The 121896-nt window shown below is 44.9% G+C and overlaps 1 protein-coding gene and 1 pseudogene across 1 annotated transcript; one reads left to right on the top strand and one right to left on the bottom strand.

Annotated features, from left to right (window-relative positions):
* Positions 1–8464: 8464 nt before the first annotated feature.
* LOC122929926 lies at positions 8465–8583 on the top strand (annotated as a pseudogene).
* Positions 8584–31386: 22803 nt separating this feature from the next.
* SFXN1 (sideroflexin 1) lies at positions 31387–76355 on the bottom strand. Its single transcript, XM_044280737.1, has 11 exons — positions 76228–76355; positions 61302–61474; positions 59441–59611; positions 57655–57753; positions 51487–51562; positions 48603–48688; positions 44857–44984; positions 43293–43342; positions 43151–43200; positions 41781–41828; positions 31387–37892 (listed from the first exon to the last, which is right to left on the bottom strand). Exons 2-11 carry the CDS (start codon positions 61463–61465, stop codon positions 37796–37798), a joined length of 969 nt encoding a protein of 322 aa, XP_044136672.1. The 5' UTR covers positions 61466–61474; positions 76228–76355; the 3' UTR covers positions 31387–37795.
* Positions 76356–121896: the final 45541 nt, after the last annotated feature.

The following is a 121896-nucleotide window of genomic DNA, read 5'->3' as shown; positions in this document are numbered from 1 at the left end:
ATAACTTCACACACACGCTTCTGTGCATTTCCAAGTCTAATTCTGTCACTAAATCCATACCGGTGACCCAGCGCCTAAATACTAGGCCTCAAATTTAAATCCCTCTAAATCTCTCGTTACCCACCGCTGTACTGTTGTTGCTGGGCAAGATATTTAGTGTCCGTCAAAGCACATTTTTTGTTCTGGGTTGAAGTACAATTCCCAATTTAGCAATTTCATAATTTAGTGGTTCCTGCTATATCAGAGCTATTTGAAATCTATCCCAAAAAGGGTATATAATATTGAAGGTGCACATTGGGTCATTCAGAATAACTTCACACACACCCGCTACTGTGTATTTCCAAGTCTAATTCTGTCACTAAACCCATACCTGTCACCCAGCGCCTAAATACTAGGCCTCAAATTTAAATCCCTCTAAATCTCTCGTTACCGCTGTACTGTTGTTGCTGGGCAAGATATTTAGTGTCCGTCAAAGCACATTTTTTGTTCTGGGTTGAAGTACAATTCCCAATTTAGCAATTTCATAATTTAGTGGTTTCTGCTATATCAGAGCTATTTGAAATCTATCCCTAAAAGGGTATATAATATTGAAGGTGCACATAGGGTCATTCAGAATAACTTCACACACACGCTTCTGTGCATTTCCAAGTCTAATTCTGTCACTAAATCCATACCGGTGACCCAGCGCCTAAATACTAGGCCTCAAATTTAAATCCCTCTAAATCTCTCGTTACCGCTGTCCTGTTGTAGCTGGGAAAGTTATTTAGTGCCCGTCAAAGCACATTTTTTGTTCTGGGTTGAAGTACAATTCCCAATTTAGCAATTTCATAATTTAGTGGTTCCTGCTATATCAGAGCTATTTGAAATCTATCCCAAAAAGGGTATATAATATTCAAGGTGCACATTGGGTCATTCAGAATAACTTCACACACACGCTTCTGTGCATTTCCAAGTCTAATTCTGTCACTAAATCCATACCGGTGACCCAGCGCCTAAATACTAGGCCTCAAATTTAAATCCCTCTAAATCTCTCGTTACCGCTGTCCTGTTGTAGCTGGGAAAGTTATTTAGTGCCCGTCAAAGCACATTTTTTGTTCTGGGTTGAAGTACAATTCCCAATTTAGCAATTTCATAATTTAGTGGTTCCTGCTATATCAGAGCTATTTGAAATCTATCCCAAAAAGGGTATATAATATTCAAGGTGCACATTGGGTCATTCAGAATAACTTCACACACACGCTTCTGTGCATTTCCAAGTCTAATTCTGTCACTAAATCCATACCGGTCACCCAGCGCCTAAATACTAGGCCTCAAATTTATATCCCGCTGAATTTGAATACAATACATTGGGCCAAATAATATATTTGTTGTTGTGGTGAACCATAACAATGAGAAAAACATCTAGTAAGGGACGCGGACGTGGACATGGTCGTGGTGGTGTTAGTGGACCCTCTGGTGCTGGGAGAGGACGTGGCCGTTCTGCCACATCCACACGTCCTAGTGTACCAACTACCTCAGGTCCCAGTAGCCGCCAGAATTTACAGCGATATATGGTGGGGCCCAATGCCGTTCTAAGGATGGTAAGGCCTGAGCAGGTACAGGCATTAGTCAATTGGGTGGCCGACAGTGGATCCAGCACGTTCACATTATCTCCCACCCAGTCTTCTGCAGAAAGCGCACAGATGGCGCCTGAAAACCAACCCCATCAGTCTGTCACATCACCCCCATGCATACCAGGGAAACTGTCTCAGCCTCAAGTTATGCAGCAGTCTCTTATGCTGTTTGAAGACTCCGCTGGCAGGGTTTCCCAAGGGCATCCACCTAGCCCTTCCCCAGCGGTGAAAGACATAGAATGCACTGACGCACAACCACTTATGTTTCCTGATGATGAGGACATGGGAATACCACCTCAGCATGTCTCTGATGATGACGAAACACAGGTGCCAACTGCTGCGTCTTTCTGCAGTGTGCAGACTGAACAGGAGGTCAGGGATCAAGACTGGGTGGAAGACGATGCAGGGGACGATGAGGTCCTAGACCCCACATGGAATGAAGGTCGTGCCACTGACTTTCACAGTTCGGAGGAAGAGGCAGTGGTGAGACCGAGCCAACAGCGTAGCAAAAGAGGGAGCAGTGGGCAAAAGCAGAACACCCGCCGCCAAGAGACTCCGCCTGCTACTGACCGCCGCCATCTGGGACCGAGCACCCCAAAGGCAGCTTCAAGGAGTTCCCTGGCATGGCACTTCTTCAAACAATGTGCTGACGACAAGACCCGAGTGGTTTGCACGCTGTGCCATCAGAGCCTGAAGCGAGGCATTAACGTTCTGAACCTGAGCACAACCTGCATGACCAGGCACCTGCATGCAAAGCATGAACTGCAGTGGAGTAAACACCTTAAAACCAAGGAAGTCACTCAGGCTCCCCCTGCTACCTCTTCTGCTGCTGCCGCCTCGGCCTATTCTGCTGCTGCCGCCTCGGCCTCTTCCTCCGCCTCTGGAGGAACGTTGGCACCTGCCGCCCAGCAAACAGGGGATGTACCACCAACACCACCACCACCACCTCCGTCACCAAGCGTCTCAACCATGTCACACGCCAGCGTTCAGCTCTCCATCTCACAAACATTTGATAGAAAGCGTAAATTCCCACCTAGCCACCCTCGATCCCTGGCCCTGAATGCCAGCATTTCTAAACTACTGGCCTATGAAATGCTGTCATTTAGGCTGGTGGACACAGACAGCTTCAAACAGCTCATGTCGCTTGCTGTCCCACAGTATGTTGTTCCCAGCCGGCACTACTTCTCCAAGAGAGCCGTGCCTTCCCTGCACAACCAAGTATCCGATAAAATCAAGTGTGCACTGCGCAACGCCATCTGTAGCAAGGTCCACCTAACCACAGATACGTGGACCAGTAAGCACGGCCAGGGACGCTATATCTCCCTAACTGCACACTGGGTAAATGTAGTGGCAGCTGGGCCCCAGGCGGAGAGCTGTTTGGCGCACGTCCTGCCGCCGCCAAGGATCGCAGGGCAACATTCTTTGCCTCCTGTTGCCACCTCCTCCTTCTCGGCTTCCTCCTCCTCTTCTTCCACCTGCTCATCCAGTCAGCCACACACCTTCACCACCAACTTCAGCACAGCCCGGGGTAAACGTCAGCAGGCCATTCTGAAACTCATATGTTTGGGGGACAGGCCCCACACCGCACAAGAGTTGTGGCGGGGTATTGAACAACAGACCGACGAGTGGTTGCTGCCGGTGAGCCTCAAGCCCGGCCTGGTGGTGTGTGATAATGGGCGAAATCTCGTTGCAGCTCTGGGACTAGCCAATTTGACGCACATCCCTTGCTTGGCGCATGTGCTGAATTTGGTGGTGCAGAAGTTCATTCACAACTACCCCGACATGTCAGAGCTGCTGCATAAAGTGCGGGCCGTCTGTTCGCGCTTCCGGCGTTCACATCCTGCCGCTGCTCGCCTGTCTGCGCTACAGCGTAACTTCGGCCTTCCCGCTCACCGCCTCATATGCGACGTGCCCACCAGGTGGAACTCCACCTTGCACATGCTGGACAGACTGTGCGAGCAGCAGCAGGCCATAGTGGAGTTTCAGCTGCAGCACGCACGGGTCAGTCGCACTACAGAACAGCACCACTTCACCACCAATGACTGGGCCTCCATGCGAGACCTGTGTGCCCTGTTGCGCTGTTTCGAGTACTCCACCAACATGGCCAGTGGCGATGACACCGTTATCAGCGTTACAATACCACTTCTATGTCTCCTTGAGAAAACACTTAGGGCGATGATGGAAGAGGAGGTGGCCCAGGAGGAGGAGGAGGAGGAGGAGGAAGAGGGGTCATTTTTAGCACTTTCAGGCCAGTCTCTTCGAAGTGACTCAGAGGGAGGTTTTTGGCAACAGCAGAGGCCAGGTACAAATGTGGCCAGCCAGGGCCCACTACTGGAGGACGAGGAGGACGAGGATGAGGAGGAGGTGGAGGAGGATGAGGATGAAGCATGGTCACAGCGGGGTGGCACCCAACGCAGCTCGGGTCCATCACTGGTGCGTGGCTGGGGGGAAAGGCAGGACGATGACGATACGCCTCCCACAGAGGACAGCTTGTCCTTACCCCTGGGCAGCCTGGCACACATGAGCGACTACATGCTGCAGTGCCTGCGCAACGACAGCAGAGTTGCCCACATTTTAACCTGTGCGGACTACTGGGTTGCCACCCTGCTGGATCCACGCTACAAAGACAATGTGCCCACCTTACTTCCTGCACTGGAGCGTGATAGGAAGATGCGCGAGTACAAGCGCACGTTGGTAGACGCGCTACTGAGAGCATTCCCAAATGTCACAGGGGAACAAGTGGAAGCCCAAGGCCAAGGCAGAGGAGGAGCAAGAGGTCGCCAAGGCAGCTGTGTCACGGCCAGCTCCTCTGAGGGCAGGGTTAGCATGGCAGAGATGTGGAAAACTTTTGTCAACACGCCACAGCTAACTGCACCACCACCTGATACGCAACGTGTTAGCAGGAGGCAACATTTCACTAACATGGTGGAACAGTACGTGTGCACACCCCTCCACGTACTGACTGATGGTTCGGCCCCATTCAACTTCTGGGTCTCTAAATTGTCCACGTGGCCAGAGCTAGCCTTTTATGCCTTGGAGGTGCTGGCCTGCCCGGCAGCCAGCGTTTTGTCTGAACGTGTATTCAGCACGGCAGGGGGCGTCATTACAGACAAACGCAGCCGCCTGTCTACAGCCAATGTGGACAAGCTGACGTTCATAAAAATGAACCAGGCATGGATCCCACAGGACCTGTCCGTCCCTTGTCCAGATTAGACATTAACTACCTCCCCATAACCATATATTATTGGACTCCAGGGCACTTCCTCATTCAATCCTATTTTTATTTTCATTTTACCATTATATTGCAAGGCTACCCAAAGTTGAATGAACCTCTCCTCTGCCTGTGTGCTAGGCCTAAATATATGCCAATGGATTGTTGCAGTGGTGGCTGACGTGAAGCCTCATTCTCTGCTATGACATGCAGACTGATTCTCTGGTGACATGAAGCCAGATCCTCTGTTACGGGACCTCTCTCCTCTGCCTGGGTGCTGGGCCTAAATTTATGAAAATGGACTGTTGCAGTGGTGGGTGACGTGAAGCCTGATTCTCTGCTATGACATGCAGACTGATTCTCTGGTGACATGAAGCCAGATCCTCTGTTACGGGACCTCTCTCCTCTGCCTGGGTGCTGGGCCTAAATTTATGAAAATGGACTGTTGCAGTGGTGGGTGACGTGAAGCCTCATTCTCTGCTATGACATGCAGACTGATTCTCTGCTGACATGAAGCCAGATTGTCTGTTACGGGACCTCTCTCCTCTGCCTGGGTGCTGGGCCTGAATTTATGACAATGGACTGTTGCAGTGGTGGCTGACGTGAAGCCTGATTCTCTGCTATGATATGAAGACTGATTCTCTGCTGACATGAAGCCAGATTGTCTGTTACGGGACCTCTCTCCTCTGCCTGGGTGCCGGGGCCTAAATATCTGAGAATGGACTGTTCCAGTGGTGGGTAACGGGAAGCCAGATTCTCTGCTATGATATGAAGACTGATTCTCTGCTGACATGAAGCCAGATTGTCTGTTACGGGACCTCTCTCCTCTGCCTGGGTGCTGGGCCTAAATTTATGAAAATGGACTATTACAGTGGTGGGTGACGTGAAGCCTGATTCTCTGCTATGACATGAAGACTGATTCTCTGCTGACATGAAGCCAGATTGTCTGTTATGGGACCTCTCTCCTCTGCCTGGGTGCCGGGGCCTAAATATCTGAGAATGGACTGTTCCAGTGGTGGGTGACGGGAAGCCAGATTCTCTGCTATGGAACCTCTCTCCAATTGATTTTGGTTAATTTTTATTTATTTAATTTTTATTTTAATTAATTTCCCTATCCACATTTGTTTGCAGGGGATTTACCTACATGTTGCTGCCTTTTGCAGCCCTCTAGCCCTTTCCTGGGCTGTTTTACAGCCGTTTTAGTGCCGAAAAGTTCAGGTCCCCATTGACTTCAATGGGGTTCGGGTTCGGGACGAAGTTCGGATCGGGTTCGGATCCCGAACCCGAACATTTCCGGGATGTTCGGCCGAACTTCTCGAACCCGAACATCCAGGTGTTCGCTCAACTCTACTTATTAGCCATTCAGCGGTACAGTTATATGTTTTAAAGCCTTTTTTGTGGTGTAATAAGGGCTTATTTTACGTTCTGCGGTGAAGTGACAAAATTACAGCCTTTTTTGGGGTGTATTACTGGAAAAAAAAAGTCTTATTAGCCGTTCAGCGGTGCAGTTATATGTTTTAAAGCCATATTTGGGGTGTATTAGTGGACCAAAAGGAAAAAAGGGTTTATTTGCCATTCAGAGGTGCAGTTATATGTCCTGAAGCCTTTTTTAGGGTGTATTAGTGGGAAAAAAAGGCTTGTTAGTCGTCATGCAGTAAATTGACAAAATTACAGCATTTTTTTGGGTGTATCAGTGGAAAAAAAAGTCTTATTAGCCGTTCAGCGATGCAGTTATATGTTCTAAAGCCTTTTTTTGTAGTGTATTAGTGGGGGAAAAAAGGCTTGTTAGCCATTGTGTGGTGAAGTGGCAAAATTACAGCTTTTTTGGGGGTGTATTAGTGGAAAATGGGCTTATTTGCTGTTGTGCGGTAAAGTGATACAATTACAGCCTTTTTTGGGGAGTATTAGTTGAGAAAGAAAAAAAAGTGTTATTAGCCGTTCAGCAGTGCAGTTACACGTTCTGAAGCCTTTTTTGGGGTTTATTAGTGGGGATAAAATGGCTTATTAGCCTTGGTGCAGTGAAGTGACAACATTACAGCCTTTTTTGGGGTGAATTAGTGGGAATAAAAAGTCTTATTAGCCTTTCAGCTGTGCAGTTATATGTTCTGAAGCCTTTTTTGGGATGTATTAGTAAAAAAAAAAAGGCTTGTTAGTCGTCGTGCAGTAAATTGACAAACTTACTGAATTTTTTTGGGTGTATTAGTGGGAAAAAAAAGTCTTATTAGCCGTTCAGCGGTGCAGTTATATGTTCTAAAGCCTTTTTTTGTGGTCTATTAGTGGGGGAAAAAAGGCTTGTTAGCCGTTGTGTGGTAAAGTAACAAAATTACAGATTTTTTTGGGGTGTATTAGTGAGAACAAAAAGGGCTTATTTGCTGTTGTTCGGTGAAGTGACAAAATTACAGCCTTTTTTGGGGAGTATTAGTGGAAAAAAAAGGCTTATTAGCTGTTCAGCGATGCAGTCATATGTTCTAACGCCTTTTTTTGTGGTGTATTAGTGGGGGGAAAAAGGCTTGTTAACCATTGTGTGGTGAAGTGACAAAATTACAGCTTTTTTTTAGGGTGTATTAGTGGAAAATGGGCTTATTTGCTATTCTGCGGTGAAGTGACAAAATTACAGCCACTTTTGTGGAGTATTAGTGGAAAAAATTTTGTTATTAGCCGTTCAGCGGTGCAGCTATATGTTCTGAAGCCTTTTTTGGGGTGTATTAGTGAAAAAAAAGGCTTGTTACTCGGCGTGCAGTAAATTGACAAAATTGCTGCATTTTTTTGGGTGTATTAGTGGAAAAAAAAGGCTTGTTAATCGTTGTGTGGTAAAGTGACACAAGTACAGATTACAGCCTTTTTTGGGGCGTATTAGTTGGAAAAAAGGCTTATTAGCACTTGGATACCCTGTCACAGCTTCATTGGATTTTAACCGGACATAATGGCAAGTGAGTGGGAGTGCGGGCTGGAGGGGTAGAGGGGGCCATAATAACAGGTTCTAAAGAATACAGGTGGAGTCTGTGTGCCCCCCCAAATCCAAGCCGGCACTTAGGCTCTGGACCAAGGCAGAGGTGGAAAATCGGGCTATAAAGACCAATTAGAGGGCGGGCTATGGGTCCGGAGGCTTGCGGTCGGGAAGAATACACCTGGTGGCCAGAAGCAGGGTGCGCTTATAGTGCCAACAGCACCTCCCTAGATAAGACTCTGACTGCAGGCACCTAAAAAGCTGAAGCGGCCTGAACCCCCAATTTGACTAGCTAATGTGTCACTAAGGGGATACTGCTACTCTGTCTTAAGGCCATACGTTTATGGACAGGGTGGAAAAGAATCTGGAACCACTACAGCAAGCTAGCACTACTAGTGAAACTTAATTAAATGAGAAAAGTACGGGGACTGGTAACTGTGAGATAGCAGGAACTAATCCAAATAATATAACTAGGTTTTCTGGATTATTTGTGAGGGATGGGCGAGGTTTGTCGAATGTCTTTATTATTATTTTTTTCTTCTTCCTCTCTTCTCATTTTCCTCCTCTATCCCCGCCGTGCCCTCCTACTCCTTCTCCTGTCTCAGGGTTCCTGACCCTTTTATAACATTGGGGGTCCTGCCACATTTTGGGAATGGATAGGATTATGAACAAAAAACATGAGAATTATCTCATGTCAACGGTTATTCTAAGCTGAATGTACCTGCACTCGTCAGATCGCAGAAGATAAGCAGCTTAAGGCTTGGCTAGTACCAGCTTGGGAAAATGGTTGGGAATCCCTTGTTCCGTTGACTAATGGTGAGTACAATAAAGGAATTCAAGAGGGGCCTGGACGTATTTCTGGAGCTTAATAATATTACAGGCTATAGCTACTAGAGAGGGGTCGTTGATCCATGGAGTTATTCTGATTGCCTGATTGGAGTCGGGAAGGATTTTTTTATTCCCCTAAGTGGAGAAAATTGGCTTCTGCCTCACAGGGTTTTTTTTTTTTTGCCTTCCTCTGGATCAACTTGCAGGATAACAGGCAGAACTGGATGGACAAATGTCTTTTTTCGCCCTTATGTACTATGTTACTATGTAATATTAGGGGGTTGAGTAGGGGTTCAAAGAGAGTTGCGGTCTTTGATGTAATACATAGATCTCTCCCTGCAATAGTCTGTTTAGAGGAAACACACCTGATGAATGAGACGATGGACGGGATATGTAGACCATGGATGCAATATACTTTCCACTCAGTGTATTCAGCATACGCCAGAGGAGTAAGCATATTAATACACCGGGACATAGATATAAAAATAGTGAAAGTAATTATAGATAAGGAGGGCCGATATGTCCTGCTGGACAGTATACTGGAAGGTAGGGCGTGGTTAATAGCAAGTATGTATATACCTCCACCCTTTAAAACCGACGTCCTATAAAAAATGTATGATATTGCACTTAAGGCAGGGGATAAATCACTGTTGGTGGTTGGAGACTTCAATAACGTTATGGATGCAAGAATAGATAGATGTAAATTGGGGTATAATCAGGGGCCCTGCATGGGATCTAAATAAAAAAATATCACTAAAGAGATGGGTTGGATTGACATTTGGAGGGTTATGCACCTTAATTTACGGAAATACTTGTGTTTTTCAAAGACTCATAGGAGTTTATCACAAATTGATATAGTTTTCACAAATGAGAAAGGCTCACTGGAAATTGTAGGGGTGAAATATGGGCAAAGGGGGGTTTCGGACCACAATCCAATCAATATAAATATTAAAACACAAAAAATAAAAAAAAGAGGGATGAACATAAGTATAGGATGGATAAATATGATGGATACACACAATAAGATCTTGCGAGAGATAAGAGAGTTTTTTTAGATAAACGATGGATCAACGACAGATAATATGATATGGGAGGCTGCCAAGGCCTTTATTAGAGGGATTATTACAAAGTATACAGTAATATATAAGAAAGGAATAAGGGAGAAAATAACAAAATTGGAAGGTGAGGCAGAAAAAAATGAAAAAAAATACATTGCAAACCCTACAGATCAAAATTATACTCTCTGGATAGAGAAGGCCTCTGAATTAAAGGATGAATTGTTTTTATTATTGGCAGAACAACAAAAAGAAAATCATGTAAGGGATAACTATATTTATGCACATACCCTAGGGAAAAAATTCTGCGGCCCTGGTAGCGACCCAAACAAAAAAGAATAAGTATATCCATTGTATAATGGATAAAATGGGACATAAAAATACTGAGCAAACAGACAAAATAGAGTTACTCCAAAAATACTTTGCGGATATATACAGTAGTAAGATAAACAAAAACTCAGAGCAAATACAACAGTTTTTGGATGAAATTACTCGGCTAAAAATAGATCAATGTAAGTCCCTGGAAGCTCCCTTAACCCCGATAGAAGTGAAGGATATGTTAAATGGGATAACAAAGAACAAGGCTCCAGGAATAGATGGCATCCAGTTCCAGGTGTATGCTCAATATAAAGAAATATTAATTCCGAAACTACTTAGAATCTGGGAGTCAGCGAAACTGGTGGGAAAATTGCCAGACTCTATGCGAGAAGCCTTGATTGCACTTATCTTAAAGCCAGGTAAGGACCTGGCCCTGATGGATTCGTATTGTCCTATTTCATTGATCACTACAGACAATAAAATATTGGCAAAGATTTTGGCAAATAGACTCAGGAGTGTGATCTCTGAGCTTGTTCACCCTGCTCCCTCTTCTGCTGTGCTGGTGGCTCTGTGCGACCATCGCCTCTTCATCCGAACTAGACAGGTTACTCGCATGACCTTGATTCCATGTGGGGTAGAGGACCTCATCATCCTCCACATCATCTTCAACCCAGTCTTCACCCCTGCCCTTCTTGTCGGTCTGCACACTGCAGAAAGCCACAGCAGTTGGCACCTGGTTCTCCCATTTACTCATCCAGAAACATAAGTGGTTGGGAATCGGTGCACTCATTCTCTTCCACTTCTGGGGCAGGGCTATGTGGATGGCCCTGGGACACCCTGCTAGCAGAGTCATCAAAAAGCAGAAGAGACTGCTGCATGACTTGGGGCTCAGACTGCTTGGCTGATTGGCGAGAGGGTGAGGTGAAAGACTGATGGACATGGGCTGCAGGTGCCAACTCCGATCTTTCAGCAGGAGACTGGGTGGGAGACAATGTGAAGGAACTGGAGGCACTGTCAGCCACCCAATCTACTATCACCTGTACTTGTTCTGGCCTCACCATTCGTAGAGCCGCATTCGGCCCTACCAAAAAACGCTGAAGGTTCTGTCGCCTAGTCGCACCTGAAGAAGGTGTTTCACTTGTGAATGTAGATCGATCAAGTCCTCTCCCTGCAACAGGAGCTCCACCAGCAGCACCACGACTGGGGCCACGTTAATTTGTCAACCATCAATGTAACTGCAGTATTGACTGGTTGTATTGGTCTGTCAGAAATGCAGCAAAGGCCGCAAATGTAGTGTCTTGCACAAAATGCGTGTTCTTTTTAAACCCAGAATATAACTGCAGTATTTAAAGCTTGTATTTGACTGTGACAAATGCAGCAAAGGCCCCAGATGTAGGGTCTTGCACAAAATGGGTGTTTTTTTAAAACCAGAATATAACTGCAGTATTTAAAGCTTGTATTGGACTGTCAGAAATGCAGCAAAGGCCCCAGATGTAGTGTCTTGAACAAAATGGGTGTATTTTTAAACCCAGAATATAATTGCAGTATTTAAAGCTTGTATTTGACTGTCACAAATGCAGCAAAGGCCCCAGATGTAGGGTCTTGCACAAAATGGATGTTTTTTTAAAACCGGAATATAACAGCGTTATTTAACGCTTGTATTGGACTGTCACAAATGCAGTGCAAGGCACAAATGTACTTTTTAGCAAAAAGTAAATACATTTGTCCTCACACAATCTAACAGATGGATTTACTTAGATTGTACTTTACAGAAAAAAATGTCAATATGTAGCCCTCTGGGTCCCTTAACTTACAGAACGATTCCCTATATTATTTTGCCTTCCCCTGGCACATATGCAGTGCAGGTGCACTTAAAAAATGGGTACATGTTGCACACTGAACTAAAAGAACAGGGTTAAATTATTGTCCCTGGCACATATGCTGTGCTGGTGCACTAAACTTGCACAAAATGTCCGCCGACGCCCACCTAACTAACAGACGGATAAAAGTTATTTTTCTGTGTCACTGAGCTCAGGGCAGGGTAAAAAATCACTGTAGATCGCTGAGTTAACAAGTTCTGATAACAGTGGGCCAGTCCTATAGTCTTAATACCCAAGCTGGACGGGACTTTACGGTTTTGTAATGATTTTCGTAAGCTGAACAAAATATCTAAATTCGATGCATATCCCATGCCTCGGGTGGATGAGCTTATTGAAATGTTAGGCTAAGCCCGGTATTTTTCTGTTTTGGACCTCACCAAAGGGTACTGGAAGGTACCCTTGACGGAGGCTGCCAAAAAGAAAACTGCCTTTATTACACCAGAGGGGCTGTACCAATATAAGGTGTTACCCTTCTGTGTGCATGGTGCCCCTGCCACTTTTCAACGTCTAATGGACATTGTGCTTCGTCCACATCGGCGGTACACCTTGGCTTACCTGGATGATATTGTCATTCACAATACCGACTGGGAAAGTCACCTGCCCAAAATACAGACTGTAGTTGACTCCCTTCGAAAGGCCGGTCTAACAGCTAACCCTAAAAAGGTGCGATAGGGTTAGAGGAGACCAAATACCTGGGGTATGTCATTGGGCGTGAAGTCATCAAACCCCAAGTAAACAAAATAGAGGCGTTAAGGAATTGGCCCCGACCTGTCACCTCTAGGCAAGTAAAGTCATTACTGGGAATAGTGGGCTATTATACGGGTCTCGTTCCCCATTTTGCCAGTTTAGCAGCATTGACAGTGCTCTTGAAGGTACGGAAGTCCGTGATGGTCTGCTGGAATAAACAAGCAGAAGAGGCTTTCTCCACTTTGAAGTCGGCCCTGTGTGGGTCCCCGGTTTTGGTGATGCCCGACTTCAAAAGGGTGGTTTTAGTACAGACTGATGCCTCCAAAGTAGTCTCAGGAAGTCATTGGGGAGGAGCATGCCGTTGTCTTCCTGAGCCGTAAGCTCACTCCAGCCGAGACCCGGTATAGTATAGTGGAGAGAGAGTGCCTGGCCATTAAGTGGGCACTCAAATCTCTCCGATATTATCTGTTGGGGAGAAAGTTCTATCTGGTGACCGACCACTCCCCTCTCAAGTGGTCTAGCCAGGCCAAAGAGAGGAATGTTCAGGTCACCAGATGGTTCTTGTCCTTGCAAAACTTTACGTTTACAGTAGAACACAGGGCAAGTCAGTTACAGGGAAACGTGGATGCCCTGTCCCGGGTACACTGTCTGACGTGTGTTCACCCCCTCAGGGTTGAACAAGGGAGGGGTATGTGACATAGCAAGGGGTTTTGTTTGGGAAGGCAGGTATTTACCTCCCAACATGGGCGGCTGGGCTGATTTCCAGCCAGGTGAGATCAAATACCGGACCGGAGTTAAAGTGCCGGTCCGGGTTTTGGCAGCACCTGGCTGTGCTTTAAGTAGGCAGCTGGGCTCAGTAGCTGAGTCTCTGTTTTGGGATCTGAAGCATGGTGCTGTGCTGGAAGGCTGAGAGCTGTATGAGAGCTGCACCCTGGGAAACATGCCCCCTAAAACTTGCTGTGAACTGCCAGAGATAAAACGGCTAGAAAGGTGACGTGTCTGTTCTATGGACTTTTCATTGTGTGAATTAACACCAAGACTGTAATATGTCGTTTTTCTTTTGCCTTTTGTGTGAATAAACACTGACATTTTGATTTACGAACTTACTTTGCCTCTGTACTGCGTCCGCTTACCCTGCCTACTAGAGCAAAGCCTCACAGTACCCGTGCCGTTCAGAGGTGCAGTTATACACCTCTGTCCCTGCCTACTTGGACTTACCCATCCTAGGCAACGGAGCGCAACTGGGTGGTGATCCCTAACCTGAGTAAGTGCGGGAGAGACAAACAAAACAGACAAACACAGACAGGTCAAACTAGCAATGTCAAAACCAGGAGGTCAAGGCGGTACCAGAGGACAAGCAGAAGCAGCGTCAATGTGCAAACCTGGAGTCAATACCAGGAGAAGCAAGTAAGAAACAGGAAGCAGGCAAGGACGAGTCAAAGTCAAGCAGAAGTCAAATATCAAGAGAGGCAACAGTAAAAAAGGAGCAAGCAAGGGACGAAGTAAAAAATTAGGCAAAATACAAACACTGAGTAGCAATGTCCAAGGGAATATACACAATGTATAGGACCTTAATCACAGGCAACCTGTGGCCAGCAGGCTGCCTGTTAAATATGGGAGAGAAGGACTCATCCCCCTGAGTACTGCTGAGCGCCGAGTGCTGATTTCAGCGCTGAGGCTCCTTGCCGTTACTACGGGAGCGGAGGAGGCCAACCGATAAGGAGGCGTGCGTGGCCGGGTCCTCTCCGCCCCCCCTGTTGCCCTGGAGACGAGGACGCAGCGCACGTTCTCGCTCCAAACTTATCACAGGCGCCAGCGGCACCGAAGGGAAGGAGTGGCACTTATTAGCCATTCAGCGGTCCAATTATATGTTTTAAAGCCTTTTTTGTGGTGTATTAATGGGAAAAAAGGGCTTATTTGACGTTCTGCGGTGAAGTGACAAAATTGCATCCTTTTTTGTGGTGTATTACTGGGAAAAAAAAGTATCATTAGCCATTCAGCGGTGCAGTTATATGTTCTGAAGCCTGCCTGGTGATACGCGCAGGGAGTTTTTACCTGCATCCCATGTCTGCTGTCTTGTATAATTGATAAGTAGTATCTAATGTCTTATTAACTAATTGTGCATTATCTTTGGCGGCATATGTTTGTTCCAATTTGGAACCTGGTTGTTGGAGTTATGTGGTTGGACATATTTGTAGTCCACACACAATGATGTAAATTATATACAATGATTTTAATGTTTTGGGATAACGTACAATATTTATATAAGAGGTGCAGCCTTGCTTGTGGTAGTTCTTTTCTTTTTTGGGTTTCAGCCTTTTTGAGGTGTATTAGTGGGAAAAAAAAAGTCTTATTAGCTGTTGTGCAGTGAAGTGACAAAATGCAGTTTTTTCGGAGTGTATTAATGGAAAAAAAAAGTCTTATAAGCAGTTCAGCGGTGCAGTTATACGTTCTAAAGCCTTTTTTTGTGGTGTATTAGTGGAAAAAAGAAAGAAAAGGGCTTATTTGCCGTTGTGCAGTGAAGTAACAAAATTACAGTCTTTTTTTGGGGTGTATTAGTGAAAAAAAAATGTGTTATTAGCCCTACAGAGGTGCAGTTATATGTTCTGAAGCATTCTTTCGGGTGTATTAGTGGGAAAAATGGGGCTTACTGGCCTTGGTGCGTTGAAGTGACAAAATTATAGCCTTACCTGTTGTGCGGTAAAGTGACAAAATTACTGCATTTTTTGGGGTGTATTCATAGAAAAAAGTCTTATTAGCCGTTCAGCGGTGCAGTTATATGTTCTAAAGCCTTTTTTGTGGTGTATTAGTGGAAAAAAAAGAAATGGGCTTGTTAGCCGTTGTGTGGTAAATTACAAAATTGCAGTCTTTTTTGGGGTGTAGTAATGGGGAAAAAAAGTATAATTAGCTGTTCAGTGGTGCAGTTATATGTTCTAAAGCCTTTTTTGTGGTGTATTAGTGGGGAAAAGGGCTTATTTGCTGTTGTGCGGTGAAGTGACAAAATTACAGTCTTTTTTGGGGTGTATTAGTGGGAAAAAAGTATTAGCGGTTCAGCGGTGCAGTTATATGTTCTAAAGCCTTTTTTGGGGTGTCTTAGTAACACAAAAGGGCTTATTTGCCATTCAGCTGTGCAGTTATATGTTCTAAAGCCTTTTTTGCGGTGTATTAATGGAAATGCTTGGGGTTTATTAAGTTTATTTTTAATTATTTATTTGATCTAACAGTATGTCAGACAGAGAAGTGACAGGCCCTGCACAGGGAAGGGAGTCCTAAATGTTTCTGGCATAGGCACAGGTCGCAGCAGAGTAAAGTGGCGTGGCAGCAGGGGTCACTTCCCGGTGTCAAGTGGTCATGTCTTGACCAGAAAACCAGAGGTGCTTGAATGGATGACTCTGTCATCCACTTCATGGCAAGTGACAACAGACACCCCCAGCCAAGAGTCGGTGGGTTCGTCAGACACAACCCTTAGTTGGCATGGCCTGGAAGCAGGTGTTGTGCCCTCACCGGTCCTCAACCCTGCCTCTGTCTTTTTCTGTTCCCTCAGCCAGACAAGTATTATATGCTGTGGGCTCAACTCCACTATACAGCGAGGACGAGCTACTATAGGACAGTCAGCAGCTACTGCCCAGCCAAGATCTGGAGGAGACATCGGCCGCTTTCTCTGGCAGGCAGGCAAGTAATGATAAGGAGAGTGGTGTGGGAGCTGGTGTTGCGAGCAGTCAGGATCCTGGCTCAGAGACCGTTGAGGAGAACATCAGTGGCGTGCAGACATTACTCGATGATGATGCAGCCAATCGCAATTGGGAGATGGGTGATGAAGGGGCTTCATCATCATCGGGAGAAGAGGATGGCAGCTTGCACGTGAGGCAACGGCGGAGTTATAAAGTCGGTAGCGTGGCCAGGAGTCAGCAGGGTGGCAACAGTGGGAGGTCGGGAGCCAAATGTGCCCGGGGTAAACCTCCCTCTTTGCAGGAACCTACCTGACCAGAAAGTAGTGGTGCAGGGGTTCACGGAGGTAGCGGTGGTAGGAGTCAGTTACTGCAGAGTGTTGGGGGTGAAACAACCTACTCTGCGATGTGGCAGTTTTTTGTTACGCCGCCAGAGGAGGTGGACATGGCCATTTGCCAAATCTGTGGGAAGAAGGTGAAGCATGGCCAGGGTGCCAATGTTGGCACCACGGCCCTGTGTCAACATATGCAGAGTCATCATAAAGTGGCCTGGGAGAGCCGTGGCTCCGATGTGGTGGTCCAGCCTGCTGCAGCAACCGCTGCATCACCCAGTGGCACGCACCCAATTTCAGGCAGTCAAGGCTCCACCACCTCAGCTGAAGGGAGCTGTCTGTCCTCTCCATCATCTACTGGTTCTGATGCTCCTGCGGCATGTCATCCTACTTCTCGTCACTTATTTTGTCAGCAGTCGCTCACCGAAGCGATTTCCAGCAATACGCTTGTTGTCATCCTATGAAGCAGAAGCTGAACGTGCTCCTGGCCAAGTTGCTGGTGCTGCAGTCGCTCCCTATCCAAGTGGTGGACTCTGCACCTTTCAGAGAATTGATGGCTTGTGCCAAGCCGAGGTAGAGAGTCCCAAGCCGTTTTGGAGCTCAGCCATGCCCCCTGTGAAGGAGCCCAGCACCGCCTGTAACCAGCAATCTCCTCCTTGCTCACGAAGTCAGATCGCTGTAATGTCGCGATGCATGAGTTCGCGCATGCGCAGGTCCTTCCCTGAGGCTGATGCCAGCACAGGGAAGGAACACTATGCCGCCACTGCACATGCGCGAGCTCACGCATCGCGAGATTACGGCGATCTGACTTCGTGAGCAAGGAGGAGATTGCTGGTTACAGGCGGTGCTGGGCTTCTTCACAGGGGGCATGGCCTGGACTGCAGAACGGTTAATACAGCCCCTTGGGCTCCTTACCAGGGTCATTTACATATATATAAAATCATTTTTTTCCCCTAAATAAAACCACACAGAGAAATGGGACAAGTCTATTGCGGACATGCTACCGGCGATCTAGCCGTGCATATTCCGCATCTCTATAGGGTAAAAAGAGGTGACAGAATCCGTTTAAGGGCTCATGCACACGAATACATTTTTCTTTCCGTGTCCGTTCTGTTTTTTTTTTTTTGTGGAACATATGCGAAACTATTCACTTCAATGAGTCCGCAAAAATAAAAAATTAAGTTACTCCGTGTGCTTTTCATTTCCGTATGTCCGTTCCGTAAAAAAATAGAACATGTCCTATTATTGTCCGCATTAAGGACAAGGATAGTACAGTTCTATGAAGGGCCAGCTGTTCCGTTCTGCAAAATACGGAATGTAGACGGATGTCATCCGTATTTTTGCGGATCCATTTTTTGCAGACCGCAAAATATATAAGGTAGTTTGCATGAGCCCTAACTCTCTTGGGCATGGAGTTCACTACAGCTTCACAGGCTGCCACTGGAATGCTCTTCCACTCCTCCATGACAACATCACAGAGCTGGCGGATGTTAGAAACCTTGCGCTCCTCCACCTTCTGTTTGCGGATGCCCCACAGATGCTCAATAAGGTATAGTTCTGGAGACATGCTTGGCCAGTCCAGCGGCTTTATCCTCAGTTTCTTTACCAAGTCAGTGGTCATCTTGGAGGTGTGTTTGGGGGTCATTATCATGTTGGAATACTGCCCTGCGGCCCAGTTTCTGAAGGGAGGGGGTCATGCTCTGCTTCAGTATGTCACAGTACATGTTGGCATTCATGGTTCCCTCAATGAACTTTAGCTCCCCACAGCCAGCAGCACTCGCTTGACTGTAGGTAAGACACTTTTGTCTTTGTACTCCTCACCTGGGTGCCGCCAAACACGCTTGACACCATTTGAACCAAATAAGTTTATCTTGGTCTCATCAGACCATAGGACATTCCAGTAATCCATGTCTGCTTGTCTTCAATAAACAGTTTGCAGGCTTTCTTGTGCATCAGCTTTAAAAGAGGCTTCCTTCTGGGATGACAGCCATGTAGACCAATTTGATGCAGGGTGCGGCATATGGTTTGAGCACTGATAGGCTGACCCCCCACACCTTGAACCTCTGCAGCAATGCTGGCAGCACTCATACTTCTATTTTTCAAAAACAACCTGTGGATATAACACTGAGCACATGCACTCAACTTCTTTGGTTGACCATGACGTTGCCTGTTCTGAGTGAAACCTGTTAAACGGATGTATGGTCTTGGCCACCGTGCTGCAGCTCAGTTTCAGGGTGTTGGCAATGTTCTTATAGCTAAGGCCATCTTTAAGCAACAATTCTTTTTTTCACATCCTCAGAGAGTTCTTTGCAATGAGGTGCCATGTTGAACTGCCAGTGACCAGTATGAGAGTGTGAGAATGATAACATTAAAGTTAACACACCTGCTCCCCATTCACACCGGAGACCTTGTAACTAGAGTTGAGCAGACACCTGGATGTTCGGGTTCGGCAGGTTCGGCCAAACTTGAAAAAAAAGTTTGGGTTCGGGACCCGAACTTGACCCAAACTTGACCCCGAACCCCATTGAAGTCAATGGGGACCCGAACTTTTGGTCACTAAAATGGCTCTAAAATAGTCCTGGAAAGGGCCTGAGGGTTGCAAAAGGCATCAAAATGTGCTAAAGAGCATGACACCTGTTCTGCAAACAAATGTGGATAGGGAAATTACACAAAATACAGAAAAATAAAAAATAACGATCTGGATCTAGGAGTAGGAAGTTGAGGAGGCGGTGGATGGGTGGATGTGGCGGTGTAGGTTGACGTGGCGGTGTAGGTGGAAGCAGCGGTGAAGGAGGAATAGGTAGCCAACACTGATTTGTGTTATTTTTTATTTTTAAATTGGGGTATCCCCCAAAATATTGGGACATATAACAAAATAAAACAAAGAATAAGTGCACTTGAGTACAAGAATGGTTGAGGCTGGTATAAATGTATATTCTGCACAAGGTACGGACAAGTCCTGTGCGATCCATGCCTGGTTCATTTACATTTATAAGCGTAAGCTTGTCCACATTGGCTGTGGCCTGTGATAATGCTCTCTGCCGTGCTAAACACACGTTCACACTATACACTGGCTGCAGGGCAGGTCAGCACCTCCAAGGCTGACAAAGCTTTTCCACATGTCAGCCATGCTAACCCTGCCTCTCAGGTGCTGGCGGTGCCCCAGCTGCGTTGGCGACCTCTTCCTCCTCCTCTGCCTTTGCCTTGTGCTTCCACTGTGTCCCCGCTGTCAGGTGGGAATGCCATCAGCAGTGTGCACTTGTAGTCGCGCATCTTCCCTTCAGTAACAGATGTTTTCACTAAATTTAGTTTCCTGTCAGCAATGCAGAGCAGGGGTTCATTCACGGCAAAAGGGGGTTCATGTCACCCAGCAATAGAACAGAGGATTTAGAGAGAACGAGGCCCATGTCACCCAGGCACAGCAGGGGTTCATTCATGGCAAAAGGGGGTTCATGTCACCCAGCAATACAACAGAGGATTTTGAGAGATTTAGGCCCCTGTCACCCATGCACAGCAGGGGTTCATTCACAGCAAAAGGGGGTTCATGTCACCCAGCAATAGAACAGAAGATTTTGAGAGATTTAGGCCCCTGTCACCCAGGCACAGCAGGGGTTCATTCACGGCAAATGGGGGTTCATGTCACCCAGCAATAGATCAGACGATTTAGAGAGATTTAGGCCCCTGTCACCCAGGCACAGCAGGGGTTCAGTCACGGAAAAAGGGGGATCTTGTCACCCAGCAATAGAACAGAGGATTTTGAGAGATTTAGGCCCCTGTCTCCCAGGCACAGTAGGGGTTCATTCATGGCAAAAGGGGGTTCTTGTCATCCAGCAATACAACAGAGGATTTTGAGAGATTTAGGCCCTGTTACCCAGGCACAGCAGGGGTTTGTATACGCCAAAAATGGTAAAATGTCACCCGACAATTGAAAATAAGATTTTTTTTAATTTAGGGCACTAAAATTGGCACTTTTTTTTTTATTAAAATGGCTCTAAAATAGTCCTTGAAAAGACTAGAGGGATGGAAATGGCAGTAATATGTGCTTAAGAGCATGGCAACTGCTCTGCAAACAAATGTGGATAGGGAAATAACTTAAAATGAAATAAAATAACGAAAAATTACAAATTATTAACCTGCAACTCAGAGAAGGAGGTGGATATGAAGTCGGAGGTTGAGGAGGCGGTGAATGTGGTGTTGTAGGTGGAGGCAGCAATGGAGGAGGAACAGGTAGCCAACAATGTTGTTGTTTTTTTGCACTTGACTTGAGTACAAGAATGTATGTTTGATGGTGGTATAAATGTCAATTCTGCACAAGGTACAGACAAGTCTTGTGGGATCCAGGCCTGGTTCATTTTAATGAACGTGAGCTTGTCCACGTTGGCTGTGGACAGGCAGCTGCATCTGTCTGTAATGAGGCCTCCTGCAGTGCTAAATACACGTTCAGAGAGTACACTGGCTGCAGGGCAGGCCAGCACCTCCAAGGCATACAGGGCAAGCTCTGGCCATGTGGACAATCTGGAGACCCAGAAGTTGAATGGGGCAGAACCATCAGTCAGTACGTGTAGTCGTGTGCACAGGTAGTGTTCCACCATGTTGTTCAAATGCTGCCTCCTGCTAACACGTTCCATATCAGCAGTTGGGGCCAGTTGTTGCAGCGAGGTGACAAAGCTTTTCCACATGTCGGCTATGCAAACCCTGCCTTCTGAGGTGCTGGCGCTGACACAGCTGCGTTGGCGACCTCTTCCTCCTCCCCTGTCTTCCCCTTATGCTTCCACTTGGGTCAGTCGGGAATGCTCTCAGGAGTGCGTCTACCAGCGTGCGCCGTTAGTCGCGCATCTTCCGATCACGCTCCAGTGAGGGAATTAAGGATGGCACATTGTCTTTGTAACGGGGATCCAGCAGGGTGGCCACCCAGTAGTCAGCACACGTTAAAATGTGGGCAACTCTGCAGTCGTTGCGCAGGCACTGCAGCATGTAGTCGCTCATGTGTGCCAGGCTGCCCAGAGGTAAGGACAAGCTGTCCTCTGTGGGAGGCATATCGTCTGCGTCCTCCGTATCCCCCCAGCCACGCACCAGTGATGGACCTGATCTGCGTTGGATGCCACCCCGCTGTGAACATGCTTCATCCCAATCCTCCTCCTCCTCGTCCTCCAGTAGTGGGCCCTGGCTGGCCAAATTTGTACCTGGACTCTGCTGTTGCAAAAATCCTCTTTCTGAGACACTTCTAAAAGACTGGCCTAAAAGTGTTAGAGATGACCCCTCTTCCTTCTCCTCTTCCTGGGCCACATCCTCTTCCATCATCGCCCTAAGTTTTTTCTCAAGGAGACATAGAAGTGGTATTGTAACGCTGATAACGGCGTCATCGCCACTGGCCATGTTGGTGGAGTACTCGAAACAGCGCAACAGGGCACACAGGTCTTGCATGGAGGCCCAGTCATTGGTGGTGAAGTGGTGCTGTTCCGCAGTGTGACTCACCCGTGCGTTCTGCAGCTGAAACTCCACTATAGCCTGCTGCTGCTTGCACAGTCTCTCCAGCATGTGCAAGGTGGAGTTCCACCTGGTGGGCACGTCACGTATGAGGTGGTGAGTGGGAAGGCCAAAGTTACGCTGTAGAGCAGACAGCCGAGCGGCGGCAGGATGGGAACACCAGAAGCGCACACAGACGGCCCGCACTTTATGCAGCAGCTCAGACATGTCGGGGTAGTTGTGAATGAATTTCTGCACCACCAAATTCAGCACATGCGCCAGGCAAGGGATGTGCGTCAAACAGGCTAGTCCCAGAGCTGCAACGAGATTTCGCCCATTATCGCACACCACCAGGCCGGGCTTGAGGCTCACTGGCAGCAACCACTCGTCGGTCTGTTGTTCTATACCTCGCCACAACTCCTGCGCGGTGTGGGGCCTGTCCCCCAAACACATTAGTTTCAGAACGGCCTGCTGACGTTTACCCCTGGCTGTGCTGAAATTGGTGGTGAAGGTCTGTCGCTGACCAGATGAGGAGGTGGTAGAAGAGGAGGAGGAAGCCGAGTAGGAAGAGGAGGCAAAAGGAGGCAAAGAATGATGCCCTGCGATCCGTGCGCCAAACAGCTCTCCGCCTGGGGCCCAGCCGCCACTACATTTACCCAGTGTGCAGTTAGGGAGATATAGCGCCCTGGCCGTGCTTACGGGTCCACGTATCTGTGGTTAGGTGGACCTTACCACAGATGGCGTTGCGCAGTGCACACTTGATTTTATCCGATAGTTGGTTGTGCAGGGAGGGCACGGCTCTCCTGGAGAAGTAGTGGCAGCTGGGAACGACGTACTGTGGGACAGCAAGCGACATGAGCTGTTTGAAGCTGTCCGTCTCCACCAGCCTGAGTGACAGCATTTCAAACGCCAGCAGTTTAGAAATGCTGGCATTCAGGGCCAGGGATCGAGGGTGGCTAGGTGGGAATTTATGCTTTCTCTCAAAGGTTTGTGAGATGGAATGCTGAACGCTTCCGTGTGACATGGTGGAGATGCTTGGTGACGGAGGTGGTGTTGTTGGTGGCACATCCTCTATTTTCTGGGCGGCAGGTGCCAACGTTTCTCCAGAGGCGGAGGAAGAGGCAGAGGCAGCAGCGGAAGAGGGAGCAGGAGGGGCCTGAGCCCTTTCTTGGTTTTGAAGGTGCTTACTCCACTGCAGCCTGTGCCTCGCATGTAGATGCCTGGTCATGCAGGTTGTGCTAAGGTTCAGGATGTTAATGCCTCGCTTCAGGCTCTGATGGCACAGCGTGCAAACCACTTGGGTCTTGTCATCAGCGCATTGTGTGAAGAAGTGCCATGCCAGGGAACTCCTTGAAGCTGCCTTTGGTGTGCTAGGTCCCTGTTGACGGTGGACAGTAGCAGGCAAACTGTTTTGGTGACGGCTGCTCTGCTTCTGCACCCTGGCCCGCTTTAGCTACGCTGTTGGCTCTGTCTCACCACTGCCTCTTCCTCCGAACTCTGCAAGTCAGTGGCACGACCTTCATTCCATGTGGGGTCTAGGACCTCATTGCCCCTGCATCATCTTCCACCCAGTCTTCCTCCCTGGCCTCCTTTTCGGTCTGCACACAGCAGAAAGAAGCAGCAGTTGGTACCTATGTTTTGTCATCAGAGACGTGCTGAGGTGGTATTCCCATGTCCTCATCAGGAAACATAAATGGTTGTGCATCAGTGCATACTATGTCTTCCACCCCTGGGGAAGGGCTAGGTGGATGCCCATGGGAAACCCTGCCAGCAGAGTTTTCAAACAGCATAAGAGACTGCTCCATGACTTGAGGCTCAGACAGGTTCCCCGATATGCACAGGGGTGATGTGACAGACTGATGGGCATCGGTTTCAGGCGCCGCCTGTGCGCTTTCTGCAGAAGACTGGGTGGGAGATAATGTGAACGTGCTGGATCCACTGTGGGCCACCCAATTGACTAGCGCCTGTACTTGCTCAGGCCTTACCATCCTTAGAACGGCATTCGGCCCGACCAAATATCGCTGTAGATTCTGGCAGCTACTGGGACTTGAGGTAGTAGGTTCAGTAGGACGTGTAGCTGTGGCAGAACAGCCACGTCCTCTCCATGCACCAGAGGCTCCACCAACACCACCACCACCACGACTATGACCAGGTCCAGTGGCGTAGGGATCGCCATAGCAACCATAGAAGTGGCTATGGGGCCCTACGCCACAGGGGGCCCCTTCCGCACCGCATAATATATATATTTTTTTTTATTAACACACACAGGCAGCCAGGCCCGACCGCCTGCCCAGTGTAGTGGGCACGGCGCGAGCGGTCCGTGGCTCGGGCCTGGCTGGGGGGAAGCCAAGGAGTAGTCAGGTCAGGACTGGAGCAGGCGGGCCCGGGGCGCACTGCCGCACGAGCAGAAGATGAGGTAGGCGGTGGAGGGAGCCGGAACGGGGGAGTACCTGTGGGCATCAGTCAGTGGAGACGTGGTGGAGTACTGTAAATTGAGACTAGCGTAGTGTAGTGGACAAGTGGAGACTGTGGAGTTAGTGTGTGTGTGTGTGTGTGTGTGTGTGTGTGTGTGTGTGTGTGTGTGTGTGTGGTAAAGCCGGATCTCAGTCAGCATCTCCCTAATCCCTATTCAAAGACACATATACCTGCTCAAGCCTAGCAGGCGCAGCTGCATTATTTAACACTGTGGTGTGGTAATGGTTAATGGCATTGGTGAAGACACAGCCACCTAATCCTATCTGAGGGGTCTGTATTACAGACCCTTCAGATAGGATCAGGGTACTTTCACACTAGCATTTTTATTTTCCGTCATAGAGTTCCGTCACAGAGGCTCTATACCAGAAAATAACTGATCAGTTTTATCCTAATGCATTCTGAATGGAGAGTAATCCGTTCAGGATGCATCAGGATGTCTTCAGTCATTTTGACTGATCAGGCAAACTATAAAACCGTAGCATGCTGCGGTTTTATCTCCGGCGAAAAAAACGGAAGACTTGCCTGAAGGACGGATCCGGCATTTTTCCCCATAGGAATGTATTAGTGCCGGATCCGGCCTGCGCAGACCGGTAAAAATGTGAAAAAAAATACAAGACGGATCCGTCTGTCCGCATGACAAGCGGAGAGACGGATCCATTCTTGCAATACATTTGTGAGACGGATCAGCATCCGGATCCGTCTCACAAATGCTTTCAGTCACATCAAAATCGGTGGATCCGGCGGGCAGTTCCGACGACGGAACTGCCTGCCGGATCACACTGCCGCAAATGTGAAAGTAGCCTAGGTGGCTGTTTCTTCGCCAACATGGCATTAACCATTACCACACTATTAAATAATGCAGCTGCGCCTGCCAGGCTTGAGCAGGTATATGTGTGAATAGGGAAGATGCCGAGATCCGGTTGTACCTCACAGTGAGGTACAGCCGGCTCTCAGCATCTTCCCTAATCCATATTCACACATATACCTGCTCAAGCCTGGCAGGCGCAGCTGCATTAATTTAAAGGGGGGGCCCATCAAAAATGTTTTTGCTATGGGGCACAGTCATTTCTAGCTACACCCCTGATTCAGTCCCTTTACTATGAAATTAAAATGTAGCTCTGTTGGCCTTCCATTTCTCTTGATCATCTTTGAAATGTTTTACACCTTGATTGGAGTCCACCTGTGATAAATTCTGTTGACTGGAAATGATTTGGAAAGACACCCCACTGTCTATATAAGGTCTCACAGCTGACAATGCATATCAGAGCAAAAACCAAGCCAGGAGGAGGAATGAACTACCCCTAGGGGTTAGGGACATGATCTTGAGGAGGCACAGACAAAATATTTCTTTTCAGATGGGAGAAACTTCCAGAAGGTCAACCACCACTGCAACACTGCATAGATTTGGGCTGTAAGGCAGAGTGGCCAGAAACAAAGAGCCAGTAAAAGACCCATGACAATCTGCTAAAAAGCACCTAAAGGACTTTCAGAGAGAAACAAGATTCTTTGGTTTGATGAAAACAAGACTGAACTTTTTGGCCTTAATTATGAGTTATGTCTGGGGAAAAAGCAGGAACTGCTCATTACCTGCCCAATATAGCCATAAAGTGAAGCATGGTGCTGGCAGCATCATGCGGTGTTGGCGTTTTTCCAGAGGCTGGGACTGAAAGCCTGGTCGAGGTTAAAAACGAATGGAGCAAAGTACATAGATATTCTTAATGAAAACCTGATCCAGAGTGCTCTGAATCTTGGACTGGGCCGAAGGGTCACCTTACTACAAGAAAACACAAGGAGTGACATTTGTATGTTGCTGATATAGCTATTATATGCTTTTTTTTTTATTATCTGATATTGAGTTATGAATCACATTGTTTTACTTTCTAGGATATCTAATATATAAAGCTGAGTGTATGTATGTATGTCCGCTAAAGGAATCCGCACCGTCGCATTTACCATCACGAAATTTGGCACACAGGCAGAGGTCGCACTAAATTTTTTCCAGAAGAGTAAAAATACTCCTCTGACCATTTTTGAGGAGTATTTTTACGCGAGGAGGAGTATGAAAGTTATGGTAATTAAAATGCATAATACATAGGCCTGCACTCACATCTGTGTTGGAGGCTGCTTTTGGAGCCTCTGTTGAAAGACCAGACAAAAAAAGCCTCATATTCAGCACTTTTTTTTTCTGGATCCTGAATGAAAACTGAACAGATCCCATCATAGTTGGCAGAGTCTGTTCAGCTTCTTCCCTGTGGGGTGACAGGAGGAGGGGGGGCGGGCAGGGTCACTAGTCGGGTGACAGGAGGAGGGGGAGCATAGAACTGGGAGACTGGATGGAACCATGATTGGGGGGGGGAATATCTTACTTGGAGACTTACAGGCCAGGCTTTTCACTGCCACAACACAGCTGGAGTGGAGGGGGGTCACAGGCCCAGGGGCAGCTTTTCTCTCAGACCAGTCACGAGTCAACAGCTCCTTAGCTCTCCAGCGGCCCTGTCATGTTTGCCAGGGCCCTTGGGCAGCGCGCCCTTACTACAGCCGGCCCATCCTCCTTCCAGCATCCCCTTCCTGACCCAACCTGTATTGCTCTGGCGAACTAATACCCAACCAATAACAAAGCTCCTTGCTGTAAAGAGCTTTGTGATTGGTTATTCCATGCATAGGCAGTATATGTGCACTTCCTGTGCCGTTCACAGCGCTCATGAATATGGGGGAAAAGTCAAGGTATATTGGTACACCTTAGACTTTTTCCAGGGAGTAAAATTGCCTGAACAAGCGCCATAAACACTTGTACAGGCGTTATTGCGACCTCTGCATACAGGTACATCAGGTGACCGGGAACGTTTTAGACTGTGTCTCAGCTCTCTAGCACGTACAGTTCCTGAGATATTCCCAAAAATGTATTAGCCAATAGAAGCCTGGTCACGTGACCAATAGAAGCTCGCAGGCCCTTAGTCTGAACAAACACACAGTTTTACACCAGGTTTCCATAAGAACCCAGACATTTTTCTTCACTGCTGTAGCTTTAAAAGGGGCAGGGCACCGTGGATGATACTGTTAAGAGAGCAGAGTGCCATGGAGGTCACAGTTCAGGGGGGCAGGTAGGGTGGCCATTTAGGACACCCTCAAAAGACGGACTTAAAAACCCATCCCCAGGTCCCGCTAAGTCATGCGCCCTCCCACTCCTCAGCCAACGGGGATTGAAAAAAAATAAAGGTAAAAATCAACTTCTGTCAGCTGCAGGGTGGGAGGGTAACTTTCTCCCTGCAGCTCATGCTCAGACAGCACAGTGCTACTCTCTGAGAGTGAGCTGTTCAAGAGGACATCCCTGTGTCCGTCCAGGCACTGCGTCAGACGGCGGACAGGGAGTCTGAAAGCCGGACTGTCTGGCCTAAAACCGGACCTCTGGCCACCCTAGGGGCAGGCTGCTGTGCAGGTCACAGTTAAGGTGATGGTCCGCTATGGAGGTCAGTGTTAAGGGGCAGATTGCTGTAGAGGCCACTGTTAAGGGAATGGGGTGTTTTGGAAATTACTGTTGATATGATCTATACCAGTGTATTACTGTACTGTGGCAACAGCAGGGAGCGCATGGCGTCATAGCAACCAATGACGCCGTGCGCTCCTGCTCTCAGCAGGAATCCAGGCCGCGGTTCCACGGACCGCTCACGGCTGTGGAAAACGGCCGTGTGCATTCGGCCTTAAGGAGATAGGGTACTGTAGAGGTCACTAATAAAAGGGTGGGATGCTGTGGAGGTCACTGTTAAGGGGGCGGATGCTATGGAGTTCACTGTTAAAGGGGCGAACGCTGTGGAGGTCAGTGTTAATGGGTGGGTCTGTTAAGTGGAGGGGAACAGCGGAGGTCACAGTTAAGGGGACAATCCGCTATGGAGGTCAGTGTTAATGGGCGGGGTGCTGTAGAGGTCACTGTTAAGGGAGCAGGGTGTTGTGGAGGTCACATTTTAAAGGAATGGAGCTCTGTGGAGGTTACTGTTAAGGGGGTGGGTTATTGTGGAAATAAATGTTAACAAGATAGTGTACTGTGGAGGTCACTAATAAAGGGGCAGCCGCTGTGGAGGTCACTGTTAAAGGGGCAGGGGAATGTAGATGTCACTATTATAGTGAATACTGTCAATATCTTTTAATAACACACACACAAACATTAAAATTAAACAGATTAAATATACCCGGGTCCTTCTGCTAGTCTAAGGCTGCGTTCACACGGGCGAGATTTCCGCGCAGGTGCAATGCAGTAGGTGAACGCATTGCACCTGCACTGAATCCTGACCCATTCATTTCAATGGGGCTGTGCACATGAGCATTTTTTTTCATGCATCACTTCTGCAATGCTTTAAAATCGCAGCATGTTCTATATTCTGCGTTTTTCACGCAGCCCTGGCCCCATAGAAGTGAATGGGGCTGCGTTAATAACGCATTGCATCTGCAAGCAAGTGTGGATGCAATGCGTTTTTCACTGATGGTTGCTAGGAGATGTTGTTTGTAAACCTTCAGTTTTTTATCACGCGCGTGAAAAACGCATTGCACCCGCGCGGAAAAAACTGAACAACTAAACGCAATTGCAGCCAAAACTGACTGAACTTGCTTGCAAAATGGTGCGAGTTTAACTGAACGCATCCGGACCAAATCTGTCACGCTCGTGTGAACTCAGCCTAAGATAGAATTGTAAGGCCTCTTTCACACGGGCGTCATTTTTTTGGCCCGGCTAAGAGCCGGGTGCGTTGCGGGAAAATGCGCGATTTTTTCTGCGCAAGTGCAAAACATTGTCATGCGTTGCACTCGCGTGAGAAAAATCGCGCATGTTTGGTACCCAAACCCGAACTTCTTCATAGAAGTTCGGGCTTGGGATTGATGTTCTGAAGATTGTATTATTTTCCCTTATAACATGGTTATAAGGGAAAATAATAGCATTCTGAATACAGAATGCATAGTAAACCAGCGCTAGAGGGGTTAAAATAAAATAAAAAATAATTTAACTCACCTTAGTCCACTTGTTCGCGAAGCCGGCATCTCCTTGTGTCTCCGCTGCTGATGAACAGGACCTGGGATGAGCTGCTCCATTAAATACCGGTTAAGGACCTTCGATGACGTCACTCCGGTCATCACATGGTACGTCACATGATCTTTTACCATGGTGATTCACCATGGTAAAAGATCATGTGATGACCGGAGTGACGTCATCGAAGGTCCTTAAGCTCTATTTAATGGAGCAGCTCATCCCAGGTCCTGTTCATCAGCAGCGGAGACACAAGGAGATGCCGGCTTCGCGAACAAGTGGACTAAGGCGAGTTAAATTATTTTTTATTTTATTTTAACCCCTCTAGCGCTGGTTTACTATGCATTCTGTATTCAGAATGCTATTATTTTCCCTTATAACCATGTTATAAGGGAAAATAATAATGATCGGGTCTCCATCCCGATGGTCTCCTAGCAACCATGCGTGCAAATCGCATGGCATCCGTACTTGCTTGCGGATGCCATCCGATTTTCACACACCCCATTCACTTCTATGGGGCCTGCGTCACGTCAAAATCGGACATTATAGAGCATGCTGCGATTTGCACTGAACGTACAAGTGATGCGTTAAAAACAACGCTCATGTGCACAGCCCCATAGAAATGAATGGGTCAGGATTCAGTGCGGGTGCCATACGTTCGCCGCACGGATCGCACCCGCACGGAAAAGTCGCCCGTGTGAAAGGGGCCTAAATCTTTAATGATGTGGAAATAATTTTCTATGAGCATATACTGTCACATGTTAGGAAGACTTTATGGGACCTCAAGCTGATAACATCCCCATCTAGTGGTCAAATCTAATATTACATTTTAAAAGTTAGAAAGTATGGGATTGTGAATTTAGTTAACCCCTTAAAGATGAAGTCATCAGGATACAGGTTATTTTTTAAATCTGACGTCTCACTTTATGTGCTAATAACTTTGGAATGCTGTCTGAGGAGACTGCTGTGCTCCTATGAGTGTCACAGCCTCCTTGCAGCTTCTAAGCACAGGGATGCCATTTCACATTTCCAGAGGTGTCGAGGTACTAAAACTCCAAAAAAGACCCATTTTGGAAAGAATTTCAAAGAATTAGGGTTGCAGTGAAAACTTTTGACAGTTCAGGTTATTCATAGAATTTATTACAATTTGGGCATGTATATAAAAAAATGACATGTTAATATGTAGATTTAGATCAAAGTTTTAAGGGTTAACAGGAGAAAAAGGAACCCCAAAAATTGTTATGCAATTTCTCCACAGTACTGTAATACCCAATATGGTGTCGTAACCTGCTGTGTGTTCACATAGCAGAAGGCAAGGGGCGCTATTTGGCTTTAGAAGCGCAGAATATACTAGAATGGATTTGGGCACCATCTCCACTAATAAAGAGTACATATTGATCTAGGAGACCAAACCTGTCCATTTATTAGGCTCAAATCAAACAAGCCTTTTTTTTTTTAACCAAACACAGAAGTAGAACCAAAAGTATAATTTTCGTTCTTTTTGAATCCCCTCTTGGCTTTGGCCCAAAATGTCATCATGATTCCAGCCTTATTTACACGTCAATGTTTTGGACAGAGATTTCCATTAGTGATTTGAGAGCAAAAACCAGGTTTGGAGCCTCCACAGACATAAGGTATTAGGAAAGATCTGCACCTGTTCTGTGTTCAGACCCGCACCTGGTTATGGCTGAAAAATCACTGACCAAAAAACTGACATGTGAATGAGGCATTACATGGATGACCATTCATTTCCCCTGAAGCCAATTGTATTGCCAGCTACAGCTAGTCCATGTAGTAGTGATCCGGTTTTCATGAGCAGAAGTAATAACTTTGTAAGTAATGCGAGGGGTCAGCAGAAATTCTTGTATGCCAAAAATAAACCAAACAAACAGAAATTCGATTTGTCCAGCCTTGGTTGTATTTTATTTCAACTGGCTAAATTTAGATTTAAGAACATTTAAGAGTTTCCTAAGAGTTTCTTATCACTAATACGCAACATAAAATGCAGTTGTTCACTGTATAACATTGTGTAGATAACATTGCAGACAGTCACATTTTCCCATCTCACTTCTGGAGCTTATTGCACATTACTTGGAGTTTTTTCCCTCTAGAACATTTTACAATGACATGAGTTATGTTTCCAGTTTGTTCTTTTATTATACTACAAAAATGAACACGATTGATAAAAACATTAAAAGACTGAAGCTTTGGGTATGACAGTTGATGTTCTTTGGTTCAAAGAAAATAAGCACATGATGTGCACCAAAAGGTGTTGGTAACCGTAAAGGAGTTTTGTGCTTTATACAATTATTACTTAAAAAAAAAAAAAGAACCAAAGCACATGTAGTGATCTAAATTCATATGAGGTCAAAATGGAATATCCAAAGTACTCAGGCTCTGATGACAGGATTTGGAGGCATATTTCTTTATATATTGTCTAGACAGAATATATATACCAACCCTTATCACAGCTAGAGACAAGCATTACCCCCCTCAAAAATCTTCTCTCGTGAACTAAAATATCTTAAGGGGATGTATGAAATGAAATAAAATAAAAATGTGTTTTTACCCAGAAAAGCCATTACAGCCCCTACAGACAAGAGTGGTGCCATTTCTGGGGAAAAAGTAGCTTTTAAACAGCTCTTTAGAATATATACATCTAAAGAAATACAACATCTTTAGGGAGGATTTACACTTGAAAACTATAATTCTGTGTTTAACGAGCAAAGAGTTGGAACTTCTTTTTCTCTCCAGAGAAGGTCCTAAACCTGGACTACAGTACAAAGCCTCCATTGTAGTAAGGAGACATTCTCAACCAGAAACAATGCTTCTAGAGAAAAATATGTCCATAATATGGCATATGATGAAGCAGTTCAAGTATATGACTCCATGCTTTGGGTATGGTATTATGGTGTTCTAATATGTTCATGTGAATCACATTAATATTCATTTATTGTAGTATACCTTTGTTTTTCTAGGTATACAGTAATTGCTCTTTATTCTTAATTTGCCAGCACATTCATGTCAGAAGAGAACACAAAACTTTCTGTGTGAAAAATAGAACATACTGCAATAAATACGTGACTTAAAGGGGTTTTCCCAGACTTTCCTCTGGATAGGCCATTAGTATCTGATCGCTGGGGTTCAGACACCCAGGACCCTCTCCCGTCAGCTGTTGAAAAAGACACTGGCGTCCATGCGAGCGCCACGGACTTCTCTCTGCTTTTCCTAGGCCGAGTCACGACACATTAATGTGTCACGTGGTCTAGGAGCAGCTCAGAAACATTGAAGTGAATGGGACTGAGCTGCAATACCAAGCACAGCCGCTATACAATGAACGGCACAGTGCTTGGTGCCTTCTCAAACAGCTGATTGTCGGGGGGTGTCGGACCCCCACCGATCAGATACTGATGACCTGTCCAGAGGATAGGTCATCAGCATAAAAATCTTGGAAAACCCTTTTAAATATTATATATGTCAACCACACTGCATCATGTTTATAGTTGATAATGACCATGCCAAATGTCTGAATTCAATTGGTGTTAGTGTACATAGTGGCTACTGCTGATCAAGCCTCATCAAGTCAACATACCAGTATATCCACATTTTTAGACCTCTTTTGGAAAAAAATAAAAATAAATGAATAATGACCTATCCTAAAGCGAGGGTTCCTAAACAATGCATAGCCAATTGTTAAATGTGGAAACTTTGGTTGTGAACCATAGGGCATAGGGTCTTCACTGACCCTTCCATAAATGTCTCGCTGCAGTTGAAGACAAGTGTTGGCATACATGGTGACCTATGCTGTTAACACAAACTCAATGACCACATTGATTGTTTTTTTTTCTGTGTAAAAAACACCTCCCAAAAAAAATAAAAAAATAAAAATAAAACCTTCTTCTAGAGCGAAGGGTTCCTGAACAATGCCTAACTAATTGGTGAATGCGGAAACATTAGTTTCCATACGCGGAGAGCCCAAGTCACTGTTGGATTGGTAGTAACTGTATTGGTGGTGCTCTTTTAATCTTGGCTATAAATATGTATTGCATTATCTGCTTAAACCCTGAGTTATAAATTAGACATGGACATTGCAATTCTCTGGTGAAATGAGTCGATTCTGAGGAAATTTTATTTGTCAGCAGTCATTCACGAATAAAACAACCTATAATAAACAATTTCACGATGAAGCTTTTGAAATGTAGCATCTCTCATAACCTGTGTCAGCATGCAGGAGAAATAAAGCACTGGCAAACCCTTCTGGACCCCTACAAATAATTGCAAAAAAGGGAGGTTTGATGTTCGCAGCTATTGAGAGATGAAAAAAAAGCTTCAGATCTATTAAATGTTTTCTTTACACAAGTGGCACATGAAATAGTTACACGTCCTCAATGAAAATACTCAAGATACATTCATTCATTTTACGCCTGTCACGATCAGACATACTCACTATTATCTAATTATTAATCTATTCTGTTTATAGCACAACTCACAGAATGCAATACCACAAACACAAGGTTTTAGAATTCCTTATCGCAGCTTCTGTTCTCCGATCATTAAAGAATTTCGCAGCCTTCAACTAATAAATGAAACACACATTCTATTACTAAGCCCTCCCTTGGCCCATAAGTCTTGTGCACCCCTACAAAGCACCAAAAATATTCAAGAGACTCACTGAGTGAATGCTGCCATGCTGAGAAATTAACCAGGACATCAAACAAACCATCTTCATCATATCCTGGACATCACAACCCATTTACTAAAATAAACCATATTAACAGGATCAATGAGCAGACAAATTTAAAACTTCAAACGTCAAATTGATGAGAATGTGAGATGGTTGAAAAGACACTGAGGTTTGAAAGAGCGATTCCTCATCTAAATTATTAATTTTTAACAAAAATAATTTTGAGACAATCAACCATATGCTGCTATTGAGCACACTGTCAATTGAAACAGATTACAGCATTCCCCATTAGACTAGCCTAAGGATATATAGATATATATTTAAAAAATAAAAAGTGTAAAGAACTTCCCCCCAAAAATGTATTCTCCGGCCTTTTGGAAAGGAACTCGAGTTCAACACTGACTCTCCAGCTGAAACAGCATCTTATGTGTCGACAGGAAGTCAGTTTCTCTATTCCAATGACAACCTCGAAGTGAGTCTCATAAGAAGCTGACTTCCTGCGCAAAAATAAGATGTTATGTCAGTTGAAGAGTCGGTGCCGATCCCATGACACAGCTGAGGACCACAAATCAGTAGATAAGTCCCAACTTTGTGCCTTTCTAATAGGCCAGAAAATAGAACATTCTTGTGGCAGTCATTGTTTAATGTAATTCAACACATTTCAAATATACCTTGTACAGTACTGGAAGTGCTAAGAGCATGACCTAGTAATCGGTTAGAAATCAGGTCAATCATTTGCTGTGGCAAGTGAATGGCTGACCGGTCATTTCCTGCAAGTCTAGAGGGACCGACCATGAAGAAGGAACCGACGGGTTATTGTGAAGCATTGTAACGGGAGCAGCGGGGGGATCATAATTGATTACTTAAACGGTGGACAACCCCTTCAAACTTTCTGAAAATCTACCTGTTAAAACTGATATTTACCAATTTAAGATATTTCCTTTCATTACAGGAAATGTTGCAGATGTATGGTGTGCAGTATAACCCTCACAGTTTTAATAACAGTGCTTACTAATATGTCACTTTCTACAAAGGTAAACTGATCAATTTCACAATTTACTTCAGGATTTCCAAAACGGTTATTGGGTATTTGGCTGTGTAGCTCTGCAATCTAACTACTTGTGAACCCAACTAATCACAACAGAAGGACACAAAGATCGTAAAAGCCCTGGCGTTCTCTTTGTAGACTGTAATACTTGTGCAATGTATAGTCTAGTATTTTCTAGCTTCTCCGTAGTCTGCTTTTGGTCCCGGCTACATAGGGATTAAAATAGGCAATCCAAAGCCTATGCAAAATTCTATATATCAAAATAGTAGCTGGATAAAAGGAACACCCATGACTACCGAACGACAGTATTAACTGAGAGAGTACTTTTACTAAGCAAAAATAACAACATATATATTGGAGAAATGTTGTAACAATAACCAGAGCTAAACAAAAAAAATCTTTACAAACAAAAAATAAAGAAATTTGTACAAAAACTTATATGTAATAGCATAGGCAGGGGGATAAAGGAAAGGCAGCACATGAGGTGTTTCATTTTAGGCACCAAAGGTACAAATAATAATCATTCAGCAGTGATGCTCTGCTTCTGTGTAGTTACAGGTCAAATATCAAAACGTGTACCACTTTCACAGGTTTAAGCTAGTTTCACACCACTTAAAACCATCCGGCAGGCTGGAGTTCACCATTGCATTGTTTTTAGTCCGGCTGGCCAAATCCCTCTGGGTCCCATTAAAGCCGGATGGTTTTAATGCTAGTGTGATTCTAGTCTTAGTCAAGAATTATCAGGATTTTGTACTGGATGGGACCTGGTAAAGAGATGTGATGCTTTCTTTTAAAGGGGTTTTCCCACAGATAACATTTATCATCTATGAACAAATAAACTGACCACAGAGACCCCCACCAATCATAAAGTTCCCTGTGAGAATAAAGCAGTGCTGTGTAAGCATCCATGGGACTGTGGAGTACAACACTCTGCTATGTCCGTCAGCCCTACAGAGGCTTGAGCGGTGGTCAGGCTTGTGCACTACTGCTTCCATTCACACCCCAACTCTCATACATTTATCTCCTGTCATGTGGATAGGTGATAAAAGTTGCGAAAGGAAAAACACCTTTAAAAGTGGAGTTTTAGGGATTTTCCTTGTTATGGATACTGATAAGCTATGCTTAGGATAGGCCATCAGGATCAGATTGGCTGGGGTCAGCCTTTTGCAGCAGCCACTCACCCCAGAACACAGCTCCATTCACTGTATTACTGCAGCTCAGCTCTTCAGCCGGTGGTGCACCCGTTGATGGATGGCATGCCACACATCAGATCCATAAGGGACTAGAAGCAATAGGAAATGACCCTCTGCACTGGAACAGGGTGCCAGTGAACAGGTGAGTGCCTTTTTTATGTTAAACTCATTCCACTGCTTCGGGTTTGGGGGTCAGACAACCCCCTTTAAAAGGAATGTAATGCCCATCTGACACGGCAGACAATAGGCCTGGAAGAGGATCACCAAAAGCCATTCTTGGTCAATGGGGACAATCATCTTCAATATCAAGGAGTGTTCCTTGCTCCTTCAACATCAAGGAGTGCCCCGTTATCTATTCAATTCTTGCCTTTGTCCATGTCCCAATGAAAAATTGGCTAAACAAAATCATTTGGCACGGTCAAATACTGATGTACCTGAACTGCATTTACTCTTCGCTTGTATGAAAAATATTCACACAATTTAGGCTGCTGGATAGGTAGTAAAGATCTACTTGGCAGCTTCATATAATGAAATCCACATTCAAATGGGTAATTTGCATAGAATGTGCAAACATTTTGTGTCTTCTATGCAAACACATCAATGGCTTTGCCACTGTACTTTTAAGAACAACATATTGGAATGCTGTTATATATTCAAGGCTATGCAATATAGGTATGGCATCTGTGCACTTAGTGGTTTATGTATAAGTAATGGGTCAGAGGTAACCGACCTTTGGCAGTTAGGATGATGACACCCAGTTGGCATACTTCCAAGGCAATATGGAACTACTGAGTCGCACTGTTGGCAGGAGAGCCAAAACGTCAAAGCTTGCAATAAATAAATGGTAAGCTGATGTAAACAAGTGTGGATATGTGGAGAGATTCGAGGGTTACTGCACTGGAATTTGGCTGTTCGTGCTGTCACTAGACATTACAGCTGTATCTAGTATTGCAGCTCAGCCCCAATGAAGTGAATGGCATACAGATACAATACCAGATCTAGCTCTCGGACTTTGTGACGCTGTACTGATGAAGAAAAATAAAAAATCCTACCCGTTTTTCTGCCTCCTGGACAGCCTAAATAGTATTTTTTTTCTTTATTTCAATGCCTATAATGCTTTCATCACCAACTCTTCCTAATAAGATCCAATTGAGAAGTGTACCCCATTAAACTGTACATATAATGAAATGTTTTCTGCTGTATGGTCAAATAATACTCATTGAAAAATAAAACCAGCATTTTTTCTGAAACCTATAAAAAATACTCTGTGTTGCTCTTTAAAAGGTTTAGGACTTGCTTTCTTTCTCTCTCGAGTTGAACGACATACATTGTGTGACACGCATGGCCTTGAGGCTTGTAGGACGGTTGTGTGGTCAGGATTATAATCCTTTATTGAAGTACACTCTCTCTAAGCCCGGACTGTTCTCTTTAATTTGTGCTTGCAGTTCAGGCTCCAGTCCGGACACAGACATTGAGCTATGTAAAAAAAAAAAAAAAAGGGGGAAATAAAAGAAAAAAAGAACAGTTATCGATTAACAAGAATAGTGTAACTTTTGAGATTCAGTGTGACAAACACAATGGCTATAAAGTCAGCTCAACAGTAGACTCTTGCAACAAAATCTTTACTTGCAAAAGAGAATAAGAGAAAAGTAGTAAGGAAAAGAAAATGTGGGGCCAATGCCCATAGGGGAGAAGAAGGTGCCTCATGTACCCAGTGGCACAAGGTATACTGCAGAACAGGATCCATGCACACAGCTTTGTGGTGTGCTTAAAGCCTTAAAGGGGTATTCCTGTTATGTAAAATTTTCCTCTATCCAGAAGATAGATTGTGGGGGTCCTACCGCTGGGAACACAACCCATCAAGAGAACAGGGACCCCAATGCCACTAAAATGAGCAGTGTGGTCAGTGAGGCATGCGCACAGACACCCTATTCATTTCAAAGAGAGTTCCAGAGATAGCGGAGTGCTGTAGTCGGCCATCAACACCACTCCTATACAAAAGAATGGAGTAGGTGTGTGCATACCCAACCTGCCACACTGTTCATTTCAGGGGTGCGGGGGGCTCCAGGGTCCCCGTTCTTGTGATGGGTGGTGTTCCCAGTGGTATCCTCTATGCTGTTGGTAGGGGATAACTTTATAAAACCCTTTTAAATTCTTTTGCTGCCAGGACAATTCTTGCACTTTTGACACATGCAACTAAAACATGAAATATGTCATAAATAGTAGTAGACACCTGATACATTGTTAAAAATGCTACCCAAAACTTTACAATCAAGCATGCCTTTATGCAATTTTACAGCATAGTCCAGACTCTGTGCAGGGGGTGAGTGCATGTGCAACTGCTCATATATCTCAATCCAATTGTAGAAATAACCCTGCGCCTCCCAATGTGATGGACGGCATATATACTCCCAGATGGAGAAGAGGGGTGATAATATGAAGAAAAGTCTCTGTATCCCCCTGGGATCACTGGAAGCTGTACAGGGCAAGATATGACAGTAAACAGGCTGTGCTCTTCCTTCATAGTGTAATTTACAGCATGCCTACCCTTTCCTTAAACACATATAGAACCAGGTATATAAATGTTCATGCTGCGCCGCCTAGCTGCCTGGCCCTGTCAAACAAAGCAGCCAGGGAGGGGTTGGACACAGAAATGGGTGGAGCTTGGGTGCAACAAGAGCAATGGTGACACCCTCATTGCATCAAAGGCATAATTTTCATACTAATAAAAGGTTTCATAACTCGTAAACGAAGCCTCACATCTACAAAAGAAAAACAGTTTTAATCAGCTATGTGTCTATGCAAACAGTTTGATAGGGAGGCCGCTGGTGACAGATTTCCTTCCATGAGCAGTGGTATCGCGGGCACCTGGTGGCTATGGCACCTGCTCAGCTCCTGAAGTGGAGCTGGTTAATGGTTATAAGGGGGAAGGCAGGTGGGAGCAAGTGAGCATGATGGATTTCAACATACCCAGTATCTTCTTCCTGCACACGAACACATTTTCTTTCGTGCCAGTTCCCTTTTTTTTTTTTTTTGTGGACCGTATGCAGAACCATTCATTTCAATGTGCCCGCAAAAAACTGGAAGTTACTCTGTGTGCATTCAGTTTCTGTATGTACGTTCCGCAAAAAAAATAGAACATGTCCTATTATTGTCTGCATCATGGACAAGGATAGGACTGTTTTATTAGAGGCCAGCTGTTCCGTTTCGCAAAACATTTTTTGCGGATACGTTTTTTTTTTTTCCGGACGCAAAAACAAGATTTTTGTGAACTCACCTGTAAAATCTCTTTCTCGCTTTATTCATTGGGGGACACAGGACCGTGGGTATAGCTTGCTGCTGCCACTAGGAGGCGACACTAGGCTGAAAGCTGTTTGCTCCTCCCCTGCAGGCTATACCCCCTCCAGCCTGGAGAGAGCATATCAGTTTGTGCTTCAGCAGTAGGAGAAACAGTACCGAAACAAAACATAACTAGTAAAGACCACTGTCCAACAAAAAAACCGAACCGGACACCAGTCCCAACCGGCAACTCGGACCCACTGGCCTCAGCAGAACCAGAAAAAAATGGGTGGGTGCTGTGTCCCCCAATGAATAAAGCGAGAAAGAGATTTTACAGGTGAGTTCACAAAAATCTTGTTTTCTCGCTCATATCATTGGGGGACACAGGACCGTGGGATGTCCTAAAGCAGTCCCCGGGGTGGGAACAACCACTGGCCCCAACTCCCTCATGTGAGACACTACACTGCGGCCTGCAAAACTCTGCGGCCAAGAGCAGCATCCGCCGAGGCGAAGGAATGCACCCTGTAAAATTTGGTGAAGGTGTGTAAAGAAGACCAAGTCGCTGCCTTACACAATTGAGACGCCGAAGCGTGGTGAAGGTGCGCCCAAGAAGCCCCGACCACCCTGGTAGAGTGAGCCGTGATACCGGGAGGAGGAACCCTGCCCGTGGAGCGGTAGGCCTAGGCAATGGCCAATCTAATCCACCTTGCAATAGCCACCTTGGAGGCTGCCAAACCTTTACGAGGACCTTCCGGAATCACGAACAGGGAGTCCGCTCGCCTAAAGGGGGCCACCACTGACAGGTAAATCCGCAAGGCCCGAACCACATCCAGACGGTGGAGAGCCATCTCCCTAGAGTGGGAGGGCTTAGGGCAAAACGAGGGCAAGACAATGTCCTCATTGACATGGAACGCCGACACCACCTTCGGAAGAAACGACGGCACCGTCCGGAGCACCACCTTGTCTTGATGGAACACCAAGAAGGGTTCTTTGCACGAGAGTGCCGCCAGTTCCGACACCCGACGGATAGAAGTAATGGCAACCAGAAACGCGACCTTCCACGAAAGTATGCGGAGGGAGACTTCTAAATAAAATATAAAAATCCAACGCCACCCTGCGAAGCAGGGAGGTCTTCCTCCTACGACACTAAGCTAAAAACTGCTCTCTCCAGGCTGGAGGGGGTATAGCCTGCAGGGGAGGAGCAAACAGCTTTCAGCCTAGTGTCGCCTCCTAGTGGCAGCAGCAAGCTATACCCACGGTCCTGTGTCCCCCAATGATATGAGCGAGAAATACATACGGTCGTGTGCATGAGCCCTTGAGATAAGCTGCTGCTTAGACCCACGGACAGTGGTTTAGTGTCCTTTCCTTATTAAAAAAATAATATATATATATATATATATATATATATATATATATATATATATATATATATATATATATATATATATATATATATACACTTTCTGATCGAAGTGTGAATGTTTTTAGTGAAGTTGCAAAAAAAGCTGTCAGTTTATAGCAAGCTAAGAGGGGTTGCCTAAGAATATAAAAACATAGCTGCTTTCTTCCAGAAACTGCTCCACACCTGTCTAAAGGTTGTGTCTGGTACTGCAGCTCAACCATACAATCTGTGGACGGGTGTGGCACTGAGTCCTGAAGAAGGAGCCATGTTTTTCTAATCCCGGACAACACCCGTTTTCGGCTCTCTTCAAACTTACAATGGAAACCACCAGAAATGTGATAGCCACAGCATTCAATTTAAGCTATTGATTAATAAATAAAAACAAACAACATACAGAGAAATGGTGATGCTTCTGTGTGTTTCTTAACCATATAATGGAAACTCCGTCAAATTGCCGGATCCACATTGACTTCTAATGGAGCCTGTTGGGTTCCACTGCGGTTTTCATTTTGACAGGAAGAATAACACTGCATGTAGCGGTATGCTCCGTGTCAAATCTGCCACGACTAAAGACAGAGGCTCTGACGGCAGAGTGAGCATAGTCTTAAAGAAACATAAATGACTATTCAAGATAATTCAAGTAATTCTACGAAGAAGCAGAAGGTGTTTCAATTGTCACTTACCTCTTCTGGGGAAATAATGCACAGCAAAGAGGAGTTGCAAATACTAAGCTATTAAAAAAAATGAAAGAACAACTTAACTCTCCAAAGCATAAAAATTTGATTCAGAAATCTCAAAGAACATTATGTTGGACGTTCATGAAGTGAAACTTCACAATTTAAAAGGGTTGTCCAAGTGTTTACTACTGAATACCTATCCTCAGGGTAGGTCATTAGTATTTGTTTGGTGGGGGTCTGACTCCCGAAATCAGCTGTTTGAAGAGGCTGCAGTGCTCTGGTGAGTGCCGCAGGCTCTTCCTAGGCCAGTGACTACATGTTCATCTGTCACGTGGCCTAGACGCAGCTCAGCCACATAGAAGTGAAAGGGGCTGAGCACAAAACCAAGCACAGCCGCCATCTCATGTACGACACTGGGCTTGGTGAGCCGAGTGCGCTCACCAGTGTGCTGCGGCTTCTTCAAACAGCTGATTGGCAGTGGGTCACGGGCGTTGGAACCCTACGAGAGGATAGGTCATCAGTAGGAATGAGTGAACCCGAACTTTACAGGTTCGGGTTCGGCGTTCAGGCAGCGGAGGAATCCTGTTAAAACGGAATATAACAGAATTCTATGACAGAATACAAAACGGAAGCCTTTAAGATGCATTCCGTTTTGATCTGTCATAATAGAAGTCTATGGCCAAGCATAACGGATCTGCCTGGTTTCCGTTATGGAGGACTGTTTTTCGACCTGCATAACGGAAACCAGACGGATCCGTACTGCTTGGCCATAGACTTCCACTAGGACGGATCAAAACTGAATGCATCTTAAAGGCTTCCGTTTTGCATTCTGTCATAGAATTCCGTTATAATGGAATCCATAACGGGATTCCTCCACTGTCCGAACGACTAACCCAAACCTGTAAAGTTTGGGTTAGCTCATCCTTAGTCATCAGTATAAGGCTGGGTTCACATGGGCGAGATTTCCGCGCGGGTGCAATGTGGTAGGTAAACGCATTGCACCTGCACTGAATCTGGACCCATTCATTTCTATGGGGCTGTTCACATGAGCTGTGATTTTCACGCATCACTTATGCATTGTGTGAAAATCGCAGCATGCTCTATATTGTGCGTTTATCACGCAACGCAGGCCCCATAGAAGTGAATGGCTGCCCATAGCAACCAATCAGATTCCACCTTTAATTTTTCACAGGTCATATGGAAAATGAAACGTGGAATCTGATTGGCTGCTATTGGCAACTAGCCAGTTCTACTTTACACCAGTTTCATGAATGACCCCCTATATCTGACAGTTTGATTTCTCTTTTTTTGATGCCGTCACTCCCTTCCCTGTTATGTCTATCCCACAGAACTTTATACCAAACTATTACACTTACCAGAATCCCACTAATCCTACTTGTATAGGGGCACTCATCCATGGAAAGCGCTAAATACAAAAAAAAGTGGAAACTTGTGTGAGACATGAAGGTCTGCAAGCTCAAAACAACTAATCTGCATATACCAAACTGGTATTATTACCTTGAGGAAAGCTTTCTTTTCCAAGCTGTTCATTATAAATGGAGGAATTGCTGTAAATGTTAATGATAAGAGAGTTTATATCACTTTTATAGGTCTTCTCAGGAGAAGAAGTGGGTCAGCACTCACTTTTGATGCTAATAAATCTTCACTTTGTTGGCATAAACAAAATACAGGCAGACGTTACCCGTTTCGGCTAAACAGGTGCTCTGTACACTAAGGATCCGTGTATAGGCAGAAACAACTACTTCTCAGTGTTAGCGAGCAGTAGAGGCGAACTTACCAAAACCATTCCCCATTCACTGACATCAGTGTGCTCTACTGGCTAAGGCTACTTTCACATCTGCGTTTTCAATTCCACTATTGAGATCCGTCATAAGATCTCAATAGCGGATGAAAACGCTTCAATTTTGTCCCTATTCGTTGTCCATTGCCAAAATGCATTTCGTTCGATTGCGCTCCCGTCGCGGACAGAATAATGCTGCAAGCAATAGACACAATAGCAAACAAATCCGTCCCCCATTGACTTTCAATGGCGTTCATGACGGATCCGTCGTGGCTATATAAGACATAATACAACTGGATCCGTTCATGACGGATGCATGCGGTTGTATTATTGGAATGGAAGCGTTTTTGCAGATCCATTTTACACCTCCCGTTTTAATTCCGGCAGATGACAGCCTGTCAGAATTCTCTGGACCCGGCATTGCCAGATGTGGATGGAATGTCCACCAGCCCATTAGGTATAATGGGGTCTGGCGGAGTTTGTAAGCATTCCGGCAGACAAGCCGAGAACCAACCAGGCACAAACCGCTACATGCTGCAGTTTGTGTCCGGTCAATTCTCCAGAACAGCCATGCTGGAGTTTCACACGGGAGGTGTGAAAGTAGCCTAAAATAGCACCATACAGACTGCCTGCTCTGGACGTCCCTTACTTTCTCTCCACACATAATACCGGTAAGGCTTCATGCACATAACCGTATCTAAAGTGTTCTAACTCCCATCAATTGAAATTTCCATATTGTGGACAAAAATGGCTAAGAATTGGGCATGATCTATAATTTGTGGAATAGCCACACGGATCTGCAGAAAACACAGATGTGTGCACGGCACCATAGAAATGAGAGCGGCAGTGTGCCATCTGCAAAAAATGCGGATACCACATGAATGAAAAATACAGTTATGTACATTAGAGCTCTGTGCTACTATTCAGTTACTCTCCCTATGTATGGTCCAGAAAACAGTCGGTGGTTGACTAGCCATGGCCAGGTACATAATGATCTGATGCTCTCAGCTTTAATGTAGGAACATCATGCACTTTTGCATCTCCTGAATTCAACTGCATCGGCGTCCTCAGGACAATGAGGCAGTTGACTACTGTAACAAGGTGAAGCTATTTTGTGCTGTACTATGGTATATGATTCCGCTGGGGCGGTATTTTTTGTTGTACCATCGTAGTTCTGGCCCGCACGCTTCTGTTGTCCCTGCCTACTTGTGTTGTTCCACTTTTATTTTATTTTTCAGGGCCATTTTAAGTCGCCCCTGTTAACAGTCACAAAATACCCACCCATGCCTGGAGCAGCCATAAGGATCCTAGAGACGACCACCTGACTGATGGCTTGTTTAGCAGCATTGGCAGATTCTCCAATCCGGTTGCCATTCTCATCTGTGACAGGAATGCCATGTTTCAATTCCCTGCAATATGTAATACAGAAACATGTTAACCGTTCCATCAAAGGAAACGCATAAGCCTACGTTCACACTCTACTGCCAGACCCCTCATAAAACAGATACTACTGACCCCAGACAAACCCCACTGAGCTATAATGGGACCCTCATACAGTGCAGTAGTTTCCCATGGCAATCATTGAGGTGGCTGCTTAAAAGGCATTGGGGTGGGAAGTAAATATGCTTGGTTACTTCAGGTAACTGCTCCAACTTTGGCACCAGATTTGATAAATCTCCCCTAACAGAAACATTTACACAGACTGCTATAAAAGCAACCGCAGGTACAAGGCTGTTCCTATAGAATGGGGGAATTGCAATGCTAGGCAGAGCACAACATTTTTTTTCTAATCTAACAGCCCCTTTAAATAATCAAACATAAATCATAGATCAATGTGAACACTTCCATTGCTTGACAAAGGGATTCTTGGCAGATTCCTTCAGACTCGGCATCTACGTTGTTAGCTTCTGATTTTGAATATTCTCTGACCACTTCTGAAGCTCCTATGTATCTGTTAGGCCTCTTTCACACGACCGTTTTTTTTTTCCGTTTTGCGGGCCGTTTTTTACGGTCCGTATACGGAACCATTCATTTCAATGGTTCCGCAAAAAAAACGGAATGTACTCCGTGTGCATTCCGTTTCCGTATTTCCGTTTTTCCGTTCCGTTTAAAGATAGAACATGTCCTATATTTGGCCGCAAATCACGTTCCGTGGCTCCATTAAAGTCTATGGGTCCGCAAAAAAACGGAATGCATACGGAAATGCATCCGTATGTCTTCCGTATCCGTTCCGTTTTTTGCGGAACCATCTATTGAAAATGTTATGCCCAGCCCAATTTTTAATATGAAATTACTGTATACTGTATTTGCCATACGGAAAAACGGAACGGAACAACGGAACGGAAACGGAAGCACAACGGAAACAAAAAACGGAACAACGGATCCGCGAAAAACGGACCGCAAAACACTGAAATGGACATACTGTCGTGTGAAAGAGGCCTTAGTAGACTGATCTGCAGAGCCTACAGAGTAGTAAACCTCAGATACACCATTGCAACATGTGGAATTTCACAAGACCAGACAATTAGAGGCTTTTCCTATTTGGTTAAGTAACAAAGTTAATTTGTAGATTTTAATATTTATTTTGGGATTTTCTGATGGTTCTCTACCTTTACAAGCGCATTTTATACACTGGTCTATAACTGCCCAAGAAAATCTGACAGGCACCTATCTACTGGTGCTGGATTAAAATAATATACTGTACATAGATTTACACTGTATAATGTCACTAAAAATGGAGTTGCATCAAACATTGCCACTTGAATTTCTAGCAGATGTAATTTTTTGTTCGCCACATTTTTCTCCCCCCATTCACTGAGTAACTCCAAAATCATTTTCAAGCAAGCATACCACAATGTACGGTAGGTGCCTCAAAACATACGGTAACCATACCTTTCTTGTGAAAGTTTGGTCCTCTAATAATAACAAATAATTTCTATTTTTTTATGCAAATCTAGTTTTACAGAGCACCATAGACAGTGCTGTTCCTTTCATTGCACCTGGTTCCACCTTCATCATTGTTACCACCCCTAATATCTCAGGCGCTGGGAAACAAGAGGGGAGGCACTACCAGTGTCCCACTGCTACAAATTGCCCCACTGCTAAAAGGGTTAGAAATGTGTACTATGCACTCTGTATGCAACTTGCACAAGGATATACTAGGCCTTAGTAACCGTGGGCTGTTTCCACCCTCCCATAGGGAGTGGTTTAGATGCAGTGAGTCAGACAGTGGAGTGAGCAGATGCAGAGAAAAGATGATGTAGAGCAAAACAAAAAATATGTATTTGTGGAGCATACCAGTGTTGAAAGGTGGTACGTGCGGAAGATCTATGGAGATAATCTGTCTTATGGACTTTTGGACTCCACAGCTAACTTGACCAGGAGATGAAAGACTTTGGTAGTCTGGACTACTTTACAAGCAAACTAGAGATCTGCTAAGGCCTACATCCCGCTGAGGAAACTGGAACAGTTTACTGTGAGTACAGCAACCTGGTAAAGGGAACATAACTGGTCATAAAAAGAGGGCTGCCCCATGGTTGCATGAAAAAAAAAAAAAAGTGAGAAATGTTGCACCCCCTTTTCTAGATGCTTAAAGGGGTTGTCCGGGTTCAGAGCTGAACCCGGACATACCCTTATTTTCACCCCGGCAGCCCCCCTGAGGCTAGCATTGGAGCATCTCATGCTCCGATGCGCTCCAGTGCCCTGCGCTAGATCGCGCAGGGCACGGGCTCTTTTGTTTTCAATAACACACTGCCGGGCGGTAACTTCCGCCCAGCAGTGTGTTCGGTGACGTCACCGGCTCTGAGGGGCGGGCTTTAGCTCTGCCCTAGCCGTTTTACTGGCTAGGGCAGAGCCAAATCCCGCCCATCAGTGCCGGTGACGTCACCGGGCTTCCTGTCAGCCCCATGGAGAGCCCGGTACGTCACCGGAACTCTGAAAAATGCCTTTGCCCTGCGCGATTTAGCGCAGGGCAAAGGAGAGCATCGGAGCATGAACTGCTCCGATGCTCATGTCAGGGGGGCTGCCTGGGTGAAAATGGAGGTATGTCCAGGTTCATCTCTGAACCTGGACAACCCCTTTAACTGTGTGGTAAAAAAGTGCAGTGTGGGGGAAAACTGCGTCAAAGAAAGACCTTAGTCTGTTAACAACCTTTGCAGCAGTAAGAACGGTAAGATCTGTGAAATTGCAAAGCTGTGGAAAATCTGCCTGCCCATGCAAGTCTGAGCTGTGCAGTGTTGAAACCTTATCTGCCAGTAAAAGAAAAGAACTGTTCTACTGTTACATCTGCCTCGTTATTGTTCCCACACTTCAGGGGACCCTGCTGTGGACTTCTCAATTTATCACCACCAAGAGCAACCTAACCAACACCCAGCAAGAGAACGCCCATAACCAGGATGTGCCCGAAAAGGGAAGGAAAATTGCACCCTTTCCATTACTCCACAGCCCAGGGGGAGCATCCTACCTCCTAATACCACTCCTATCCTCTCTGCTCTCCCCTGTGGCTTGCTGCATGCGGGGGAGCAATGGGGCACCAAACCATGTGGCTACATCCACAATAAAAGGAAGCATTTCTCAGGATTAGGCCCCATGCACACTGCCGTGTTTCACAGCCGTGTGCGGGCCGTGGAACCGCGGCCTGGATCCCTCCTGAGAGCAGGAGCGCACGGCGTCACTGGTTGCTATGACGCCGTGCGCTCCCTGCTGCCGCCGCAATACAGTAATACACTGGTATGATCTATTCCAGTGTATTACTGTACTGTGCCGGCAGCAGGGAGCGCACGGCGTCATAGCAACCAGTGACGCTGTGCGCTCCTGCTCTCAGGAGGGATCCAGGCCGCGGTTCCACGGCCCGCACACGGCTGTGAAACACGGCAGTGTGCATGGGGCCTTAAAGGACCAGATTTTAACAGGAAAGCTAAGGTTATGTTTCAAGGTACCTACCCTTACATGGCGGAATGCTTACTTTAAAAAACTATTTTGAAGGTGACAGATGCTCTTTAATTTCTGCCAAACATGTTGTTTCTTACCGTTGTCTCATTAGTGGGATGTTGATACAGTTAGCAGCAGCAACAGCAGCAAAAGGAACAAATCTTCCTATTAGTGGCGAAACATGCTAAAAAAAAATGCAGAAAAATGTTAATTACAACACTCTATAGTCTTCTGTGAGATTTCAAATTCTACAAAGATTACCCTAAATCCTTAGTGCTTATTTTACATACATACAACGCCATGTGAAATTACATAGTATACAGTACATCACATGTGGAAAAAATGGTAAAGTCAACATTTATAGTGCACATAAAATATAAAAATATGAGGCCTTATGGCACATACAGCGCTGTGAAAAAGTATTTCCCCCCCCTTACAGATTGCTTTTGTTTTTGCACATTTGTCACACTTAAATTTCTCAGATTATCAATTAAATTGTAATATCAGACAAAGAACCTGAGTTAACATAATAAGCAGTTTTTAAATGATGGTTTCATTTATTAAGGGGAAAAAGCTATCCAAACCAACCTGGCCCTATGTGAAAAAGTAATTGCCCCTAAACCTAATAACTGGTTGTGCCACCCTTGGCGGCAACAACTGCAATCAAGCATTTGTGATACCTGGTAATGACTCTCAAACATCTCTGTGGAGGAATATTGGCCGATTCTTCTTTGCAGAATTGTTTTAATTCAGCCACATTGGAGGGTTTTCAAGCATAGCATCTCAATTAGATTTAAGCCGGGGCTTTGACTAGGCCACTCTAAAACCTTAACATTTTTTTTTATTTTTTTCCAGCTATTCAGAGGTGGACTTGCTGGTGTGCATCAGATCATTGTCCTGCTGCAGAACCAAAGTACACTTGAGCTTAAGGTCACAAACTGATGGCCGGACATTTTCCTTCAGGATTTTTTGGTAGAGAGCAGAATTCATGGTTCCATCAATTCCAGCAAGTCGTCCATGACCATCATACTACCACCATTGTGTTTGACTGTCGGTATGATGTTCTTTTTCTAAAATGCTGTGTTAGTTTTACACCAGATGTAATGGGAGGCGCAACTTCCGAAAAGCTCCACTTTTGTCTCGTCAGGCCACAGAATATTTTCCCAAAAGGCTTGGGGATTATCAAGATGTTTTTTTGGCAAATGTAAGATGGGCTTTCGTGTTATTTTTGCCCAGTCTCTTTCTTATTGTTGAACTTAACTGGGGCAAGTGAGGCCTGCAGTGTATTAGATGTTGTTCTGGGTTGTGACCTCCTGGATGAGTCGTCGATGCACTCTAAGTAATTTTGGTGGGCCGGCCACTCCTGGGAAGTTCACCACTTTTCCATGTTTTCTTCATTTGTGAATAATAGCTCTCACCTGTGGTTCGTTGGAGTCCCAAAGCCTTAGAAATGGCTTTGTAAAATTTTCTAGACTAGATGTCAATGACTTTCTTTCTCATCTGTTCTTAAATTTCTTCAGATCGGGCATGCTGTGTTGCTTTTTGAGATCTTTTAGCATACTTTACGTTGTCAGACAGCTTCTGATTAAGTGATTTCTTGAGTCAACAGGTCTGGCAATAATCAGTCCTGGGAGTGGCTAGTGAAATTGAACTCAACTTTCCAAAAACTGGTTAATCACAGTTAATTCATGGAGGTGGGGGGGGGGGGGGGGGGGGGGTGTTCCCTTAATAAATGAAATCATCATTTAAAAACTGCTTTTTGTATTTACGCAGATTATCTTTGACATTAAAATTTGTTTGATAATCTGAACCATTCAAGTGTGACAAATGTGCAAAATCAAAAGCAATCTGTAAGGGGGGTAAGTACTTTGTTACAGCACTGTAAGTCAAAATGTGTTACAAAGTAAGCAGGCATAACAGGCAAATCCTCGTGACAGCTGACATTCGGAAATAAACATCTGGAAAATGAAACATTTTAGACAGAAGATAAAGGTACAGTAGACTGTACTGCATAGAAATAACCCAATTCCCCTGCATGAGGACTAAAGAGAGGGACACTTGTCTGTCCTGAACATCAGATCTTTCAGTAGGACGTAAAGATGTCTGCTGGCTGAGTAACAGCACTGGTTGACATTTCCTATGTTTTAGGATCAGAACTGTTTCTTCCAAGGAGAACCTGTAATAACCTAACCACATTACACAATTATAATGCCAGGATATGCCATGCCTGACTAGTGAGATCCAATCACTTACTGATCAAATAGACGTAACCGACTGGACCCTCACCATCAGTCAGCAATGACATACTACGCCACTTTATGTTGTAATAGAAAAATCTAATGTTATAGAATAAAATAGTCTTCCAATTCATGGAACACAGATTAGATGACTTACACATCAGATGTATACATTCACAACATTTTGTAAAAGGAACACAAGAAACTGCAGGGAAAACGTTTGTGGGTACACATACTATATAGGGTAAAGAAGGTGCTCTACAACCCAGCCTCATATTAGCTGTACTGGCCAAATTCTAGGTTCACTCTTAGGTAAAACATAGGAAAAATGTGTAAAAAATTCTGCATGAGTTCATTGCAGATATGCCACTGTTTTTAAAGTGGATTTCACCCTATCCATTGTAATTGGTGGGCATAAACATTCTACATTCACACTGCATGTCAATTTCTGAACAGATTTGTATTTACACAGTGTGAGGATGGGATTTCTTCAACTGGATTCACTTTGCTGCTGCTGTAACTTCCACAATGGAAAAGCTGCAGCGTATACGCCCCATGTGGATGGTCCCCAATGGATGAAGCAATATACATTGGACCAGTTCTGTGTATATTATAGTTTTATCACCCATATTTAGGTTACCTGTGGCAAGCATCACCTGCGGGACATGAATTGTTAGAAGTGATGAAATGGCTTTAGTATATCACGTCATTTAAGACACCATATAAGTAGAAACACATGAAGTACCTTGGTTAGTGCGTTAAGTCCTAGAGCTGTAGCAACAGCACCTGTGGTGGCAGAAACATAAGCTGTTCCCAGTTGGCTAAAACAACAAGAAGTAAGAGTGTTTGCATATGTCCGAGAAAAGCATGGAGCCATGTCAACAAAAGTCACTGATGAAAGTGAAGGTGATACTTAGATGTTAAAATCAGTTACTAGCTCAAAAATGTGCGACTGTGGCACCCACAGATATAGTGCCACTGTGAAAGAAGCAAACCCCAACTGGTGAAGTGTAGAACAAATGAAAAGGTGGCTGCAAATATGTGAGCGGCTCCCTCCGTGGTTTGCTCATTTGTTTTTGTAACTCACATAGAAGTGAATGGATAGAGCCGTGCACACGTCTCCACCTTTCCATTCATTTTCTGTGGGACAGTGGGAATTATGGCTTAAATGCTATGTACACCTTTGTGGGCAATTTTTTATTTTAGTGATTGCATTTGACTTATTTTGGACTAAAAATGATATATTTTTTTCAATTGGTCTGTATTAAAAATATTGAGCTGTTTTGTCGCAAAGGGTTAACTGTTCACTTTCACTTTCTGCCTCTAATAATCCTTATCTTAAAATTACTAAGAGGTCATAAAAACTTATTTAAGCCACATTCTTATCAGTAAGATAAGAACTGAGCTATAATGAATGTTTATAAGGACTGAGAGCAGAGATAAGGAGCCTATCGGCTCCCTGTCTCATGGAAGAGAGATAATTCAGATTCTGCTAGTAGAGAATCTAAGCTCTGTACAGAGAAAAGGACTCCATATTTTTAATAAAGACCAATTGAAAAAAATAAAATAAAAATTACCTCATAATGCATACAATGTCATAAAAAATTATAGCCTTTAAGGCTGTATTACACCAGCAGATAATCATGCAGATCATCACTAACTAGCGTTCGCAGGAACACTCGTCAGCAATAATCTATGTGTATAATAGTGCAGCTGATTACTCAATAATCGTTCATCGGGCAATGCCAATTTTTAAGCACGCTTAAAGGGGCATTCCCATCACAGACAATGGGGGCATATCGCTAGAATATTAAATTCCAGCAAATATAAGCACATGTCAATGCATAATTGTAACTTTCATTATTTTCAAAAGGTCAAGGAGACCAATAAGGCCTTTTTATTACATGTGCCCTTTGCTACATATTAAAACATAGCCTTTCTTGTTGCTTGTAAACATAAACATCTGACTAAATAAAAGAATCTAAAATTAGCAGCTGTGTCACCTGGTTACTTTTAATCAAATGTATTTGTAACACTGTTATCTTCACAGTGTAATGTAGCAATTGCAGGGCTATAGTGAGCTGGGTCTGTGCTTTGCTATAGTCTCACTTTTCCTCTGTCCCTGTGCTACATAAAACATCTCCTTCCTAGTATTTTCTAATAACCAGTCCACCTGCTGCCTAAGGCCTCATGCACATGACCGTATGTATTTTGCGGTTTACAAAAAACACATCCACAAAAAATACAGATGACATCCGTGTGTATTCCGTATTTTGCGGAATGGAACATCCAGCCCTTCATAGAACTGTACTATGCTTGCAGAACAGAAATACGGACATATGGAAACGGAATGCACACGGAGTAACTTCAGTGAATGGTTCCGCATAAGGTCAACAAAAAAACGGAACGGACACTGAAAGAAAATATGTTTGTGTGCATGAGCCCTAAGACTGCTTTAAACACTGCCCCCCGACATGTTTCACCAGATGACCTGGCGTCTTCAGGGGATTTGGGCAGAGCATGTCAAACTCCACCGAAGACGCCAGGTCATCTGGTGAAACATGTCGGGGGGGCAGTGTTTAAAGCAGTTTTACGCAGCAGGTGGACTGGTTAGGCTACTTTCACACTAGCGTTCGATCGGATCCGTTCTGAACGGATCCGATCATATTAATGCAGACGGAGGCTCCGTTCAGTACGGATCCGTCTGCATTAATAACTTAGAAAGAATTCTAAGTGTGAAAGCAGCCTGAGCGGATCCGTTCAGACTTTCAATGTAAAGTCAATGGGGGACGGATCCGCTTGAAGATTGAGCCATATGGGCTCATCTTCAAGCGGATCCGTTCCCATTGACTTACATTGTAAGTCTGAACGGATCCGCTCGCCTCCGCACGGCCAGGCGGACAGCTGAACGCTGCAAGCAGCGTTCAGCTGTCCGCCTGTCCGTGCGGAGCGGAGGCTGAACGCCGCCAGACTGATGCAGTCTGAGCGGATCCGCTCCATTCAGACTGCATCAGGGCTGGACGGAGGCGTTCGGGTCCGCTCGTGAGCTCCTTCAAACGGAGCTCACGAGCGGACCGACGAACGCTAGTGTGAAAGGAGCCTTATTAGAAAATACTAGGAAGGAGATGTTTTATGTAGCACAGGGACAGAGGAAGACTGAGACTATAGCAAAGCACAGACCCAGCTCACTATATCCCTGCAATTGCTACATTACACTGTGAAGATAACAGTGTTACAAATACATTTGATTAAAAGTAACCAGGTGACACAGCTGATAATTTTAGATTCTTTTATGTATTCAGTAGATGTTAATGTTTACAAGCAACAAGAAAGGCTATGTTTTAATATGTAGCAAAGAGCACATGTAATAAAAAAACCTTATTGGTCTTCTTGACCTTTTGAAAATAATGAAAGTTATTGCTAGGATATGCTCCCATTGTCTAATAGGTGCGGGTCCCAAATCTGGGACCCGCACGTACAAGTAAAACCGAGCGGGGAGAGCTGTGGCTGGAGGACCCTGGGTTTCCCGGGGTCTGTCCACCACCAAGTTCTGCCTGAATACAAGTGAATGGGAGCGCACGCCCGGCCCCTGCTCCCACTCATTTCTATGGGGCAGACAGAAATAGCAGAGCCAGCGCTTGGCTATTTACGGCGGCCCCACTGAAATGAATGCCCTCTATTCATTTCCCCGCTCTGTTCTCATTGTAGGTGCGAGTCCCAGAGGTGGGACCCGCACCTATCAGAAAATGGGGGCATATCCTAGCAATATGCCCCCATTGTATGCGACGGGAAAAACCCCTTTAAAAATCATTTTTTGCCAAAGGGAAATCGTGTTCTCTAATCATGGTCTGCTGCCGGCAAATAATGATTTTGTATGGGGACGAGAGATGGCATTAGCGATTGATCGGAGTGGAGATCTACAGTAATTTGTAGGGTTTTCAAATAAAGTAGCCCACTTTGGTACATTCGGTCCTCAGCTTTGTAATACCCTGTGAATATGACATGGGGGGGGGGGGGGGGGGGGGTAATTGAGTAGCACTAGAAAATATTTTGAATACCTATGAATTTCTCCCTTTGCGCATTTCCTTAGCAGTTCCCATTTTGTTTCATTCCATGTTAAATTATACTGCTTTTATATTTTTAATACAAATACTACAATGTCCATGTTATACTATTATAAGGGAAGCTAAACAGTAATGAGGGATGTATGGAGGTGGGGATCCTGTTACTGATCACACAATATTAATAGCAGGGAACTGCACATGAATGCAATGACAGTGTTAGAAAATGGTTAGAAGAAGTAGTACTATCTATGTACACCTCTCCACAGGCAGGGGGCACACTGTTCTTATTCCATTCCTTATGGTGAGCAAGGCTATGAGCACGGGAACATGCTGGCAAACAAAGGAAAACAAATTATGTAGTTTAGGAAGAATGCAAAACCCTCAAGGCATTGGTGAAGATATATGCAGAATAATGACTGACAGCATCTAGGACACGATACCCAGACAAAGTCTCGATCAAATCTTTTATCACAGAAGAAATGCCAGGGTACCGCAGACAAATCATGCCAGTGGCAGGTTTTTACTCTTTGGTCCCTAGGCAGCTGATTGATCAAAAGTACAGCAATGGGCACAGATACTTGATCTCTTCCTATCACTAGCAGTAGTCAAAATTGAAGTGTGTTATTACTCATTTTAGCAAACTTCTAAGAAGGCATAATGACATGTCGAGTTTTGATCAGTGAGGTCCTGGTGCCGAGATCCCACCGATCACAAAACTTGGGAGCAGAAGCACACAACTGAGCACTGTGCTTGTGCCCTTTCATCTCTGCTCAGTCAGCTCTCCAAACAAACAGTGTACAGATGAATACAAGAATCCATACAACCCTTACTACACTCTTCTGAGAAGAGCCAACCAGAGAAAAAAAGGGCACAGGCACAAAAGCTCAGCTGAGCATTCTGCTCCATTACTTCAGCAAATCGGTGGGGATCCAAGCACCTGGACTCAACTGCTCAAAACTTCTGATATGTCATTTGTCAGGACAGGTACCCTTTAATTCCAAGCTGAGCTGCCCTTTAAAGGGATTGTCCAGGCTCAGTGCGCACATGCCGTCTCCCTGTCCACCGCTGATGTCTAAGGCAAAGACCAAAAACAGCAGCAAACGAAGAGAGACAGCACATGCGCACTGAGCACGCACCGTCTCCTCATACAGCTGATCAGCAGGGGTGTGGGATGTCGGACCCCTGCCGATCTGATATTAATGACCTATCCCGAGTATAGGTAATCAACAGTAAAAGCACGGACAACCCCTTTAAAGGTTCTCTGGGAATTTGTTATAATGGCCACCAGCAACCCAACCTGGAATGTGAATAGGACCGGTTGTGTCCTGCTGTATACATCTAAGGCCACCAAGATATTGTCATGCATTAAACGAGGCATGGACTCGCGGGTCAGGGATGTAATATTAACATTTTACAAAGTGTTGGTGCGGCCTCATCTGGAATTTGCAGTCCAGTTCTGGGCACCAGTCCATAAAAAGGACACACTACAGCTGGAAAAAGTACAGAGGAGAGCGACTAAACTGATAAGGGGCATGGAGGGTCTTCGTTATGAAGAAAGATTAAAATAATTACATTTATTTAGTCTTGAGAAGAGATGTCTAAGGGGAAACATGATTAACCTGTACAAGTATATAAATGGGCCATACAAAAAATATGGTGAAAAACTGTTCCATGTAAAATGCTCTCAAAAGACCAGGGGGCACTGCCTCCGACTGGAGAAGAAAAAGTTCAGAAGAGTCAAAACTTCTTTACTGTAAGAACGCTGAATCTGTGGAACAGACTTCGCCAGGACGTGGTCACAGGAGGAACAGTGGACAGTTTTAAAAAGGGATTAGATGAATTCTTAAAAGTAAACAACATTAACGGTTTTGAAAATGTGTCGAAATCTGAGTCTCCCTTCCTTCTGGGATCCGCATCCCCACCTATCCCTTGGTTGAACTTGATGGACTTATGTCTTTTTTCAACCGTATCATCTATGTAACTATGTGGAGAGGGCTTGCTTTATTACCATTGCATGTACAGGTCTCTCTCCTCAGTCTGAAGACATATTGCAGGCATGGATCCCATTACTTCTATCTAATTGCAGAGCAGGAACTCTGCTTTACAATTAGATAGAAAAGATGCGCAGTATGATGGGAACAGAGAGACCAATAGATGCAGTGAGGCTCCGGAACACAGTGGAGGTAAAACAAGGCCCTGCCCTCCTCCTTCATTTACTACTAGGGAGGGATACAACCAGTCCTATTAACATTCAAGGACAGGTTGTTTGTGGCCATTATAATTAATTCTAAGAGAACCTCTTTATGTACTCCCACATGATTTTTTTTCATCCAGTTTTTAAATCCAAAGCCAGGAGTAGAACCAAAAAGAGGAACGCTCAAGTGTTTTATATGTGTCCTCCATGTATGACCCATTCTTGGCTTTAGCTTCAAAAACAGCATCAAAAGATCTGGAGAAGGAAACCCAGTGTGAGTGACGTACTGCTATGACCATCATATGGTAACATCTCCAACATTACCAGGTACCTGATATCTAAGCTCTAAAAGAAGCCATTTTCTACCACTCAAGGAATGTCTATTTCATGTAAAATGCCTAACAACCTGCAGGCCTTCTGTCAATTACACCATTTTTCAGAAGGGTCACAATATTTGTACAGAAGAAACTCCTCATTACGTTCTCAAGCACTACACACTGCCTGCTTTGACACTCTTTTTAGCCTGGTGTGCTCCTGACACAAGGTCATTCATTTCATTCTTGCACATGGCTGGACTCCAAGCCTCTACTGGCCTAGTAAAAGCCGTGAGAGCTGAGGCTGCTGGCGCAGAGCCATGTTTTATACGTCCTCCTACCTTCCAGTGATGGGAGCATCTCCACTACGATTTGTGTAGTTAACGATGGCATTAAAAGACTGGTTAATCCACTGCCAAAAGATCACGGCTGGAGTTGTCCTGAAAAACAGAAAGCAGTATTTTAAAGCTTTCATTTGACATGGCTTAAAGGCAGATCTACAGGCTAAACATGAACATCTGGGAGACGGCTGCATTCATATATGGAATTTTCCCTTATTTCTCTGACAGATGCACACACACATTGGCTGCTCCGCTTGCTTCATTTCCTTGAGCTGAAAAAGGGTCGTATCTAAGCTGTAATAAAAGCTACGTATCATTTTGCCAAGACCTATTTATACCATGTGCACAGAGACCATCAATTAAACACACACAATCATTAAAAGCGAAATACTGACTAGATCCCTGGGATTTGTATTTGACTGAATTAAACCGCTTTAGTGCAGAACACAAAAGGGATATGAAAAATAATCTACTCCACTAAAACACAGTAGGGTGAATTCCCAAGTGTCCAGAACCTGTGCTTATGTGCACGGCATGTGAAGTGTGCTTCTATGGAGTAGGCTAAATCAGTGTTTCCCAACCAGTGTGCCTCCAGCTGTTGCAAAACTACAACTCCCAGCATGCCCGCACAGCCAAAGGCTGTCCAGGCATGCTGGGAGTTGTAGTTTTGCAACAGCTGGAGGCACACTGGTTGGGAAACATGGGGCTAAATGACAGGTTTGGTCATATATCCAACTTTCTACAGACATTTAGGCACTGTCCAGATGGAACAGAAGGCTGGCAGAGCTGTCGGGCACTGCTTCAGTAATAATGAAAATGGTACATGACAAAGGATATATTTGCAAGATGCAAAAATGCATCATTTTAACAATTATTTGCTAAAAGGGTTTTCCAAGACCTTACAACTGACGACCTGTCCTCTGAGTGCCGCTGCCTTCTCTCAGCTCACCAAGCTGAGTGCCGTACATTATACAGCGGCTGTGCTTGGTATCGTGCTCAGCCCCTTTCACTTCTATGGGGCTGAGCCACGTCTAGGCCACGTGACAAATTTACGTGTAGTCAGTGGCCTAGGAACAGATAAGAGAAGGCTACAGAGCTACTGTGTGCACCACTGTCTTCTCTCAGCACCGTACATTATACAGCGGCTGTGCTTGGTATCGTGTTCAGCCCCTTTCACTTCTATGGGGATGAGCCACGTCTAGGCCACGTGACAGATGAGCGTGTATCTTAAAAATTAAGATACCCTAGAGGAAGCACAACACGACACACATGTTGGGGTTGTTTTGAGGCGCCATACTGGGTCTGTATTACTTGTGTGTGCGGTTTTGTATATTAGTTTGGATGTATATCCTACTTTACTTGTTTATATCTTGCTGCCATTATTGTGTCATTTATGACCATGTATTTGGTGCCTCATCTGTGAGGTGTCAATACCTTATATTTGTGTATCATGATAAAGTATCTTCATTTTTACAATTCTATATGTAGAGTGTGTTCTTTATTGGTGTGGGTAGTTTGGTATTTGCTTCTGCTATGTTACCAATGGGCCCTATGTCTATGGGGGTGTAGTGGCCGCGCTGGGGCACTGCACATCAGGTCCCATTCGAATGAATGGCACCAGAAACTATACAGTGGAAAAATTCAAAGAAAAGGCTCCTGATAAGCGGAGAATAAGATATTTCCCTCTAATAAGTATTACGATGTTTCTTACTGTACTGTGAACAAACGTCACAGGCAACTATAACCATTTAAACAGATGCAGATATCGTTTTTCATATAATCTCACCTGTAAAATGTCATCATGCATCCTGTGATAGTCATATTCATCGGTACCTGAGCGGACATCCTTCCGATAAGGATCATCTTTTCACCAGTATCCGGGTGAAAGGCAGAGTCATACACGTACTTTGCTCTCCATAATTCATCTTCTGTGAGTCCAGGCTGCACAATTCCATTTCTACAACGACAAGAAACAACATTTTGTATGATCTGATCGTGTAGTACCGACTCATTCCTTGGCTTTCACTGTGTGTTGCCATGGCTCTTTCCTCTTTCATAAGACGTGGTCTTGTAGATAAGCTTATTCACCCAAATATGGAGATTTTGAGAATTATATTAGATAGATAGATATAGATAGATATATATATCTATCTATATCTATCGGTGTGTATAGAGAGACGAGCCGGGAGATCCACATATCTATCTACCTTGCGCAGGAATAAATGATAAACGTAGAACCAAAAGGCAATATAAACCCCTCTATCAGATTCCTGCTGTTCATATAAACTACAGTTGGCACGGTGGTCATTGCAGGTAACAAAGCAAACAAATGAAGATGTGACAAACATATTTTCTTTATATGTTTGCACTGATAGCGAGGTTATCACTTGAATCTAGAGCTGGTGAAAGATTAACCATCACTGACAGCTTTATGGATGAAGACACTGCAGTAGGAAAAAAGAACCTCAGATCCTGTGCTTTCCTGGATCAGGATTCACATTCAGAAATAAAATAACAGTAGTCCAGAAATGAAGCCTTTTAGGGCACCGTCCCTTCTTTAGATATAGGATAAGTATGCTAACATATCAGGATATAGGATATATCTATATTTATTTATAGGAGATCTCTATATTTGTGAACTATGTACAGAAGTAAGGCCCTTGCATGATACTTAAAGGAGATGTCCCATTCATTAATATCAGATCGGTGGGGGTCCGGCTGCCTTCTCTTCACTGGTGTAATTCCGTCCCCATTCACTTCAATTGGAAGGAGCAGACAGAGTGCAACAGTGCCTTCCCACTGAAGACAATGGGGAGAGAGGCGCAGTAATACACCTGCTCACTGTTGTGAAGTGGACGGTGGGCAGGAAAAGAGTGGAGAAGGCAGCGCTCACATCTTGAGAATAGATCATCAATATAGGAAACAGGAGAACCGCTTTAAGCGTATTAAAATAGGCCATCTTAGTCATAAGTTACTCATAAATAGTCAACATGGTTCAGCATTAAACTGAAAAGGATATCAAAGAGGAGCGTTATGAGAGTCCTTCCTGTCTGCTGGCCTTGTATGGCTGAAAACCACCCCCTGACATGCCAAGTAGTTGAGAGCCGGGCTTTCATAATAATGCTCCTTCAAGTACCAGGGGCAGGGAAGTTTTGACTTTTCAAGTGATCTGAGAGGTTCACGAATATTCATGTATGGCCGCCCCATTAGCATGCTATACTTTTTTGTATTAAGGGCTTGATCCAATATGTCTGACCTTCATGTAGTAATCACAATGGTGTAGTACAAACATCCTGGAGGGAAACTGATGACAAAACAGAACACAGTGGCAAATTGACATATGCCAAACTTTTTAAAGAGACCACTGAAGTAAAAGTTTTATGTCCTATGGCATCAGATTTATCATTGGACGGCTTGTTGACCCAGAGACAGAAATGAGCCTCGCAAAAGGTCTAGCACTTTCCTGGACATCACCATGGACATGCAGTGGTGAAGATCCAGTTTCTTACCTGTACAAACAACGCAAATGATTTCTGTGGTCTCATTTATTCAATGTGCGAATCTGGTTTGCGCATCTTCCATAGGATACCACAGCAGGGGTGGGAGTAGGCCACTTCTGCATAACACTTTACATATGCAGTCCATACCTGTAGTCATGAACAATGTGTCGGGCATGTTCCAGCTGGTCATTTGACAGAAGGATATTCCTTGGGTCGGTTACTGTAAAGAAATGCTTTGCTCTTCCAACAAATGTGCTCTGGTCCCAGCGAGGTTCCTTGATGTTAATATTTTGGGATAATTCGCTTGACATTTTTTTAAACTGAAAAAAATAAATAAAGAAGAAGAAGAAGATGAGATCAAATGTCTGCAATATCAAAACTTATGCTAAATGTAGCACCTGGGTAGTAGGTGTGCGCAGCACTACAATGAGGAGCGATGTCCACTAAAACATTGATGGTGCAGTGTAGTTCTGGTGCCGACCTCCGGAGATGAAGCTACATAGAACCACTGACTGGCTGGGGTACCCATCAGCAAAGACCATAACTTGGAAAATGCCTTTAAGCGTATACATCTCTAGGGAGGCTCCCTGCTCACATTTGCTAAATACTTTCATGTTCACATTTTTATACCCCCTGTGATTTAAAATACCATCCTGTGTAATACTCACCTTACTTATCCTCTGCTTCTCCCCAGTCCTCTGGGAGTCTCTGTATCTTGGCCTCTCATGATGCCATTTTGACAAAGACATACGAAATGTGGTGCAGTGGTGACCTAGGTGGTGTCCCCTGCAATTAGGGCTTGGTAACAATGGTCACTGAAGACCAGGAGATAGAGACTGGTACAAGACCTGGGATCTGATGTCCCAGACACAGCAGGGGCATCGATCAGGTATTAGTTTGTTAGTTATTTTATAGCATTCAGAGAGCTTTTGAGAGGCTGGACAACCCCTTTAAAAATCCAGATAAAAGCTCTTACTGGACCATAGAAATGTCCACTCTGATCGAGTGCCAGTGGTGCTCCACAGAATGCCAATTACTAACCTGTACCTGCTTTCATAAGATGATGCAGCGCTGATCACCTAGCTGGTGAGAAGCTTCGGAGCTTAGTGACAATGTAGAGCCTCGGTGGAGGCAGAGCTACTGTAAGCTTCGTTCAAGCACGGGCTCATTGCAGCAAGGTCAGTCCAAGGACAATGTAGGATCCAGCATCTCTAAAGCACTGATCCACTTTACAAGAAACTACCACAGTAAAGCTCATTCAGTGCTTTTCTTTGTCCTCGTCCTTTGCTTTACAGAGATATTAAAGAGCAGGTCGCTGCAAGGATCAACCTTTCCTGTTCAGAGATCACAGCTGTAAACAGGACAGAGATCTTATTATATTACTCACTGCCATGTAATTCTTCAATGCACGGCCTCTATAACCTTCGCTTCATAAGGTCATCTGAAGCAGAAAGAGCCAACGTGTTCACCATGATAAAGTCTACCCATGCATTAAAATCAGAAATCAAGGAGAACGTCCTCAGTACAGGTATACTGCCCACAACTGTCACCCCAGCCCTATCATTAACAATGGTTGACTTGGGTAAAAAGAACTGGCCACTTAAAGTCAGATTCTGGCTTCCCTTGGCAGGAGAGGGTATGGTCCATTCTTCATATATAAATCTACCAATAAACGACAGGACATTTTGCCGATTTTGGCAGAATCAACAATCTGTATGGGCACCTCAAAACTGCCACCTGAAGCATTGGTCAGCATCCCCAAAGCTCTAGAACAAGCATTTTTATGGGGCAATTGGGACAGACAGATGCAGGGGCAGACCGGAATTTTAAAGTGGCCCTTGGAAAAAAAAAAAAAAAATAATGACAGAAGATGGGGCAACACAAATGGGCAGGGTCAGCAATATCATAGTGCAGCACAAAATACTGTTCCAGCAGGACCCCGTACTACAGTGCAGCACATACTATCTCAAGCCTGTGTCGCTGCGCCATTTATACACTGCCTCATATAGTGGCCTATGAAGGTGAACAGCAGGGCAGGGACCCATGGGCTCCCATACCAAACTATGGGCATCTGTGGCCTGCCAGCTAGGTACATAATTACCTTATACTCCCAGTGGTAATGATCTGATGCATGCAGCGTTAGGGCTGTTTCACACGAGCGAGTTTGAGTTTTCTGCAGGTGCAACGTGTACATGAGAGTTGTTTTTCACGCATCACTTCTGCGTCGCGTGAAAATCGCAGAATGTTCTATATTCAGCGTTTTTCACGCAGCCCTGGACCTATATAAAAGTGTATTGGGCTGCGTGAAACATGCATTGCATCCACAAGCAAGTGCGGGTTCGATGCCTTTTTGACTGGTGGTTACAAAGGGTGGGTTCACGTCTGCGTTCTGGGGTTCCGTTATGGCTTTCAGTTATAACATGGTTATAACGTAAAATAAGGGAATCCATAAGATGGAAGTCAAAACGGAAGCCTTTAGAGGCATTCCATTTTGATCTGCCATAATAAAACTCTATGGGAATCATAACGGATCCGTCTGGTTCCCATTATGCAAGACGGAAAAAAAGTCCTGTTGACAGGATTTTTTGTCCGTTCTGCATAATGGAAACCAAACTGATCCGTTATGCTTCCCTATAGACTTCTATTATGACGGAAAGCAAAACGGAATGCCTCTAAAGGCTTCCGTTTTGCATTCTGTCATAGTACAAGTCTATGGGCAGCATAACCGATCCGTCCTTCCGTCTTATGGATTCCGTTATTTTCCATTATAACCATGTTATAACGGAAAGCCATAACGGAATCCAGAATGCAGATGTGAACCTACCCTAAGAGATGTTGTTTGTAAACCTTCAGTTTTTTTTATCACGCGTGTTAAAAACGCATCAAAACGCATTGCGCCCAAACGGAAAAAACTAGACAACTGAACGTGAGCGCAGACAAAACTGACTGAACTTTTGTGCAAAACAGTGCGAGTTTCACTGAACGCACCCTGAACGCACCCTGAACGCATTCGGACCTAATCAGTCAAGATCGTGTGAAAGGGATCTTAATTATGTACCACACCAGTATCGGTGAAGAGGGCATGTGCGACCTACTGGCCAAAGGCCCACCGGGCAATTTCCCTGTAGAGTCTATGGCCAGTCCGCCTCTGAACAGATTTGGGATAGATATTTAGCACCATAGTGTATGGCCAACGTAAACCCACTCAGGCCAGCACCATATTCGGTGCCAAGATATTTGGTCTGTGGTTTGTAGGATTGGAGAGGGGGGGCTTAGTTGGTGGCCCAACTTTTACCAGTAAGACCACCTGCACACAAATGCGGTTGAACGCACATAAGATACGCACAAATTTCAGTCTGGATATATGTGCGTTTCTGCAGCATATCTGCACCAAAATCCACAATTTGGGGATTAGATGCCGTTTTGCCGCAGATCTTACGTATCCACTGAAAAGGGTGAAATCCACAGCTAAGACTGCAAACATAATTGACATGCTGCAGATTTGGAAATCCACAATGCAGGTCAATTTCCGCATGGAAACAATCTGCAAAGTGTAGATGAGATTTGTGTAATGTCATAAAAGGCGTATTCTGTAACATGTGCAGGCCTAAGGCCCCTTTCACACGAGCGTGACGGATTGGCTCGGGATGCGTTCAGTGAAACTCGCACCATTTTGCAAGCAAGGTCCGTCAGTTTTGTCTGCAATTGCGTTCAGTTGTTTCCACGCGGGTGCAATGTGTTTTAATGCGTTTCTCACGTGCGTGATAAACAATTTAAGGTTTACAAACATCTCTTAGCGACCATCAGTGAAAAACGTATTGCATCCAGACTTGCTTGCAGATGCAATCCGTTTTTCACTGAAACCCCATCCACTCCAGGGCTGTGCGAAAAACGAGATTATAGAACATGCTGCGTTTTTCACGCAACGCAGAACTGATGTGCACAGACCCGTTGAAATGAATGGGTCAGGATTCACTGCGGGTGCAATGTGTTCACGCCACACGTTGCACCCGTGCGGAAAACTTGCTTGTGTGAAAGGGGCCCAAGTCCTGGATGCCATAATTTCATCCATCAAGGTAAACTGTTTTCTTAACATAGATGTTACGGAGACATGGTTTAATGAAAGAAATGACTGGGACATAACCATACCAGGGTACTCTTTATACAGAAGAGACAGAGAAGGCAAGAAAGGAGGAGGAGTGGCCCTGTATGTGAAAGATAGCATTAAATCTAACCTAATACAAGTTGGTGAGGCCAACACAGAGTCAGTTTGGGTTACGTTGCAGTTTGCTAATCATGCAGTAACTCGTGTAGGTGTGATATATAGACCACCTGATCAAGTTAAAGAACTAGATGATCTACTAGTTGAAGAAATAGCTAAAATGACAATGAAAGGAGAAGTTATCATCATGGGAGATTTCAATCTTCCAGATATAAACTGGAAAACCAAAATAGCAAGTTCTACCAGGAGTACAGATATTCTAAATTCCCTACTGGGGTTATCCCTACAACAAATGGTTGAGGAGCCAACCCGGAGGGAGGCCATTTTGGACTTGGTATTCACAAATGGGGATTCGGTATATGATGTCATTGTAGGCGAAACCTTGGGATCTAGTGATCACTAGTCAGTGTGGTTTAATATAAGAACTGTGAAAGAGTCCCACCACACAAAAACAAAAGTTTTAAATTTTAGAAAAACAGACTTTTCAAAAATGAAATTAGTCATAAATGAGTCCTTATCAGACTGGAACGGATTACATGGAGTCCAGGAGAAATGGGACTACTTAAAAGGTGCATTATTGAAGGCAACAGAAAATTGCATTAGACTTGTCAGTAAAAGCAAAAAAAGGAAGAGACCACTGTGGTACTCAGCAGAAGTGGCCCAAATCATTAAAAATAAAAAGCTAGCATTTTGTAATTCTAAAAAAACCCAGAGCAATGAAGATAAGGAAATCTACAAGATTAGGCAGAAAGAGGCCAAGCAAGTTATAAGAACTTCTAAAGCGCAGGCAGAAGAAAAACTAGCTCAGTCTATGAAAAAAGGGGATAAGACATTCTTCAGATATATAAATGAAAAAAGGAAATTAAAACAAGGAATAACTAAGGCTACTTTCACACTAGCGTTCAGGGCTCCGCTTGTGAGTTCCGTTTAAAGGCTCTCACAAGCGGCCCCGAACGGATCCGTCCAGCCCTAATGCATTCTGAGTGGATGCGGATCCGCTCAGAATGCATCAGTATGGCTCCGTCTGTCCTCCGCTCCGCTCAGCAGGTAATGCAAACATAATGTTCATGGTAATGCAAACGGATCCGTTCTGAACGGATCTAAGCGTTTGCATTATAGGTGCGGATCCGTCTGTGCAGATACCAGACGGATCTGCTCCGAACGCAAGTGTGAAAGTAGCCTAAATTAAAAACAAAGGACGGAAGGTATGTAGAAGAGAATAAAGGGCTAGCCGACTGCCTTAATGAATACTTCTGTTCAGTTTTTACAAAAGAAAAAGAAGGAGAAGGACCTCCACTAGAAAGGATGACTAATAAATCGTTTGATGCATGTGTCTTTACAGAGGAAGATGTTCTAAGTTTGCTGTCTAAAGTGAAGACAAATAAGTCACAGGGGCCTGATGAGATACACCCAAAATTATTAAAAGAGCTTAGTGGTGAGCTGGCAAAACCGTTAACAGATTTATTTAACCAATCATTAGTAACAGGAGTCGTCCCGGAAGATTGGAAATTGGCAAATGTCGTGCCCATTCACAAGAAAGGTAGTAGGGAGAAATCGAGCAACTATAGACCAGTGAGACTGACATCAATAGTAGGCAAATTAATGGAAACCCTATTAAAGGATAGGATTGTGAAACATTAAAATCCCATGGATTGCAAGATGAAAAACAGCATGGGTTTACTTCAGGGAGATCATGTCAAACAAACCTTATAGATTTTTTTTGACTGGGTGACTAAAATAATAGACGGTGGAGGTGCAGTAGACATCGCTTATCTAGATTTTAGTAAGGCTTTTGACACTGTCCCACACAGAAGACTTATCAATAAACTGCAGTCATTGAGCATGGACTCCCATATTGATGAGTGGATTAGGCAGTGGCTGAGTGACAGACAACAGAGGGTTGTAGTCAATGGAGAACATTCAAAACAAGGTCATGTTACCAGTGGGGTTCCACAGGGATCTGTACTGGGACCAATTTTGTTTAATATCTTCATAAGTGATATTGCAAAAGGCCTCGATGGTAAGGTTTGTCTTTTTGCTGATGACACAAAGATATGTAACAGGGTTGATGTTCCTGGAGGGAAACGCCAAATGGAAAAGGATTTAGGAAAACTAGAAGAATGGTCAGAACTCTGGCAACTGAAATTTAATGTGGATAAGTGCAAGATAATGCACCTGGGGCGTAAAAACCCAAGGGCAGAATATAGAATATTTGACACAGTCCTGACCTCAGTATCTGAGGAAAGGGATTTAGGAGTAATTATTTCAGAAGACTTAAAGGTGGGAAGACAATGTAATTGAGCAGCACGAAATGCCAGCAGAATGCTTGGATGTATAGGGAGAGGTATAAGCAGTAGAAAGAGTGAGGTGCTTATGCCGCTGTACAGAACACTGGTGAGACCTCACTTGGAGTATTGTGCGCAGTACTGGAGACCATATCTCCAGAAGGATATAGATACTCTAGAGAGAGTTCAGAGAAGAGCTACTAAACTGGTACATGGATTGCAGGATAAAACTTACCAGGAAAGGTTAAAGGACCTTAACATGTATAGCTTGGAAGAAAGAAGAGACAGAGGGGATATGATAGAAACTTTTAAATACATAAAGGGAATCAACTCGGTAAAGGAGGAGAGCATATTTAAAAGAAGAAAAACTACCACAAGAGGACACAGTTTTAAATTAGAGGGGCAAAGGTTTAAAAGTAATATCAGGAAGTATTACTTTACTGAGAGAGTAGTGGATGCATGGAATAGCCTTCCTGCAGAAGTGGTAGCTGCAAATACAGTGAAGGAGTTTAAGCATGCATGGGATAGGCATAAGGCTATCCTTCATATAAGATAGGGCCAGGGACTATTCATAGGATTCAGATATATTGGGCAGACTAGATGGGCCAAATGGTTCTTATCTGCCGACACATTCTATGTTTCTATGAAACGTTACCAGCACATACTACTCACTGGTAATATTGCTTACTGATGGCCATCCAGGTGTATAGCTTAGTAAAATATTAAAGAGGTGGTGCAGTGGTAAATACTGATCGCCTGTCATCGGGATAGGTCATCAATATGAGATCGGTGGAGGTCAGACTCCTAGTACCTCCCCCAATCATGTGAGTGATGCCTCCTCTTCAAAATCTAACCGCATGCCATCTCCCTTGTGATAAGCAGTTGTAGTTACACTGCGCTGCCACTAAAAGAGAGACAGCGTGAGGGTAAACTTTGAAGAGGACACAGCACTCACTGTAGAGCTGATGGACAGGGGCGCTGGGTGTCGGACCCCCACAGATCTGATATTGACGATCCATCCTGGGGATAAATCATCAATATTATAGCACTGCACAACCCCTTTAATAACCTATACTAAGGATGGGTCATCAATATCTGATCGGTCGGGGGAAGACTACCTGCATCCCCACTGATCAGCTGCTTGAAGAGGCCGTGGCGCTCCGATGAGCAGTGTGGCCTCTTCCTAGGCCAGTGGCATCGTGTTCATTGGTCACATGGCCTATGTGCAGCTCAGTACCATTCAAATGAATGGTGCAATACCAAGCACCGCCACTATACAATGTTTGACCTTGTGCTTGGTATGCCGTGAGGTGGTCATGACTCTTCCAACAGCTGATCAGTGCAGGTGCTGGGAGTCAGACCTTCGCTGCACCGATCACCAGGATTATACTCCCGGAATACTCCTCCTGGATCGGTAACCAGCCCCTAGCTACCATATGTCATCTATAATGCTGGTGTCTTCTTATGTGGTAAAGAGGCTTCTGGGGACACGGATGGGTTTGCTATGGCCAGCTGCACAATGGCATGCTTCTAGTGGCCCCAGACCAGACAACAGGTTCTCTATACATTGGAAGTGCTCAGGAATCAGCACATATACTGTATTACACCAGAAGTTTATTAGTAACTGGTCTCAATCTGAGGCTCCTCCAAGGTTCAGGTTCAGGTAGCATTCCACATATATGGAGCTCATAACAGAAGAAGGCCTAAAGCAACCAGCGTGCAGAAGAAACACAGCACAGCAGGCGGCTGTATGAGTCACGCTGCAACATTTGGGATGCTGATATATTACCATGAAAGGCTGTATTAATAACAGCAACATGAAGGGCAAGTTATATTTGTTTAATTACAGTTTTGACATTTTGTTAAAAAAAAAAAAAAAAAAAACACGTCAGTGTATGAATACCTGATACACTGTCTTATGCCTAATGCAGACTCTTAAGGGGGTGGTGTAAGGCACTGCAATCCTGTAACAAATTTTCAACAGATCCAGCGCCTTGGTGGGACAAGGCATTTTCGCAGATCATGCTTCATCAAGCTTGGTGAAGCGCGATCTGTGTAAGGCTACTTTCACACTAGCGTTCGTCGGTCCGCTCGTGAGCTCCGTTTGAAGGGGCTCACGAGCGGACCCGAACGCAGCCGTCCAGCCCTGATGCAGTCTGAATGGATGCGGATCCGCTCAGACTGCATCAGTCTGGCGGCGTTCAGCCTCCGCTCCGCTCGCCTCCGCACGGACAGGCGGACAGCCGAACGCTGCTTGCAGCGTTCGGGTGTCCGCCTGGCCGTGCGGATCCGTCCAGACTTACAATGTAAGTCAATGGGGACGGATCCGTTTGAAGATGCCACAATATGGCTCAATCTTCAGGCGGATCCGTCCCCCATTGACTTTACATTGAAAGTCTGGACGGATCCGTACGAGGCTATTTTCACACTTAGCTTTTATATGCTAAAATAATGCAGACGGATCCGTTCTGAACGGAGCCTCCGTCTGCATTATTATGATCGGATCCGTTCAGAACGGATCCGATCGAACGCTAGTGTGAAAGTAGCCTAAAACGTGTCCCCCTGAGGACGCCATGGAGTTTTTACTGAAGTCTCTCATGACCCCAGATCCGATGGGATTCATTGCTGCCTTTTGTTGTTGTTGTTTTCACTGCAATCCTGTGCCCTACACTGTCACCTCAGGCCATGTATTAGGCATTATAAAAGGAGATCACAGAGAAAATGCACCAAACGGATATGCCACTGACAATATATAAAGGAGAACTCTAGGCCACACAGTTAAGAGCTGCCCCGACATTGTATTACATCGGTAGTCACGTGGTTCTGGGAACCATATACTGAATTACTATACACAGAGGGCAGGCAAAGGCATTTGAAGTCACACATGAATTTGGCAGGCATATCATAGGGATCTTGAATATCAGCATGAGTTCTGAGCCACAGCAGCACGTGCCATATACCGCATCCAGGTAACCATGATTTACTGTGGCTGACCCACTTTATCTTTGTAAGGCCTCATGCACACGACCGTTGTGTGCATCCGTGGCCGTTGTGCTGTTTTCCGTTTTTTTTCGCAGACCCATTGACTTTCAATGGGTCCGTGGAAAAATCGGAAAATGCACCGTTTTGCAGCCGAGACCGTGATCCGTGTATCCTGTCTGTCAAAAAAATATGACCTGTCCTATTTTTTTGACGGTTCACGTACCCATTCAAGTCAATGGGTCCGTGAAAGAACACGGATGCACACAAGATTGGCATCCGTGTCCGTAGGTTACTTTCATACAGACGGATCCGAAGATCCGCCACCAATGTATTAAAACAATAGAGGGAGGAAGGGGAGGGGCACACTGCCACCAATGTTAATGCAATAGAGGGAGGGGGGGGGGGCGCACACTGCCACCAATGTTAATGCAATAGAGGGAGGGGGGGGCGCACACTGGCCACCAACGAGTTAACTACAGGGGAGGGAGGGGGGGGCCCACTGGCCACCAATGAGTTAAAAACAGGGGGGGGGGGGGGGGGCAGTCATGTACACCGTTTTTTCATCACCATGGGAACGCCTCTGTGTTAGAATATAATGTCGGATCTGAGTTTCACGATGTAGCTCATATCCGACAGTATATTCTAACATAGAGGCGTTCCCATGGTGATGGGGACGCTTCAAGTAATGTTTGGGTGTCCGCTTGTGAGCTCCGTTTGAAGGGGCTCACAAGCGGCCCCGAACGCATCCGTCCAGCCCTAATGCATTCTGAGTGGACGCGGATCCGCTCAGAATGCATCAGTCTGGCAGCGTTCAGCCTCCGCTCCGCTCAGCAGGCGGACACCTGAACTCTGCTTGCAGCGTTCGGGTGTCCGCCTGGCCGTGCGGAGGCAAACTGATCTGTCCAGACTTACAATGTAATTAGTCAATGGGGACGGATCCGTTTGAAGATGACACACTGTGGCTCAATTTTCAAACGGATCCGTCCCCCATTGACTTTCAATGTAAAGTCTGGACAGATCCGTCTGAGGCTACTTTCACACTTAGAAATGTTTTAACAATATAATGCAGACGGATCCGTTCTGAACGGAGCCACCGTCTGCATTATATGAACGCAAGTGTGAAAGTAAAGGGACTCCTGACTTTACATTGAAAGTCAATGGGGACGGATCCGTTTGCAATTGCACCATATTCTGTCAACGTCAAACGGATCCGTCCCCATTGACTTGCATTGTAATTCAGGACGGATCCGTTTGGCTCCGCACGGCCAGGCGGACACCAAAACGACTTTTTTTTCCATGTCCGTGGATCCTCCAAAAATCAAGGAAGACCCATGGACGAAAAAACGGTCACGGATAACGGACCCACGGACCCCGTTTTTGCGGACCGTGAAAAAATACTGTCGTGTGCATGCTCGCCAAGATGTTCCTAGATTGTGCCATTCTGAATATCTACACTGGACAGAGATGGTTACAATGGATGAATTTTGCAAAGTCAAAGCACTTTCAGTTCTCAGTTAACTGAACCCAATTTAGGAAAACTCCTTTCAAAAAAGGATGTAAAAATGCTGACATTAACAAATTCCTGCCACTTCCAAATCCAAAAGACAGACTTTTATCTTAGGGTACTTTCACACTAGCGGCAATCTGCGACGTGTCATGGTTTTATTCCGGCTGCCTCTCGGCATGTTTGCAGTGCTGCAGCCAGAACTCCGGCCCGGCCCCATTATAGTTAATGGGGCCGGAGAGGACCTCCGGCGGCACGCGTGCACTAGCGGCAGCACGGATCTGGCAGGCTGTTCACAGCCTGCCGGAGAAGTAAAAGTAGCCTTACATGTATTTGACCAGGAGGTGGTCGGCCACATCATAGCTAACAAGCGTGTGTAAAAGTGCTGCCAATTATCCGATGTTCCTCAGGCAATCGCATTTTTAAGAAGGCTAAAAAATAAATCATCATCTGCTATCAGCAAATAATGGTTTTGTATGGGGACGAGCGATGGCATTAGCGATTGCAGCATATAATAGCAGCGGGCTCTTTTGACGAGCAGGCAGTTGTCGAAAAGGAACGCTTCCCTCCCAACAGTCGAAATGCTGATCTGCAGGTCTAATACAGGCCTAACTTGGCCACCCCAATGAGCGTTCCCCACATGAACTCAGCTGATCACCCGAGAAGGGATTGTCTTGCTGATATCAACCCCCTTAAAGGGGACCTGTCATATCCTCCAACAATGGCCGCTCCTTCTGTTGCATTTCTTTTTCCTAGTCTCCCCTGTTCCCATCAGCACCTCTCATCCCTATTCACGACCCATCAAGAACCAGTACCGAAAACTGGCACCTTCACAGTGCATGGCCTCAATGGCACAAGACTGGCAGCTCAGATTACTCAGGACTGAGGGGAGGGTCTTAAAGACAAAATGGCTGCAGACAGGTAAAGACCGCTGCCTTTGTTGGAGAATATGACAGGTCACTTTTCAAACACATTTATAAATAATACATACTGAAAACGGTTCACCAGATCTGGCATTGCCAGATTCTACAGATCATAGCCGGATTCCTATTGACTATAATAGGATAAGGCTTTCACACGGGCGAGTTTTCCGCGGGGATGCGATGCGCAAGTTGGACGCATTGCACCCGCACTGAATCCCGAACCATTCATTTCTATGGGGCTGTTCACATGAGCGGTTATTTTCACGCATCACTTGTGTGTTGCGTGAAAATCGCAGCATGCTCTATTTTGTGCGTTTTTCACATAACGCAGGCCCCAGGCAAGTGCGGATGCGGTGCGATTTTCACGCACGGTTGCTAGGAGACAATTGGGATGGAGACGCGATCATTATTATTTTCCCTTATAACATGGTTATAAGGGAAAATAATAGCATTAAATTTGTATTTATTTATTTTTAACCCCTCCAGCGCTATTGTACTAAGCATTCTGTATTCAGAATGCTATTATTTTCCCTTATAACCATGTTATAAGGGAAAATAATACAATCTACAGAACACCGGTACCAAGCCTGAACTTCTGTGAAGAAGTTCGGGTTTGGGTACCAAACATGCCGCTTTTTCTCACGCAAGTGCAAAACGCATTACAATGTTTTGCACTTGCGCAGAAAAATCGTTCCCACAACGCCCATCTGAAAGAGGCCTTAAGGCCGCTCTCCGGCGTGAATGCTGGGTTCTGGCCATCAGCCGCCATTTGTGCTGGATCAGACCGCAGATGCGATTGCGACCTTCATTTAGGGTACTTTCACACTTGCGTTTTTCTTTTCCGGCATAGCGTTCCATCACAGGGGCTTAATACCGGAAAAGAACTGATCAGTTTTATCCCCATGCATTCTGAATGGAGAGTAATCAGTTCAGGATGCATCAGGATGTCTTAATTTCATTTGTTTTGACTGATCAGGCAAAAGATAAAACCGCAGCATGCTACGGGTTTCTCTCCGGCGAAAAAAACTGAAGACTTGCCTGAACGCCGGATCCGGCATTTTTTCCCATAGGAATGTATTAGCGCCGGATCCGGCATTCAGAATACCGGAATTCCGGATCCGTCCCTCTGGCCTGCGCAGACCGGTAAAAATGTCAAAAAATGTACAAGACAGATCCGTCGGTCTGCATGACAAGCGGAGAGACGGATCCGTCCTTGCAATGCATTTGTGAGATGGATCCGCATCCGGATCCATCTCTCAAAAGCTTTCAGTCAGCGGCAGATCGGCAGATCCGGCGGGTAGTTCAGACGACGGAACTGCCCGCCGGATCACACTGCCGCAAGTGTGAAAGTACGCTTACACATATAACACATGGAGCCATCAATGCTATATTGTGAATACTCTGTTACTATATAGTCCCATTGGTGCAGCGTAATCTTCAATAGCTGTTTAAGACAATTACATTGTGATCATCAGTCCTGCAATAATCAATATCCTGTACTAATGACAGAATAAAGGCAGGGGTACATAGAAATGAGGCTCTACAGGCTGTGTTCCTGTATAATAGGTTACACATTTTACTGTACTATGGGTACAGTGAGGTCAAAGGTTTGTTGTTGGCAGGGAAGCTGCTGACAAGTGCAAGTCTTCACAAATTAACTGGTCTCATGCTTCATGTCATCTGACTGCCAGCTCTGGAATAACAGAAGCATTACTTCCATCTACCAATAGTTACAGTAGCTTACAGGGAATGAAGACGTAACTGTAGCCATAGGTTTTCCTTTTTTTGTAACTTTTTTATGGGACAAAAAAAAAATGGCTGTTAAAAACGGATGAAAAGGCTAAAAAAAAAAATTTACAGTTTATCCATTACTAATGGCTTTTTCTTTTGTCCACCGTCACGTGAATGTAGCAATAAAATGTCAACCCTTGCAGTGTCCTCAGTATACATAATGCCCCCCCTCCCCCAATAGCATCCCCTAGTAGTGCCAATTGAATAATATTCTCACCTCATCCACTTGCTCCACAGTGGTGGCACCAGGACCTGACACTCCCAGGGTCATGATGTCACAACGGAAGTGACAGGTCTTGCTGCCTCCAGTGCGGAGCAAGTAGCTGATTTTTAGTATTTTTTTAAGTAAATAAATAAATAAAAATAAATAAAAAATCCATTCAGGGGTTAACGGTCGTTAGTTGGGTGAACTCCTGTCTAAAGCCTCACGCACACGTCCGTGAAACATGGTCCGTGTGATACCGGCCTGGATTTCTTCTGAGTGCAGGAGCGCACTGCATCACTGGTTGCTATGACGCCGTGCGCTTCCTGCTGCCACCGCAGTACAGTAATACACTGCACTGATCTATACCAGTGCACTACTGTACTGCGGCGGCAGCAGGAAGCGCACGGCGTCATAGCAACCAATGACGCAGTGCGCTCCTGATCTCAGCAGGAATCCAGGCCGGGGAAGCTGTGAGTATAGAGCCTTCTCCACTTCCTGGTCCTCCGGTACTAACGAGCGCTTCCATAATGGAAGCACTCATTAGTATTTATCCCATAAGCATTTTCCCCCACTGCGTCTTATAGGGCGAAAAATACGGTAAGTAGATGATACTTTCAAAATCTCACGTACACGGTGCAGACATTTTCCACGTGGAAACATGGAGCATGTCAATTGTGCAGATTTTACTCATTGCAATGCACTGGCTGAGATCAGGGGTAAATCCATACCAACAGATTATGTGACAGATTTCTGACCAATCATTGAGCAGATGGCCGATTACACACACAGGTCTTTTGTTCTACACATTGATCTGACAGAATTGGTCAGATGATCTGTTGGTGTAAATGCCCCCTTACACATAGCTCCTTCTGCCTTGGTTCACGAAACTGCACCCCCATAGGAAGTCCTACACCACAAGTCCAGATCCAACCTCACAAGGGATGATGCAACACCACCTGAGTCCTGAGACTTCACCCTAACCACCAGGGCTGCCAACACAGGAGCTCCCCTATAATACATGCCGCCTGTTCACACTGTAACCATCATGCAGTAAATGGTCGCTAATAAGGCAAGCTCCTTGCAGAGCAGCCGGCTACCAGCGCTGCAGGAGCAGAAATGAGACAAATGGCCGCCCGCCGTGAAGATGAAGGCTGCACTCACACTAGTAGCTGTGCAATGAGTCCTGCAGCAGATGCTCTCCTCCGCTTCTCTCCCAGCACTGCCAGCCCCTCTGCCGCGGTGGCTCAGCTCCTGGTCACATGGTGCGGTGACGTCATCCGGCTACGGGGACCCCACCGGGACATTTCTGGTGAAGACTGCATAATGCTGATGTGTGAAGAGAGGGAGGCAGTGTGACGCTTGTAGTAGAGGCAATGGATGAGAACGGAAGCGTCTTCTGTGTAAAGTGCGGTTAATGCGTGCTAAGTGGGCGGCCATGACAAGGGCCGATAGTCATATGACGTCTATCTATGTATTGGTCTATATCACGCGTATTTTAGTACAGGGATCAGCAATCCTAACCCCATGCAGTACCCCCAGTATATATTACCCCCCACCCATTGCCCTCAGTACATTTAATGCCCCCATAGTGCCACAGTATCTACACTATCCCCCAGCGTGCCACCAGTATCTATAATATGCCCTATAGTGCCCCCAGTATGTACAATATCCCCCAGCGTGCCACCAGTATCTATAATATGCCCTATAGTGCCCCCAGTATGTACAATATCCCCCAGCGTGCCACCAGTATCTATAATATGCCCTATAGTGCCTCCAGTATGTACAATATCCCCCAGCGTGCCACCAGTATCTATAATATGCCCTATAGTGCCCCCAGTATGTACAATATCCCCCAGCGTGCCACCAGTATCTATAATATGCCCTATAGTGCCTCCAGTATGTACAATATCCCCCAGCGTGCCACCAGTATCTATAATATGCCCTATAGTGCCCCCAGTATGTACAATATCCCCCAGCGTGCCACCAGTATCTATAATATGCCCTATAGTGCCCCCAGTATGTACAATATCCCCCAGCGAGCCACCAGTATCTATAATACCCCCATAGTGCCCCAGTATCTACAATATCCCCCTGCGTGCCCCCAGTTTCTATAATATGCCCTGTAGTGCCCCCAGTATGTACAATATCCCCCAGCATGCCACCAGTATCTATAATATGCCCTATTGTGCCCCCAATATGTACAATATCCCCCTGCGTGCCCCCAGTATCTATAATATCCCCTATAGTGCCCCCAGTATGTACAATATCCCCCAGCGTGCCACCAGTATCTATAATACCCCCAGCGTGCCACCAGTATCTATAATATCCCCTATAGTGCCCCCAGTATGTACCATATTTCCTACACTATAAGGCCTCTTGCACACGACCGGTGGCCTTGCTAATTGATCAGTTTGCTGAGCCTCAAGAGCCACACAAAGTAGTAAACATTTTGGAGAAATCCGGAGACAGAATGCTAAACATTTTAACCCCTCCTTCCCGTCTTAACAGACCAGACACCCAGTGCACACCCTTGGCCCTTTTTCAAGGGAATTATTCAATTTATTATTTTTTTATTTTTTTGTTATAATAAAAATAAATTATATTGTTACTATTGCATATGTATTTTTTAATGTAATATTTTAAATAGTATGTTTTTAATATTGATGACCTATTATCTATTTAGGTCATTATTATTAAATAATATTTTTATAAAAAATATATTTACGATTATAATAAGGCCACATGCACACGGCCGTTGCCAGGCAGAGGCCTTATTGTGGCACAAAAACATTTGAAGGGGTCCATATCCGGAAAATGCAGTGCTGTGTGGAACTGAAGCACGGTTCGGAAGCCCACTGAAGCACTACGGAGTGCTTCTGTGGTGTTTCTGTACGTTCCTCCGCACCACAACAAAATAGAAGATTTTCTATTTATTTGCGATGCGGACGGATCATGGACACATTCAAGTTGAATAAGTCTGGATCCGTCCTGGTCACCTAATTACACCAATGCTTGAGCAGCATTGAGCTTGAGTCATAACTTTTAGGTTCAGAGCTGAACCCAGTCATAACCATATTTTCACCCAGGCAGCCCCCCTGACAAGAGCATCAGATCCATGCTGCGATGCTCTCCCTCACCCTGCGCTTGATCGCGCATGGAAAGGGCTCTTTTAATTATAAAAATGGGACATGTGCGTGTTTAGCTGTGAAGCCATACACTAATGTAAATTAATATTAAAATGATTAAATCATTTTTATAAGACATAATTAGTAATGAGGTATTAGAAGGTATTTACACCAAATTTATATAAAAAAATTGGATTTTACAAAATACCTCAGCCCGCGTCAAGGGTCCTCATTCTCTTGCGAGTCCCTAATCTAAACTAACAACAGGGGTGTACCACACCTCGTACCTGCTTGACGTCGCCTATGTCGAGCTCACCAGTCGCGGTATGGTCATGGGTTACCAAAAACTTTGACGTTACGCCCTCCAGAGGAGCAGGTAAGGTCAGCTTGGTACAGTTTACACAGACACCTCCTGTCCACGCGGGCACAGAGAGGCAACAAGCTGAGAGCCTTTTCACTGCCGCAGTGAAAACAGCACGTTCTCAGCCCGGAAAATCTGCCACCAGTTTCTCGTTTGATATAAGCCCGGTCCGCTAACAGGATTATATAGGGTGAGAGACGAACTTGCGGTAGCTTACTAGGCCAAAACACGGACGTAGGGATTCGTGATCGAGATACGAGATAGCACAAGATAAAATTATATGTTTAATCGCTGTAAGGGCACACGAGATTTAACACAATATACACAGACAATATATACAGTGGTCTGAGGTTACAGATACAGGTTATATGGGTACAACAGGGTTAAGCAGAGCAAAAGTCAGTTACCAGGTAAGATGAAAGTTCCTTTGGGTTGTGAGGTGTTCTTTGCTGTAGTCACATGAAGGACAGTGATCTCAGCTAGTTCCTGGGTCCCCCTAAACACATTACACGATGTGACCCTTCTTCAAAGAAAGACCCGCCCGCTTGCTGGCACAAGTCTTTTAACCTATAGCCCTCCACTCCCCCCCCTGCTGGACTGGCTGCAAATGACCCACAAAACCCTTTAGGGCTCATAGCTCCAGTCGTGAAGGTCACAGAGAGATGGTTCTGGGACCAACGGATCCGCCTGGGTTCCGGCTACAACTAGAGTTCAAACATGGTACCGTTAGTTGGTTTCTGTGAGGAGATATGTATATCTCCCTTCCCTGGCATCCCACTATTAAACCAAGAACATGGGCACGTTACTCGTGGCCACCGGGAGACAAATATGTATCCGGTTTGCGCCTGCGATTCATAATTCCCTATGAAATGTAGGTGCCAACATGTCTGGGAGGTATCATTGATCTTGGGCAAAAGCTGAGACCCCCTGCTGTGGGTTTTCCTGCAGATTTGGTTGCCTCCAAACTGGCTGGTTGAGGTGTGACATTATCCACCTGGGGCCTCCTGGACGCCTGGGGCTTTCTCCCTTGCTAGCTGACAATCAGATGGCTGGGGGTGGGAACATATTTTGCATGTACACTGACTGTGTTCAAGCCAACTGACAATCAGGGCTGCTAGTAAATAATAATCCATATTCCTCACAAGAGGATCTAACCAAATTAAGAATAAAAAAATAAAAATAAATGTAATTATTTATTTTTTTGTACCCTAGCAACATTTATTCCTCCTTCAGTTTTTTTTTTTTGCAGAAACACGGAACAGATGTAGATGCACATTTGTAAAAAACTAAAGGTTTTTGCAGAAACACAGATCCTAAGGGTCCATTCACACGTGTGCAAAATGGGTCCGCATCCGTTCCGCAATATTGTGGAACAAGTGCGGACCAGTTCATTTTTAAAGGCCTCGGAATGTGCTGTCCGCATTTGCGGATCCGCACTTCTGTTCCGCCAAAAAATAGAACATGTCCTATTCTTGTCCTCAATTGCCGACAAGAAAAGGCATTTTCTATGAAAGTGCCGGTAAGGTTTGGTCAGCAAAATGCGGAATGCACATTTGCCGGTGTCCGTGTTTTGCGTATCCGCAGTTTGCAGATCCTCAAAACACATACGGACGTGTGAATGGACCCTAAGGCTCTGGATCCATCATGGTTCAGTAAAAACGTTTCCGTTACTGATAATACAACCATCTGCATCCATTGTGAACGGGTCCGGTTGTATTATCTTTAACATGGCCAAAACAGATCCGTCATGAACTCCATTTTATGTCAATGGGGGACGGATCCATTTTCTATTGTGTCAGAGAAAACGGATCCATTCCCAGTGACTTGCATTGTGAGTCATGACGGATCTGTCTTGCTCCGCATCTCATGATGGAAATAAAACCGCAGCATACTGCGGTTTGTTCTCCGGTATAAGAACGCAACTAAACGCAATGGAATGCATTTTGGATCATTCAGTTCTGTTCAGTTACGTTTTGTCCCCATTGACAATAAATGGGGACAAAACTGAAGCGTTTTTTTCTCTATTGAGATCCTATGACAGATCTCAATACCGGAAAATGTAAACGCCAGTGTGAAAGTGTTATAATGTGAAAGGCTGCCCTGACGTCTCTATCTACACTGTAAAGGTACTGCAGACCGTTGCCTTTGTCACCATCCATGTAACCTAAGAGTACCTGCACACATTTCTGCACCAAAATCACACCAAAATCAAAAATTTCTAACTGCATCATTCGAAAATTGTGAATCTACAGCTAAAACTGCAAACATAATTTACATGTGGGAAATCCGCACGGCAGGTACATTTTCGCATAGGAAACATCCGCAAAGTGTACATGAGATTTGTTTAATCTTATACACTTTGTTGGTACTGTATTAGGGCTCGTTCACTCTAACCTATTTTGCGTTCTGTATACGTTCCGTATAAGGATGCATTCATTTTTTTGCGGACAAGAGTAGGCATTTGTTCCGCAAATTGCAGAAGGCACACGGGTGCTATCTGTGTTTTGCGGATCCGCAATTTACAGACCGCAAAAAACAGCACGGTCGCGTGAAAAAGCCCATAGGCTGTGTTTTTTTCTGTATGGGAATACACACAGAAAAACTGCAGTGTTGTCACACCGGTGACAGGTTTTAGAAGGTCTGAAAGATTATCTGCACATTAGTGATCTGACAGCCTCTTTTGGTTTTGGTTTCACTTTGTCTGTGTGTTGCTTGTATGTCCACACCTCCTTTTCAGGTGTGGATCATGTGACCTTTACCTCCCCCTATTTAGTCTGACTTTACCCATCACTCCTTGCTCTGGATAGCTTAATTTGGTTTTTGGAAGAGCTGGAGTGTGGTTCTAGTTGAAGTCCTGTTCATCCATCAGCCTCAGAAGTTAAGTGTTCCGCTTGTTGTATTTTGTATTCCCCCCCACCTTTGTTACCAGAAGGTTACCTGCCGCCGACGAGATGGACCGGAAACGCACTGTCTAGATGTTTACTTAAACCCCTCCGGGAAAGCAGCCCCCTTTCAGAGGAAACACACTACAACACAATAACCTCCAAACAAGGCCCACACCATAACAACACACACCAGGTGGGAGAGGGAAAACAGAAATATGCCGGAGGGGACACACAGACAGAGCAAGGGAAGCAATATAATAAATAAGGGTGACTCACACAGACATAATCACAAACAGCCCAGGAGCAGAGCTCCACACCAAGCTGACGACCAAAATCAAACTGACATTCAGCCTCCACCACACAAACAATAAGGAGGCCTGAGGTCACACCCACCACTCCTAACACACACAACTTAACCCCGTGCACACCAAACAGAGAAAGTGCACACATACGAACACGTTGCCAGAGGCAACAGCATGCATTGACACCGAGCCGCCTAGCAACAAGCTCAGGCTGCTATACTGCCAACAACACCATGTTGCCAGCGGCAACCGCACGTGAAGCTACCAACTAACAGCCCTCACCTGCGATAAACTATCAAACCTGGTCGCTGGCAACTGCATGCGGCTCTAAGAGTCACGACCATGACCATAGTCGTGACAGTTTGGTACCCAAACCCAAACTTCTTAACAGAAGTTTGGGTTAGGTGTTGTGTAGATTGTATTATTTTCCCTTATAACATGGTTATAAGGGAGAATAATAGCATTCTTAATACAGAATGCATAGTACAATAGGGCTGGAGGGGTTAAAAAAAATAAAATAATTTAACTCACTTTAATCCACTTGCTCGCGCAGCCCGGCTTCTCTTCTGTCTTCATCTTTGCTGTGCACAGGAATAGGACCTTTGATGACGTCACTGCACTCATCACATGGTCCATCACATGATCCATTACCATGGTGATGGATCATGTGACGGACCATGTGATGAGCGCAGTGATGTCACCACAGGTCCTTTTCCTGTGCACAGCAAAGATGAAGACAGAAGAGAAGTGGATTAAGGGGAGTTAAATTATTTTAAAAAAAATTTAACCCCTACAGCCCTATTGTACTATGTCTGTTTTAAGAATCTTGCTTGCAGATGCTTGCGATTTTCATGCAGCCCCATTCACTTCTATGGGGCCTGCGTTGCGTGGCCCCATAGACACAAAATAGAGCTTACTGCGATTTTCACGCAACGCACAAGTGATGCGTGAAAATCACCGCCCATGTGCACAGCCCCATAGAAATTAATGGGTCCGGATTCAGTGCGGGTGCAATGCGTTCACCTCACGCATTGCACCCGCGCGGAAATCTCGCCCGTGTGAAAGGGGCCTAAGGCTTGCATAAAGCTGACCGGCAATGCAGTAATGCTCCCGGGAAACAGTCATTGTGCTGGTGTTAATGCCAGAGGAAGTCTGGAAGTCTACAGTTAGGCAACATGCACACAATATGCAAAAAAACTGCCTTTAAAAATGGATAAACAGTCAGTTTTAATGCCCATTTTTCAGCCGTTTGTGCATATGTTTTCTGGATGTCTGTCCGCTTTTTAACGGCCATTTTGTATCTGTTTTTATCGCGTAGAGCAGTGATGGCGAAGCTGTTAGGCCTCTTTCACATGGGCGTCCCGGATTTGCTCTGGATGCGTTGCGTGTGCATTGCGGTTGTATACAGGTTGTATTGTAATGCATTGCAGAGGGGATCAGACCCCAGAAGTTGAAGTCCGAGAGTGGGCCAAAAATAAAAAGTTAAAATAAAGTTAAAAAAAGTTTTTTTCATAATAAAAAAAAGTTTAAAGTAAAAAAAAAAAATTCCTAAAATAAAACACAAAATTGTAAAAAAAAGAAAAACAGAGATATTGGGTATTGCTGTGTCCAAAACGACCAGCTCTACAAAAATATCACATGATCCACCACCTCACTTAAACACTATAGAAAAAAATTAAATAAAAACAATACATTTTTTGTCACTTTACATCACATCAGGCGTATGCCCCCCTAATAGTACCAATCAAACCGTCAGCTCATCCCGCAAAAGACATAAAACAACAGCCCCTACATAAAACAATCAGGCAAAAAATAAAAATAATTATGGCTCTCAGAATATGGAGACACTAAAACATTATTGTTTTTGTTTCAAAAATGCTTTTATTGTGTAAAACTTAAATAAAATTAAAAAAAGTATACTTATTAGGTATTGCCGCGTCCGTAACTACCAGATCTATTAAAATATCACATGGCCTAACCCCTCAGGTGAACAAAAAAAAAAAAAGGGGTAAAAAAAGCTATTTTTTGTCACCTTACATCACAAAAAGTGTAATACCAAGTGATCAGAGGTCTCATGCACACGAACATAGTTCTGGTCCGCAAAAACTGCGGCTCGGATGCGGACCCAATCACTTCAATGGGGCCGCAAAAGATGCAGACAGCACTCTGTGTGCTGTCCGCATCCATTGCTCCGTTCCGTGGCCCCGCAAAAAAAATAACATGTCCCATTCTTGTCCGTTTTGCATTTCTACAGTGGGCCGCCAGTTCTGTTCCGCAAATTGCTTCTAAACTTCTAAGCCTTCTAACGTCCCCAAAAAAGAAAATGTAATTTACAAAATTATCCAAACATTAAGTAGACATATGGGAAATGTAAAGTAATAACTATTTTAGCAGGTATCACTCTGTTTTAAAAGCAGAGAAATGGAATTTTGGAAAATAGCGAATTTTTCAAAATTTTGGGTAAATTTTGTATTTTTTATAAATAAAAATGAAATATTTTGACTCAAATTTACTACTGTCATGAAGTACAATACGTGATGAGAAAACATTCTCAAAATGGCTTGGATAAGTAAAAGCGTTTAGGCCCCTTTCACACAGGCGAGATTTCTGCGCGGGTGCAATGCGTGAGGTGAACGCATTGCACCCACACTGAATCCGGACCCATTCATTTCTATCGGGCTGTGCACATGAGCGGTAATTTTCACGCATTACTTGTGCATTGCGTGAAAATCTCAACATGTTCCTCTTTGTGCGTTTTTAACGTAACGCAGGCCCCATAGAAATGAATGGGGTTGCGTGAAAATCGCAAGCAACCGCAAGCAGGTGCGGATGCGGTGCGATTTTCACGCACGGTTGCTAGGTGACGATCGGGATGCGGACCCGATCATTATTATTTTCCCTTATAACATGGTTATAAGGGAAAATAATAGCATTCTGAATACAGAATGCATAGTCAAATAGCGCTGGAGGGGTTAAAAAAAATAAAAAAAATTTAACTCACCTTAATCCACTTGTTCGCGCAGCCGGCATCTCTTCTGTCTTCTTTTGTGAGGAATAGGACCTTTGATGATGTCACTACATTCATCACATGGTCTGTCACATGATCCATCACCATGATAAAAGATCATGTGATGAGCGCAGTGATGTCATCAAAGGTCCTATTCCTCACAAAAGAAGACAGAAGAGATGCCGGGCTGCGCGAACAAGTGGATTAAGGTGAGTTAAATTTTTTAGTATTTTTTTTTAACCCCTCCAGCCCTATTGTTCTATGCATTCTGTATTCAGAATGCTATTATTTTCCCTTATAACCATGTACATCTACACTACAACTAACCCAAACCTGAACTTCTGTGAAGAAGTTCGGGTCTGGGTACCACAGTCGGTTTTTTATTACGCGCTTGCAAAACACATTGCACCAGCGCGATAAAAACTGAACATCGGAACGCGATCGCAGTCAAAACTGAGGGGTTTGCCGCAATGCACCAGGATGCATCCGGACCTAATCCGGACAAGCTCGTCTGCAAGGGGCCTTAAAGTTATCACCACATAATGTGACAAAAATGGGTCCTTAAGGTGAAAAATGGCAGGGTCCTGAAGGGGTTAAAGTATTTAAAAGAAAAATGTGTGTTGTCTTTTCTAAAATGGGAACCTGTTACCTTTACTATGTTGCCTTTTCTGAAGACAGACCTGCAGATTTCAGTGTGCTGTCACTTCTCTCATGGCAGTCAGTACAGTGACCTGCCAAACCTTGCAGCTGACGTTATCAGGATGGGTAGGTCCATAGTTATTGGCCCCTTCCAACCCTAAAAATGCCAGCCCACAGGCGCCCCAGATGCAGACTATCACATTAGATAGTTGGCTTCTCTCGTATGACCCAGTGACATGATGCATGGGTGACACGTCACTGCTGCAGCCAGTCATTGGAGACCCAAGACCCAGCAGCAGGGATCAGGTAAGTATGATTCTCACCGTGGGTCTGGCTATACTGGGGGTCTGTAGAAAAGAACCCATGGGGTGAACAAGCCATTTAAATTCTTAATTGCAGGTCAATTTGCGTACACTGCTGATTTTTTGTTTTTTTCTTGGCATGTGGATAAGATTTCTTAAAATCTCATGTACTTTACTGGTACTGTAAGATGGTGGCAACAGATCCACAGAGTATCTGCAACAGGCCGGCCCACAGGCGAGAACACGGGAGGAACAACAGTTCATCAGTTTGATTAAATCTCCGCTCTCACCAGGTGGGTATGGGTGGAGTACAATGTACAAGTCATAAGTCACTTACATAAGTCCCTCACAAGCTTATTCCAGAAAAGCAAGTTCTGTGCTAAGAGAAGCTGCATTTTAAATGAGAAGGGGCGGCTAAAAAGGTATTTACAGTGCAAAGGATGTGAATGTTTCACACTGTTGGACTGCCGAATCCTAACCTAGCACTGTATCACCGATTTACTGCCCCAGGCTGTTTTCATAGCTCGAGGTTTCACACATCAGTGTTTTGGTCAGTGATTTCCATCAGTGATTGTGAGCGAAAACCAGATGCGGCTCTAAACACAGAACAGGAGCAGATCTTTCCCATCTCTTATGTCTGTGGAGGCATCACATTTTAGCAGGAACCCGCAAGCTAGCATACATTTTACTCAGACAGCTTCCCCTAGGGCAGTGTTGGCGAACCTATGGCACAGGTTCCAGAGGCAGCACTCAGAGCCCTCTCTGTGGGCACCCACACCCTAGAAAAAGTCTATGGTGTACCAATATGCCTTAGACTCTTCCTACCATTTATCAGCGCAGGGCGCACTATGAACAGCACAGGCAGCGCACTGAATGTAGGCAGGCTAGTATAGCTAAATGATAAAGTACATGGAAGATTTACTATATTGGACTCTTGTATTCAGGGTAAATTGCTGTGTTGGCACTTTACGATAAATAAGTGGGTTTTGGGTTGCAGTTTGGGCACTCGGTCTTAAAAAGGTTCACCATCACTGCCCTAGGGGAAGGCATAACATGACTTCCAGGGACAGCAGTAATTGGCTGGGGATAGACTGGGCCATACGCATGCCCTAGAGATAGCTGAGGAAGTAAGGCTGAACACTCCCATGCCAGGAGAACCGAGACACCAATGGCATGGACTTCTGTATAACAGTACTACAACATACTGTACATGGCTGTTCCTGTAACCCCAGTCACCTCTGGCTGCCACATCTCAACCATCGGTGACTGTTATGATAATAGCCCTTTAAAAGACACTGGATGGAATTCCACTGGCCAGGGACTGCCTCAGTCTTCAGCTATAACTTCGCTAGTTCGTGGTGAAAGTTATGGTAGCGAGAAGCTAAAAAAAGTCACAAATTCTTGCGCAAATATAGTGTGTGCCATAATTTGCGACTTTCTTATGCTACAATAGTGATGTAAATGCTTTAGTAAATGTCCCTCATGGTGTTTATTTTTTTATTTGTAGGATTTTTCTTTTTACTTTTTTTAAAAGGGTTTTCCAGGAATTAAGAAAATGAAAGTACTTAAATATTACTTTATAATAAATATATTCCCAAATACCTTTCAATAGTTAGAGTTGCTCGTTTGGTCTACGGAGCAATTATCAGGAGAAATAAAATGGCCGCCGTCCTACCAGTACACACCTGTCCTAATCACACTGGAGGACAAGTTAATTCACATCACTGATCTGAAGAGCTGCCTCATCCTCCTCTCTGCTCTGTGGGAATGGAAATCATGAGGATACATGAATTATAGAGAGGAGGTGGGAGTAATGAGCAGCAGCACTTGTATGCAGTCTCCATTACCACAGCCCCACATTACCACAGTCTGTCCTGTCCGTCCTCTCTGTACTTCATGTCTCCTCTGAACTAAATTCCACAGAGATTCAGATAAAGTTATCATCTGTATTCAGGATCATAATCCCTGACAAGTAGAGCAGAGAGGAGGATGAGGCAGCACTTTACCTCAGTGCTGCAAAGTAACTTGTCCTCCTGTGTGATTAGGACAGGTTCTGTGTGTACTGGTAGGACAGCGGACATTTTGTTTCCCCTGATGATTGCTCCCCCACAAAACAAGGCATAATTAATAATGAAAGGTATATGGAAATATATTTATTATAAAGTAATACTTAAGTATTTTCATTTTCTTAATTCCCGGAGAACACCTTTAACATAAAAATTTTTATTTTTTTATTTACTTTAATCTTATTAAACTGACAAAAGGTATAGAGAAAACCGGTTCAACAGACAACTAAAATTAACAAAATGTACACAGAGATATATGATTAGCTTAAAGGAGTTCTCGGGGAATAAAGAAAATAAAAATGCTTAAATATTTCTTTATTATAAATATATTCTCAAATACCTTTCATTAGATATAATGGCTCGTTTTGTCTTGGGAGTAATCATTAGGAGAAAGAAAATGGCCGCTGTCCCATTAGTTCACACAAAACCTGTCCTGATCACACAAGAGGACAAGTTACTTTACAACACTGAGGTAAAGAGCTGTCTCAGCCTCCTCCTCCCCTATACTTGTCAGGGATTATGATCCTGAATACAGATGATAAGAACTTTAGCTGAATCTCTGGGGAATTTAGTTCATGAGGAGACATAATTTTTTTATAAAATAATATTCAAGAATTAAACATTTTTAAATTCCTGGAGAACCCCTTTAAATGGGTTTAGTAAGCTTAAAGGGGTTTTCAAAATTAGATATTGATAACCTATCCTCCATTTATGTCATCAGTGTCAGTTCGGGTGATACCTGGCACTCCAACCGATGCGCTATTTGTGGCAGCCATCAGTGCCAGAAAGGAAACAGTGGATGGAACTAGAAAGCGCCGACCACTATGTAGTGGCCATGTCAGGTAACTGAAGCTCAGCTCTTATTTAAAGGGGTTGTCCACTTAATTTATATTGATGACCTATCGCAGCTGTTTGAAGAGAAGGCCGTCACAACCGCAGTGGTGAGCAGGTGTAATTACATCTCCTTCCTGTAAGTGTATAGGAAGGAGCTGTCCCATTGAGGAGAATGGAATGGCTTACTTGTAATTACACCTCCTTATCAATGCGATGTTGGCGGCGAGCAGGTAAACAATGAGGGGTGTCCAACTCCCGCCCATCTGATATTGATGACCTATTCTGACAATAAAGCGGACAACCCCACTACACGGTGGCTTCATCCACTGTTAAGTCAGGCCGGACGAGGAGCGCAGCGGTGGGGGAGGCCGTTCATGAAGAGGTGATGGCAGTGAAGGGACAGGTGAGGTAAGGGTTAAGTGGGAGACAGGGTCAGTTAGGCGCGAGTTGTCAGGGGAGCGGGAGGGGGTGGGGGCGTGGCTAGCGCTTGCGAGGGGAAGAGGCGGGAGAGAGAGGACAGTGCGGCCAGGGCAAGCGAACGGAGCGGACCTGTGTTAAGATGGCGTCTCAGGGGATGTCGGTGGAGCAGCTGCTGGAGTGGCTGAGGAGAGAGGCGGAGGTGCGGGGGCCTGGCTGGCTGCAGGAGCAGGTGGGTGCGTGCGGAGTTTTGCCTGCTCCTGTGGCTACCCCTCTTGAACGGGCGGCACGGCCGCGGCGGGGTCACCCACCGGCGCGCCTCAGCCCTGAAAGCACCCCCCGGGCCCGGCGCCGAGTCGGGAGCCCCTCTGCGGACCCTCCGCGGCGGAGGGCGGCCGCTCGGCCTGCAGTGAGTCGCCCTCGCCGCGGGAGGAATCCCACTACACGGCGGGGCCCTGAGAGGAGCGGGACGCCCCCTCCCCCGCTCCCGGCGGCAGTCTTGGTGGATGCGGGACCAGGAACGGTGGACCGGCCTGGGCCTTCTTACAGCGGGCGGTCCACTCGGCGGCAGGATGAGTTCCAGGTGCTTCGGGCTGCATGGGATGGAGGGGATTCCCCGTGCAGGCCCAGAGAAGATCGAGGCGGTGAGGTAGAGGGTCCCCTCGTCGACACGGACGCCGCGGTTCCGGCCCGGGGGCCTTCCAGTGTGGTCCAGAGGGTCGTCCAGGTGGTCCAGGAGGAGCAGCCGTCGACGTCCGGGAGCTACGCCAGTGAAGTGTCGGTGCGGCGGGAGTCTGGATCAGCGGCAGCGGGAGTCACAGCGCCCGTGGTGCCTGGTGAGATTGCATGGGGACCCATTTTAGCGCAGGGCTTCCCGGTGGGGGGGGCTGGGGGTGGGGCGGCCATGGGTGAGTTAGGTAAGGGGTTGGGGCAGTTGTTGGGGGGGCTGGCGGGATGGTTGTCTGGGTTGGGGTCCGGAGGGGGGTCGCCATTGCAGGGGTGGGGAGTGTTGCCGGGGTTGGGGGCTGGGGCGTCGGGGGGGGCGGCTGGGTCAGTGTCGGTGGAGACGCAGGTTGGGGGGGATGCGGAGGGGCAGAGGTTGGATGACAGGGCGCGTGGCGAGGTGTATGTGTGCTTTGAGGGCCCTTTGGGGGCTCATTTGAAGCAGGAGGTGCGGGAAAAGATATGGAAGGGGGAGTATGTGGAGATTTTTTCGCTGCTCCCGTTGGAACGGTTTAACTTGGACAGGGGGAAGAAGGATGAGGGTAAGAAGGTGGAGGAGGAGGAGAAGCGGCGGCATCGGCTGATTCCGCGGACATTTGCTAATTGGCTTCAGGCGTTTGCCATTTTAGCTAGTGTCATTGGGGAACGGTCCCCGGAGTGCTGTTCGGCTCTGTTTTGCTATCAGGACGCCATAGGGGAAGCGTATCGGGTTTACGGGGGGGTGGGCTGGCTCCGGTATGATGAGCAGTTCCGGCAGCGTAAGGCGGTTAGGCCTGATATCCGGTGGGATCACAAGGACATCGGGCTGTGGCTGAGGGTGACGGCGGCGCCTAGGGCTGGGCAGTCCTTTCGGGGGGAGCCGGGTGGGTCTTCTCCGGGAGCGTTGGCGGCTGCGTCGGCAAAGGGGCTGTGTTTCCTCTTTAATGAGGGAAACTGCAGATTTGGGGCGAAGTGCAAATTCAAGCATGAATGCACTGGGTGCGGTGGGCCCCATGGAGCTAACCGTTGCTTTAAGGGGGGACGGCAGCGGGGGGGTGAGGGGGCTGGAAAAGGGACTGACTCCGGTGCGGGTGGACGTGATGCAGGAGTTTCTAGATAGATATCCAGATCGGGAAGCGGCTAGGTTGTTGGGGGACGGTTTTCGTTTTGGTTTTCGCATTCCCTCTGTGGTGGCGGCGGGGCCTGTTGTTCACAAGAACCTTAGGTCTGCGCTTGAGCATGGGGGAGTGGTGGGGGACAAGTTGCGGAGAGAGGTTGAGCTGGGGCGGATGGCGGGTCCGTTTAGGGAGCCACCGCTCCCGAATCTGAAGGTGTCTCCTTTGGGGGTGGTGCCGAAGAAGGAGCCGAATAAGTTTCGGCTCATTCATCATTTGTCTTACCCCAAGGGTGCGTCGGTCAATGACGGTATTGATCCTGAGCTTTGTTCGGTGGTCTATACTTCCTTTGACGCGGCTGTGAGGTGGGTGAGGAGGTGGGGGCGGGGGACGTTGTTGGCAAAGGTTGACGTTGAGGCGGCTTTTCGTCTGCTTCCGGTTCACGTGGAGAGCATGGGGTTGTTGGGCTGTTTTTGGGAGGGGGCGTATTTTGTTGATCGGTGTTTGCCTATGGGGTGCTCTCTCTCGTGCGCGTACTTTGAGACTTTTAGCTCGTTTTTGGAGTGGGTGGTGATCGAAGTGTCGGGTTGTACGTCAGTTATACATTACCTGGACGACTTCTTGTGTTTGGGGCCGGCAGAGTCGCGGGTTTGTTCTTTGTTGTTGCACACGTTGCAATCGGTTTTTGAGCGGTTTGGTGTGCCGTTAGCGCGGGAGAAGACGGTGGGTCCGGTGACGGAGTTATGTTTTTTGGGGATTGTCATAGATACGGAGCGGATGGAGTGTAGGCTGCCTGAGGATAAGTTACTGGATTTGCGCTGCGGTATTGAGCGGGCCATAGGGAAGGAGAAGATCAGGTTGCGGGATTTGCAGTCGTTGTTAGGGAAGCTCAACTTTGCATGTCAGATTATGCCGATGGGGAGGATTTTTTGCAGGCGGTTGTCGGCGGCTACGGGGGGGGTGTCGGCGCCTCATCACTTCATACGGTTGGGCAAGGAGTTAAAGGGGGATTTGAGGGTGTGGGCGGAATTTTTGGGGCAGTATAATGGGCGGACGCTGGTTATGGGGGGGTTGTGTGATTCCGTGGATTTCGAATTGTATACAGATGCGTCGGGGGGGGGGGGGGGTTTGGGGCTTATTGCCAGGGACAATGGTGTGCGGGCAGGTGGCCGGAGGCATGGGTGACCCGAGGATGGGTGAGGAATCTGGCGTTGTTGGAGCTGTTTCCGATTGTTATGGCGGTAGTGTTGTGGGGTGAGAAATTTGGGAATCGGAAGGTCCGGTTTCATTGTGACAATCTTGGGGTGGTTCAGGCTATTAACAGTTTGTCAGCGTCTTCCCCGCCAGTGGTTCGGCTTTTGCAGTTTTTGGTGTTGCGTTGTTTGTCGATTAATGTTTGGGTGGTGGCGGAGCATGTTGCTGGTGTGTCTAATTCAGTGGCGGATTCTCTTTCTCGTTCGCAGTGGGAGCGGTTCCGGCTTCTAGCGCCAGAAGCGGAGGAGGAGGGTCTGGAGTGTCCGCCGTGGCTCTGGGGGATCCTGGAGGAGAAGTGATGGGGTTGTTGAGGGATTCGCTGAGTCCTGGTACTTGGAGGGAGTATGGTAAGGCGTGGACGACCTGGGAGTGTTGGAATGAGGCCAGGGGGACGGGTGTTGGGGGCGGGGAGGTTAGGCTGTTGGAGTTGCTGGGTTGTTTGAAGAGGGAGGGGTGGACAGTGTCCAAAGTGAGTCGTTTTATGGCAGGGGTAGCTTTTGGGTTCAGGTTGAGGCGGCTGCCTGATTTGACGAAGGGTTTCCTGGTACGGCAGGTGTTGAAGGGTTGGCGCAGGGGGGAGCCCAAGGTGCCGGATCAGAGGAAGCCGGTGTCTTTTGAGTTGCTGTTGCGGGTGGGCGTGCAGTTAAGTATCATTTGTAAGTCTGGTTGGGAGCTGGGGTTGTTCAGGGCGGCTTTTGCATTAGCGTTCTTTGGAGCGTTTAGATTAGGGGAGTTGGTGAGTGGCAGTGTTCGGAGAGCGGGGGGGTTGCGGGGTGATGATGTTGAGTTAGCGGTGGACAGGGTTGTGGTTCGGATTCGACGGTCAAAAACGGATCAGGAGGGCAGGGGGCGGCAGTTTGTGTTGTTTGCGGTCCCGGGTTGTGGTATGTGCCCGGTGCGGTGTGCGGGCGCTTACGGTGCGGGGATTACCAAGGATGCGCTGCCATTTCTTAGGCATGAGGATGGTTCCTTTTTGTCCAGATTTCAGTTTCTGGCAGTGTTTAAGAAATGTTTGAGAGGATTGGGCGTGCCGGCGGTAGGATATGCTGGGCATTCGTTTCGGATCGGGGCCGCGACTGAGGCGGCTAGGTTGGGGGTCAGTGAGGAGGGGATTAGGAGAATTGGGCGTTGGGAGTCGGCGCGGTTTAAATCGTATGTTCGGTTGGGGTTTTTGTAAGGGGGGGTGTGTTGGTGTGAATTAATTTTTTCTTTTGTTGTTCGCAGGTGTTGCGGCGGCCTTGGTGTGGATCTTGGGTCACTCCTATGTTTTTTGGGGGGCGGTTAGAGCGGATGTGCGGCCGTGCGGGCGCCAGTTGGGTTTGAGTCCGGAGGTCGCTACGGTCCGGTGGTTAGGGGTTCGGGGGATGTTGTGGGGGGGAGTGTTGCGGGAGGTTCATCGCTTTGCGCGGTTGGATCGCCCTCCGGATGTGTTGGTGCTTCATGTAGGTGGCAACGATCTGGGTAGGAGGCCGTTTAGGGAATTGATTAGGGACGTCAAGTTCGATTTGTTGAGGATTTGGGCGCTGTTTCCAGGTATAGTGACGGTTTGGTCGGACATTGTTCCGCGGTCGGTTTGGAGGGGGGCACGGTCGGTGGACAGCATTAACAAGGCCCGGATAAAGGTGAACAGGGCGGTGGGTCGTTTTATGGCAAAGAATGGGGCGGTGGTGGTGCGACATGTGGAGCTGGAGAAGGGTGAAGGGGCTTTTTGGAGAGCAGATGGGGTCCATTTGAATGCGGTGGGAACAGATTTGTGGTCTCTGGGGCTCCAGAGTGGTGTGGAAACGGCGTTGGGGATGTGGAGGGACGCGCAGGCTTGAGGAGGTCAAGCTGCGCGTTCGTGGAGGCGGGGGAGGTCCTTGAAGTGGAAGAAGATGGTGGTACCTGAGGATGGGAGGGCCCCGCGGGAGGGGCTGGACTCTCATTGAGGAGCTGGTAGTAACTAACTACGCGTCCATCAGTTGCTGCCTCCGAGCTGGGTTCAACGGCTGGGGGCAAGATGGAGACGCAGGTTTTAGTGGTGTTATGAGGTTATTGGGGCTTCTAGGACCTCCCCTCGTCCTGGGTTAATTTATATGTTAATGATGTTATGTATTTATTTAATAAACGGCTGCTGTGGCCGATTAAATCCAGGCAGTGGTGTTGCGTATTTATTTCTATGGGATTAGGAGGGTAGTTCTGGTATGGTAGGTGGTGTGGTGGACCGAGCGTATTGCCATTGCCCTCTTCAAGTCAGGCCGGACGAGGAGCGCAGCGGTGGGGGAGGCCGTTCATGAAGAGGTGATGGCAGTGAAGGGACAGGTGAGGTAAGGGTTAAGTGGGAGACAGGGTCAGTTAGGCGCGAGTTGTCAGGGGAGCGGGAGGGGGTGGGGGCGTGGCTAGCGCTTGCGAGGGGAAGAGGCGGGAGAGAGAGGACAGTGCGGCCAGGGCAAGCGAACGCCCACCCTCCCGGCCCTTTGGTGATAGGGTATGGGGGGGTCTGGGTTGGTTTCCTTTGTTATTTTGTCGCGGCAGTCGTGGAGGCGGGGGAGGTCCTTGAAGTGGAAGAAGATGGTGGTACCTGAGGATGGGAGGGCCCCGCGGGAGGGGCTGGACTCTCATTGAGGAGCTGGTAGTAACTAACTACGCGTCCATCAGTTGCTGCCTCCGAGCTGGGTTCAACGGCTGGGGGCAAGATGGAGACGCAGGTTTTAGTGGTGTTATGAGGTTATTGGGGCTTCTAGGACCTCCCCTCGTCCTGGGTTAATTTATATGTTAATGATGTTATGTATTTATTTAATAAACGGCTGCTGTGGCCGATTAAATCCAGGCAGTGGTGTTGCGTATTTATTTCTATGGGATTAGGAGGGTAGTTCTGGTATGGTAGGTGGTGTGGTGGACCGAGCGTATTGCCATTGCCCTCTTCATGTTTCCAGTGGCCGACGCAAAACGCTGGACAGTGGGGGTGTCAGGTGTTGGACCTTCACTGATCTAATAACGATGAGTTATTCGGAGGTCATAAATATCTAAAAGGTGGAAAACCCATTCAAGAACGATTGCACTTTTGTGTGCCTACATCTAAAATCAGAAGAACACAGAATTACAGTATGAGTCCATAAGTAGACATCATGGATGCCATAGAGATGTTACACTCACTTTCACTTGCACCTTAGGGCTTATGCACATGACCGTATGTATTTTGCGGTCTGCAAAAAAATATGGATGACGTCCATGTGCATTCCGTAATTTTCAGAACAGAACAGCTGGCCCCTAATAGAACAGTACTATCCTTGTCCGTAATGCGGACAATAATAGGAATTGTTCTTTTTTTTTGCGGAACGGAAATACGGAAATGGAATGCACACGGAGTAACTTCTGTTTTTTTTTGCTGACCCATTTAAATAAATGTTTCCACATATGGTCTGCAAAAAAACGGACACGGAAAGAAAATACGTTAGTGTACATGAGCACTGCTTATTTTATAGATTTGTTTTTTTATTAATTTGGTAATTTGTTTAACTTATTACCTTATTAGTGGCAGACTGCGTGGAAGGTGCAGGTTCATTCATTATTTTTCCTGTACACCTCCCATGTAACCTTGTTTTTAATGTGTATTAATGTTTTAGATATTAAAAAATTTGGGATTTAATCATGTGATTTTTGGTGTGCACCATTTCTCTTCTTTTGCATCTAAAATCAGAGGAACACAGAATTACAGTAGAAGTCTATAAATTTGATGTCCACAATATTCAGGTTCTGTGTGACATGGGTCCTAACTATAGCCATTTGTATGGAGCATTTCTTGTAAGGGAGTATATATGGTGGCACATGGAGAGGACCATATTGCATCCCATAGTGTAGTCAGTGCACTGCTGAAAGATAGGGAAGTGTATGAATCTGGTTATTCTTGTAAAAAACTAAATAGCCTCTAAGGGGGTCATTTATTATTCGATATACACCTTCTTTTGGTGTATATCTGTTGCAGATTTAGTCTCAAAGGGGATTTGCGTCCAACTCTGCGACCTTTCCCCGCTCGGACCTGGTCTAAAATAGGGGGCATGGTGTGGGTGGGGAAGGGGGTTGGATGGCCGGCACATTTATCATTTTCTACGCCTGTTTTAGGCATAGAAAATGACAGTGGATTTGCCTAAATTGGGTAGAGGCCGGTGCCTCTACATAACTTATGCGCATCATGCGCCAGTGCATCTAAAATGCTGGTCTTAATAAGTGACCCCATAAGTTTCTATTTCGCTTATATAGGTGTAATCATTCTGTAGCCACTAGGTGGCAGTATTACACTTCAGAAAAATAAATGCACTCGATTGAAGGCTTTCTGTTTGGATAGCACTTTCATGCAAATGTAGTAAAGATATGGAGATACCTCTGTGCCCGACTTCAGATTTCTAACTATAAAATGTATCACATATTCAGTCGCTTTGTAAGTTTCAGCCAGCAATCACTGTTCATTCAGTTTCCTGATATACGGTTTGTAACCTGCTTTTAGTTTCAGACATTTCTCATGTGGGTTCTAAATGAAATGAAATAAATGTACAGGTGCTACGGCTGAAAGACAAAGAAAGGATACAGGTAGCAGCACACTGCTTTATGCACATTTTGAATATATGGATTATTTTAAATTGAACGAGAGTGCCAACGCACACATATTTCACCTACCAGAATAAAAATTGCTGCGATCACTTCACGCATTTTTTGGCCACCTGTTTTGGGGATTTTTTTTTTACAAAGAGTCACTACTGTTTTCTCCATGTTATTTTTTCCTCTCTATAAGTGATGTGGAAATGCCTAAGAAAACACCAAGAGCTCCAGCAAACTGAGTTTTTGGAAAGAAGCCAGAAAGACAAAATAAACCCAACTAATTAACAAAAGCACCAGTAGCTAAAAAAGCCTGTGTCTCCAAAACAAAAAAATGAGAGTGCAAAAAAGTCACAAAAAATGCAAACGTGCACAAAAGCGTCAGCAAAACCCCATGTGTGAACCCACCCTTACTGCTGTATTTACTGTACATAGCAACCTGAGATTCATAGCACACAGACTGATCTAACTGCGTAAGCCTATCAGCCCTGTCAGAGCAAGTTCTCCAGGTCAAAACTCTTTTGTGTTAGGTTTCTTATGTGGACATGTCCCTCCAAGTAAGAGTATGTTCACATTTCATGGATTTTCGGATGACAAATCCAATGCATAGTTGCAAGGGGACTCATGCAGAAATCCGAGGCTGGGTCACTTCATTGGGAGCAGCTCTGCAAAACATTTCTTCGTGACACTGCTAGCAACTGGAGCAGATCCCTAGAATAACATCTTATGTTAATCCTAGAAACCCTGCATAATGTGTTTCATAGGGAAGATATCTACAGGGGAAACGCGTTTCAACTGGGTGGGAAATTACAGCAAATCACGGTAAAAATGTGTATATATATATATATATATATATATATATATATTTTTTTTTTTTTTACTGAAATATGTCTACAATGTTTAAACCCAACCTAAGGCACTGAGATATACAGTGGATATAAAAAGTCTACACACCCCTGTTAAAATGTCAGGTTTCTGTGCTTTAAAAAAAAATGAGACAAAGATAAATCATTTCAGAACTTTCCCCCCATTTAATGTGACCTATAAACTGTCTCACTCAATTGAAAAACAAACTGAAATCTTTTAGGTGGAGGGAAGAAAACAAAAAAAACTAAAATAATGTGGTTGCATAAGTGTGCACACCCTTATAACTGGGGATGTAGCTGTGTTCAGCATTAAGCAATTACCTTCAAAATCATGTTAAATAGGAGTCAGCATATACCTGCCATCATTTAAAGGAAACCTGTCACCGGGATTTTGTGTATAGAGTTGAGGACATGGGTTGCTAGATGGCCACTAGCACATCCGCAATACTCAGTCCCCATAGCTCTGTGTGCTTTTATTGTGTAAAAAAACCCGATTTGATACATATGCAAATTAACCTGAGATGAGTCCTGTCCCTGAGATGAGTCAAGGACAGGACTCATGTCAGGTTAATTTGCATATGTATCAAATCGTTTTTTGGGGACTGGGTATTGCGGATGTGCTAGTGGCCATCTAGCAACCCATGTCCTCAGCTCTATACACAAAATCCCGGTGACAGGTTCTCTTTAAAGTGCCTCTGATTAACCCAAAATAAAGTCCAGCTGCTCTAGTTGGTCTTTCCTGAAGTTTTCTTAGTCCCATCCCACAGCAAAAGCCACGGTCCACAGAAAGCTTCCAAAGCTTCAGAGGGATCTCATTGTTAAAAGGTATCAGTAAGGAGAAGGGTGCAAAAGAATTTCCAAGGCATTAGATATACCATGGAACACAGTGAAGACAGTCATCATCAAGTGGAGAAAATATGGCACAACAGTGACATTACCAAGAACTGGACGTCCCTCCAAAATTTATGGAACGACGAGAAGAAAACTGATCTGGGAGGCTACCAAGAGGCCTACAGCAACATTAAAGGAGCTGCAGGAATATCTGGCAAGTACTGGCTGTGTGGTACATGTGACAACAATCTCCCGCATTCTTCATATGTCTGGGCTATGGGGTAGAGTGGCAAGATGAAAGCCTTTTCTTATGAAGAAAAACATCCAAGCCAGGCTACATTTTGCAAAAAAAATCTGAAGTCTCCCAAAAGCATTAGGAAAAAGTGGTGGTGGCAGCATCATGCTTTGGGGATTTTTTCTTCAGCTGGAACTGGGGCCTTAGTTAAGCTAGAGGGAATTATGAACAGTTCCAAATACCAGTCAATATTGGCACCAAACCTTCAGGCTTCTGCTAGAAAGCTGAACATGAAGAGGAACTTCATCTGTTAGCATGACAACGACCCAAAGCATACATCCAAATCAACAAATATTGGCTTCACCAGAAGAAGATTAAAGTTTTGGAATGGCCTAGCCAGAGCCCAGACCTGAATCAGATTGAAAATCTGTGGGGTGATCTGAAGAGGGCTGTGCACAGGAGATGCCCTCGCAATTTGACAGATTTGGAGTGTTTTTGCAAAGAAGAGTGGGCAAATCTTGCCAAGTGAAAATGTGCTATGCTGATAGACTCTTACCCAAAAAGATTGCTGTAATAGAATCAAAAGGTGCTTCAACAAAGTATTAGCTTAAGGGTGTGCACCCATATTATTTTATTTTTATATTTTTTCTTCCATCTACCTAAAAGATTTCAGTTTGTTTTTCAATTGAGTTGTACAGTTTATAGGTCACATTAAAGGTGGGAAAAGTTCTGAAATTATTTATCTTTGTCTCATTTTTTTTACATCACAGAAACCTGACATTTTAACAGGGGTGTGTAGACTTTTATATCTACTGTATATATATATATATATATATATATATATATATATGTTATGTTTGAGCTCTGTTCTAGAGAGTTCTTTACTACAAGTTATTGACTTGTTTGTACTATACCACTTTTCCCAGGTTGCAAAGTTTTACACGGCTCAATATGTAATGGTACTCATTTCTAGGACTCTTTTAGTCACCAAAACTTTAGTTGCACAAGGAAAATGTCTATTTTAGTTTGTACTGTGAGAAGTCACCTCTTTATAAAATATATATATATACTTCTTTGCTTACCCATTAATAGAATATTAATATTTTATTGTATAATAGAACAACATTGCATCCTGGGAAAAACAACCTCTACTTAGTTCTATTAACTTATTTAATCTTAATAATTGATTTGAAGTCTGCTTCAGCTTAAAAGGTTCAGATGCCTTCATTTTGTAGAATAAAGTACTGCAGTTTTTATAGAGGCCAGTGCATTCCACTGACATGGCAAGGTAATAGAATAATGTCTATAAGTATAGCTCTCTGACCTTACTAAACTGGAGGAAGGTGGATTAAACATAATTTATCATCCTCTTCTTGAGTGGATAATTCGACTGAGCCTTCCTGAAGAAGGGGTTATATTCTCATAGCAACGTTGGTGATTCTCACAGGTCTAAAGAGGCTTGTAAAACACATTAAGTAATTTTACTATTGCTGGTGTGAATATTTCTGCAATAATATATATCAAGACATCTAAAGAGAGACTAAAGTAGTATGAGAAATATAACATGTCAGTCTAAATATTTTTGGATATTTTGTGTATTCTGGACCTTTTTGCTCGATGCCAGCGCACAAATAGATAGCTGTTTGACCATAATGCATGACAATGGCACTTTATTGGTTTGTCTGGCACGAGTTCAACAAACTGGCTGTATATATTTTGTACATTCAGAGAGTTGAATAAATTTGTTTTTGGTGATCTACAAAAAGGGTTATAAAGAGGTTATTTCGCTGGTAGAAAAACAAAAGGGTCAGAACGGCTTAAAAAATATATAACAGTCTTGCTTGTCTCACTGTTCCCCCACCGCTCCTATTTTGGCATTTTCGGTTTCCCTGCTATTTTAGACTTCCTTCACATGGAAATGTGACCACTCAGCCTATTACTGGCTTTGGCAGGACACCACTGCAGCTAGTGATTGACATTTCCTGTGTTAAGATGGACCAGGAGGGACCTGAAGGTGACCCAGGAAGCATCAGAACAGGAGCAAAGGGGCATTAGTGAGGTATGACTTTTTATTTTTAAGCCATATCTACCCTTTTTTTTTTTTTTTACTGGGTGGACGACCCCTTCAACACAGGTAACAAATGTCTGATCAGGGCCTTTTTTGAGACACTGAGTCATCACTAAGCAATACCATTTTCCTTATTAAGGGATTCTGAGATAATTCATCAGTATCAGTATATTCATAAATCAGTATTGTTGTGCATCAAGAAATTTTGCCCAACATCATTAGCAACTGAAACCCCTTTGCTTGTAGTTAAAGAATTGAAATGCCCGGACTTTCAGGTGACAATCTGGAATTTTAGCTGATTAAAATCTTTTATTCTTCTGAATTTCGTTCCCCTTTATGAGAAATTTACCCAAAAAATAAATACTTGGTGGTAATTGCTGTTATTGGAGGACTAAGTCAAAATGATAATTATTCCCCAACTCCTGTATATTAGAGATGCTGCAATTAGGAAAGGAAGCGGGTGGATTAGCAGCACCAAATATTTGGATCTACTATTTATCATCACAACTCCAGAATCTAATTGAAAGAAGCACAGAGAGTGCTGCAGGGACTATAGGCAAGCTACTATTAGCTAGGATACATGGAAGACCCCTACTGGATTCCCAATTATCGCAAATAGTAAACATCCTGTTGTGACAAACTCCCCTCTTTTGAGGTTGCCACGAGTGCTTGGAGAGGACTACTTGCCAGCCTCTTACCATGTGATTATGGTCCCATGTTGTATGCACCGGTTTTATGCAATAGCGGCATAGTTATATAAGTTCATGTATTTTTCTGTCTTTGGAATTGTATTGTAGGTTATGTGAGGGTACCCAGATAGCTAATTTTAGTGTATTTGTGTAGTCTAAGTGCCATTCACCTAATAATATGCACTCAGACTTGAGCTATCTGGGGATATGTTAAATGTCTGTGTTTACTGGAAGGGTTGTGACATTGTATGTTTAAATGGTGATTTCTGTCCTGTTGTCTCCACATGTGTATTGGCGATTTTCCTTTGTCCTGAGAGATAATTGAATTGCTCTTCGGGTGTCTCCAGGGCAGAGAGGAGGAAACCATGATGCATTGTGGGGATGTATTGTGTCTGTGTCATATTTGTCCTGTGTCACAGTCTTCCTTCTGGTCCCCTAGGGGAGTGTCCACCAGATGAGGACCTGCATAAATACGGGCGGGTAGCCCTCAATAAAGAGTGCCTGTTTTACCCTTTACCATGTTGAGGCTGGTGTTTGGGTAACTGATCGACACTAGGGGATTGCTATACGCTGAAGATTTGCTATACTCCCCTGGCATAACTACTAGCTCTTGTAAGAGCTGTTCCTGCTCTCTGGATGTAGGAGAGGTTCACCCACTGGAGCCTTGTCGTAGGTCCAGGGTGGGTACGAGACAGTGAGACCCCAACCAAGCTTCGGCGTTTCGTGGGGTCTGCAGTGTGTACGGGGTCAAGTGGAGTGCTTGGAGTCCTCGGAAAGCACTAGGAGCATCTATCGACGGAGGTACCCGGTCGGGGTGCCAGGAGATCCGTTACATCTATTATGTATTATTATATACATTTGTTACTTATAGGGGTTGACCACTTGTTATGGAAAAAGTGTCACGCTTCAGTGTGGGAGGGAAACACCATACCGAGCATAAGAGGGAAGGGGGGAACAGGGAATCAGGCCTGAGAATTAAGCAGACCCCAGAGGTAGGTGTGTTCATACACAGGAATACCTAGAGTCCTATCTAGCCCTATAGGACCCTGGTACTAATGGCAGGGACGAGACTACCTGTTCCTCCAAAAGGAGGGATGAACAGAAGTTTTGCTCAGGCCTAATACAAACAATAGGAAAATGCAACACACAGAACCCAAACAAAATACAAAAGGTAAAGGAAAGCCTTAACTTCAAAGGAGCAATGGAAGCACCAGGAACTCCGCCGAGATCCACACACCAGCAATCTAAAACTGAAACTGAAGCTATAAACTGCACAGCATTGTGGGAGAAGCAACTATAAATAAGGAAGGTTAAATGAACACATTAGCAACACCTAAGGCAAGGGGTGTGGCCATACCAGAAACAACACAGATGCCAATTGATCCACAGGGAAAACCTGTCAGATCCTACCACGTGTTGCCAGTCTCACCGATCTCCTGAAATCTGTCGCAGGAACGTGTGACACAATGGTTGTGGAACCACTGTGCCAACTAACCGGTTTGACTTTTGGGTATTCCTGAGGGCGTCCTGGTGGTACCCTGGTTTTTACCCTTTAACCTCTCTACAGGCATCTGGTCTTCGCTGCAGGGGAGCCACCAGGCTCCGTGATACAGGTATAAGGTCAGGGCTAGCAACAGAGAGTTACAACTGTAAACAGTGTTGGGATTCGCTCTGGACAGGGTATGCAGATGCAGTACAGAGGCAAATTGCCAGTTCTTAAATCAGACTTCCGTGTTTATTCACACATAAGGCAAAAACAAAACGTCGCTTTGCAGTCTTGGTGTTAGTTCACACACAATGGAAAGTCCACATAGCAAAAATCACCTTGTTGACTGTTCTATCTCCAGCAATCCATAGCAGGCTTTGGGGGGGCCTGTTTCCCCTAAACACAGGTCTCAGCCCTCCAGCACGGCACAAGCCTCAGATCCCAGCACACACACACACTTTGCTGTTTAGCCCAGCTGTCTTTTAAGGACATCTAGGTGCTGTCAAAACCTGGACCGGCAACTAAAATCCAGTCCGGTGTTTGACCCCACCTGGCTGCAAATCAGCCTAGCAGCACATGCTGGGAGGAAAATTCCTGTTCTCCCAGAGCATACCCTTCACTGTGTCACAACAGACACAGGTCAGTAAACGGGCAGACAACTGTCACGACCCTTGGTCATGGTCGTGACTCTTGTGGCCGCATGCAGTTGCATGCAGTCTTGGTGTTGTTGTCAATCACAGGTGAGGGCTATAGTATGTTGCCTCACCTGTGGTTGCCGCTGGCAACATTGGGTATGTGGCAGCAGTGCAGCCTGAGCAGTGTTAGGCAGCTTGCTGCAGTAGTTATGCGGTTGCACCTGGCAACCTCTCCTTATAGGTGTGCCTTTTATCAGTGTGCACGGGGTGTTATATGTGTTGTGTGCACTTCCCCTTTAAGTTGATGTCTTCCCTTCCCTGGTGTTGGAAGGGTTAACTTCCTTCCTAGTGTGTGTGTGCACTCGGTGTGTCTGACGTTGGGTGTGGCTTCTTGGCCCTATAAAGCCTCAGTGGAAGGCAGTAGTCAGAGAGGGTGCTTCAGCCATGCTTGCTGGAGACATCCTCCTGGTTGCTTACCATCTGCCAGTGAGGGCCACCCTGGTGGTCATAAACTTTATGTCTGGTGTTAGTTTATGGTTTATGTGTTATTGCAGCATATGGTTTACTGGGTTCCCATGTGATGTCTGTTGTGTGCTGTGTCCTTGGTGTTTGTTGTGGATAACAGCACTTGCACGTGGGTTCCAGGTTGTGTGTCTGTGGCAGGTAAGTGTGGTACTAGTCTCACTTACCTGTCAATACCATATGTCTGTTTATGTTCCCCTTTTCTATGTAGCTTGGCCAGTGAGACTCCTGTTCCTCCGTGTCTAGGAGGAAAGGGTCGTCTTACCCAGCTCCTAGCTTAGGGACCTGCGAAGGGTTAGTAGGGACCCGAGGTTCCGGAGCATGAGTCCTCCTACCTTCAAGGTCGGCTCATGCCGCTAGGAGTTAGGGTCAAATTAGGGATGTGTAGGAGGTGACCAGCTCCCTAATTCTCTGTCCTGGCCTTGCAGCGACTCCATCTGCTGATACCGCACGGCTGAGGGTTTTCCCCATCCTCAGCCGTGACAACAACAGGAACAAACAGATTATCAAGAAACTTAGCAAGCTAAGAACCTAATTGCTTAGGCAAGGAGAGAGGACATCCGAGCAATTAAGGCAGAAGCTTATTAACAATTAGAAGTAGCCGTGCAGCAGTATTTAAATGAATAATGTTCCTAATAGAAGTAATGGAGCAGCAACGGACGTGGCCCTCCAATTAACACCACTTTGAAAGAATATACACTGAATGGGTACACAGTCCATACTGCACTACATACAATAAACACATACAAACCTTTGAGCTCACCTGAGCTGCTTGTCAGAAGACCTCTGGCTGCCCATCCACGAGCTATGTAAACAGCTCACTGCCATGGCCACTATGTTCTAGGCAACCATAATGGTGGCAGTCACATGGTTTAGTCACCATCTGCACATGCGCTGAACAGTGGTTCATCCAGTCTAGCAACTGTACAGAAGAGGATTTGGCCATGGACATGTAAGAAAGTTCTTAATTGAAAGGTTCCTATGTGTTTATTGTGGCACAGCATGGATGACCTTAGCTACTATTAGCAAATTTCCCACCTTGAGGGTATTTTTGGATAGAATTGAATATCATTTGACTAGAACACAGAATATATAATAAATGCAATGTTTTTCTAGGTTTGAAAAAAAATGAGGGATGTGGAGAAGTTTCCACTTCCACTAAAGGAGGCTACTAGGTGATTATTTCATTTTTAAAATTTTCTTAACAGTAAGCAGCCAGCACTACTGGATGGGGGCACTAAATCGGGAGCACTACTAGATGGGGGCACTAAGAGGGCACTAAAAGGGACCTTTTGCTGTGCAGGAATACTAAAGAGGCAATTTATTCTGTGGCGGCACTAAGAGGGCAGCATTACTGAATGGGAGCACTAGGCTAGGAGCACTAATGGAAGGGGCACTGGGGGTACTGTATGGGGGCACTAAGAGGGAAGCACTACTGGATGGGTGTTATGCAAGCGGGTGTGGACCTACTGCGCCACTGACTGGGTATACTCTGGAGGGGCGTACCTAAGCCACTCCCTGGTCTTCACTAGAGCCTTTGATGGTGAGGATAGGCTTGGGCCATTAGGGTAGTTGCCAGGGGCTACTCCAGAGCTGTCCTCGAGGCAGTGGCAGCTGCCAGGGGGTCAGAGTACTCGGTGCAAGAATCGAGGGGATATAATTATTGTGCTGAGTGTACCTATATTGTAGTTACTTTAAAACATAACTTTTATTTTATCAATATTTTAGAATATATGACACTTATAGTTAAACAATGTTTGTATCACACTGCTTCTTTGAGGATAGTGTCAGGTGTGACCAGAGGATACCGATATTTCTTTTGGCAGCGGTTTTCTCGTGTATAGGGTCGCTCTTAGAACAGGTTTTCAAATAGGCTATTATACCTGGGCTTTATCCCTATCCTTACTAGTCGAGGTAAGTGGGGAAAACCCTATTTGGCTGTATTCCGGGCACTCGCCCTTAAAAGGGCGACCCACAACCGCTGGAACCTCGGATCTAACACTAAATCACCCTGGCAACTAATATTCCTCTAGTCTGTCCTAGTCTGTCCGACGCGTTTCACCACTAGGGGTAGTGGTTCTTCAGGGACAAGAAAACAAGAGCGCCGGGGCGCCTAGTGTAGTGGCAGCGCTCCCGCACGCAAATCAACCGAGGGGACTTGCGTGGCCAGGAGGTTCCAGGTCTGGACAGGCGGCAATCAATCAGAGTCAGTAAGCAAAGTTCGAGGTCAGAGGCAGGCGGTAAACAAACAAAGTCCAGGAGTTTAATAAGCAGGGTCCGGTACACAGCAAAGCAGACAAGAGAGACACCTTAGCAATTTGGAATAGACAAGCTAAAAAATGAAGCGCCTTTAAATACCTGCTCCAATCCAGCCATAGACTGCTGTGACAAGGGACTGTGTGTGTTGCCTCATAGGTGAAGAGAGACACACCCACAAAAGCTCAAACACCAGTGCAAGTCTCCAGCAGGAAGGAAACTCTGGCATGGAACACAGATAGCATAGTTAAACTACCTACTGTGCGCATTTAGGGGCAGCGGCGCCGACACGGACCACTGGGCTAACAATTGGGCACTAAAAGAGCAGCACTACTGAATGTAAGCACCAAGAGGACAACACTACTGAATGGGGGCACTACAGGGGCCTATTTCTGTGTAGGTACAATATAGAGGAAATGCATTCTGTGGTGGCATTAAGTGGGCAGCACTACTTGTAGGGAAAATGAGGCAGTCTTTTACTCTTTGGGGACACTTAAGGGGCATAACTACTGTGTGGGGACACTAAGAGGGCATACGTAATGTGTGGGCACTAAGGAGGCATGTCTACTGTGTGGGGGCACTAAATGGGCATAACTACTGTGAGGCAGTGACAGGCCTCATAGCTGCTAGGGGAGATTCATGGCAGGAGTTTCTGTGTCTTCCCCGTCAGTCATCTGATCTGAGAAAGGACCAGGTGCCACAATCAGTCTGGGATGTCAGTCAAGAAGGAGATTCTTTGTGCAGCAGAGTCCTGCTGGAGACTTTGTAAGAGTGGTCTCAGCTGGGCAGGCTGAAGGGCCACGAGGCTAGGTGATAGCCTGGACTTTGGGGGATGCAGTGACGCCTGTGGTACTAGGGTCACTAGGTCAGTCGGGATGACTGCTGGATCCTAATCCACCAAAGGGACTAGTACTTGTACAACCTGGAGGCTGGGGAACTGTTAGGCTGGGAAAGCCGGATCTGATGCAAGGTATGAACTGTAACCTGTAGTTAAGTCAGAGACTAGGTTATGTTATGTTTAGTTAGAGCCCAGCCGGGTGAATGTTTATTATTTTGTATAATTTTTTATGTTTACAGGGATGTGCCGCAATAAAGCACAATGTTTGGACCTTAAAATTGGTGTCTGGCGAAGATATCTGTGAGAATGACCCCCAGAAAAGAGCTAATCCCCTACACTACTATGAGGGGGCACTGTGAGGCCATAACTGCTGTGTGGGCACATAACTGCCGTGGGGACTCTCTATGGGGGCTTAACTACTGTGTGGGGCATAACTAGTGTATGAGGGGATTAAGGGACATAACTACAGCGTTGGAGCACTAAGGGAGCATAACTACTGTGTAGGGGCAGTGTAGGGGCAAAACTACTGAGTGGGGGCATTATAGGGCATAACTACTGTGTAGGGGCACTATCTGGCATAACTGCTTTGTGGGGCTCTAAGGGGACATAACTACGGTGTAGGGGCACTAAGAGAGCATAAGTAGTGATTAAGGGCACTAAGGGGGCATAGTTAATTTGCAGTGATACTAATGGGGCATAATTACTGGGAAGGGGCACTAAGAGGGCATAACTACTGTGAAGGAGCACTGAGAGGGCATGCCTATTTTATGTGGGGACTGACTACTATGAGTGGGCACTAAGGGGGCATAACTAGTATATGAGACACTATAGGGACACAACTGCTGTATGGTGACATAACTGCTACTACTAACGGGGCATAAGTAGTGGGCACTAAGGGGGCATGACTACTATGTGAGGGCACTAAGGGGGCATAATTGCTGGGAAGAAGCACTAAGGGGGCATAACTACTTTGTGTGGTGAGTAAGGGCGCATAACTACTATGATGGACGCTAAGGGGGCATAACTAGTGTGTGGGGGCACTATGGAGGCATAACTGCTTTGTGGAGAACTAAGGGGGCATAAGAAATGTATGTGGGCAGTTAGGGGGAATACCTAATATGAGGGTGCACTGAGGGGGCATAAATACTGGTAAGGGGCATAACTTGTGTGTGGGTACTATGGGGGAATAACTACTGTACAGTATGCAACATTCTGCTGTCTGTGGGCACTAAAGGGGCATAACAATTATGTGGGGGCTCCAAATACTGTGTGAAGGCACTAAAGCGGCATAACTACTGTTCTGAGATACAAAGAAGGCATTCTACTCAGACGGTGTACTAAAGGTGCTTTTTACTGTGTGGGGGTCAATAAAGGGCGATTCTACGATATGGATTCACTAAAGGGGCATTCTATTTAAAGGGGGCATTGAGTGGGCATTCTACCATGTGAGGGCACTAACAGGGCATTCTTACTGTGAGGAGGCACTAAAAGGACATCACTACTGTGAAAGGAAAGGCACAGACTGCAGCTGTAACATTTTGAAGATACAGGTATTGCCTCTTCTGGCCAGGTCCGCATTTTCAGAATGTTGCAGGTGGCATGATGTTGTCATACAGCCGCTTACATCACAAAAAAATGTAGAATAGCAAGGAGGTAACCAGTAGTTTCCCTGCCCCGAAATTTGGAGCTTTTTTTGTGATACAGATAGCATGTGCAACATTCCACAGATGCAGGCCTGTCCAGGCACACTGTAGGGGGGCAGAGAATATGAGGCACCTTAGGGGGGACAGAGCATAAGGCACTAAAGGGCACTGAGAAAGAGGCACTATATAAGGAGGGCACAGAGCAAGAGGTAGTATATAAACGGGGCACAGAGTAACAGGCCCTATATAAAGGGGTCACAGATCCTGGCACTATATAAAGGGGCACAGATATTGGCACTATATAAAGTGGCACAGATGTTGGCATTATATAAAGGGGGCGCCAAATCTGACACCAACACAGAATCTGGCACCATATTAAGGGGATACAGAGCAAGAGGTGCTATGGAAAGGGGTTTCAGATTCTGGTGCTATATAAAGGGGGCACAGATCATGGTACTATATACAGTGTGCACAACACGTGTGACACTATATTAATGTAGGACAAAGAACGTGTGACACTATATAAGGGGGCACTACCATTAAGAGCACTGTGTGGGGTGCTTTATTTTCAGGGGGCATTGTATGTAACATGGGCACTGTGTATGCTGCTATTATATTCAGGACATATCATGTGACACTAAAAAGAGTTTTTAAAACACAGAAACAGCTAGGGGGCACACTAAGAATTAGGGCTTATGCCCACGAATGTAAGGGCTCTGTGCCCGTGCTGCGAACTGCAAATTGTGGTCCGCAATGCACGGGCACAGACCGTAGGACAGCCGCATGCTGATTGCAGACCCATTCTCTTGAATGGGGTCCGCGATCCGCATCCGATGGTCAGGCACCGCAAAAAATTTGTGCAAGCGCTACTTTTTTGCGGTGCGGAGGCACGGCCAGAAACACCACGGAAGCACTCCGTAGTGCTTCCGTGGGGTTCTGATCTATGCCTCTGTATCTCCATGATTGCAGACCTATTCAAGTGAATGGGTCTGCGTTCCGTGATGCGGAATGCACACAGCCAGTATCCGTGTATTGCGGTCTCACTGTATATGGGCCGCAATACGGCCACGGGGAGCACACGGTCGTGTGCATAAGCCCTTAACAATACTGCTAGCCGTGGTATTAGTAGCAAACCATGAATAGTGAAAAATGTCAAACCGTACACAAAGGCTGCACATCACTTGTGTAAAATCAATACATATATATTTTATTAGGACACTTTCAAACTTGCGTGAAACGTACCAGAAAAAAGAACTAATCAGTTTTATTCTAATGCATTCTGAATGGAGAGCAATCCGTTCAGGATGCATCAGGATGTCTTCAGTTCTGTCACTGTTCAGTTTTTGGACAAAATGATACTTATTCCCCAACTCCTGTATATTAGAGATGCTGCAATTAGTAAAGGAAGCGGGCGGATTAGCAGCACCAAATACTTGGCTCTACAGTCCTGGCCAAAAGTTTTGAGAATGACACAAATATTAGTTTTCACAAAGTTTGCTGCTTTTAGATCTTTGTTTCAGTTGTTTCTGTGATGTAGTGAAATATAATTACACGCACTTCATACGTTTCAAAGGCTTTTATCGACAATTACATTACATTTATGCAAAGAGTCAGTATTTGCAGAGTTGGCCCTTCTTTTTTAGGACCTCTGCAATTCGACTGGGCATGCTCTCAATCAACTTCTGGGCAATTCCTGACTGATAGCAACCCATTCTTTCATAATCACTTCTTGGAGTTTGTCAGAATTAGTGGGTTTTTGTTTGTCCACCCGCCTCTTGTGGATTGACCACAAGTTCTCAATGGGATTAAGATCTGGGGAGTTTCCAGGCCATGGGCCCAAAATGTCAAAGTTTTGTTCCCTGAGCCACTAAGTTATCACTTTTGCCTTATGGCACGGTGCTCCATCGTGCTGGAAAATGCATTGTTCTTCACCAAACTGTTGTTGGATTGTTAGAAGAAGTTGCTATTGGAGGGTGTTTTGGTACCATTCTTTATTCATGGCTGTGTTTTTGGGCAAAATTGTGAGTGAGCCCACTCCCTTGGATGAGAAGCAACCCCACACATGATGGACCACACATGGTCTCAGGATGCTTTACTGTTGGCATGACACAGGACTGATGGTAGCGCTCACCTTTTCTTCACAATTAACAATGATTTCAAGCATCACCCTCCTTTTAACAGGTCAAGTCTGCCATTTTAACCCAATCAGCCTGACATAATGATCTCCACCCTTATGCTTGTCAACATTCTCACCTGAGTTAACAAGACGATTGCTGAAATGATCTCAGCAGGTCCTTTAATGACAGCAGTGAAATGCAGTGGAAAGGTTTTTTTGGGATTAAGTTAATTTTCATGGCAAAGAAGGACTATGCAATTCATCTGATCACTCTTCATAACATTCTGGAGTATATGCAAATTGCTATTATAAAAACTTAAGCGGCAACTTTTCCAATTTCCAATATTTATGTAATTCTCAAAACTTTTGACCACGACTGTACTATTTATCAGCACAACTCCAGCATCTAATTGAAAGGAGCACACAGTATCTAGTACCATTTGCTGTCATATTTATCATATATCTTGAATTTTGTACTTTCTGGGCAGCTTATATTGGTCCATATCTAGGACTTGGTGTTCAAAAGGTTGTGTATAGGACATCATTTTTTTTGCCCTACACATGGACTATATTGTATACAATGCTTTTAACCTTTATCTTGTGTTGTTTAATAAAATATAAGTATTGATTTTACGCAAATGATATGCAGCCTTTGTGTGCGGTTTGCTTTTTTTTTTCTACTATTCACTAAAAAGAGTTTGTTTAGGGCTCATGCCCAAGACCATTGTTGTTTTGCGGCATGAGTTTTTTTTTTTTCCTCTGATTTAAGTCTTCTTCTGTTCCATTATTTCACAAAACATATCTGTATGGTTTCCGTATTCGATCCGTTTTTTGCGGATTGGAAACGGAAACAGTAACTTATTAATCACCAAACACATAGAAACATAGAATGTGTCGGCAGATAAGAACCATTTGGCCCATCTAGTCTGCCCAATATACTGAATACTATGAATAGCTCCTGGCCCTATCTTATATGAAGGATGGCCTTATGCCTATCCCATGCATGCTTAAACTCCTCCACTGTATTTAGAGCTACCACTTCTGCAGGAAGGCTATTCCATGCATCCACTACTCTCTCAGTAAAGTAATACTTCCTGATATTACTTTTAAACCTTTGCCCCTCTAATTTAAAACTATGTCCTCTTGTAGCAGTTTTTCTTCTCTTAAATATTCTCTCCTCTTTTTCCTTGTTGATTCCCTTTATGTATTTAAAAGTTTCTATCATATCCCCTCTGTCTCGTCTTTCTTCCAAGCTATACATGTTAAGGTCCTTTAATCTTTCCTGGTAAGTTTTATCCTGCAATCCATGTACCAGTTTAGTAGCTCTTCTCTGAACTCTCTCCAAAGTATCAATATCCTTCTGGAGATATGGTCTCCAGTACTGAGCACAATACTCCAAATGAGGTCTCACTAGTGCTCTGTAGAGCGGCATGAGCACCTCCCTCTTTCTACTGGTAATTCCTCTTGCTATACACCCAAGCATTCTGCTAGCATTTCCTGCTGCTCTATGACATTGTCTGCCTACCTTTAAGTCTTCTGAAATAATGACCCCTAAATCCCTTTCCTCAGATACTGAGGTTAGGACTGTATCACTGATTTTATATTCTGCTCTTGGGTTTTTTACGTCCCAGGTGCATTATCTTGCACTTATCAACATTAAATTTTAGTTGCCAGCTGTTTTACCATTCCTAAATCCTTTTCCATTTGGTGTATCCCTCCAGGAACATCAACCCTGTTACAAATCTTTGTGTCATCAGCAAGACACACATTACTATCGAGGCTTTCTGCAATTTCGCTGATAAAGATATTAATCAATATGGGTCCCAGAACAGATCCCTGAGGTACCCCACTGGTAACAAGACCATGGTCTTAATATACTCCATTGACTACAACCCTCTGTTGTCTGTCCCTCAGCCACTGCCTAATCCATTCAACAATATGGGAGTCCAAGCCCAAAGACTGCAATTTATTGATAAGCCTTCTATGTGGGACAGTATAAAAAGCCTTACTAAAGTCTAGATAAGCGATGTCTACTGCACCTCCGCCATCTGTTATTTTATTCACCCAATCAAAAAAATCAATAAGATTAGTTTGACATGATCTCCCTGAAGTAAACCCATGCTGTTTTTCATCTTTCAATCCATGGGATTTTAGATGTTCCACAATCCTCTCCTTAAGTATGGTTTCCATTAATTTCCCCACTATTGATGTCAGACTTACTGGCCTATAGTTACCCGATTCCTCCCTACTACCTTTCTTGTGAATGGGCACAACACTTGTTCATTTCCAATCTTCTGGGACGACTCCTGTTACCAGTGATTGGTTAAATAAATCTGTTAATGGTTTTGCTAGTTCACTGCTGAGCTCTTTTAATAGCTTTGGGTGTATCCTATCAGGCCCCTGTGACTTATTTGTATTCATTTTAGACAGCTGACTTAGAACCTCTTCCTCTGTAAAGACACATGCATCAAAAGTCTTCCTTCCTAACTGAGGTCCTTTTCCTTCATTTTCCTACATGAGCAATATGGTCTGGGTATATCATTTCTACAGTATGGATCCACAAAATACGAATGAAATATGGATCACATACGATGTGTTCCATGTGCGTTCTGTATTTTTTGCGGACCCATTGACTTGAATGGGGCCTCGGACTGGGATTTGTGGACAATAATAGGACATGCACTACGCGGAACGGAAATACGGAAATATGGAAAGGGAATGCACACGGAGTACCTTCCGTTGCTTTTGCGGACCCATTAAAGTGTATGATTCCGCATACGGTCCACAAAAAAAAAAAAAAACCTGAACGGAAGCGGAAAGAAAATACGTTTGCGTGTATGTAAGGTTAGTATGTGAAGAGAAGCCGAAACATCTGGGGAGCAAACTGGAGAGATGAGACATGGCCTGGAGAAATCCTCATAGTGGTCTGAACCGCATGGAAAGAAAAGGAAAGAGAATAACTCTAGAGATGTCACCTGCAAGTCACTAAATGCAAATGTTTATTCTTCTACTGACTATATCTGATCAGTCCTGTAGTCACTTGTATGGTCTACAGCGTGATGATGGCTGGTAGCATTCTCTTTTGTGAAACTACAGTACCACTCCCAACATACCTTTACACCTGTTCAAGCCATACTGGCACCTGTAGTTTCATACTTTATATAATTATATACTGTATCAAGGGTTAACCTGTCACAACCAGACAGCTGAGAAGCTCTGACAGAGGCCTTTCAGAACCTCCTCCTTGAGTTTTCTTTGTTGTGGTATTCAGTTCCTCATCTCGTTAGCCTCTCTCAGCTGTCATGTAGTTGGACTGATTGCTTCCCTTTACATTCCTCCCCATAATGCTTTACTGGGCGGCTTATACTTCTTCCTGGAGTGTGTGTGCATGCTGATCCTGTTTCCCAGTCTGCTACAAAGTTAAGTGCTGTACATTTATCTGTTATTTTCTGTTTGCTGGATCCCAGGTGACCCTGACTCCCTCCGTGTCTGGTGTAGGGAGCCGGTGGTCGTGTCCCCTCACTATTGTAGGGTGTTCAGGGGTTATATATTCGAGGTACGTGGATATGCAACCATCCACCTCTGGGATCTTTGCATAGGCTGAGCAGCCAGGGAAAGTGCTAGGTCTTGTGCAGGGGTCTCCCTTTGGTTCCTTAGCTTTGGATCCAGTGAGTCATATATGCATGTTGCTTTGTCTTGTTTCCTGTACACCGTCCATGACATAACCTGAATATGCAAATTATAACTGTACTGAGCTGTTTTTGAGTGGGTGCTGATTATATGCACCATATTGGTTCTGGTACTGTAATTATGTAATGAGCTTGGTTCTGGTGCTGTATTTTTATGCCATGCTTGGTTCTAGTGTTGAATTTATGTATAGTACTTGGTTTTGGTGCTGTATTTATGTACCGTGATTGGTTCTGGTGCTGTATTTATGCACTGTGCTTGGTTCTGGTGCTATATTTATGTACTATGTATTATTTTGCACTCAATATCCCATAATGAGAAAGTGAAAACAGAATGCTTGAAATCATTTCTAATCTATTGAAAAATAAAAATATTGCAATGAAATAAGTAGTCAAACCCTTTACTCATTACTTAGTTGAAGCACCTTTGGCAGCAATTACAGCCTCCAGTCTTCTTGAGTATGATGCCATCAGTTTCTAGATTTGGGGATTTTCTGTCATTTTTCTCTGCAGATTCTCAAGCTCTGCTAGGTTGGACCTGGACCGTTGGTAGACAGCTATTTTCCGGTCTCTTCAGAAATGTTCAACTGGGTTCAAGTCTTTGACTTGGCCACTCAAGGACATTCACAGAGCTGTCCGTAAGCCAGTCTGTGTTGTCTTGGCTGTGTGCTTTGGGTCATTGTCTTGTTGAAAGGTAAACTCTGGATCAGATTTCCATTAAGAATATCTCTCTACTTTGTTCCATTCAGCTATCCCTCAACTCTCACCAGTCTCCCTATCTTAACTGCAAGTTTTGGAGTTGTGTACCTCAATTTTATAATATAAATGGAATATTTCCCAAAAATCTGAGATTGTGAGGTAAGTACCCATTTAAATGGGTTAATAAAAATATTGCTTATTTAGGCATACAGCTTACTTTTTGTCTTAACTTTAAGAACATAAAAATACTTAAATATAACTTTATTAAATGTTCTTGCATAGACAAGACCCCTTACTGTTATCTAACGTAAATATTCCTATTATTATAGCCACATTTACCACCCTAACTCCTCCCACAGTTTTTACACTAAATAGACAGTAATATACCGAAACGTGTGGCTTTTGCCGAATGGTTCACAAAATATCACAGTTTTTGTAGCAAAATTGGTCTCATAGGAATGAATGTCACGGATGGTGTTACAGAAAACTAGAAGACACAAATGAAGATCCGACTGACTTGATCCAAAACTACGGAACCAAAGGGTAAGCCCTGTAACAGCCCTAGCTCTCTCCCTTACTGCTCAGCCTATGCAAAAATCTCAATGGTAGAAAATTGCATACCCTCGTTCCTCGACTGTATGACACCTGAACACCCTATAATAGTGAGGGGACACGAACACCGGCTCCCTACACTTAATAGTCAGGGTCACCTAGGATCAAGCAAACAGGAAAACACAAACAAATGAACAGACATCTGTAGAAGCATCAGTTGTAGCATCCAGCATGCACACACTCCAGGAAGTTGTATAAACGGCAAAGTGATGAAGTATGGGAGGGGATTTAAAGGGATGCAATCAGTGCAACTAGATGACAGCTGAGAGAGGGAAACGAGATGACAAAACTAAAGCAAAACAAAAGAACCTCAAGCAGGAGGTTCTGAAGAACGTCTGTCAGAGCTTCTCAGATATCTGGCGGTGACAATGAATAGCTGAATGTCAAAACTAGAGTGGGAGCTGACAAAAGCTAGAGTGTGAGCTGAAAAATGAGAACATGATTTCTAAACTGCCACTACTCCCTCATTTTCAAGCCCACCTACACAAATCTTATATCAAAATGTTCAGCTATCCCTGCTGCCACTAAAAATGTCCACGGCTAAGGCTGTTCACCCTGTCGGATCTGTTCTGCTACAAGTGTAAAAGTACCCTAAGCCATAGTCCTGATAGTTTTCACAATATGACCATTTGTTTGCCGCTTACGTCGCCCATTGACATTCATTGAAACCACACTAGCCACCTTAAATTTGAAGGGCAATTTCTAAACTGTGACTGTGCCTTCATTTTTTATATTTCAGAGACATACTATGCATCAAAATGTAGGTCTGGGTCTTGTGATTCTTATATATATATATATATATATATATATATATAAATAAGAATATAAAGCTCTTCGCTGTAGGATTTGTAATTTTTAAACTACAACCGTTTGAAAATGGCAACCGCCCGTGAAGTGAGCAAGTTGGAGCAGTTTGTTTTTAACCGCTCTTCTCTGCCCTTGTTGTACAGTGAGTTGCCATAGGAACCCAGGTGTGTGAGCAGCCAGCAGAGTGACACAAGCTAGAGTGTGAGAAGAAAAATCAGGACATGATTTCTAAACTGCCACCACTCCCTCATTTTCAAGCCCACCTACACAAATCGGCTGATAATGTTTTTATAAATGTATGTTTTAATGTAACTGTGAAGCACTTTGGGCAACAACATTGCAATTAAATGTGCTATATAAATAAATAAAAGTTGAAATGCATTTCTCACTCTATCAAGCTTGCTATATGCACTTTTTAAATTTGATCAATCAATTGGTTAGTGTAATGTTTACTATCTTTACACACTCCAAACACTCCACACAGTTACTCTGCCCACTCCATAAAATTACTCTGCCCAGTCCAACCTTTCCACAGTTACTCCAGCCACTCCGACCATGCAACAGTTACTCAAGCCACTCTACCCAGTTACTCCGCCCACTCCAGTTGTAAACACTTCACACAATTTCCCCAGAAATTGTAGCTTTTCTAGTTATAGATATATTCCCAAATCACTTTCATTTGTTATAATATCTCATTATGTCTAGGGAGCAATTATTTGGAGAAATAAAATGACCACCATCCTTTTAGTACACATAAAACCTGTCCTAATCACACAGGACAAGTTACTATAGAAGACTAAACTAATGAGGCAGTAGTAGAGTACAGGGTATGTCAGCACCTCCATTTCTCAAACCTCACCAACCCTGTTCCCCTGGCCTCTGTCTGCAGCACTGGAGGACACCCAGCTGCTGCTACTGAGGCCACTGCCTGGTAATCTTTGACAGGTCTGAAGAAAGGAATATTTTATCTCTGTAATGAGACCTGTCTTGAATTGAACACATGGGGCTGATGCATTCATATTGTGGCATTCATAAAAATGATTTATATTGTGTTCTTAAAGGGTTTCTGTCATGGGAAAAATCGTTATGTAGCTGACTGACAATAGCGATGTGCTAATGTCAGCAGTACATAACAGTATGATTTTTAACTCCCTGCCTGCCGCCGTTCTCTTAAAAAACAGATCTTTATAATATGCTAATTGGCCACTTTAGAGCTGTTTTTCTAGAAAAAATCTGCAATTATAGTAATTAAAGTATATAGCAAAAATGGTCAACATTACTGCTACTACACATTACACAAATAAAAAAAACTAATGACAGTTACACTTTAACTACCTCAGCTTCCCTAGCTTAAACCCCCTTAATGACCAGACCACTTTTTACTATTCTGCACTACACTACTTTCACGGTTTATTGCTCGGTCATACAACTTACCACCCAAATTAATTTTACCTCCTTTTTTCTCACTAATAGAGCTTTCATTTGGTGGTATTTCATTGCTGCTGACATATTAACTTTTTTTTATATTAATCGAAATTGACCGAAATTTTTGCAAAAAAATGAAACTTTTCACTTTCTGTTGTAAAAGTTTTCAAATAAAACTACATTTCTATATACATTTTTCTCTAAATTTATTGTTCCACATGTCTTTGATAAAAAAATTCAATAAGTGTATATTTATTGGTTTGCGCAAAAGTTATAGCATTTACAAACTATGGTACAAAAATGTGAATGTCCGCATTTTGAAGCAGCTCTGACTTTCTGAGCACCTGTCATGTTTCCTGAGGTTTCACAATGCCCAGACAGTAGAAACACCCCACAAATGACCTCATTTCGGAAAGTAGACACCCTAAGGTATTCGCTGATGGGCATAGTGAGTTCATGGACTTTTTTTTTTGTCACAAGTTAGCGGAAAATGATTGTTATATATTTTTTTCTTACTAAGGCTCATATTCCACTAACTTGTGACAAAAAATAAAATTTTACATGAACTCACCATACCTCTCACGGATTACCTTGTGGTGTCTTCTTTCAAAAATGGGGTCACATGTGGGGTATTTATACTGCCCTTGCATTTTAGGGGCCCTAAAGCGTGAGACGTAGTTTGGAATCCAAATGCTAAAAAATGCCCTGTGAAATCCTGAAAGTACTCATTGGAATTTGGGCTCCTTTGCGCACCTAGGCTGCAAAAAAGTGTCACACATGTGGTATCGCCGTACTCAGAAGAAGTAGGGCAATGTGTTTTGGGGTGTATTTTTACATATACCCATGCTGGTCTCTCTACATATACCCAGGACAATCTCTCTAAAAGACAACTTTTACCCATTTTTTTATACAAAGTTGTCATTTGACAGAGATATTTCTCTCACCCAGCATGGGTATATGTAAAAAGACACCCCAAAACACATTGCCCTACTTCTCCTGAGTACGACGATACCACATGTGTGACACTTTTTTGCAGCCTAGGTGCACAAAGGGGCCCAAATTCCAATTAGTATCTTTAGGATTTCACAGGGCATTTTTTACGCAAACTACTTCTCACGCTTAAGGGCCCCTAAAATGCCAGGGCAGTATAAATACCCCACATGTGACCCCATTTTGGAAAAAAGACACCACAAGGTATTCCGTGAGGGGCATGGCGAGTTCATAGAAGATTTTTTTTTGGCACAAGTTAGCAGAAAATGATTTTTTTTAAAGTTTTTTTCTCACAAAGTCTCTAACTTGGGACAAAAAGTTCAATCTTTCATGGACTCAATATGCCCCTCAGCGAATACCTTGGGGTGTCTTCTTTCCAAAATGGGGTCATTTGTGGGGTGTTTGTACTGCCCTGGCATTTGAGGGTCTCCACAATCATTAAATGCATGGCCAGCATTAGGAGTTTCTGCTATTCTCCTTATATTGAGCATACGGGTAATGAGATTCTTTTTCTTTTCGTTCAGCCTCTGGGCTGAAAGAAAAAATGAACGGCACAGATTTCTTCATTCGCATCGATCAATGTGGATGAAAAAATCTCTGCCCAAAAATGTGCAAAAAAAAAAAAAAGGAGGGGAAAGGCGTCTGCCAGGACATAGGAGCTCCGCCCAACATCCATACCCACTTAGCTCGTATGCCCTGGCAAACCCGATTTCTCCATTCACATCAATCGATGTGGATGAATAAATCATTGCCGGAAGTTATATATTTTTTTATATACAAAGTGTTTGCCAAAGCATATGAACACCGCCCCCTCAAAACTTTTTAATCGCCGCAGTGCTTGTGTAGTGATTGCGCAGTGATAAAAAAAATTTTTTTTTTGTCACTGCGGCGGGGCAGGCGTAGGTGGAGGGCGAGCTAAGGTGACACTAATACTATTATAGATCTGACTGTGATCAGTTCTGATCACTTACAGATACTATAAAAGTACCAATGCTGATTAGCGATACGCTAATCAGCGAATCAGTGACTGCGGTGCGTGGGCTGGGCGCTAACCAACGCTAACTACCTACCAAAGGGGCCTAAACTAACCTAAAACCTAACAGTCAATACTGGTGAAAAAAAAAGTGACAGTTTACACTGATCACTTTTTACCCTTTCACTAGTGATTGAAAGGGGTGATCAAGGGGTTAATTGGGGTGATGGGGGGGGGGGATCTGGGGCTAAATGTGTAGTGTTTTGTGTACTTACAGTGATCTGTGCTCTCTGCTGGGACCAACCGACGAAAATGACCCAACAGAGAGCACAGAAGCCATTTAACACATTATATTTATAAATATAGAGTGTTAAATGGCTTTTGATTCAATCTTTTAAAAGTCACCAACCTGCCAGCGCTGATCATTGGCTGGCAGGCTGGTGACAAACTTGTGCTGTGACTTTTCCCGACCCGCACTGCGCATGTGCGGGCTGCCTTGGGGCGTCGTCTCGCGAGATGACGCGCCGATGCTTCGAAGGGGAACAACCCGACTGCCCGCAGGACGCATCCCTGCGTTAGGCGGTCGGGAGGCAGTTAAACTGTGCTGGGAGTGGCTATCTTGCTTGAAACAGCGTGCATTGGATTACTAGTGCACGTGATAATATAAAGAGAAATAAAGTGGCGTATTGGCCATATAGCATACAAGGAAATTTCCTGGTGGGCTCATAACCAGGGCTCCACCTGAGCTCTCCTCATGGCTGCTGGCTGGGTATATAATGATCTGATGTTCTCAGCATTAATTAAGGCTAGGAGCATCAAGTACATAAGTATCTGGCTGGTGGCCACAGGTGTCCTCCTGAATTCAACTGTATTTCCGTCCTCAGGACAGTGATACAGTTGAATGCTGCAGTGGTGCGACAGTGTTTTGTACTGCACTGTGGTATTTGATTTAGCTGTGGTGGTATTTTGCTGGCCCTGCCTACTTGTGTTGCCTTTTGATAATTTGAACCTGCCTACAACATGTGGCCACTTTTAGTTTTTTTCCAGGGCTACTTTAAGTTCCCAATCGGACCCTGGAGAAATATCCCTCCTATTCCTATATGGATACATATCAGTGGTCTGCAACCTGCAAGTCACCTCTGTAAGGCTACGTTCACATTACCTTTGCAACTTCCATTTATAACAAAAACCACAGTGCTTTGCCAGACCCATCATGGCAATGGATACCACTAGTGCCCAATGGACATTATGAGGTTCATCAGGTTCCATTGTGGTTTCCATCATTTTGATAGCAGAATAGCATGCTGCATGTTTGTCAAATCTACCAAGACTGCTGACAGAGGTTCTGGACGAACCTCTCTGAACAGATCATTGCACAACAGCTGAATATAACTTAGAAATGACTGATATATAAAAACTTTGAGGATAATTTTTCACGCCCCTGCACTCCAGAATTCTGACGTTAAAAAGTCTAATATTTGTGCAAAAATGTGTTTTGCATTTTTACATTCATCGCTTCTGCTCTTAAAAGTGGGTGGGGAAGGGGGCATGGTTAGCTACGTTCATTAGTTTTACTCTAGATTAATCACTGCAAATTTTTTAAAAAGTGACAAACTCGCTCTCGTAGGGGGTGGCATTAAAAACACTGATGTAGCATTTTTAGACAAATGTGCAAAGTACTCCAACCCAGGCTCAAGAAAAACTGATGTCAGATATTACCCTCATGATAAACTAGGCTCATATCCATGGCTATTTAACAGCTTGGTGTTTTTTCTAGAGTCCAGGACAAGATCGGATTCTGTCTTGTGAAACTGGGACAGCCTTTCCCATAGCAAACTCTGGGAAACACTTTACTAATCTAACAGGACTTGA

This window comes from Bufo gargarizans, chromosome 2 (genome assembly GCF_014858855.1).
Source record: "Bufo gargarizans isolate SCDJY-AF-19 chromosome 2, ASM1485885v1, whole genome shotgun sequence".
NCBI lineage: Eukaryota > Metazoa > Chordata > Amphibia > Anura > Bufonidae > Bufo > Bufo gargarizans.
Note: the sequence above shows the minus strand (reverse complement) of the source record. Positions and strands in the feature narration are given on the sequence as shown.

Coding starts and splice junctions, on each gene's coding strand:
- SFXN1 (XM_044280737.1), bottom strand. CDS start 61,465: ATGTCAAGCGAATTATCCCAAAATATTAACATCAAGGAACCTCGCTGG. Junction 59,612..61,301: donor CACATTGTTCATGACTACAG/GTATGGACTGCA, acceptor TTGTCGTTGTAG/AAATGGAATTGTGCAGCCTG. Junction 51,563..57,654: donor GATGCTCCCATCACTGGAAG/GTAGGAGGACGT, acceptor TTGTTGTTTTAG/CCAACTGGGAACAGCTTATG.